Genomic DNA, 144,179 nt, shown 5'->3' with positions numbered 1-144,179 from the left:
CATTTTATTTAACCTTTATTTAAGGTTAGGGTTAAGGTTAAAGGGTTAGCTAACATGCTAAGTAGTTGGAAAGTAGTAAGTTGTTGCAAAGTTGCTAATTAGCTAATGTTGTCCTTGATGAGACTTGAACACACAACCTTTGGGTTGCTAGACGCTCGCCCACCCATCCACTCTGACTAACCACCTTAATTTTGCTTTTGCATAAAGTAACGTTCTGTCTTAATTTAGCATACCAATCCGTAACATACACTACATGGGCAAAAGTATGTGGACACCTGCTCATCGATCATCTCATTCCAAAAATCATGGCCATTAATATGGAGTTGGTCCCCTCCTTTGCTGCTATAACAGCCTCCATTCATCTGGGAAGGCTTTCCGCTAGATGTTGGAACATTGCTGCGGGGACTTGCTTTCATTCAGCCACAAGAGCATTAGCGAGGTCGGGCACTGATTTTGGGCAATTAGGCCAGGCTTGCAGTCGGAGATCCAATTCACCCCAAAGGTGTGCAATAGGGTTGAAGTTCTTCCACACTGATGTCAACGAACCATTTCTGTATCGACCTTGCTTTTTGCACGGAGGCATTGTCATGCTGAAACAGGAAAGGGCCTTCCCCAAACTGCTGACACAAAGTTGGAAGCACAGAATCGTCTAAAATGTAATTGTATGCTGTAGCTTTAAGATTTCAATTCACTGGAACTAAGGGGCCTAGCCCAATCCATGAAAAACCGCCCAAGACCATTATTCCTCCTCCACCAAACTTTATAGTTGGCACTATGCATTCGGGCAGGTAGCGTTCTCCTGGCATCTGCCAAACCCAGATTTGTCCGTCGGACTGCCAGATGGTGAAGCATGATTCATTGCTCCAGAGAATGCGTTTCCACGGCTCCAGAGTCCAATGACGGCAAGCTTTACACCACTCCAGCCGATGATTATCATTGTGCATGGTGATCTTAGGCTTATATGCGGCTGCTCGGCCATGGAAACCCATTTCATGAAGCTCCCGACAAACAGTTATTGTGCTGGCGTTGCTTACAGAGGCAGTTTGGAACTCGGTAGTGAGTGTTGCAACCGAGGACAGACGATTTTTACACACTACACACTTCAGCACTCGGCGTCCCCTTCTATGAGCTTGTGTGACCTACCACTTCGTGGCTCAGCCATTGTTGCTCAGCCGTTTCCACTTCACAATAACAACACTTGCAGTGTTGGGGCAGCTCTAGCAGGGCATAAATTTGACAAACTGACTTGTTGGAAAGGTGGTATCCTATGACGGTGCCATGTTGAAAGTCACTGAGCTCTTCAGTACGGGACATTCTACTGCCAATGTTTGTCTATGAGAGCATGGCTGTGTACTCAATTTTATACACGTGTCAGCAACGGGTGTGGCTGAACTAGCCAAATCCACAAATTCTAAGGGGTGTCCACATACTTTTGGCCTGTAGTGTATCTTACTTATTGAACGTCCCGGGCTTATGTTTGATATGTTACGTGTAGTCTATGAGACCAGTCTGTGCTTTTTGACCTGTCTGTACTTTGCTACCGGCCAAGAGGTTCCTGTCTGTTTGTCTGAGCTAAATGGCAAAGCAAAACGAGACACAACCTTCCCTCTTCAGCTCAGCAAAGTGGTCAAGATTTATGGCCAAATACCTAGACCACTGACCTCCAGCTTTTACGCATCATCTGATGTCTTCTACCACAGAATGATCAGCTCTTGAGCTACAATGAAGATAGATACAGAGAGAGGGATACAGAGAGGGAAACTATTCCAAAACAAATATATAACAGGTGTTATTTTTTTTACTTTTTAGGTTGACAGGTATGACTATGGTGGTAGCTTGGATGCTGTGATCTACTGCAACAACAGACTGAATAGTAACACACACACACGGTTGGCAAGGACGCTACATTAAGGTATTCCACAGGCGTTTCTCTCCCACTCGTCAGTGCATGGTGTTTCTCTGACCTGTCTCCTGTCACAGCACTTATATTTACAGGGTGGAAATCTGAGCTGAAGGGCTTTCAAACCAAAAACAATCACTGTCCAGGTCAGGATGGACAGAGAGAAGAGAAGGGAGGGGGAGAGAGGAAAATGAAGAAATAGAGAGAACAGGGGAATCAGAATAGAACAATAATGAGAGGAAAGGGGAAGATAGAGCAGGCAGTGTGTAGCTGGGAGACCCACAAGGGATGGGTGAACTCAGTGCATCCCAATTTCCATTTGTTGCTGCACAACCCCAGATGATTATAGTGTAATGATGGTTATTTTAACTGGGCCTTTTTCATATTGCTTATTGCTTTAACCCTTGGGAACCGCCACACACATGCATGCATGCATGCACACACACACAGGCACACACACACACACACACACACACACAGCTCAATAAGCATTCACACAGACAAGTCAAACCCTCACAAGCCTCTATTGAAATACTTGTTCAAGGTCATGCATGTGTCTAGTGTTTGACTCGCAAACACTTATGAGAGAGTGAGCCTTTATGTACTGCTTTGTTTAGCGAGTTTTCCTCTTGAGATGGCCTAGCATCCAATCATCCATTTTGAATCAGATCGGAGACGATAAGTGGATGGCTGCTGTTATCCAATCAGCACTTACCTCAAGATCAAAACAAAAGCCTGGCTGTCTTTCTTTACTCCATCTCTCTGATATATGGCTATATATGCACAGGGCCTGTTTAATAAAGGGGCTTAGGGGGCCCTCGAGGCAGAGAAAAATGGAAATATGTATTTAGAAATATATATTTCACTGCAACAAACAACCACAGGCCTTGGGGGCTGAAGAACCAGAGAAAAATTGAAAAATATACATTTTTACAGTTAAATTACATATTTACTAATAGGCACATACATTTTTTAATTTTTTAAATGTCTAATTCTCTCTCAGTATGAAGTGAGGGTGAGGGGGAGCCAGGCATGCAGCGTAAATACTTATTCAGATGTTGTTTGTTGAAAGCTAGTGAATCCCTCTCTTCCAATCATCGGGGCATGGTGTCATGTGCATGCATCCAGTAGGTAATGTAATGGACACCAGCTTCTATACCGCAACTCATTCAAGCATTTCAGGTCTGCTCTCCTGGGACCTCGTTATATGCAGAGCACTCTGTAGAGTACCCACAGCTACTGTACAGGGCTGACTGAACAGGATATGAGGTGCTTCTTATGTAGGCCATTCCTCCGTTTCAATGCAATTTGTTCCTATGAGAAGATCTCACATTGTTTTCACCAGCAGCTGTTTTTTTCAAGGTTCAGTGCCTATTTGATGGTTAAGCGTAAAACCCATCACCCATGATGAGTTGGAGCGAGGGTATCTGTGAGTGTTGTGTTCTGAGCTGTGCTATGCTACAGTATGCTGTGCTGTGGGGCAGGCCTGTGCTGAGAGGGAGGTCATGTCTGTGATGTCTTCTGAAGCCTCCCGGTCTTTTATCATCCAAAAGGGAGCAGACCCGGCGGGCTGTTGGGAAAGGAAGGCTATCATCAGAGGACACGTTTAATTTCCATAAAGAGGACTTTGTTTCCTAATTAATCTCCTGGCTCCGGCGCCCTGCTCCACTCCTGTCACTTCCTCGGAATGAAACACGGCCGGCAATTTGTTAAATCAATTATTCCGGAGAGGAAGCAGCCTTTTGGCGAGCACGCACACAAACATAGGCTAAGCCGCACACACATGCATGAGATAGTTAGACGGTAGATGAGATGGGCTGCTGTGGAGAGGCAGGATGGCCTTCAGGAGGATGGTGGAGTGTGTTGTTGGAATAAGGGGCTCAGCATTAAGAGCGCAAGAGAGAAAAGGAGTTTGTCCTTGTTGACATGGCAGAGAGATTTGTAAACATGAGTCTGATAAGGACTCACCTTGGCCTTTCGTCCTGAGCTCCAACAAAACAGCACAGCGGCTTCTCAAGAGACACGATCCACACAAAGAGGGATGAGGAGAGGGGACATAGAGAGGTAAAGAGCCGGGGCAAGAGAGAAAGGTAGATGCTGAGAAGGAGAGGAGGCAGAGCGAAGCAGAAGAAGGGGTTAGAGAGAAAAAAAATTGGAATTCTCTCAGTCTCTTTCTCTCTTTTTTAGGGGGTGGATCAGCTTTAATATTGCAAATAGATTGTGGCTTCTATGAATGTAATTTTCTGCATAATTTCCAATCCCCCATTAAAAAAAATAATAATAATATTTTTTTTCTGTTTTTATGTACAGTATATATTTTCCTTTATTATTTTCCCCTAACCCTATCACCCCTCGCCTAATTGGAGTAAACTAATGGACAACAACACTTAGGCCTCTACTTTCAGCTTATACATACTATATACAGTTGAAGTCGGAAGTTTACATACACCTTAACCAAATACATTTAAACTCAGTTTTTCACAATTCCTGACATTTAATCCCAGTAAAAAGTCCCTGTCTTAGGTCAGTTAGGATCACCACTTTATTTTAAGAATGTGAAATAGTAGAGAAAAATAGTAGAGAGAATGATGTATTTCAGCTTTTATTTCTTTCATCACATTCCCAGTGGGTCAGAAGTTTACATACACTCAATTAGTATTTGGTAGCATTGCCTTAAAATTGTTTAACTTGGGTCAAATGTTTCGGGTAGCTTTCCACAAGCTTCCCACAATAAATTGGGTGAATTTTAGCCCATTCCTCCTGACAGAGCTGGTGTAACTGAGTCAGGTTTGTAGGCCTTCTTGCTCGCACACACTTTTTCAGTTCTGCCCACAAATATTCTATAGGATTGAGGTCAGGACTTTGTGGTGGCCACTCCAATACCTTGACTTTGTTGTCCTTAAGCCATTTTGCCACAACTTTGGAAGTATGCTTGGGGTCATTGTCCATTTGGAAGACCCATTTGCAACCAAGCTTTAACTTCCTGACTGATGTCTTGAGATATTGCTTCAACATATCCACATAATTTTCCTCCCTCATGATGCCTTCTATTTTGTGAAGTGCACCAGTCCCTCCTGCAGCAAAGCACCCCCACAATATGATGCTGCCACCCCCGTGCTCCACGGTTGGGATGGTGTTCTTAGGCTTGCAAGCCTACCCATTTTTCCTCCAAACATAAGGATGGTCATTATGGCAAAACAGTTCTATTTTTGTTTCATCAGACCAGAGGACATTTCTCCAAAATTACGATCTTTGTCCCCATGTGCAGTTGCAAACCGTAGTCTGGCTTTTTTTATGGCGGTTTTGGAGCAGTGGCTTCTTCCTTGCTGAGCGGCCTTTCAGGTTATGTCGATATAGGACTCGTTTTACTGTGGATATAGATACTTTTGTAACCGTTTCCTCCAGCATCTTCACAAGGTCCTTTGCTGTTGTTCTGGGACTGATTTGCACTTTTCGCACCAAAGTACATTCATCTCTAGGAGACAGAACGCATCTCCTTCCTGAGCGGTATGACGGCTGTGTGGTCCCATGGTGTTTATACTTGCGTACTATTGTTTGTACAGATGAACATGGTACCTTCATGCGTTTGGAAATTGCTCCCCAGGATGAACCAGACTTGTGGAGGTCTACAATTTTTTTATGAGGTCTTGGCTGATTTCTTTTGATTTTCCCATCATGTCAAGCAACGAGGCACTGAGTTTGAAGTTAGGCCTTGAAATGCTTCCAAAGGCACACCTCCAATTGACTCAAAAGATGGCAATTAGCCTATCAGAAGCTTCTAAAGCCATGACATCATTTTCTGGAATTTTCCAAGCTGTTTAAAGGCACAGTCAACTTAGTAAACCTCTGACCCACTGGAATGGTGATACAGTGAATTATAAGTGAAATAATCTGTCTGTAAACAATTGTTGGAAAAATGACTTGTGTCATGCACAAAGTAGATATCCTAACCGACTTGCCAAAACTATAGTTTGTTAACAACAAATTTGTGAAGTGGTTGAAAAACAAGTTTTAATGTCTCCAACCTAAGTGTATGTAAACTTCCGACTTCAACTGTACATCTTACGGACACAATCTATTTTACTTTAATTATCTTTTGTTTGTTTTTAGTCCGTTCATTCAGCTACCCTCAACCCCTCCCATCTATCTCTGAACACCATCCAGTTTTGATGGTGTTCATTTGCCATATATCTTTCAAATTGGTGATGTTTCACAAAAGTTCTGAACCTTTCTATTTTCATAGTTATTACAGATTGTAAATTAAAGATAAACATTTTTGCTAAGAGTATTATTATATTATTGATCGATTGACTATGCCTTTTCAGATCACCCAGTAGTGCTATCTGCAGAGTTAGCTCCAGGTAAATGTTGCAATTCTTCAGCCATTCCTGAACCTGCGACCAAAAATAAGCTACATATGGACAGTACAAAATCTGCAGCGCTGGGATGGTTGTGTTCCCATATATATATAACATTCTGTTGGTTGCAAGAATTTTCTATAATAATTTAAATTGAAAAACTGTTGTCTCTTTCTCTCTTTGTCCCTCAATGTCTTCCACAAAGTTTTGAATGAGCAGTTTCACCTTGAATCATTTATATGGTGAAGGTGCTATTTTCTAAAAAGTTTCCGAACACCTACTCATTCAAAGGTTTTTCTTTATTTTTACTATTTTCTACATTGTAGAATAATAGTGAAGACATCAAAACTATGAAATAACACATATCGAGTCATGTAGTAACCAAAAAAGTGTTAAATAAATCAAAATGTATTTTATATTTGAGATTCTTCAAATAGCCACCCTTCGCCTTGATGACAGCTTTGCACACTCTTGGCATTCTCTCAACCAGCTTCATGAGGTAGTCACCTGGAATGCATTTCAATTAACAGGTGTGCCTTAAAAGTTAATTTGTAGAATTTCTTTCTTTCTTAATGCATTGTGTTGTGACAAGGAAGGGGGGTGTACAGAAGATAGCCCTATTTGGTAAAACACCAAGTCCATATTATGGCAAGAACAGCTCAAATAAGCAAAGAGAAACGACAGTCCATCATTACTTTAATACATGAAGGTCAGTCAATGCGGAAGTTTTCTTCAAGTGCAGTCGCAAAAACCATCAAGCGCTATGATGAAACTTAAAAATATATATATATATATATTTAACCTTTATTCAACCAGGAAGGGCTCACTGAGATTTGAAATCTCTTTTTCAAGAGCATCCTGGCCAAGATAGACAGCACTAAGTCATTACACAATTACAGACATACAACATGAACAACTACAGGTAATCTAGTAAAAAACATAGAATTCACAAGAGTCTAACAAACTCATAAAACAGCAAATTAAAAACATTGACAGGTCATGGAATGCGCCTCAAAATCCTTCATCATTGATTTAAAAACACCAATCGGGACAAGCTCTTCCAGTTTAAAAGTATTTTGTAAGGCGTTCCAAGCCGATGGCGCAGAGTACATAAAAACCCTTTTACCAAATTCAGTTCGGACATTTGGAACAGTTAGCAGGATAAAGTCATGTGAACGAAGAACGTACCCACCACATTTCTGAACAATAAAAATGCCCAAATAAAATGGTAGTAAACCCAAAATGGCTTTGTAAATAAAAGTATACCAGTGACTGAGCCTATGATTGACTAGAGAAGGCCAGCCAACCCTTGTATATAAAGTGCAGTGGTGCGTGAAAGTTTTGCAGTTTAAAATAAATCTCAATGCTCCATGGTAAAGGGTGTCAATTGATCTCAAACACTGAACGGAAGCATTCATATATGAAATATCCACATCATCTAGTAAAGGCATAAATGTAGCTGATACTAGCCTACCTCTGGCTTAAAAAAAAACAGGCCTTATTCCAAAAATAAAATCCTAACTTCAGCTTTAATTTAAATTTCTTTGTAAGTTGTTGAATATGCAATTTAAAAGAGAGGCCGTCATCAATTAAAATTCCAAGATATTTATATGAGGTTACAGTCTCAATCTCATTGCCCTGACAGAAAAGTTCACAGGTCTATTTCTTGCTTTAGAAAACACCATTAGTTTAGTTTTGTCAGTATTGAGGATGAGCTTCAACTGTTGAACAGTATAAAAAGCAGTTTGCAAGTTCTGGAAAGCTTTTGTGAGAGACGAGGCACAACAATAAATAACAGTATCATCAGCATAAAAGTGAAGTTGCGCATTTTGCACATTTTTGTCTAAATCATTTATATAAATATTGAATAAGAGGGGACCAGGTAGAGAGCCCTGGTGCACACCATTACAGACAGACAATTTAACATACATGAGCCCATCAAATTCAGTGCACTGAGCAACTGCATGCTCCGAAAGACCTACACTCGACAATCTCTGCCTCAGTATACCATGATCAACTGTATCAAAAGCCTTAGAGAGATCAATAAAAAGTGAGACACAGTGTTGTTTTTTGTCAAGGGCTTCAGTGATATCATTTAAAACCTTCATGGCTGCTGTAATTGTGCTATGCTTCTTCCCGAAGTCCAATTGGTACATTGATAAAATAGACTTAGTATATAAAAACTCTTTCAGCTGTTCAATAACAAGTGTTTGAAGTATTTTTGCCAGAGGTGATAGCTTTGAGATTGGCCTATAATTATTTAAAAGAGTTGGATCTCCCCCTTTTAAAAGTGTTAGGACAAATGCTGATTTCCAGATCTTTGGAATTTCATTACATTCCAGGGTTAGATTGAACAGATATGTAAGTGGTTCAGCTATGACATCAGCTGCCAGTTTTAAAAAGCAGGGATCAAGAAGATCAGGACCTGCAGGCTTTCTCTGATCTAAGGATTTCAGGGCTTTATGTACCTCCTGCACCGAGAATGACAAAAAGCTAAAAGTTTGACCAGCTCTCACTGGTTCATCCACACAGGGATGTACAGAGAAAGAGGATACTGAATCAAACAGCCTACCAGATGATACAAAGTGCTCATTGAAACAATTCAGCATTTCAGTTTTGTCATATACAGCAACAGAGTCCTTCAATACACATGACGGTAATTCATTAACACTTCTTTCACCTAATAGCCTCCCAAAACTTTCTACGGTCATTCAGGTTATTAGTGGTAACATACATAAAATATTCAGACTTGGCCTTCCTGAGAAGAAAAGAACACTTCGCAGCTGCCTAAAAATAAGCCAATCAGCATCAGAACATGATTTCCTTGCTTTAGCCCAGGCTAGATTACATTTGTGAATAATACAAGACAGCTCAGAAGAAAACCATGGATTATCCCGCCCTTTAACCCTGAACCTGGGAATGGGGCATGTTTGTTTATTATTTGGAAAAAAAACATCTCGAAAGAACTTCCAGGCAGTTTCCACATCAGGAATAAGCTCCATCTTGCTCCAGTCAAAATAAAACAAATCATGAAAGAAAGCCTGCTCATTTAAACTCTTAAAATTTCTCTTACGAATAAAGCATGGGTTTATCTTAGGAACCTTAGTATTTCTAACAGCAACAACAGCACAATGGTCAGTTAAATCATTACAAAAACACCAACTGCAGAATATTATTTTGAAAATGTGTCAATATTAAATCAATCAGGGTAGATTTCTCTGGACATTTGAGATTTTGGTGGGTGGGTGTGTTAATCAACTGGGTAAGATTCATAGGATAAAAAAAAATTAAATCATCAGACACCGGCTTTAACCAGCACCAGTTGAGATCACCAATCAAGATAATTTCACTGTAAAGAAGTTGAGACATAACGTGCATCAGAGAAGAAAATGCATCACCGAGAGCAGAGGGGGGTCTATAACAACCAATCACAGTTATAGAGAGACTGGCTCTCATGAGGAGCGCCATAGGAATGGAAGACCCAAGAAACACGAGCAATGGGCATTAGATCGTTGGAAATTTGTCCTTTGGTCTGATGAGTCCAAATTGGAGATTTTTGGTTCCAACCGCCGTGTCATTGTGAGACGCGGTGTGGGTGAACGGATGATCTCTGCATGTGTATTTCCCACTGTAAAGCATGCAGGAGGAGGTGTTATGGTGTGGGGGTGCTTTTCTGGTGACACAGTCTGTGATTTATTTAGAATTCAAGGCATACTTAACCAGCATGGCTACCACAGCATTCTGCAGTGATATGCCATCCCATCTGGTTTGGGCTTAGTGGGACTATCATTTGTTTTTCAACAGGACAATGACCCAACACACCTCCAGACTGTGTGAGGGCTATTTGACCAAGAATGAGAGTGATGGAGTGCTGCATCAGATGACCTGGCCTCCACAATCCCCCGACCTAAACCAAATTGAGATGGTTTGGGATGAGTCGGACCACAGAGTGAAGGAAAAGCAGCCAACAAGTGCTCAGCATATGTGGGAACTCCTTCAAGACTGTTGGAGCATTCCAGGTGTAGCTGTTTGAGAGAATGCCAAGAGTGTGCAAAGGCAAAGAGAGGCTATTTGTAGAATCTCAAATTTAAAATATATTTTGATTCTATTTTGATTTGGTTAATACATGATTCCATATGTGTTATTTCATAGTTTTGATGTCTTCACTAGTAAAAATGAAGAAAAACCATTGAATGAGTAGGTGTTCGAAAACTTTTGACCAGTAGTGTACATCCATGTGAATGTGTGGAGGGGACCTAGCAATCTATCTTCTGTCTGCTAGTGTAGAGGTAGTTCTTCACAGAAACTGCTTAACAAGGACACTTGTGAATTCAAGCTCTTTCTCTCTCTCTTACTGTATGCTTTGAAAGTGTCTAAATACACTAGCTCTGTCTGTAATAGAATGGCTATAGAAATAAGAGGAGGGACAGGCCTGAACACAAAACATATCTGTAGATTCTGTCTGACTCATTCTTGATCTTAAGACACAAAGAACGGACCACTATTCATTTTAGAGATGAGAGATATTTGAGGGGTGCAAAATGAAAAAACGGATTCTCAAATTGAAAGATAAACAGTAGAGAAAGTGATGCTGATGGCTATTCTTCCGGGCTGTATTAGAGGAAAGAGGAATAGGCATCGCAGGATGTGTTTGAATAATGCATTCCATCTTGTTGTGGGACACATTTCATTAAGCCTAGCAGATGGGGCCGACGCTCCATGCGTCCACTCATCTATCATAGGAAATTCATCAGGCCTATCCTCTTCCTGCTCAGACAGCATGTATGTGATAGGACCCTGTCCATCTGATCAGATAACTGACTGCCCACACTTATTCATTTCTCTTTCCATCTTCCTTTACTTTCTCTCCTCCCCAATCCCTGTCCTCCTCCCTCCATTGCTCTTTCCTCCCCACGCCTTCTCTGACTGACCCTAATGACCGCTGCATATAATCCTGATTCCCGACCCTGCTGCCTGCTCTCTCTCTCTCTCGCTCTCTCTCTCTCTCTCTCTCTCTCTCTCTCTCTCTCTCTCTCTCTGTGTGGAGGGCACATTCACTCTGCAACTTGCTAACACTACTGTAATTGGTATGGGAATGACTTCTGAGGGAGGAAAGCAGCCAATTAAAGCCTTTAACATGAGCGTTGGGGTCATGGGCAACAGTGTAGACAGGGGCCATGCTGATTTGAGAAGAGGTCAAGATGGATAAAGAACATCTGTATGTCTGACATTGTGTTAAAGCTCTCCCACAGCTAGCCTTGGGTTGATGTGTGTGGGCTTCACTGGGTATGATGGCTAGGGCATCGGGTAATTGGTATTTGGAAAGTGGAGGTCAAAGCATTAAATGCTTGACCTATGGAGTGCTTGTTGATGCATAGTTGATAATCAACCCTCAGTATCGAAGCTCATCATATACAATAATGAATGGAGGTTGAGATTACCAGATAATGACTTGATCTATTTATAATCTATTTATTTGTGGTTTTCAACATGAACATGTTCAGAGTTGGATGCACTCACTGAACAATCATTTTGCTTATGAGTGATTCCTCACAAAACCCAGACAATTTCGAAATGTAATCATAGAGTAGTCCTTTGGAGGAAGGATTGTTGACATATATATCTAAAAGCATAATTGAGAAATAATTTAACAAAGTTGGAATATAAATGACATTTTATCCAGGCCTAGTTTATGACTTTAGTGTTTTAATCTGTATGTGCTACAAAGCAAATATTGCTTGCTCTGTAATATGAGTAGCATTTTGTTTTCAATGACTTTGTTTTACCTTAATTTGTGAATAATGAAAAATCAAAACATGTTCCAGAGTGGATTCGCTGCTACTTTTAGAGTTATGAACCAATTTGTAAGCATTACCAACAGAGTGAATGTGAAAATGGATTCAAAATGGTGCCCTCGGCTGGTGATTTGCAGGGTGTGCAATGATACAAGTAAAAGGAGAGCTGTGATTGGTTACGTAGCTGTCTATGCCAATTTCTCTGTATAAAATAATGTTCAACAATATATTTAAAAAAATGTGCAAAAAAACCGTTATATTTTAACATGCATGTTTATATTTTTCAATATTAAATTAATTAAAATGTAAAAAAAGATTGAAATCAAAATACTACTCATATTACAGAGCAAGTGGTAAAGCTTCATATGACACCAATGTTTGCTTTGCAGCACCTACAGACAAAACACTAGAGTCTTAAAGGAGGCCTGATACAAATGTCAAATATATGTTAAGAATCCTTCCTCCAAAGGATTATTCTATGTAATACATCTTGTGAAAATCCCTGAAATCATGGTATTTTTATGTCTGGGTTTCGTGAGGAATCACTCTGATTTTGTCCATTTATTGTGTCCTTGTTGTTGATCAGGGGAAAACCTCTCCAAGGTATTGAAGCCAAAGTGATCCATCCGAAGGGGATTTTCAAAGAGCTCGCTACATATCCCAATCCTAAAAGGAAACAATGGCTCTGACGGCTATTCACAAACTGAAAAGAGCAGAGTCCTACGGGAGCTAACGGCAGGTCATCCCACCCTCTCCACAGGCACTCGATGCAGACAGATCTACAGTAAGTAAAGAAAGAAGCTGGGTGGATGAGAGTTAAATCAACAAAAGGTAGGGGTAAAAACACAAGAATGAAAAATATACTATATTTCAAAGAAATGAAAAGGGTTTGGAGGGAACCGGGAGAGGTGAGGAGAGATGACATATAAGGGGAAAATAAAATTGGAAAATTGCAAGTAAATCCCTGGCTCAGCTTCAGAGAGGGGTGAAGGTTGAGGTGTGTGTGACAACTGGTGTATACAGTACATATACGTGTGTGTGTGTGTGTGTGTGTGTGTGTGTGTGTGTGTGTGTGTGTGTGTGTGTGTGGAGAAATCAGAGGATCGTCTCTGTAATGGTTGGAATGGAATGAATGGAAAAGTATCAAACACATCAACCAAATGTAAACAACACAATGTTGCTTTCATTCCATTCCAGCCATAACAATGATCCCCCCCCCCTCCGGTTTAAAGTGACGCCAGACTCCACTGATGTGCACGTGCATAAACGTGCAAATGTGAAGCAAGCTGGTCAAAATGTTCCAACGAACACCCTGCTGTATTAATCAGTTCAGGGCAAGGAAATTGAGTCATAACTCTCAATTCCAATGAGGCGTGGCTGGATCATGATGTACACAGTGTCTACCCTCACCGCATTCCCAAGGCTTCTTATCACTCCATGACCTGACCTGGCTTTCTGGCCTCACACCTCCAGGTCAACAAAAATCACTGCTGTGTTTGAGCAGGATAACCTTGTCCCTCTTTATCAGTGTGTAATCTCTCACCGTCTGTTCTTTTATATTCCTCGTGAGTGGCAGATGTGAGCTCATCTCAGACAGGGCTGATACAGTCTCTGATTCCATCTGGCTCAAAAACCTCTCTCTCTCCTCGTGAGCTGCTGCTGCTGTTTCATAAGCATCAAAAGTGCTAGAAGGGGTATTAGTGGGAGCAATATGTGTGAGAGTCGTACCAGTAAATACTAATGGTAGTATTTATTTACAGATGAGTTTAGCTATGATGGTCCAGATGTTGATAATACAACTCACTCCTATCTGTCTTGCACGGCTCTCTATCTATCACTCCCGCCTCTTCCTCTATATCTATAATTTACTTTCTCTCTCTCTATCTATATATATATCTCTCTATTCCTCCTTCCATCATATGGTTGAGGGGGTGCAGCTTTCTAAGACAGTAGTGCTCTTGGAGAGAGGATAACCAAATCCCCGCCAACTAAATGACAAGGGGAAGGGTACATGGTGTACTTTAGACGCTGCAGCGATACCAGGGACACGTGGGTATCCTTGTATGCTAAATCCCCCCTTTACCCCTGTCTGGGTGTTAACGCTCTGCGCCATATCGCTCCCAATCTGTAGTCCTGGCTCTCCTGAAAACCCCATTATGGGAGCTAATCCCCAGCAGTGCTCCCTCCATGCTCGCTGCTACTCCCCGCTCAGGGAGACCCAGGCTGGGCTAAATAATTCAGGCACCGCTGGGCCCGTGCTACAGCCTGCCCAAAGCTAGGACCCTGCATCAAAATTAATTGGTGTGTTTTTTCTCTATCTCCTCTTATCCTCCTGCCTTTATCCTATGCGGTAAAGTATGGCTTACGCCATTGTCAGGCTTTTGAATTGTTTTTGCAGTGGAGAAGCAGCAGGGAGCCACATATGACACCACAAGCTAAGCATATGTGTCGACGTGGAGAACAAGAGAGAACACTTCAGATATGTTTGATTCTGAAGACTACACTGAATGAGTAGCTTTACTACTACCAGTAATGATTTTTTGTTGGGCTCTCATAAAAGTGCTGTACTTTTCTACAAAGTGAGAGAAAACACGGAAAGGAGAGAGAGAGAAAGGAGAGAGTGCTGGTCCCTTTGGGGGCCGTCCCAGACTGACTCATTTCTGCCAGATCTATCTAAATGGATCTGGTCTCTGTGAAAAAGCCTCGGTCTGATGAGAGATGGGAGGCACAAAGAGGATAAGAAAGAAACCATAAATACAGAAAATAGTTATTGAGGCTGCTGAAAACTAGGCTGGCTGAGAGGATCTGACCCGACTGACCCGACTGAAATGCAAAGGTGTCGTCAGAGTCAGTGCTGCGGCAGATGAGAACATAATTACTGGTACTGACACAAACTGCTGGACTCGGCTTTAACTAGGCCTATCTGTCAACATGGCTTATTGTAGATACTGTAGCTATCCTGTTTAGCAACATGGGTGCTATATCACAGTTGGTACAGTATGTGAGCTCAGGTATAATTGCCTTGCTGTTAGAGATAATATTACGACCTAAGAAACCATCTACAATAGCAGGTACACTTCTCTGGCAACATGCTGTATTGAGAATCATTTTAAGCTAGTATTTCTCTATTTCTTTGTTCTTTAAAATAGCACTATGATTAAAGGGAAAAGTTATTCAGGTCTGAGTGCAAAGTTATGAGGTCACGTCTCGGCCACTCATCACACACATAGAACCAGAGAAGAGTACAGGTACACAACAATAATGTCTCATTAAAGAAATGGCTCATAATGGCTTATTAGAAACATAGTTAGTGGTTGACCCAGTGTGGAGAGTGCAATGTGAAGAAGAAAACGAGGGATATAAAATACCTGATCTGTTTCTCTGATGTAAAGAGAAACAGAAACTCATTCTTAATAACAAATATTTAGAGTAAATATTGAGTTTCTGAAGTAGTCATCAAATATTGATATATGCAAATACCAGCAGAGGAATACAGGGGGGTATGGACCGCTTCTGGCAAGGTTATTGCTAAGGGAATGAGTCATTCTGAGAACATGAATGGTCTGAAAAAGCTCTCTAACCACCAGAACCATGGTATGTACTGTGAATGAGACCGACTGATGCACATTCCCACCAAAGCCGTTAGAGGCTGGCCACCCTGTGTAAACATGAATGTAGGACTTCTCCTCACCTATTACTAATTATATTCTCTCTCCTCTAGGATTTCCACCAGGCACCTATTGAGCTGTCTGACAGATCTGCTCAGGCCTGGCCTCCAAGGCTGTGGAGATCAGATGCTGTACAATGCTCCCATAGCATCTGCTTTGAAAACAACACATTATTGCAAAGCCTCATAAATTATGTTGTTTGCTAGCGTAAGTCCAAGCCAGAAGCAACTACTAGCATCTTCTCTGGCTTACATAGAGCTGTATTGACGAGAGAGAGCTAGTGACTCAATTGCCTCAGAGCTATGGTTCCAACAAGTGAGGACCACTAGAATTGGATAGGGACCGATCTCAAACCGTCTCCAGATCCATAAATGAATGATGAATGGCATACAAGTATCAATACCAGTTTTTTTTACTAGATTAGGGCCACACAGAATGAGAGGTTGGAGTGAGTAGCAGATGTGGCAAGGTCTTTGGGCATTGTGAGTATTGTCTCCTCTTAGACCCCCCTTTAAAGCCTCCTCAGGGGGCCCTTAATGGAACAACAGCTGTGCCGGCGCTATTTCTCATTTAGTTCACTTAGAGGCTGCCTCCTTATCAGCGGCTCAGAACAACAACACAAGGTTGCCCTTCCTGCGCTCCTCTCTTTCTCTAAAGCTCCTCTAACGTGATTGTAAACTTTTTAAATTACATTGTGCTTCTGGAGAGTTGCAACATTGAATTTGATAAAACCCTCTAGAAACCAAATGCAGCGTTTTCTCTGAGGCAGCTCCCTGATCACCCCAAACCAACAGCACACACGCACACACACACACACACACACCACACAAAGGAATGCATGCGCACACAGCAGCACACACACAAATGTACAGAATGGTTAGCTGGAGGAGAATGGGGGAGGGTCATGCTTTTTCAATTTCAGACAAGGGGAAGGTTTAGTATTTTTTGTATCTAGTCCAGGGGAAGGTCATGTAATTTGTAATTGATGAAATTTCAATATTTCTCAGTTTTAGAATTGGTAACTTATTATGCTATGCATCGATGTGTGCCCAATGCTGCCCCTTGTCTCTGATTCTCCTCTGGGCCTGCAATATCAAGTGCACCTATAGGCTATTTATTGTGGTCTCAATCAAATTATCCATAGCCTATAAGCTATAGGCTATGAAGTGCATGATCAGAAAACCACAGAGCAAAGTTATATTTCTAAGATAGCTGCTGGAATGGTGTAAATATAACTAGTCTGCATTATTCCAACCCTGAGCCCCAGCCTGCTCTGCTCTTACTGATCAACAACCTTTGTGTGCTGCCTATCCAATGCTGTGCTGTGTAGGCCTACAATGACAGTTCAAGAGGAGAGACAGTACGGAATAAAAAAAAATTATGAAATGTATGCAATGTAAGTCGCTCTGGATAAGAGCGTCTGCTAAATGACTAAAAATGTTTAAAAAAAATGTAAATAATTAATTTGTTTTTAGGCCTATTCCCAAAAATGAAATAGCTTGTGCGCGGACTAGCCTATAGCCTATGTTCTGTTACATTTTAAAAGGAGAGCGCGAAGTTGAGAAGGAAGGACCAGAGGTCAAATTTGATAGCTTGTGAATACTACAATGGATTTTATTAAAAACAATGTGCTTTTTACCCATGATGTATTTATCAGAGTTATTGACCTCACAACACACCAGATTCGAGTAACTCACAATGTGGTGCTGAAACTTGAAGCAGCAGCCGTGGCACCATCTGTAACGGCAGTCATATAGAGGGGACCAAGGCACGGCGTGTTGAGTACTCATGATTATTATTTAATGAGAAAATGAAACACTTTACAAAGGAACAAAAACGACAGCAAACAGTTCCGTCAGGCAACAACCACAAAACACCTACCCACAAAACACCATAGAAAACCCCCAACTTAAATATGATCTCCAATTAGAGACAACACGAACCAGCTGCCTCTAATTGGAGATCATCCCAAAACTCAACATAGAAATAGAAAAACAAGAACTAAACATAGAAACAACAAACATAGACTGCCCACCCATATCACACCCTGACCTAACTACACAGAGAAAAAACAGCTCTCATAGATCAGAGCGTGACAGTACCCCCCCAGGGGGTGCTACGCCCCAAAGGTGTGGACTCCCGGCCGCAAACCTGAGGGAGGGTCCGGGTGGGCATCTGTACTTGGCGGCGGCTCTGGTTCGGGGCGTAGCACCCCCACCGCCCGCTGATCCCACCGCTTCTGTATGTCCGGAGGAACCAGACCGTGGATCATCGCCGGAAGCTTTGTACCGCCAACCGCCGCTGAAGACTCCGGGATGCAGACCGCCTGAGGCTCCGGACTGGGAAGCGTCATTATAGGTTCTGGACTAGGGACCGTTGCTGCAGGCTCCATGCCATGGATCATCTCTACAGGTTCCGCACCATGGATCATCACTGGAGGCTTCGTACCATGGATCATCTCTACAGGCACCAGGCCATGGATCATTCCTACAGGCTTCTTGCCATTGATTATCCCTACAGGCTCCGGACCATGGATAATCCCTACAGGCTTCTTGCCATGGATTATCTCTACAGGCTCTGGGCCATGGATCATCTCTACAGGCTTCGGACCATATATTATCACTGGAGGCTTTTCTCGTGGAGCTGGAACAGGTCTCACCGGACTGGAGAGACGCACTGAGGACCGGGTGCACAGAGCAGAGCAGGCACCGGACGTACTGGGCTATGGAAATAAGAGCAGGCACCGGACGTACTGGAAATAAGATAAAATGAACACGTAGGCTAATACGATGCAAATACAATGATATTCATGCAATGCCTTTACTATAAATGAAATCTTTCCACCCCTACTCTTGTTCACGGTGGTCTGTGAACTCACAACCTTCTGGCCCGCAGTCATGTGCCTATCAAATTCCTGTGTTGCCATGCAATGCATACATGACAAAGAACAGTTTCCAAAACTCTGGTCTGTCCAAGAAGCGAGGGTAAATGGTAGGCATGTTCTCTGCTATCTACTTTATGTTTTAATTATTATTTTGGTTATAGGAGAGGGTCGCTTTTTTCAAGGGTTCAGGGAGTGTTTAGGTAAAATATATTTTGCTGAAGGGAGGTCCATCCATTTTCATTTAAGAGGTCAGATTTTCTCCATGTAACCCTTAATATAAATCCACTATTCCCCGGTAAGACGTCATTGTAAATACAAATTTGTTCTTAACTGACTTGCCTAGTTAAATAAAGGTTAAATTGAAGAAATGTAAAAAAAAATAACATTCACTCCCTAAGCATACCCACACAAACCCAAGAGGACACTCTAATACAATTAGCTGCAAAGCAATTATTCAAGCACTGAGTTTAGGTTTGATGATGTGTCAAAATGCTTGTCAATGCTTTTTCCCCTCTCTCATTCCCCAGGTTGCAGCAGTGATCATCCAGCATTCTGTTCATCGACATCAAGGGGGATTTCAGTAAACATCACACATTGCAGACCTCCTAGTCTCCTAAATCCTTATACTTTTAGCTGCAGCAGATGGTCCGGTGGAGAAGAGGTCAAAAATGTCCTCAGTGAATATGATGACACAGCAGATTTATTACAGGAAGCATTCTAACAACTATATTGGCTATGAAGTGTTCCATTCACAATTAGGATGCAAGTCTGCATGACTAAGAGGTGGATAGAAGAGAAGACGAGAAATATACTGAACAAAAATATAAACGCAGCATGCAAGAATGTCTGAGATTTTACTGAGTTACAGTTCATATATGTGTTACGTTCGTCAATGGAAGGATCGGACCAAAGTGCAGCGTGGTAGGCGAACATTTTACTTTTATTTAAAAATGAACACCGACAAAACAACAAAATACAAAACGAACGTAAAGTTCTGCAGGCTACACAGCAACTATACAAAAACAAGATCCCACAAACTAAAGGTGGAAAAAAGGCTGCCAAAGTATGATCCCCAATCAGAGAGAACGATAGGCAGCTGCCTCTGATTGGGAACCATACCCGACCAACAAAGAAATAGAAAACATAGATTGTCGACCCTAGGCACACCCTGACCTAACCAAATAGAGAATAAAAGGGATCTCTAAGGTCAGGGCGTGACAATAAGGAAATCAGTCAATTGAAATAAATTAATTAGACCCTAATCGATGGATTTCACATGACTGGGTAGGGGTGTACCCATAGGCCCACACACTTGGCAGCCAGGCCCACCCACAGGCGAGCCAGGCCCAGCCATTCAGAATTAGTTTTTCCCCACAAAATGGCTTTATTACAGACAGAAATACTCCTCAGTACCCTCCCCCCACCCCTCCTCAGATGATCCCGCAGGTGAAGAAGCCGGATGTGGATGTCCTGAGCTGGCGTGGTTACACGTGATCTGCGGCTGTGAGGCCAGTTGGACATACTGCCAGATTCTCTAAAATTACTTTGGAGGCAGCTTATTGTAGAGAAATTAACATTAAATTCTCTGGCAACAGCTCTGGTGGACATTACTGCAGTCAGTATGCCAATTGTACGGTCCCTCAACACTTGAGACATCTGTGGCGTTGTGTGACAAAAATGCACATTTTAAAGTGTAATGTTCCTGCTGTTTAAACTGCTTTTTGACTTGTCAGGTGGATGGATTATCTTGGCAAAGGAGAAATGCTCACTAAAAGTGATGTAAACAAATGTGTAAACAAACATTTGAGAGAAATAAGCTTGGAAAACATATTGGATTTTTTATTTCAGCTCATGAAACATGGGACCAACACTTTACATGTTGCGTTTATATTTTTGTTCAGTGTAGATAGTGCCATTTGAAACCAGGACAGTGTAGATAGTGGTGCATGAAACGAGGACAGTGTAGATAGTGGAATTTGAAACCAGGACAGTGTAGATAGTGGAGTTTGAAACCAGGACAGTGTAGATATTGGAGTTTGAAACCAGGACAGTGCAGATCAGGACTGGGAATATATATTTGCCATCACGGGCCAGAATCATATTACAGGATTATACATCATGTGTATGATTGTGTTGACAGATATATCTACTGTAATTCATGTCCAGAAATGCTAATTATTTTATTTTTTAACATGCACAGAAATAAACCACATCCATGTTCTCCTTTTGGTAGTTATTTTCATTATTAAACATGCAATGAACTACACAGAGAGAAAAAATACTGTGCAATCAGCAACACAGACAGAACTCTTGTCAACGGGTATGCACAAAAACACAACAAAGAGAGAGAGCTCAACATTACATGACTAGAGCAGCGAAGTCAGGTTTTGTTTCTGACGTCGCTATGCGCAGGATTGCTGAGAGGTGAGAGTTAGTAAGAAATTATATGTGCCTTGACTTGTTATATTTCATCAATGAACATGTCTGTTCACATACATAGGTTGGCCCAAACAGTACAAACATCTTCTGAGCATGACTTCTAATCTTTCAAAAGTTTTGTTAATTGAGAGATGCATAGAACCTCGTCCGTGACATTGTTTTAAATAGTTATCCAATCACTGCATCAGACTGAAGATCGATATGCTCATGTTGCAGGTCAGTGGGAGCGTTATCCACATTGAAGGAGAGGAAACTATAGTTTTAGCAAGTCTACTTTGTGCATGACACAAGTCATTTTTCCAACAACTGTTTACAGACAGATTATTTCACTTATAATTCACTGTATCACAATTCCAGTGGGTCAGAAGTTTACATACACTAAGTTGACTGTGCCTTTAAACAGCTTGGAAAATTCCCCAAAACTATGTCATGGCTTTAGAAACTTCCGAAAGGCTAAATTACATCATTTGAGTCAATTGGAGGTGTACCTGTGGATGTATTTCAATGCCTACCTTCAAACTCAGTGCCTCTTTGCTTGACATAATTGGAAATTGAAAAGAAATCAGCCACAGAAAAAAAAGACTAAAAAGAAAAAAAGACCTCAGAAAAAAACAAATTGTAGACCTCCTCAAGTCTGGTTCATTCTTGGGAGCAATTTCCAAATGCCTGAAGGTACCACGTTCATCTGTACAAACAATAGTACGCAAGTATAAACACCATGGGACCACGCAGCCGTCATACCCCTCAGGAAGGAGACGCGTTCTGTCTCCTAGAGATTAACGTACTTTGGTACGTTAAAGTGCAAATCAATCCCAGAACAACAGCAAAAGACCTTGTGAAAATGCTGGAGGAAACACATACACAATTATCTATATCCACAGTAAAACGAGTCCTATATCGACATAACCTGAAAGGCCGCTCAGCAAGGAAGAAGCCACTGCTCCAAAACCGCCATCAAAAAGCCAGACTACAGTTTGCAACTGCACATGGGGACTAAGATCGTACTTTTTTGGAGAAATATCCTCTGGTCTGATGAAACAAAAATAGAACTGTTTGGCCATAATGACCATTGTTATGTTTGGAGGAAAAAGGGGGAGGCTTGCAAGCTGAAAAACACCATCCCCACCGTGAAGGACGGGGGTGGCAGCATCATGTTGTGGGGGTGCTTTGCTGCAGGAGGGACTGGGGCACTTCACAAGAATGATGGCATCATGAGGAAGTAAAATTATGTGGAATTATTGAAGCAACATCTCAAGACATCAGTCAGGAAGTTAAAGCTTGGTTGCAAATGGGTCTTCAAAATGGACAATGACCCCAAGCATACAGTGAGGGAAAAAAGTATTTGATCCCCTGCTGATTTTGTATGTTTGCCCACTGACAAAGACAAAATGATCAGTCTATAATTTTAATGGTAGGTTTATTTGAACAGTGAGAGACAGAATAACAACAAGAAAAATCCAGAAAAACACATGTCAAACATGTTATAAATTGATTGGCATTTTATTGAGGGAAATAAGTATTTGACCCCCTCTCAATCAGAAAGATTTCTGGCTCCCAGGTGTCTTTTATACAGGTAACGAGCTGAGATTAGGAGCACACTCTTAAAGGGAGGGCTCCTAATCTCAGTTTGTTACCTGTATAAAAGACACCTGTCCACAGAAGCAATCAATCAATCAGATTCCAAACTCTCCACCATGGCCAAGACCAAAGAACTCTCCAAGGATGTCAGGGACAAGATTGTAGACCTACACAAGGCTGGAATGGGCTACATGACCATCGCCATGCAGCTTGGTGAGAAGGTGACAACAGTTGGTGTGATTATTCGCAAATTGAAGAAACACAAAATAACTGTCAATCTCCCTCGGCCTGGGGCTCCATGCAAGATCTCACCTCGTGGAGTTGCAATGATCATGAGAATGGTGAGGAATCAGCCCAGAACTACACGGGAGGATCTTGTCAATGATCTTAAGGCAGCTGGGACCATAGTCACCAAGAAAACAATTGGTAACACACTACGCCGTGAAGGACTGAAATCCTGCAGTGCCCGCAAGTTCCCCCTGCTCAAGAAAGCACATATACATGCCCGTCTGAAGTTTGCCAATGAACATCTGAATGATTCAGAGGACAACTGGGTGAAAGTGTTGTGGTCAGATGAGACCAAAATAGAGCTCTTTGGCATCAACTCAACTCGCCGTGTTTGGAGAAGGAGGAATGCTGCCTATGAACCCAAGAACACCATCCCCACCGTCAAGCATGGAGGTGAAAACATTATGCTTTGAGGGTGTTTTTCTGCTAAAGGGACAGGACAACTTCACAGCATCAAAGGGACGATGGACGGGGCCATGTACCGTCAAATCTTGGGCATTGAATATGGTTCGTGGATGGGTATTCCAGCATGACAATGACCCAAAACACACGGCCAAGGCAACAAAGGAGTGGCTCAAGAAGAAGCACATTAAGGTCCTGGAGTGGCCTAGCCAGTCTCTAGACCTTAATCCCATAGAAAATCTGTGGAGGGAGCTGAAGGTTCGAGTTGCCAAACATCAGCCTCGAAACCTTAATGACTTGGAGAAGATCTGCAAAGAGGAGTGGGACAAAATCCCTCCTGAGATGTGTGCAAACCTGGTGGCCAACTACAAGAAACGTCTGACCTCTGTGATTGCCAACAAGGGTTTTGCCACCAAGTACTAAGTCATGTTTTGCAGAGGGGTCAAATACTTATTTCCCTCATTAAAATGCAAATCAATTTATAACATTTTTGACATGCGTTTTTCTGGATTTTTTTTTTCTGTCTCTCACTGTTCAAATAAACCTACCATTAAAATTATAGACTGATAATTTCTTAGTCAGTGGGCAAACGTATAAAATCAGCAGGGGATCAAATACTTTTTTCCCTCACTGTACTTCCAAAGTGGTGGCAAAATGGCTTTAAGGACAACAAAGTCAAGGTATTGGAGTGGCCATCACAAAGCCCTGACCTCAATCCTATAGAAAATGTGTGGGCAGAACTGAAAAAGCGTGTGCGAGCAAGGAGGCCTACAAACATGACTCAGTTACACCAGCTATGTCAGGAGGAATGGGCCAAAATTCACCCAACTTATTGTGGGAAGCTTGTGGAAGGCTACCCGAAACGTTTGACCCAAGTTAAACAATTTAAAGGCAGTGCTACCAAATACTAATTGAGTGTATGTAAACTTCTGACCCACTGGGAATATGATGAAAGAAAGAAAAGCTGAAATAAATCATTCTCTCTACTATTATTCTGACATTTCACATTCTTAAAATAAAGTGGTGATCCTAACTGACCTAAGACAGGGAATTTTTACTAGGATTAAATGTCAGGAATTGTGAAAAAATGAGTTTAAATTATTTGGCTAAGTTTTATGTAAACTTCCGACTTAAACTATATACGTACCTTCAACATAAATGTCCCACAAGCAGTGGGAGTGAAATCAATACACAAAGGCAAGTATTCATTGGCTTTTAATTTGAATAACAAATACATTTTTCAAAACTTTACTTACGCAAATTCTTTATGTGATCTGAGCATGATTCCATGGGCCATATTGAATCAGGTCGCGGGCTGCATATGGCCCCCGGGCTAGCCTTTGCCCAGGCCTGGTGTAGATAGTGGAGTTTGAAACCAGGACAGCTATTTTGGAAACAGAAATAGAAAGACGGAGGAACGTGGGTGGGAAAGTATAGATAAGGAGGATATTATCTGAATAGGGAGACAGAGATATAAAATGGGGGGAAGACTGAATAGAGATTTAATTTGATTTATTAGGATCCCCATTAGCCAACGCCAATGGCGACAGCTAGTCCTACTGGGGTCCTACAAAGAGACAGCGAGAGACTGAGGAAGCAGGTTGAATGGTAGACTACAGTACATGACTAGAGTTTAAACCTCCCACACATGGCATTTCTCTCTGACTGTGGAGCATCTCAGTCCTGCCCCGAGAGCAGGTTATCCAAATTTCAGAGACCATTCCCCTGACTACATGACCGTTGCCAAGTCTTTATTGCAGGAAAGTGCGCTTTTGGATGGAAAGTCTTTCATGATTTTATCCAGCTCCCCCTGAGTACAGCCCTCAATGACCAGTCGATTTCTGGTCACCCAGGAGATAAGCAGGAACTGCCATTAAAAATTACTTTTCCCTTCTTCTTAGACAGTCACTACCCACTGCATTTTTTTATTTATTTCTTTCTCTCTTTCTTTCCTTTTCTTTCTTTCTTTCATTCATTTTTCAGGCTGAAAGTTTTACTACCTTCTCTGAACATTTTAAATAAGCATTGACTTGACACTTGAGGTGCACATCAACATTTATACTCATTAGTAGGATAAAAAGTTCTGAAAGAGGTTAGTAGCTTGAAAGCATGAAAGTGAAATTACAGCGAAAAATTAAACATGGAAAGTAGCCTCAATGTATTATTCGTGGTTAATTACATTTCCCTCCAAAGGGGACAACCAAAAAGCTATATGTTCAGATTGCCATATTAGCTACCTTCAGCAAGTCAAAACATAAACGGCAGATACTTTGCAGCAGGTGGATGTCAGCACCCAACCACTCACCTAACTAACCCTGAAGAGACAGCAGGCCAGCAAAGATTACAGCAGCAGAATAGCACTGGGCTCTCCTATCAGTGACCACAGAGAGACTGGGGCTCTGGTGCTTGATTGGCATGTCTGCAGTCCTATCTCTCCGTCTGTCCCACCCCCTCCCCATCTTTTCACCCTTCGCCCCTCTCCCCATTTCTCATCCCATTAATGCCTGAATTATTCAAAGCAGAATAAATTGATTTCTTGATAGCTGATAGTCTCAAATCAAAACCAAATCTCAGGCCCGTCCATTTGTTAGGCAATTTTTGACAATCAAATATTCATAGAGGAATAAACGTTAGGAGATCATTTGGCTTCTGGAGAGATAAAGTAGACACATTGGAATTTCAAATGAGGAAAATCAAGAAATACACAATTAACTATGACAATATGCAGGTCCAGAGTAATGAAAAACTGAAAAGTTACTTTACATTTCATACTATTCATGATCCCTTTTATCTTCAGTTTTATGAATCACAAAAACACCAGACATTATGCTTTAAAGGGGCAATCTGCAGTTGCTACATCTATTTTTGGACTTCTAAATGTATGATATGTAGGAACCCAAAATGTTTGTAAACAAAGTAAATGTAAACAAACACTGTATAACCTCAAGACATGGTTAATAAGAGAAAATGAGCACGAGCAGGAGGGAGAGAAAGAAAGAGGAACGGAGCGTGAGATCAAACGGCAGCCAACCCCATCACAGGGAATGAAGGAGTAAGAATTAGTCAAGAGACTGTGGTTTTGATTTCCCAGAGTGTACTGCTAATGTACTAATGAACTCTCCCGGTCTTCAATGAGAGGCCAACGCTGATTGATTCACCCAGGATATAGCGGGAAAAACACCAGAGATATTAATCATGCTGATAACATCAGTACTCAAATCAAGAGAACCTTTGTGCAATTATATGAAATTGCTGTTTGCGTTTCACATCTTTCCCTCCTCGCTGTGCATGACGTCGAAACATTGTGTCTGAAATTAGAGCAGTATTCCAGTCATGCTCAATTCAAAGACCTACTGTAAACCAGTGGTGTAAAGTACTTAAGTAGTAACACTTTTCCAAGTAGTACTACTTAAGTCGTTTTTTGGGGTATTTGTACTTTACTATTGATATTTTCGACTACTTTTACTTTTACTTCACTACATTCCTAATGAAAATAATGTACTTTTTACTCCATCCATTTATTGTGACACCCAAAAGTACTCGTTACATTGTGAATGCTTAGCAGGACAGGAAAATGGTGCAATTCACGCACTTATCAAGAGAACATCCCTGGTCACCCCTACTGCCTCTGATCTAGTGGACTCATTAAAGACAAATGCATTGTTTGTAAATTATGTCTGAGTGATGGAGAGTGCCCCAGGCTATCTGAATTATTTAAAAAATGTTCGTTGTGCTGTTTAGTTTGCTTAATATAAGCAATTTGAAATTTTTTATACTTTACTTTTGATAAAATTGTGCCGTTTGGTTTGCTTAATATAAGCAATTTGAAATTATTTACACTTTTACTTGTACTACTTAAGTATATTTAAAATGAAATACTTTTTGACTTTTACTCAAGTAGTATTTTACCGGGTGACTTTCACTTTTACTTGAGTCACTTTCTATTAAGGTATCTTTACTTTTACTCAAGTATGGTACTTTTTCCACCACTGGACCTAACTGGATGGCATTTAATTAACAGAGTCTTCTCTCCTGGGAACTGAATACATGACATACGGCCTTTAATAATGCAAAATCCATGAGATGGGACACTCCTGTAGGCTGTGCTCAGAGTTGTGAGACTAGAGTATGCAATAGCTATGGGTTCATAAGATGCATTAGAGGAAAAAGGTTACAGTGAGCAATAGTATTTTGGACTGTGATTTCACATGGTAACAAAGAGGATTCATCATATTGTAGCAACAGTTTCATACCGTATAGCTTGGGGGACTGTGTTTCATAACATGAAACCATTTTACCCCACCATATACTGTTCTATTAATGCACTGTAAAAACAGAATATGGGCTTTATATGATATGAATGCACAATACGTTGCAGATTGCATTTAGTGTTTCATTGCTGTGCTTTGTACCCAACTTTATGAAAGGAGCTGCATCATTCCCAGGATATAACTGCGTCATACCACAGTACAAATAACTGTTTCACTAAACAACACAAGAGCAATTGTTATTACTGTCTCGCAATTGTTTGGTTGGCATGGTATTGTAGCAAACGGGGAGCAGGGACGCGAACCCGAGTCCAAGGCCAGCGCTATGGTGTGGCAAAGCCGGGCAAGGCCACCCCAGATAGAATTTGTGCCACCCCAATCATAATATTACAATTTTTAAAAAAGGATCTGTCGCTGTGCACTTGAGCAAGCAACGTAACACTAATTGCTCCAGGGGCGCTTTACAATGGCAACCCTGGCCGTGACCCCACTCCTTGCAGGTGTCTCAGGGTGAGTTGGGATATGCAACAACAAAAACACTTTTCCAGGACAAATATAAGCACCCCCCCAAATAATAATAATATGAATAATAATTATTATTATTATTTAATGACCATGTAGCGCCAATGTAGCGCCTCCAGGCCTGCCAGTAGTGCAGACCAGGACCAAGGCTATATGCTGGTGTGCACTCATGATCTGAAGAGGCGGGGGAGGGTGAAATAATGTAATATTTAGTAGTTCAAATCCAAAAATGCATTCTGATTGGGCACCTAGCCATGCAATGTCATAAGGTACCATCTTCATTACCTTGTTTAGGAAGCTCATTGTGTCCTAGGGTGAGGTAAAATGTACAGTTTATTTTCTCACAGAGAGGGAAAAGGTTGTTCATTTTTGCAGACGACTACAGCTAGCTTCGTTAAGTTTTGGTAGTGGCGAACAGAGTAATTATAGCTAGTTGGCTAAGCTTTGATCAGCATGGATATCCGAAAATGGCTGGGCACTGACAAAAGCAAAACAACTGAGGACCACCATGTCGAAACTGATGCCTGGCACACGAGCAGCCTGCTAGCCTGATAACCAAGGTTCATATGCCTAGCAGCAAATGCAATGCCAGCCAATCCCCCACACCGCCTGCTGACATACAAGAGCACGAGGGTAACATCACAACTGCCAGGCTCCCGAGTGGCGCAGCATCTCAGTGCTAGAAATGTCACTACAGACCCTGGTTCAATTCCAGGCTGTATCACAACTGGCCGTGATTGGGAGTCCCATAGGGTGGTACACAATTGGCCCAGCGTTGTTAGGGTTTGGCCGGTGTAGGCCGTCATTGTAAATAAGAATTTGTTCTTAACTGACTTACCTAGTTAAATAAACCTGCACATCTGTTGCCACTAGCACCTGACGATGATAATGAGCCAACGCAGGTTTGTCTTGACACTTACCCAAGCTGCATTTTCAGTGGAAGAAAGCGGATCTTTTGTAGCGCCTGGTTCAGCGACAGAGAGTGGCTTGAATATTCCTGCAAGTCAGATGCAGCCTTCTGTCATCGTTTTAGCATCGTCTCCAATGCTAATTTAGACAGAGCTTTCACTCAAAATGGCTACTGAAATTGGAAACATGTCATTGACAACACTCAGGGCTGGGGAAGCAAGCCTCTTGTATAGAGCATTTGAAATGCATGATTTTATGGAAGACAAACACGAAGCACAATGGGAAAATAAATGTCTCACTCTTGTGAATACTGAGCAGCTAGGAAGATATCATCTTTATCTGTGGACATTTCTTGCAGTAAATGAGCTTACTTTGCGAGGGAGTTTGAATGCGATTGACTCGATGGAAGAAGGAAGCAGTGGACTTTTTCTGTCAATGTTGGAATACATGCTGAGAAAAGACAACGAACTTGCAAAAGCATTTAGCACAATTCCACGTAATGCCACACATACATCCCATGACATTCAGAACGAAGTCATAGATCTTATGGGTAAGATTTTCACAGAGGAAATTGTGAAGGAAAGTGGTATACACTGAAAGTAGATGGAACCAAAGACCCAACTGGATGAGAGAACATTTATATTGTCATTCTTTATCACTAACCAACCTTGTTATCTCAGCACTAACAAATGTTGGCCTCAGCACTGAAAATATTCCAAGTCAATGCTACGAGTGGGCTAGTGTTTCCCTGTGTCCAGGAAACACAGGGGTGTGCAGAAAATATTTCAAGATAACTTTAATTGCAAAGTGCCATTACCGACTGCATTTGGCTGTGGTGCACGCTATGTTGTATGAGGAGGCGGCATAGGACTTTTACAATATGTGTAACTCCCTGTACAATTTCTTTAGGAAACCCACGGTGGCTGCACAGTACACTGGGGAAAGACTTAAAAGACTTATTGATCAGAGATGGACTGGCCACCTCGCCATGGTGTCAGTTATTTTGAAATCAAGTGACCACATCACAGAGATGATCTGTGAAATCATATATACTTGCGCATATGGCACAGAAGTGAGACTTATGGTGAAGTGGCCAGACGGAAGCCACTCCTCAGAAAAAGGCACATGACAGCCCACTTGGAGTTTTCCAAAAGGCACCCAAAGGACTCTCAGATCATGAGAAACAAAATTCTCTGGTCTGATGAAACCAAGATTGAACTCTTTGGCCTGAATGCCAAGCGTCACATCTGGAGGAAACCTGGCACCATCCCTATGGTGAAACATGGTGGTGGCAGCATCATGCTGTGGGGATGTTTTCCAGCGGCAGGTACTGGAAGACTGGTCAGGATCGAGGGAAAGATGAACAGAGCAAAATACAGAGAGATCCTTGATGAAAACCTGCTCCAGAGTGCTCAGGACCTCAGACTGGGGCGAAGGTTCACTTTCCAACAGGACACCAACCCTAAGCACACAGCCAAGACATCGCAGGAGTGGCTTCAGGAAAGTATCTGAATGTCCTTGAGTGGTCCAGCCAGAGCCCAGACTTGAACCCGATCTAACATCTCTGGAGAGACCTGAAAATAGCTGTTCAGTGGCGCTCCCCATCCAACCTGACAGAGCTTGAGAGGATCTACAGAGAAGAATGGGAGAAAGTCCCCAAATACAGGTGTGCCAAGCTTGTAGCATCATACCCAAGAAGACTCGAGACTGGTGGGGTCTGAATACTTATGTAAATGTTATATTTAAGTTTTTATTTTTAATACATTTGCAAAAAATTATAAAAACCTGTTTTTGCTTTGTCATTATGGGGTATTGTGTGTAGATTGATGAGGGGGAAAATCTATTTCATCACTTTTAGAATAAGGTTGTAATGTAACAAAATGTGGAAAAAGTGAAGGGGTCTGAATACTTTCTGAATGCACTGTAAGACCACAGGCTTATTGAAAGCTACGCCAGAGCCGAGCTTTAAGTTTATTGCTGACATGAATCAAGATCCTGGGGCTCCTCGACCCTCCTAACAAGTTATGTCAGTCAGAAGCTACTGATTTGCACACTGGTGTCAAACTTGCCCGCTGTATGTATGGGTGCTTGAAAACTGTGATATGTGACGAGAGGGAGTGTAAACAACAGTTTTTCAGCACTTTGGATGCCGTGCTGGGGGAAATGTCATCACAATTTAGCAAAGGAAATATTAAACTGGTGTTAGCTCGTACTGCCATGGATCGGAAGCGGAGTTTATTGTGGCTTGCACATTCTTGCAAAGTGAAATCGCAACCACAGCCAGCGACAACAAATGGAGCCCAGTCAGTGTTCTTCAAAGATATGGCAGGCCTTTGTCAGCAGTGCCAACTGTACTGTTGGCACTGAAGCATGAATTAACATTTGGGGCATCTACAGCAATGTGCAAAAATTCCTTTTCCACCCTGAAGAACGTATTCAGTGAACACAGAGAATCCTTGTACCATCTAAACCGCTGTGAAATATATTTTCTTTAACCAAAATATTGAATTTTCAGTTGTTTGAAGCTGGTGTACAAAACCGAAAGTAAAAGACTCAAAAACAAAACTTAACGAGAAGCCTAGAACAGATCTACTGCTTCTTAGACATGCTTTCTATGAGAATGAGATCTATAACATACATTTCTATGTGAATTTAGTCTATTTGCACAAAAAGTGACAAATTGCAGCTTTCATTTATTGGTTTTCCCTCATGTAAGACTGGTTGTTTGGCAGATTTTTTTATGTAATGTATAGTTACTAAAGGCCTTTCCTTTTTACTTCAATGCATGTTATATTTATCTGTGATTCTTAATGTCATTGCTTGTTTTTGCGGGTCGAATTTCTATTTATAGATATACTGCTTTGCGCTATTTTATGGATATAGGGATAATGACCAATGTAGCCTATTGGTTGTGCTCTAAGGTGAGGCCTGGCGCGGTGCTCCTATTGCCCTGGCTGTCCATTTTGGTGGTGCTGAAATTGGCAGCGCATCCTTTCATCACGCTGACTGGCAGTGCCTTCTGTCCATGGTCCTGAATCAAAATCAAATCAAATCAAATTGTATTTGTCACATGCGCCGAATACAGCAGGTGTAGGCCTTACAGTGAAATGCTTACTTACAAGCCCTTAACCAACAATGCAGTTTTAAGAAAAATACCCCCCAAAAAGTAACAAATAAAAGTAACAAATAATTAAAGAGCAGCAGTAAAATAACAATAGCGAGGCTATATAGAGGGGGGTACTGGTACAGAGTCAATGTGCGGGGGCACCAGTTAGTCAAGGTATTGAGGTAATATGTACATGTAGGTAAAGTTATTAAAGTGACTATGCATAGATAATAACAGAGTGTAGCAGCAGCATAAAAGAAAAGGGGGGGGGGGGTCAATGCAAATAGTCTGTAGACATTTGATTAGATGTTCAGGAGTCTTATGGCTTGGGGGTAGAAGCTGTTTAGAAGCCTCTTGGACCTAGACTTGGCGCTCCGGTACCGCTTGCTGTGCGGTAGCTGAGAGAACAGTCTATGACTAGGGTGGCTGGAGTCTTTGACAATTTTTGGGCCTTCCTCTGACACCGGCTGGTATAGAGGTCCTGGATGGCAGGAAGCTTGGCCCCGGTGATGTACTGGCCCGTATGTACTACCCTCTGTAGTGCCTTGCGGTCGCAGGCACTACAGGGTGAGCAGTTGCCATATCAGGCAGTGATGCAACCCGTAAGGATGCTCTCGATGGTGCAGCTGTAGAACCTTTTGAGGATCTGATGACCCATGCCAAATCATTTCAGTCTCCTGAGTAAGAATAGGTTTTGTCGTGCCCTCTTCACGACTGTCTTGGTGTGCTTGGACCATGTTAGCTTGTTGGTGATGTGAATGCCAAGGAACTTGTAGCTCTCAACCTGCTCCACTACAGCCCCGTCGATGAGAATAGGGGCGTGCTCAGTCCTCCTTTTCCTGTAGTCCAGCGGTCCCCAAGCACCGGGCACATTTGCTACCGGGCGTCATGGAAAGGATGAATCATTTAAAAATAATAATTTTAATCAGTAAAATAAATGAATAATTATATATAACTATAGGCTATTTGTGCAGTAATTACATTGAAATTGGTGCAGTCTGTTCTGTTGGTCCTTTTCTCACCACTCTTTAGTAATGCGAGCGCCGCGAATTCATCACGGTCTGCGTGAGTTGTGTTGCCCGCCAACTTTGTACTAGCTAGCTATGTTAGCTGACATGAATGAAAACAAACAAACGTCGCTGGAGAGCTTCTTCAGAAGGGGTAAGGGAGATAAAAGGCCCAACAACGATGTCGATAATGCAGAGACAGCAGAGCCAGAGACTGCAAAGAAAAGAAAGCCTCATTCAATAGAAAATATTATGAATCCTACCTAAAATATGGCTTTACTCGCATGTTCCAAGCCCCCTGTGCGTAGTATGTGGAGATAGGCTATCTAACGAGGTAATGAAGCCCTCAAAACTGCTTCGGCACGTCAAATCCAAGCAACCTGCATTTAAAGACAAACATGTTGAATTCTTTGAGCGAAGAAAACCTGAACAAGAAGGACAGAAGCAAGTCTTGAAAGCCACCGCATTAACAAATGTGGTTGCACTGAGAGCGTCATACTTAGTGGCTATCCATATTGCTAAGGCCAAGAAGCCTTTCACTATTGGCGAGGAGTTGATTCTACCTGCTACTAAGGACATTTGCCGTGAACTCTTAGGAGAGGCTGCAGCTAAAAAGATAGCACAGGTTCGTCTTTCAGCTACCACCGTCACTAGGCAAATTGATGAAATAGCGGAGGACATTGAGGCACAATTGTTAGAGGCTTAACAAGTCACCATGGTACGCAATCCAGAATGACGAATCTACTGATGTCGACAACAAGGAAATACTGCTTGTTTATGTGCAATATATATTTCAAGATGATGTGCAAGAGGATATGTTGTGTGCGCTGTCCCTGCCGACTAACACAACAGAACTATTCAAGTCTTTAGATGATTACATGTCAGGAAAATTGGATTGGTCATTCTGTGTTGACGTATGCACAGATGGGGCTGCTGCCATGACTGGATGGCTGTCTGGTTTCACTACCCGGGTTAAATAGGTTGCGCCTGAATGTGAGTCTATGCACTGTGTCATTCACAGAGAAATGCTGGCTAGCCGAAAAATGTCATCTGAATTTAACGTCGTATTAAATTATGTTATTAAAGTATTCAATCACATCAAAGCACACACCCTTAACTCGCGTATGTTTGGCAGCTTTGTGAGGAAATGGACGCAGAGCACAAACACCTCTTATACACAGAAGTCAGATGGCTATCCAGGGGGAGATCGCTTGCTAGAGTGTTTGAGTTACGAAAGCCGCTGCAGAGATTTCTTTCAGAAAAAATGTCACCACTGGCAGCACATTTCAATGACGAGGAATGGGTCGCAAAACTCGCTTACCTGTGTGATATATTCAACCTGCTCAACGAACCCAATCTGTCACTTCAGGGGAGAATGACAACTGTCTTTAAGTTGGCAGATAAAGTGACTGCATTCAAAGCCAAACTGGAACTGTGGGGATGACGAATGGACAAGGGCATACTTGACATGTTCTAAACATTAGCGGGGATTTTGTGAGAGCCTGGGCCGTCTTTCTCCCAGCTGGTGCGCAATCAACTAGCTTTGCTGTCAACGGACTTCGAGCGTTACTTCCGAGCCGCCAAAGACCCACAAAGGGCGAAGGAATAGATCCGCGACCCATTTGTGAATGTCCCAGGTGAAATGTCCATGTTTGTGCAGGAAGAAGATCAACTCCTTGAGGTTGCAAATGATGGTGGCCTTAAAAGTATGTTTGAGATAACTTCATGTCTGCCGAACGTTTGGATTAAAATCAAGGCTGAATATCCTGAGATAGCCATAAAAGCACTGAAAACCTTGCTTCCATTTCCAACATCCTATATCTGCGAAGCGGGGTTTTCCGCAATGACGGCAACAAAAATGAAATTACGGAGTAGACTGGACATAAGGAACACCCTTCATGTCAACAATCACCCCTAGATGGGGCCGTCTTGTTGCCGGGAAACAAGCTCAGCGACATGGTGAGTTGCAATGTTTTTGTTATATGGTCTTTAGAGAAAAATAAAAAATAAACTTTTTTTATAATATCATCAAGTTAGACCTACTTAAACTAAAATGTTATGAAAAAAGCGTCTATACTAAACTTATAGGCCTTATCAATATTCCGGTCATGTTTGAGGGCACTATGGTGTTGAACGCTGAGCTGTAGTCTATGAATAGCATTCTTACATTGGTGTTCCTTTTGTTCAGGTGTGAAAGGGCAGTGTGGAGTGCAATAGTGTGGATCTGTTGGGGTGGTATGCAAATTGGAGTGGGTCTAGGGTTTCTGGGATAAGGTGTTGATGTGACCCATGACCAGCCTTTCAAAGCACTTCATGGCTAGAGACGTGAGTGCTACGGGTCGGTAGTCATTTAGGCAGGTTACCTTAGTGTTCTTGGGCACAGGGACTATGTTGGTCTGCTTGAAACATGTTGATATTACAGACAGACAGGGAGAGGTTAAAAATGTCAGTAAAGACACTTACCAGTTGGTCAGCGCATGCTCGGAGTGCACATCCTGGTAAACCATCTGGCCGTGTGGCCTTGTGAATGTTGACCTGTTTAAAGGACTTACTGAATCAATGGTTACATTGTCTGCTGTTTTAATGAGCGCATCATAGGCTATCAGTCTTCGTGTGGCTTCTCTTTAACATTGCTTGCTTTCTTGTGTGCAAAATGACAGATGTGAGAGCTTTCAAGGAGCAGGACATTAATCCGGACACTTACAATAAATCTTGCTACGCCCTCCGACAAACCATCAAACAGGCAAAGCTTCAATACATGACTAAAATCAAATTGTACACCAGCTCTGACGCTCGTGTGGCAGGGCTTGCAAACTATCACAGATTACAAAGGAAAACCCAGCTGAGAGCTGCCCAGTGTTGCGAGCCTACCAGAAGAGCTAAATGCCTTCTATGCTCACTTCTAGGCAAGCAACACTGAACCTTGGGTGAGAGCACAAGCTGTTCCGAACGACTGTATGATCACACTCTCCATAGCGATGTGAGTAAGACTTTTAAACGGGTTAACATTCAGATTTATTACCAGGACGCGTACTCAAAGCATTCACTGACATTTTCAACCTCTCTTTGACCCAGTCCGTAATACCTACATGTTTCAAGCAAACATAACCTGTCTAAATTACTACCGCCCCGTAGAACTCACATCTGTAGCCATCAGTTGTGTGTATTCATGAATGCCAAGGTAAGCCAGGCTTCCACAAATATTTGACCAATATTATTTTGTAATTATAAAATAATTCATCTTTTGTCTCTGTGTTTTCACAGTTTTTCCGTCAATTCATCAAAACAGCCCCACTGTCTCAGTATGTGTAGCGCATGTATCTGATGCTGTCTGGAACAAACGAGTATGACATGTTGCCGCCGTAGCATTTGATTGATTGATGCCCGCAAGCATTTGGTCTCCCTTGATTTAAAACCTCTTGCGGCTTGGTGTAGCGTTCCACTACGTCAACATCCGGTGAAATTGCAGAGTGCGAAATGCAAAATACAAAAATTGTAATATTAAACATTCATGAAAATACAAGTGTCTTACATTATTTAAAAGTTTAACTTCTTGTTAATCCAACCGCGTTGTCAGATTTCAAAAAGGCTTTACGGCGAAAGCATACCATGCGATTATCTGAGGACAGAGCCCCACATCAAAATACTTTTTTAAACCAGCACAGGCGTCACAGAATCACAAATAACGATAAAATAAGTCACTTAGCTTTTGAAGATCATCCTTTGTTTGCAATCCCAAGGGTCCCAGCTACACAATGAATGGTTGTTTTGTTTGATAAAGTCCTTCTTTATATCCAAAAAAGTCTGTTAAGTTGGCGCCATTGATTTCAGTAATCCACTCGTTCAACATGCATAAAAACGAATCCAAAAAGTTACCAGTAAAGTTCGTCCAAACAAGTCAAATGATGTTTCAAATTAATCGTCAGGTACTCTAATATCTAAATAAATGCTAATATTTAAGACAGAGAATAGTATGTTCAATAGGGAAGATAAATAACGAAGAGCGCGCACCTCATTCACGCGCGCAACAAGACTACTTTGCTAATGAGGGACACCTTGGATAAACTACAACTACTTGTTCATTTTTCAAGAAACAAGCCTGAAACCCTGTCTAAAGACTGTTGACATCTAGTGGAAGCCATAGGAACTGCAATCTGGGTCCTATTTATTTGTATATCCCATAGGCTAGCATTGAAATTGCCTGTGACCTCAAAAATACATTTTCCGGATGGATTATCCTCGGGTTTTCACCTGCCATATCAGTTCTGTTAAACTCACAGACATTATTTTAACAATTTTAGAAACGTCAGAGTGTTTTCTATCCAATGCTACCAATTATATGCATATCCTAGCTTCTGGGCCTGAGTAACAGGCCGTTTTCATTGACTACAGCTCAGCGTTCAACACCATAGCGCCTTCCAAGTTCATTACTAAGCTAAGGACCATGGGACTGAACAGCTCCCTCTGCAACTGGATCCTTTACATCCTGACGGGCCGCCCCCAAGTGATGAGGGTAGGCAACAACACATACTCCACGCTGACCCTCAACACAGGGGCCCCTCAGGCTTGCATGATCTGTCCCCTCCTGTACTCCCTGTTCACCCATGACTGCATGGCCACACACGACTCCAACAGGCTCAACATTAAGTTTGCCGACAACATAATGGTGGTAGGCCTGATCACCCCCGACAATGAGACAGCCTATAGGGAGGAGGTCAGACCTGGCAGTGTGGTGCCAGGACAACAACCTCTCCCTCAACGTGGTCAAGACAAAGGAGCTTATCTTGGACAACAGGAAATGGAGGGCCGAACACACCCCCATTCACATCGACAGGACTGTTGTGAAGAGGGCATGACAATGCCTCTTCCCCTTCAGGAGGCTAAAAAGATTTTGAGAGCATTGAGAGCATCTTGACTGGCTGCATCACCTCTTGGTATGGCAACTGTGCGGCATCCGACCACAAGGTGCTACAGAGGGTAGTGCGTACAGCCCAGTACATCACTCGGGCCAAGCTCCTTGCCATCCAGGACCTCTATACCAGGCGGTGTCAGAGGAAGGCCCTAAAAATTGTCAAAGACTCCAGCCACCCAACTCATAGACTGTTCTCTCTGCTACCGCGGTACGAGAGTGCCAAGTCTGTGACCAAAAGGCACCTGAAACAGCTTCTAACTCCAAGCCATAAGACTGCTGAACAGTTAATCAAATGGCTACCCGGACAATTTACATATGACCCCCTTTATTATTAATGTATTTATCTTCATTGTTATGCACTGACTCCCTTGCACTGGCTCAATGCACACTCACTTGACTCTACCCACACACTCACTACACTGACAGTCCGACATACACGCACACTAACTCACACACAAAACACACACACATGCATATTAACAAACACACACACACACACACACACACACACACACACTGCTGCTACTCTGTTTATTATATATCCTGATTGCCTAGTGACTTTTACCCCTACCTATTACCTCGACTACTGCTTTGTTATTGTTTTGATTGTGTTACTATCTATCAGGTTTCAGGTAAGACCCAAATACAGACTGTGTTGAAGTAACATTGTTTATTACAGCAACAGGTTAGGCAAACGACAGGTCAAGGCAGGCAGGGGTTGAAAATCCAGAGTAGTGGCAACAGTACAGGACGGCAAGCAGGCTCAGGGGCAGGCAGACAGGTCAGGCAGGCGGGCTCAGAGTCAGGACAGGCAAGGGTCAAAACCAGGAGGGCAAGAAACAGAGAGACTGAGGAAAAACAGGAGCTGAGACCAAACGCTGGTTGACTTGACAAACAAGACGTACTGACACCAGACAAACAGCGGACACAGGTACAGTATTAGTACCCAGGGGGAAATGGGGAAGATGGGCGACACCTGGAGGAGGGTGTAGACAAGCACAAGGACAGGTGAAACAGATCAGGGCGTGACACTATCTCCTTTTTTATTTAGCAAATATTTGTTTTACTTTTAAAGTCTGCACTATTGGGAATGGGCTCGTAAGTAAGCATTTCATTGTAAAGTCTACACCTGTTATATTTGGAGCATATATAATTTTATTTTATTTTATTAGAACATTTTATTATTATTATTTATTATTATGCGATAGGCTACTGTAAAAGTGACGTCAATACTATAAAAACGACACAGCTTACTTTTCACCCCCACCCTGCTCTCGTGCTATGGGCATTTACTTTTATTTGCGGCAGATTCAAATTGGCTACTGTCATATAGGACATTTCACATTAGCTATGAACATAGAATATGCACTTAGTTTGATTTAGTTTGCTTTTCTGAAACTCTCTTACAGAAAATATTTGGCACCTGGAGAAGTGGCAGCTTGGCTCACTGTAGGTTACACTCATTGCGTAGTGTAACAAATTCAACAGAAATGTTGACTATAGCTCTAATTATTGAAGTTCAAGCTATGAAGCCTGTAAGAAACTTTGATAGCCCAGTGGGGCATATCCTGTCCAGCTGATCTGTGCAAGTTGGTAGGCAAAAATTATGTGTAGATCTACGCAGCTACCGCTGCATTTCGGATACACTTGTATGTCATAGTGAGACACATATCTTTGTGTTATTATGCTGAACAAAAATATAAACACAACATGCAACAATTTCAACAATTTTACTAAGTTACAGTTCATATAAGAAAATTGAAATGAATTCATTAGGCCTGAATCTATGGACCTCACATGACTGGGCAGGGGCACAGCCATGGATAGGCCTGAGAAGGTATAGGCCCACCCACTGGGGAGCCAGTCCCAGCCAATCAGAATTAGTTTTTCCCCCACAAAAGGGCTTTATTACAGACAGAAATACTGATCAGTTTCATCAGCTGTCCGGGTGGATGGTCACAGACGATCCTGCAGGTGAAAAAGCCCGATGTGGAGGTACTGTGCTGGCGTGGATACACTTGGCCTGCGGTTGTGAGGCCGGTTAGACGTACTGCCAAATTCTCTAAAATGACGTTGGATGTGGCTTATGTTAGAGAAATTCATATTCAATTATCTGGCAACAGCTCTGATGGACATACCTGCAGTCAGCATGCCAATTGCACTTTCCCTCAAAACTTGGCGTTTGCATTGGCATCGAATAGCCCCCACGATATGCAACTTTCAGGAACCAATATCCTCAGTCAGTTAGGAAAGCTAAGGTTTGCTTTTTCAAACAGAAATTTGCTTCCAATAGCACTAATTCCAAAATGTTTTGGGACACTGTAAAGTCCATGGAGAATAAGAGCACCTCCTCCCAGCTGCCCACTGCACTGAGGATAGGAAACACTGTCACCACAGATAAACCTACGATATTCGATAATTTCAATAAGCGTTTTTCCACGGCTGGCCATGCTTTCCACCTGGCTACCCCTACCCTGGTCAACAGCTCAACACCCCCTGCAGTAACCTGCCCAACCCCCCCCGCCCCCCCCCGCTTCTCCTTCACCCAAATCCAGAAATTGTTGCAACCCCTATTCAAACTCACTTTCGTATCGTCTGAGATCCTCAAAGATTGGAAAGCTGCCACGGTCAGCCCCCTCTTCAAAGGGGGAGACACTCTAGACCAAAACTGTTATAGACCTATATCCATCCTGCCCTGCCTTTCTAAAATCTTCGAAAGCCAAGTTAATAAACAGATCACTGACCATTTCGAATCCCACCATACCTTCTCCTCTATGCAATCTGGTTTCCGAGCTGGTCATGGGTGCACCTCAGCCACGCTCAAGGTCCTAAACGATATCATAACCGCCATCGATAAAAGACAGTACTGTTCAGCCGTCTTCATTGACCTGGCCAAGGCTTTCGACTCTGTCAATCACTGCATTCTTATTGGCAGACTCAATAGCCTTGGCTTCTCAAATGACTGCCTCGCCTGGTTCACCAACGACTTCTCAGATAGAGTTCAGTGTGTCAAATCGGGGGGCCTGTTGTCCGGACCTCTGGCAGTCTCTATGGGGGTGACACAGGGTTCAATTCTCGGGCCGACTCTTTTCTCTGTATGTATCAATGATGTCGCTCTTGCTGCTGATGATTCTCTGATCCACCTCTACGCAGATGACACCATTCTGTATACATTTGGCCCTTCTTTGGACACTGTGCTAACAAAACCAAACGAGCTTCAACGCCATACAACTCTCCTTCCATGGCCTCCAACTGCTTTTAAATGCTAGTAAAACTAAGTGCATGCTCTTCAACCGATTGCTGCCCGCACACTCCCGCCCGACTAGCATCACTGCTCTGGACAGTTCTGATCTAGAATATGTGGACAACTACAAATACCTAGGTGTCTGGTTAAACTGTAAACTCTCCTTCTATACTCACATTAAGCATCTCCAATCCAAAATTAAATCTCGAATCTGCTTCCTATTTCGCAACAAAGCATTCTTCACTCATGCCGCCAAACTTACTCTCGTAAAGCTGACTATCCTACCGATCCTTGACTTCGGCGATGTAATTTACAAAATAGCCCCCAACACTCTACTCAGCAAACTGGATGTAGTCTATCACAGTGCCATCCGTTTTCTTACCAAAGCCCCATATACTACCCACCACTGCAACCTGTACGCTCTCGTTGGCTGGCCCTCATTACATATCTGTCTCCAAACCCACTGGCTCCAGGTCATCTATAAGTCTTTGCTAGGTAAAGCCCCACCTTATCTCAGCTCACTGGTCACCATAGCAACACCCACCCGTAGCACGCGCTACAGCAGGTACAGTTGAAGTCGGAAGTTTACATACACCTTAGCCAAATACATTTAACCTCAGTTTTTTACAATTCCTGACATTTAATCCTAGTAAAAATGTCCTGTCTTAGGTCAGTTAGGATCACCACTTTATTTTAAGAATGTGAAATGTCAGAATAATAGCATAAAGAATTATTTATTTCAGCTTTTATTTCTTTCATCATATTCCCAGTGGCTCAGAAGTTTACATACACTCAATTAGTATTTGGTAGCATTGCCTTTAAATTGTTTAACTTGGGTCAAACGTTTCGGGTAGCCTTCCACAAGCTTCCCACAATAAGTTGGGTGAATTTTGGCCCATTCATCCTGACAGAGCTGGTGTAACTGAGTCAGGATTGTAGGCCTCCTTGCTCGCACACACTTTTTCAGTTCTGCCAACAAATTTTCTATAGGATTGAGGTCAGGGCTTTGTGATGGCCACTCCAATACATTGACTTTGTTGTCCTTAAGCCATTTTGCCACATCTTTGGAAGTATGCTTGGGGTCATTGTCCATTTGGAAGACCCATTTGTGACCAAGCTTTAACTTCCTGACTGATGTCTTGAGATGTTGCTTCAATAATTCCACATAATTTTCCTCCCCTCATGATGCCATCTATTTTGTGAAGTGCCCCAGTCCCTCCTGCAGCAAAGCACCCCCACAACATGATGCTGCCACCCCCGTGCTTCACGGTTGGGATGGTGTTCTTCAGCTTGCAAGCCTCCCACTTTTTCCTCCAAACATAATGATGGTCATTATGGCAAAACAGTTTCATCAGTTTCATTTTGTTTCATCAGACCAGAGGACATTTCTCCAAAAAGTATGATCTTTGTCCCCATGTGCAATTGCAAACCGTAGTCTGGCTTTTTTATGGCGGTTTTGGAGCAGTGGCTTCTTCCTTGCTGAGCTGCCTTTCAGGTTTTGTCGATATAGGACTCGTTTTACTGTGGATATAGATACTTTTGTACCTGTTTCCTCCAGCATCTTCACAAGGTCCTTTGGTGTTGTTCTGGGATTGATGTGCACTTTTCACACCAAAGTAAGTTCATCTCTAGGAGACAGAACGCGTCTCCTTCCTGAGCGGTATGAAGGCTGCGTTGTCCCATGGTGTTTATACTTGCGTACTATTGTTTGTACAGATGAACGTGGTACCTTCAGGCGTTTGGAAATTGCTCCCAAGGATGAACCAGACTTGTGGAGGTCTACAATTTTTTTCTGAGATCTTAGCTAATTTCTTTTGATTTTCCCATGATGTCAAGCAAAGAGGCACTGAGTTTGAAGGTAGGCCTTGAAATACATCCACAGGTACACCTCCAATTGACTCAAATGATGTCAATTAGCCTATCAGAAGCTTCTAAAGCCATGACATAATTTTATGGAATTTTCCAAGCTGTTTAAAGGCACAGTCAACTTAGTGTATGTAAACTTCTGACCCACTGGAATTGTGATACAGTGAACTATAAGCAAAATAATCTGTCTGTAAACAATTGTTGGAAAGATTACTTGTGTCATGCACACAGTAGATGTCCCAAATGATTTGCCAAAACTATAGTTTGTTAACAAGAAATTTGTGGAGTGGTTGAAAAACGAGTTCTAATGACTCCAACCTAAGTGTATGTAAACTTCCGACTTCAACTGTATATTGCACTGGTCATCCCCAAAGTCAACACTACTTTGGCCACCTTTCCTTCCAGTTGTCTGCTGCCAAATACTGGAACGAATTGCAAAAATCTCTGAAGTTGGAGTCTTATATCTAACTTATCTCTAACTTTAAGCATCAGCTGTCAGAGCAGCTTACCGATCACTGTACCTGTACATAGCCTATCTGTAAATAGCACACCTCATCCCCATATTATTACTTACCCTCTTGCTCTTTTGCACCCCAGTTTCTCTACTTGCACATCATCATCTGCTCGTCTATCACTCCAGTATTAATGCTAAATTGTAATTATTTTTGCCTCTAGGTCCTATTTATTTCCTACCTCCCTACTCTTCTACATTTGCACACACTACATAGATTTTTCCATTTTTCTTTTCTTTTGTGTTATTGACTGTACGTTTGTTTATGTGTAACTCTTGTTGTTTTTGTCACACTGCTTTGCTTTATCTTGGCCCGGTCGCAGTTGTAAATGAGAACTTTTTCTCAACTGGCCTACCTGGTTAAATAAAGATAAAATAAACAAAATAAAAACATTTGTGGCATTGCACATTTTAAAGTGGCCTTTTATTGTTCCCAGCACAAGGTGCACCTGTGTAATGATCATGCTGTTTAATCAGCTTCTTGATATGCCACACCTGTAAGGTGGATGGATTATCTTGGCAAAGGAGAAATGCTCACTAACAGGGATGTAAACAAATCTGTTCACATAATTTGAGAGAAATAAGCTTTTTGTGTGTATGGAAACTTTCTTGGATCGTTTATTTAAGCTCAAAAAACATTGGACCAACACTTTACATTTTGCGTTTATATTTTTGTTCAGTATATATATATAAAAAAAACATAAGTTATACCACTCTTACAGCCTACATTTCAGATCCATTTTCTTCACATTTGAACAGCAGTAGGACCAATCTACCTTATTTTATTAGGGCTCTAAAGCAATACTAGTTGTGCCTCCCCATGGATTTAAAATGCATCCTCTGGCGTGTCATCCTGGAGCCGGGCCTTCCTGGCGTTAATAGCAAACACCCTACGCATTGCGCCAATAGGGTTAACCCACTTGGTGGGAATTATAGCATGGCATACAGCAAGGATTGCTACAGTATAATACTCATACTATTTGAATCCAATGTCTCATTTCAGTCAAGTACAGTAGTACACTACCAGCAGCCTATGTAGGCCTACAACATGACAGCATTACACAGTTAAACCCTCAAATTACTGTTCGATTTTAGCAGGGCGCACCTCCCTCACCTGCTTCGCCTGGTCATGTGACAGGCAATAGTCCTGTTCAACACGGGCCAACTTAATCAAATCCCCTCTTTGTTCCAGTATACACTGTTGCCCTCGGGCTGGGATTTCAATAGAGATAGTTGGAGGACTCTTGTGCCCAAAATACAATTTTAGTATGGGCAGCGCCATTAAGGACCTACACCATTTTGGGTGGGACTTCCTATGGGTCGAGGAAGGATGTCATAATTCCATCCAGGTCATCAGGAGGGATCAGTTAACCTTGGCTTTATACCTGTACAAACAACACACTCCAGGTGGGAGTATGCACCCTTTTAGTTTGTTTACCAACTCATAGAAGTAGAAGAAGAAGAAAATGTACTACTTCAAAATGGGGATGGCCTCAGTGGCGCTGCCAATGCGCTCACAGATGACACAATGGGACAGATATAATGACGCATCCTCTAATTATTTCTATGGGGATTTCTGAAATATCAGCTGGTGGACATATTGGATTTTGCCGGAAGTCGTATTTCATAATAATAATAATGATGATAATAATAATAATACATGTTATTAATGCCTTTCAAGATACCCAATAAAATTGCAAAAATAAACATGACAATAATAAAAGTAAAGTGCATTACAACTAGAGTGGAAAAGCTTAAACATTAGAAGTAATAATTACTTTTCATTGACTTTGAATTCAACTTACTAAAGTATTTGGGGTTTTCAGTCAGCATAATGCATCGTTCAGAAACATACATCTCTTTTCCATAAAATATATGTTCTAATTTTCAAACAAGGTTTAATTGGGAATGTCGATAAAGCATTTTTATCAAAAGCAATCACTTTTGTATGTGAAAACACAGAATCCTACTCAATACATGGGGGAGGCCACCCGGTTCGTAGCCCGGTTCCAGAACAAATGCCATCACTTTGCACCCAGTGCAAAGTCCTCTCACCCAGGCGCCCAAGCCAGCTTAATCGAATCCCCTCAATGGTATTGTGGGAAGAAACCAGTCACAGGAGGTTGGTGGCAACTTAAATGGGGAGGACGGTATTTTATTTCCTCATTGTGTCGTAGCCAAGCGGAACCTGATGTCAACGATTCCCAGGCAAGGTCATTTGACATGGAGCCCAGTCTACTGTCTCTGTTCCAGCATCTTTTCATGGTGTTTATTAGGCTTGGTTTTAACAGGATGAAGGTGCTGCTAACTGTGAGTCATTCCAGAAACTGTATCATTCATTTTTGAGACGGAGGCAACCAGTGGATCTTGGCACTGAGTTTTGGATGAGAGTGCCAGTAAGTAAACAACATATTGCCTAGATGATTTCTGAGAGAATGAATGTGTGCATATAGCTACAGGAAATGTGAAGGCTATGGTCAGTGAGTGAGGAGAGTGAGTGACACTGACAGACAGATGCACTTGGTTGCTGTGTCAATCCACACACTGAGCAGTGACTCCAGTGCTTGGCAACATGGTCCTATGCTGGTTTTCTTTCAGGGCAGGGTAAAAGGGTGCATTTTTACTGCAAATATTTTAAGGGCTTCTATCTTTCTGTCTGGTCTGATGCCAGATGGAACATGATACAGACATGGGCAGTGGTCCAGTGAATTAAGCTCTCCTTTTTTGAAAGGTAACATTTGTTATATGCTTTTTCTTGTGGGTACACTGCATCACGGAACCAACTCCACTGCGTGACAGTTTACAAGATGTCCCATTTGCTATCAGGATATTCAAAGCTGATGCTTCAGCGTCATCAAGTGGAGCTACATTAAATTACACCTAAACAAAAAAAAATAATCATTGCGATTTCGGTAAATCCTCTTAAGTGTAGACCCCATTCTGTACATAATATCCCCCATAATACAACTTGCTGAGAGCCGTACTGCAAAATCACATAATTTTGTAACAGGAAATGAAAAGCATAATGGATATACATTAAAAAAACAACAACAGCAAAGAAACAGCATCCATGGACCTTGAATGAGATGATGAATGTTCTATTTAAAACTGCAGATAGAATCCCTACACACACACACACACACACACACCCACGCACATTTACACACTATCAATAAGTGGTAATTTAGTATATGGACTCACAGAAATCAATGATTTTCAAATATAAAACTGCCTTGTAATCAATTGCATTTGCCGGTTAAAGTGAATCAATGGGGATTACTTGACCAAATTTGGAACATCACTTTGGCTCAAGAGACACAGTCCATTCTGTTATCTGAGAATTCTAATTTACTGAAAGAACCATGTGGGCTCATCAGGGCCAATGTCACATTCCCTTTATTCATGTCCTCCTAATTTCTCTTTTGATCACTGACTGCAATTATTGTACCTGCTCTTCTGTTTTGATCAAGTCATATTCATTTTGCTGTGGTTACTATTGGTACCTTTTTTTCACTTCTCTTTAATAACAAACCTAGGTTTTATTTTATGCGGTGGTGTTTAAAACCACCCCCTAACAATGTGATCAATCACATTTGCAAAAATCTACATCCTATTTATTGTGAATTTGTTTGTATTGCTAATAATAATCTTTCCCTTATCTCTGATTTACAGCTAATTGAAACCTGAACATCAGTTCCAGACTTTCAGGAATGGTTGTTTAAGGACATGTATTTTCTTTGTTATTATGAACTGTGTGATGAATCTGGCACCTCTAGTGTCACATCTGGTATCACATCTGGTATCACATCTGGTATCACCTCTGGTATCACCTGCCACTGTCCATATTGATACACTATTCCACTTCTCTATTGAAGGTTGGGATATCAGAGATTAGATACTCTATCAGCCTTTAGTAAGATTATTTAGGCCCCCAGTTTAACTTTGTGTGACTCGTTTGATTCAGGTTGAAGGTGAAAGTTTCAGCTGTCTCCTCTACTGTCTGTGTCTATTGAATAAAATGACCCAGCAATGCTTTGTTCTGGGAACAGTCTCTTTGATCCCAGTGCAATTTACAGTTAATTTATACATGTAAAACACTAAAATCAATGACCAGTTCTGATATTCAGAGACGGAGTCAACTATCTAGGGATATACTAGGGATACGCCTACTTTCCTCATATTCTTGCCAGCTATCCGTCATCTTTGAACCACACACTGTATTGGGAGAGAAAAAAAAGGAAAAAAAAGGTTTTAGCCTGGAACAATAACCAGTTTTCCTCTGGACAAATGAGGCTCAGAGGCTGGCATGCAGGCAGACAAGTAGGAGGATCGGCAGACAGATGAATAAACATACAAATTATAGACAGATTGACAGACTAACCTTAGTCATTGACTACTGTGTGAGTTTACCAGTGAAAGCGGCCATGCAGTAGACGTGCATTGCATAAGCCAATGATGTCACTTCACCAAGACCTTTAGTACAGCTGTGCTTGTATGTCTGGGGATGATAGGTCAGCTGAGGTAAGGCCCTGTTGAAAGACTCCTATGGCTGTGGGGAGAAAATAAAGGTTGAAATAAAATATCCCATTTAATCTGATTGCAAAAAAATCTATGCAACAGACCTTTCCTAGACACGCCCAACAGCCCTGTGAAAAACCTTTATGCTTTTAATTAGCAACATAACTCGTTTTTAACTGTCATAAATAACTTCATCTGTATCATAGGAGACACCCTGAAAGTATAATTGTCTTAATTGGCATCATTCACACAAACATTCATTTTTATTGTATCATGTTTAAATGGCAATGCCATTTTTAATAACACCTGCCCTAGACTGCTTGATTCGTTTTTTTAAAAGACAACACAAAACAGACAGCAAAAAAGCTGATGCATCCTTGTCTGAACCTGAATGCAGGGTTTGAGTTCACTCTGACAATACATTCCTAATGACAATGTGCCGGTTCAATAATATTGTGGTTTTGTTTCTATGCCTATTTTATAATCCTGTGTTGTGTAAGACAGTTCAGCCTGGTTAATTTCTGTAGGGCTTACCCATGTAGGCAACCCTATAACCAGAGCCATGCAGTCACATGACCAAGACTGATCTCCTGGTAGACTGGGTCAATAGATGGGTCTGTCCCTCTACCTCTGTCTTGAGGATGTGCTTGCAAGTGGCAACATGGGCGTGGGCAACAGAAACAATGTAGTAGTTTGTAAACAAACACACTGTAAACATTGCTATGGCTGATTCAATTGAATTCCAGCCATTCCAAGTGAGAGGATTAGACAAATCCTTTTTATTTATGTGTACGCTGTGTACAGGATTACCTTATAATGTATCTGTAATGCACAGTACCAGTCAAAAGTTTGGACACCAACTCATTCAAGGGGTTTTCTTTCTTTTTTACTATTTTCTACATTGTAGACTTCAAAACTAGGAAATAACACATATGGAATCATGTAGTAAGCAAAAAATTATTAAACAAATCAAAATGTATTTTATTTTTTATATTCTTCAAAGAAGCCACCCTTTGACTTGTTGGCTGCTTTTCCTTCACTCTGCGGTCCAACTCATCCCAAATCACCTCAAATGGGTTGAGGTCAGGTGATTGTGGAGGCCAGGTCATCTGATGCAGCACCCCATCGCTCTCCTTCTTGGTCAAATAGCCCTTAGACAGCTTGGAGGTGTGTTAGGTCATTGTCCTGTTGAAAAACAAATGATACGCCATCCCATCTGGTTTGCGCTTAGTTGGACTATCACTGCAGAATGCTGTGGTATCCATGTTGGTTAAGTGTGCCTTGAACTCTAAATAAATCACAGACAGTGTCACCAGCAAAGCACCCCCAGCCCATCACACCCCCTCCTCCATGTTACACGGTGGGAACCACACACAGGGAGATCATCCGTTCAACTACTCTACGTCTCACAACGACACAGCGGTTTGAACCAAAAATCTCAACCAAATCTCAGACCAACGGAAAGAATGTCTATTGCTCGTGTTTCTTGACCCAAGCAAGTCTCTTCTTCTTATTGGTGTCCTTTAGTAGTGGTTTCTTTGCAGAAATTGGACCATGAAGGCCTGTTTCACACAGTCTCCTCTGAACAGTTGATGTTGAGATGTGTCTGTTACTTGAACTCTGTGAAGCATTTACAGTGCCTTGCGAAAGTATTCGGCCCCCTTGAACTTTTCGACCTTTTGCCACATTTCAGGCTTCAAACATAAAGATATAAAACTGTAATTTTTTGTGAAGAATCAAGAACAAGTGGGACACAATTATGAAGTGGAACAAAATTTATTGGATATTTCAAACTTTTTTAACAAATAAAAAACTGAACAATTGGCCGTGCTAAATTATTCAGCCCCTTTACTTTCAGTGCAGCAAACTCTCTCCAGAAGTTCAGTGAGGATCTCTGAATGATCCAATGTTGACCTAAATGACTAATGATGATAAATAGAATCCACCTGTGTGTAATCAAGTCTCCGTATAAATGCACCTGCTCTGTGATAGTCTCAGAGGTCCGTTTAAAGCGCAGAGAGCATCATGAAGAACAAGGAACACACCAGGCAGGTCCGAGATACTGTTGTGGAGAAGTTTAAAGCCGGATTTGGATACAAAAAGATTTCCCAAGCTTTAAACATCCCAAGGAGCACTGTGCAAGCGATAATATTGAAATGGAAGGAGTATCAGACCACTGCAAATCTACGAAGACCCGGCCGTCCCTCTAAACTTTCAGCTCATACAAGGAGAAGACTGATCAGAGATGCAGCCAAAAGGCCCATGATCACTCTGGATGAACTGCAGAGATCTACAGCTGAGGTGGGAGACTCTGTCCATAGGACAACAATCAGTCGTATACTGCACAAATCTGGCCTTTATGGAAGAGTGGCAAGAAGAAAGCCATTTCTTAAAGATATCCATAAAAAGTGTCGTTTAAAGTTTGCCACTAGCCACCTGGGAGACACACCAAACATGTGGAAGAAGGTGCTCTGGTCAGATGAAACCAAAATCGAACTTTTTGGCAACAATGCAAAACGTTATGTTTGGCGTAAAAGCAACACAGCTCATCACCCTGAACACACCATCCCCACTGTCAAACATGGTGGTGGCAGCATCATGGTTTGGGCCTGCTTTTCTTCAGCAGGGGCAGGGAAGATGGTTAAAATTGATGGGAAGATGGATGGAGCCAAATACAGGACCATTCTGGAAGAAAACCTGATGGAGTCTGCAAAAGACCTGAGACTGGGACGGAGATTTGTCTTCCAACAAGACAATGATCCAAAACATAAAGTAAAATCTACAATGGAATGGTTCACAAATAAACATATCCAGGTGTTAGAATGGCCAAGTCAAAGTCCAGACCTGAATCCAATCGAGAATCTGTGGAAAGAACTGAAAACTGCTGTTCACAAACGCTCTCCATCCAACCTCACTGAGCTCGAGCTGTTTTGCAAGGAGGAATGGGCAAAAATGTCAGTCTCTCGATGTGCAAAACTGATAGAGACATACCCCAAGCGACTTACAGCTGTAATCGCAGCAAAAGGTGGCGCTACAAAGTATTAACTTAACCTGTTGGGGCTACAGGTTAGCAATGAACCCCGAGTCGGGATTGCTAACAAGGCTGGAAATTCAAAACATCAAAAATCTAATAATTTCAATTTCTCAAACAATCAACTATTTTACACAATTTAAAAGATAAACATCTCCTTAATCTAACCACATTGTTCGATTTTCAAAGAGGCTTTACGGCAAAAGCATAAAGTTAGATTATGTTAGGACAGTACATAGCCACAAAAGTACAAACATCCATTTTCAATTCAAGGTCAGGCGTCACCAAAAGCAGAAACCAGCTAGAATTATGCACTAACCTTTGTCAATCTCCATCAGATGACACTCCTAGGACATTATGTTATACAATACATGCATTTTTTGTTCCATAAAGTTCATATTTATATCCAAAAACAGCATTTTACAGTAGCGTGAAATTCAGATTTTTTCTTCTCTGAAATGCTTCCGGTGAACATAACAAAATTACTATTCGAAAACATTGGTAAATTATAATATTGTCATTCAAAGAATAATATATTATCATCTCGTAATTGCTACCGAATGGCCAGATCTCAAAATAACTTTACTGGGAAATCACATTTTGCAATAAACGGGGTGCTATGCTAAGAACAATAAGCTATGCTATACAGTTAGCATCATCTAATATCGATAATAACATTGTAAATATCCCCTTACCTTTGATTATCTCCATCAGAAGGCACTGCCAGGAATCCCAGGTCCGGAACAAATGTGGTTTCTTTTGACAAAGTTCATAATTTATGTCCAAATAACACCAAGTAGTTAGCGTTCATTATGCTCCCACAAAACGTGGTGGTGGGGGTGTAAAATCACGCCGAAAAGCTAAAAAAAAACTAGTAAATAATCTATTTACGTTCGTTCAAACATGTCAAACGTTGTTTAGCATTAATCTTTTGGTCCATTTTTAACGTTAAACATCAGTAATATTTTCACACAACCTATCCTATGTCTAGATAAACAATAATGACAACCTCACGCTTCTCAGATTTATGCGCAGGCGCAAAAAAATGAAGTGATGACATGTCAACTTCCTTGCATTCTAATTTGCTCTCTGTTGATCATAGACGCTTCAAACAACTTTTATAAAGATCGTTGACATCTAGTGGAAGCCGTAGGTGTTGCGAAATTAATCCTTTCTCACTATGGTATCTATAAAACAATGACACTAAATAGTACAGTCACAAAATTCACTTTTTTTTTAAATCTATTTTTCACAGGTTTTTGCCTGCAATATGAGTTTTGTTATACTTACAGACACCATTCAAACTGTTTTAGAAAATTCAGAGTGTTTTCTATCCGAATGTGTTAATAATATGCATATCCTAGCTTCTGAGTTGGTGTAGGAGGCAGTTAAAAATGGGCACATATTTTTTTCAAAATGTCTCAATACTGCCCCCGAGCCCCAACAGGTTTTAAGGGGGCTGAATAATTTTGCACGCCCAATTTTTCAGTTTTTTATTTGTTAAAAAAGTTTGAAATATCCAATAAATTTCGTTCCACTTCATGATTGTGTCCCACTTGTTGTTGATTCTTCACCAAAAAATACAGTTTTATATCTTTATGTTTGAAGCCTGAAATGTGGCAAAAGGTCGAAAAGTTCAAGGGGGCCGAATACTTTCGCAAGGCACTGTATTTGGGCTGCAATTTCTGAGGCTGGTAACTCTAATGAACTTATCCTATGCAGCAGAGGTAACTCTAAGTCTTCCTTTCCCGTGGCGGTCATCATGAGAGCCAGTTTCATCATCATGCTTGATGGTTTTTGCGACTGCACTTGAAGAAACTTTAAAAGTTCTTGAAATGTTCTGCATTGACTGACCTTCATGTTTTAAAGTAAGGATGGACTGTCGTTTCTCTTTGGTTATTTTAGCTGTTCTTGCCATAATATGGACTTGGTCTTTTACCAAATAGGGCTATCTTCTGTATATCACCCGTACCTTGTCACAACACAACCGATTGACTCAAACGCATTAATGAACTTTTAACAAGGCACACCTGTTAATTGAAATGCATTCCAGGTGACTACCTCATGATGCTGTTTGAGAGAATGCCAAGAGTGTGCAAAGCTGTAATCAAGGCAAAGGGTGGCTACTTTGAAGAATCTCAAATTAAACATATATTTTGATTTAACACTTTTTTGGTTACTCTTTGATTCCATATGTGTTATTTCATAGTTTTGATGTCTTCACTATTATTCTACAATGTAGAAAATAGTAAAAATAAAGAGAAATCCTTGAATGAGTAGGTGTGTCCCAACTTTTGACTGGTACATTACGTCTGACTGTAAGCACTGCAGCCCATTTCACGGGCGTAGGAGGGAACAAAGTGATTCATAGCTACATCATGATTAGGGAATGCAGTTTTTGCTGGCTAGACAACATAAATCTAATTTGTGTCTATAGCACTTCCAATTATTTTTATAGAAACAAAGAAGTTGTGTTTATAATGTCTTCCCTAATGCTGCTTTTTTAAAATAAAATAATTGGCTCACAACAGAGGGTGTGTGGTAATAGTATTGATTAATGACTTGAAATGTTTCACCTAGTTGCTCTGATTGGCCAGGGTGGAGACTGGAAACATCTGATTGGTTATGCGACACGGATCACATGAAGAATCAAAAGCTAGGGGTACGAGTAGCATCTCATTAAAATAGAGCTTAAATGTCTTGTGAAAGAGATCATTCACATTGAGTGTCGAAAGGTGTGATCGATACCGTAACAATATTTCGAATGGAAAGAACTGGGAGGTGATTTTCACATGCAGACACACACTCATGACTCACACATGCACACGAACACACAGACATTTACACTCTGTCGATAAGTGGTAATTTAGTCCAATCTAGTACAGGTTTAACTGAATGGACAGCAGAGACAGAATGCAATATGACATTTTATTAAATAGTTCAGGCAATGGCCTCGTCTCCGAGGGAAGATCCTCGGAGCCAGATGATATGATGGCAGGTAGCCCTATGCGGGGCTGCTGGCATCAACACCCTGCTGGGAGAAAGGACTTCCAATGACGGGCCTTATAAGGTTATTATAGCTGGTGGTGGGGAGGTGGAGGGTTGTATAGGCTCACAGAAATCAATAATTTTCAAGTGTAAAACTGCCTTGTAATCAATTGCATTTGCCGGTTAAAGCGAATCAATGGGGATAACTTGACCAAATGTGGAACATCGATTTGGCTCAAGAGACACAGTCCATTCTGTTATCTGAGAATTCTAATTTACTGAAAGAACCATGTGGGCTCATCAGGGCCTATGTCACATTCCGGTGGAAAGTCCAGACCAGGTCTCCGCCGTGCGCATCCCCTCAGAATATGTCGATTTGGCTCTCGCCTTCTGTAAGAAGAGGGCGACTAATTCACCACTTCATCGACGGGGTGTACTGTGCGATAAATCTCCTGGTAGACGCAGCACTTCCCAGGAGTCACGTGTATCCTCTGTCACAGGAGGAGACGGTGGCTATGGAAACATATGTCTCCGAATCCCTGGGGCAGGGATACATTCGGCCCTCCACTTCACCTGCCTCCTCGAGTTTATTTTTTGTGAAGAAGAAGGATGGGGGTCTGCGCCCATGTATTGACTATCGAGGTATCAATCAGATCACTGTGAGGTACAGCTACCTGCTGCCTCTCATCGCCAGTGCGATCGAGTCAATGCACGGGGCGCGCTTCTTCACAAAATTGGATCTCAGGAGCGCTTACAACCTGGTGCGTATCCGGGAGGGGGACGAGTGGAAGACGGCATTTAGTACCACCTCAGGGCATTATGAGTACCTCGTCATGCCGTACGGGTTGATGAATGCTCCATCAGTCTTCCAGGCCTTTGTTGACGAGATTTTCCGGGACCTGCACGGGCAGGGTATAGTGGTGTATATCGACGACATTCTGATATACTCCGCTACACGCGCCGAGCATGTGTCCCTGGTGCACAGGGTGCTTGGTCGACTGTTGGAGCATGACCTGTACGTCAAGGCTGAGAAATGTCTGTTCTTCCAACAGTCTGTCTCCTTCCTAGGGTACCGCATTTCCACATCAGGGGTGGAGATGGAGAGTGACCGCATTTCAGCCGTGCGTAATTGGCCGACTCCCACCATGGTAAAGGAAGTGCAGTGGTTTCTAGGGTTTGCCAACTACTACCGGAGGTTTATCTGGGGTTTTGGTCAGGTAGCAGCTCCCATTACCTCACTGCTGAAGGGGGGACCGGTGCGACTGCAGTGGTCGGCTGAGGCGGACAGGGCTTTTGGTCACATGAAGGCTCTGTTTACCTCGGCTCCCGTGCTGGCTCATCGGATCCCTCTTTGGCGTTCATAGTGGAGGTGGATGCGTCCGAGGCTGGGATAGGAGCTGTGCTCTCTCAGTGCTCGGGCACACCACCAAAGCTCCGCCCCTGTGCTTTTTTTTCGAAGAAACTCAGCCCGGCGGAGCGAAACTGTGATGTGGGGGACCGGGAGCTGTTGGCTGTTGTCAAGGCTCTGAAGGCGTGGAGACATTGGCTTGAGGGGGCTAAACACCCTTTTCTCATCTGGACTGACCACCGCAATCTGGAGTACATCCGGGCGGCGAGGAGACTGAACCCTTGCCAGTCAAGGTGGGCTATGTTCTTTACCTGTTCTGTTTTCACTCTATCTTACAGACCAGGTTCCCAGAACGCTAAGGCAGACGCACTGTCCCGGATGTATGACACAGAGGAGCAGTCCATGGATCACACTCCCATACTTCCGGCCTCTTGCCTGGTGGCACCGGTGGTGTGGGAGCTGGACGCGGACATCGAGCAGGTGTTACGCACAGAGCCCACTCCCCCCCCAGTGTCCAGCTGGGTGCCTGTACGTTCCGTCTGCTGTCTGCGACCGTTTGATCTATTGGGTCCATACGTCACCCTCCTCTGGTCATCCTGGCATCTGTCGGATGGTGTGATGCCTTAGTGGGAAGTACTGGTGGCCCACCTTGGCCAAGGACGTGAGGGTTTATGTTTCTTCCTGCTCGGTGTGCGCGGCGTTCATCCCCTGGGCAGAGATGGCCCAAAACTCACTCCACCACTCCTCCACTAACCTCTCTTCTTTCCAGTGCGTACTGGGGTATCAGCCGGTTCTGGCACCTTGGCATCAGAGCCAGATCGAAGCTCCTGCGGTGGACGAATGGTTTAAGCGCTCGGAGGAGACCTGGGACACCGCCCATGTGCACCTACAACGGGCCGTGAGGGGGCAAAAAGCGAGCGCCGACCGCCACCTCAGCGAAGCCCCGGTGTTCGCACTGGGGGGCCGGGTCTGACTCTCAACCCGAAACCTGCCCCTCCGCCTGCCCTGCCGGAAGCTGGGTCCGCGGTTTGTGGGGCCATTTAAAGTCCTGAGGAGACTGAACGAGGTAAGCTACAGGTTACAGCTTCCCCCAGATTATCATATTAATCCCTCGTTCCATGTGTCTCTCCTCAGGCCGGTGGTGCCTGGTCCACTCCAGGAAGCTGAATTGCGGGAGGTTCCTCCGCCCCCTCTGGACATCGAGGGGGCCCCAGCGTATGCTGTTCGAGCCATCCTGGACTCGAGGCGTCGGGCAAGGGGCCTTCAGTACCTCGTGGAGTGGGATTTCTAGCCACCGCCGATCCACTTTTCATTTTCCATTTGTTCTGTCTTTGTCTTACACACCTGGCTTCACTCAACCAATTACTTGTTTATTATTTAACCCTCTGTTCCCCATGTTGTGTTTGTGAGTGATTGTTTATTGTAATTCGGTCCGTCTTTGTGGGCTCGGGATGTTACTTTGTAAATTTGTCTTTTTGGGTAAAGTACGTTGATTACTCATATCTGCTGTCCTGCGCCTGACTCTCTTCACCAGCTACACACAGGACCCTTACATGGTGAGAAGACCAATTTTTGGGATGTCTCAGGGTCTGAAAAACACAGCTGTAGCTCGGCCACCTTCCACCGCAGATGCAGAAGTCCGCCATAGGCAGTTGCGATAGATTGAGACGCAGCCGATGAAAACAAAAGGTCTAGCTTAATTTGATGGATTTTGATGGGGATTTTTTTAATTATGTTACTTAGATTGATGCACCGGTGTGTCAATAGACTCATGTTTAATTAGGCCTACAGTTGCATAGGGCAGGACTACACGATGTAAAACTGCATAAAGCAAGCTCAGCCTTGTGAGTTGTATGTCCAATCATGTTGCTTTCTCTGTGTAAAGGAAACCCACCTAGTCCCCTTCTTTAAAATATAATTCATAAGAACAAGTACAAGTTTGCTGCAGATTTACAGGGTTTTCATCCTCCTCAAGGCCGGGAGTTTTTTTAACAATGTGACCTGATTAGAAAAACTCTGGTCACATCATAGCCCATATTCAAACTTTTTACAACAGATTTATCATGTCATACAGTATGATACAGTATAAGGTCCAAGGTTTTACCTGGTTAGGTTACCAGATCAGGAAAAACAACAGCCCCAGAATTGTTTTCTTTGCCACACTGCTCTGGGACCTATGGTGCCATCTCTGTTAGCAAGCATCTACATCCTGTAAATAGTGAACTTGTTTGTATTGCTCAATAATCTTCCCCTTATCCATGATTTGCAGTAAATCCCCAGTGCCCAGCTAATTGACCATGAACATCCGTTCCAGACTTTCAGATATGGTCGCTTAAGAACATGTCTTTTCTTTGTCTTTATACATCTGGCACTTCTAGTATCACATCTGGTATCACCTCTGGTATCACCTCTGGTATCACCTGCCACTGTCCATATTGATACACTATTCCACTTCTCTATTGAACGTTGAGATATCAGAGAGCAGATACTCTATCAGCCTTTAGTGAGATTATTTATGCCCCCAGTTTAATTTTGTATCGCTTGTTTGATTCAGGTTGAAGGTGAAAGTTTCAGCTGTCTCCTCTACTGTCTGTGTCTATTGAATAAAATGACCCAGCAATGCTTTGTTCTGGGAACAGTCTCTTTGATCCCAGTGCAATTTACAGTTAATTTATACATGTAAAAAACTAAAATCAATGACCAGTTCTGATATTCAGAGACGGAGTAAACTATCTAGGGATATACGTGGGATAAGACTACTTTTCTCCTATTCTTCCCAGCTATTCGTCATCATTGAAACATACTGCATTGGGAGAGAAACATTTTTCTTAGCCTAGAACAATAACCATTTTTCCCAAGGCATATTAGGCTCAGAGGCTGGCATGCAGGCAGACAAGTAGGAGGATCGGCAGACAGATGGATAAACATAAATAATATAGACAGATTAACAGACTAACCTTACTCATAGACTAGTTGTGAGCTCACCAGTGAAAGTGTCCATGCAGTAGACATGCATGCATCAGCCAGTCACTTCGTCGAGACCTTCAGTGCAGCTGTGCTTCTATGTCTGGGGGTGAGAGGTCAGCTGAGGTAAGGTTGAAATAAAAGGTCCAGTTTAATCTGAATGCAACCAATCAACTCCCTCAAAGATATTGCCCAGACACACCCAAAAGCCCTGTTAGAAACGTTAAGCTCTTAATAAGCATCAGGTTTTATATGACTAGTTTTTAACTGTCATAAATAACTTCATCTCTATCCTAGTAGTCACCCTGGATGAACAGTGCCTTCGGAAAGTATTCATACCCATTCACCTTTTCCACATTATGTTATATTACAGCCTTATTCTATAATGGATTTAAAAAAACCTAAAACATCCTCAGCAATCTACACACAATACTCCATAATGATGAAGGGAAAACAGGTTTTTAGAAATGTTTGCCAATGTATTACATATAAAAAACAGAAATACCTCATAAGTATTGAGACTCTTTGCTACGAGACTCAAAATTAAGCTCAGGTGCATCCTATTTCCATTTATCATCCTTGAGATGTTTCTACAACTTGATTGAAGTCCATCTGTGGTAAATTAAATTGATTGGACATGATTTGGAAAGGCACACACCTGTCTAAATAAGGTTTCACAGTTGACAGTGCATGTCAGAGTAAATACCAAGCCATGAGGTTGAAGGAATTGTCCGTAGAGCTCAAAGACAGGATTGTGTCGAGGCACAGATCTGGGGAAGGGTACCATAAAATGTCTGCAGCATTGAAGGTCCCCAAGAACACAATGGCCTCAATCATTCTTAAACAGAAGATGTTAGGAACCACCGATACTTCCTAGAGCTGGCCGCCCGGCCAAACTGAGCAAATGGGGGAGAAGGGCCTTGGGAGAAGGGAGGTGACCAAGAACCCGAGGTCACTCTAACAGAGCTCTGGAGTTCCTCTGTGGAGATGGGAGAACCTTCCAGAGGACAACCATCTCGTTAGCAGTCCACCAATCAGGCCTTTATGGTAGAGTGGCCAGACAGTGGAAGTGACTGGGAGACTAGTCAGGATCGAGGGAAAGATGAACGGAGCAAAGTACAGAGAGATCTGTTGAAAACCTGCTCAGGACCTCAGACTGGGGTAGAAGGTTCACCTTCCAACAGGACAACGATCCTAAGCACACAGCCAAGACAATGCAGGAGTGGCTTCTGGACAAGTCTTTGAATGTTCTTGAGTGGCCCAGCCAGAGCCCAGACTTGAACCTGATCAAACATCTCTGGAGAGACCTGAAAATAGCTGTGCAGCAACGCTCTCCATCTAACCTGCCAGTAGCTTGTAGCATCATACCCAAGAAGACTCAAGGCTGTAATCGCTGCCAAAGGTGCTTCAAAAAACTACTGGGTAAAGGGTCTGAATACTTATGTAAATGTGATATTTGTTCTTATTTTTAATAATTAGCAAACATTTCTACAAACCTATTTTTGTATTGTCATGATGGGGTATTGTGTGTAGATTGATGATGGGGGGAAAAAAACTATTAAATCAATTTTAAAATAAGGCTGTAACTAGGGCTGCCAGGAACATGTGATACAGCTGCCTGGTGAAGCAAGTGCAACTGCTGCCCATTGGGAAGCAATAGTGGAAAGCACTTTGATACAACACCGTTGCACTGGTCATTCACACAAGCTTGTCGTTATGTTAGCTACAGTAATTGGAATTTCAATCAAATTAATTTATAAAGCCCTTTTTACATCACCATTTTACATCAACCAATGTCACAAAGTGCTGTACAGAAACATCTCAATCTAAAATCATGGGATTAATATGGAGTTGGTCCCCCCCCCTTTTGTTATAACAGCCTCCACTCTTCTAGGACGGCTTTCCACTAGATGTTGGAACATTGCTGCGGGGACTTGCTTCCATTCAACTACAAGAGCATTAGTGAAGTCGGGCACTGATGTGGGACGATTAGATATTGCTAGCTGTTGTACATATGTATATTATGGGGTTTTATATAATCTATTTTACAAGTGTACTGAGAAGTGACTGATTCCAGCTGCATCAGAAACCAATGAAGTGTTGACTTCAACTTCTGGATCATGTCATTGTGAAATGTATTTGGATAAACTAGCTTCAATCTTACTTCTAAAACAAATCATGCAGGGAGCTGGTGTATCATTTAAACTTTAATTTGTTGGCAAGTAAACATGTTTTAATAAAACAGATTAGTCTGTCAATATAGCATATAAGTAGACATGGCTTGTATTCAAGACGGTTTATTTGCTCTGGAAATCTATGCGAGTTTACACAGCAGTATGCAGGATCAGTAATGTATGACATATATACAGTAGAAGAAAAATATACTACTAACATTTATAATAAATTATAAAAATATTAGCTATAGTGGAATAGTTATGTCTGAAACACCCTCTCATCAATCAGAATTATGTAGGGAGAAACACCCCAAATAGTGTCCAGCGGTGAAGTATCCTTTTAATTAACCAGCGCCATGCTGCTGTTGTTGCCAACTAGCCAGCATAAACTAGCTAGCTGGGAAGAGCATGGCTTATCAGGACAACTGACTGAACCGAATCCATTCAACTCCACTCGAGTCTCAGCTGCGCAACATACGTCATCAATTTGGGAACCAGGCGTGTCCATATAGCTGCTCCCATGTTCCCTGAAAACTGGAACATCCGGTTGTTGGGTATTTGGAACATACTAGACAAAGATGGATATACTGACAAGATACACTACATGACCAAATGTATTTGGACACCTGCTCGTCGAACATCAATCAAATTTCAATCAAATGTATTTATAAATCCATTTTTACATCACCCTTTTTACATAAGCCAATATCACAAAGTGCTCTACAGAAACATCTCATTCCAAAATCATGGGCATTAATATGGAGTTGCTCCCCCCCTTTGCTGCTATAACAGCCTCCACTCTTCTGGGAAGACTTTCCGCTAGATGTTGGAACATTGCTGTGGGAACTTGCTTCCATTCAGCTACAAGAGCATTAGTGAAGTCGGGCACTGATGTTGGGCGATTAGGCCTGGCTCGCTGTCGCATTCGAATTCATCCCAACGGTGTTCGATGGGGTTGAGGTCGGGGTGCTGTGCTGTGCAGGCCAGTAATGTTCTTCCACCCCGATCTCGACAAACCATTTCTGTCTGGATCTTGCTTTGTACGCAGGGGCATTGTCATGCTGGAGCAGGGAAGGGCCTTCCCCAAACTGTTGCCATGAGGTTGGAGGCACAGAATCGTCTTGAATGTCATTGTATGTTGTAGCGTTAAGATTTCTCTTCACTGGAACTAAAAGGCCTAGTCCAAACCATGAAAAACAGCCCCAGACCATTGTTCCTCCCCCACCAAACTTTACAGTTGGCACTATGTTTTCGGGTAGGTAGCATTCTTCTGGCATCCGGTGAAGTGTTATTCATCACTCCAGAGAATACATTTCTACTGCTCCAGAGTTCAATGGCAGCGAGCGTTACACCACCCCAGCAGAAGATTGGCATTGCGCATGATAATCCTAGGCTTGTGTGCGGCTGCTCGGCCATGGAAAACCCTTTCATGAAGTTCCCGACAAACAGTTATTGTGCTGATGTTGCTTCCAGAAGCAGTTTGGAACTCGATAGTGGGTGTTACAACCGAGGACAGGCTATTTTACACGCTACGCGCTTCAGCACTCGGCAGTCCTGTTCTAGGAGCTTGTGTGGCCTACCACTTTATGGCTGAACCGTTGTTGCTGCTAGATGTTTCCACTTCACAAGAACAGCACTTACAGTTCACCGGGACACTTCTAGCAAGGCAGAAATTTGACTAACTTACTTGTTGGAAAGGAGGCATCCTATGATGGTGCCACGTTGAAAGTCTCTGAGCTCTCCAGTGAGGCCATTCTACTGCCAATGTTTGTCAATGGAGATTGCATGGCTTCGTGCTCGATTTTATACACCTGTCAGCAAAGGGTGTGGCTGAAATAGCCAAATCCACTAATTTGAAGGGGTTTCCATATACTTTTGTATATATAGTGTACATGTCTCTACGCCCCAAACAATGGGAGCCATTGTTCACAAAGCAGCACGGCAGGCTCTCTAGCTCCCGACTATCCTTTATTTGGATTGGTGGATACATCTAATCATTGTAATCCTTTTTTAATATTCGATGAGTATTGTTGACATCAACCGCCTGTATTCAATGGAGAGAGATGCTATGCTACTAGCCTCATACCATGAATATGCATAGCCTTCTCGAAACAAAAGTGTTTTTTCTCAAAGTTGCCGAGATATCACGTGTCCTACTTTTATCAGTAAACACGTAACAATTTAAGCATTATGAAACGTCTAATAGATCAAGTAAACATCACATAGCAAATAAGTCATACATTTTTTTGCTGACCAAATTTGACACTTTCTCATTGACCTCCAAAAAAAATCCTTTCTTGGTGGGCGAAATGTTGGGGTGCCCTTGTTGCTGGGGATTGGAAGTGTCCAGTGTAAGAGAGGCAGGTTGAAGTGGCCAGAGTCAGAGTATTGCAGAAGGTGAAGTATGCTGAGGCAGTGATGAAAGTAGAGGAGGATGGGTCAAGGGTGAGGGATCCAGAGAGGATCCCTGTGACTAGCAGATCTGTGCCAGCACAGAGGGCTAGGCCAACGAGTGATATATGCTTCAGTAAGGTTGGCTTCTTAGCGTTCATAGCAATGGTTATAAACTGTGCCGCAGAAATGGAACTTAATCATAAAAAATAGATGTAGGCAGCTGCAGAGAAGTATTTGGGTATACGAGGTTTGACTTCAGAAGAGTTACAGGGTGTGTTGAGTGTTGGTGTCCGGTCCTCTCAAGCCATTGGCATGGTGCAGGAGCAGATAGGTTCAAAGTAGTGGAATGGGGTAGTGGATTTTTAATGAGTGTAGGGTTAGTTGGAACTGTGTTTTTTTTGTATCATTAATAAATAAATAAAAATGTGTGTGACTTTTTTCCATTTTGTATCACAAAGTATAATGGGTTTATATTATAGTCCAGTTGGGGGTGGTAATGCAACATATTGGATGCCAACTGCCATTAAACCCCAAAGAAGAAGAATGCCCCAGTATGTAGGGGATCTAGTTTCAGGCATTTATTTTTGCCTGCTAGCTGCAACATGGACTCATGGATAGACATTACATAGTAAATGTACATTTGTCATACTTCAATTGGTATGTATATATTTGTTGATGTTCATCATCCATTTCATATAATATGTTACAAATTACAATTTGTTGTGACTAAAGTTAACTAGGTGTCTAACGTTAGGGTTAATGTTAAGGGAAGGGTTAGCTAACACACTAAGTAGTAAAAAGTAGTAAGTAGTTGCAAAATGTCTAATTAGCTCATGCTGCAGTTGTCCTTCATTAGATTCAATATGCTTGTTACACGTAATGAACGTTCACGTTATGTAACCATACCTAACATAACATATCAAATTGAATTTGATTGTCTCGGATTTACATTTAACCTACTATGTTACGTCTAGCCTACTATGTCTATTAGACCAGTCTGCAACATTAGATTAATTTGATCATGCCACACTTCATTCATACAGGAGGCTCCGTTTGACGAAGGTGGAGACAGGAGACATTTGATTGGTTAAACCACACGGTTCACGTGAAGACACAACTGCTGGGGGCACGACTCACGAGTTGTAACTCATTAAATAGCACTTGGCTGTCTTGAGAGAACATTCACATGAGCCGTCGAAAGAGGTGATACTGTAACAACGTTTAGAATGGAAACAACTGGGAGGTGATTTTTCCGAAGCTATTCAACGTGTTTATTCTGTTCTTCAAGCTAATTACAGATAGACTTTATCAGAGTGGTTTTGGAGTGAATATTCCGTAAGTAGCCTACGCTTATTCTTATTTTTTGGCCATCTTTTCACAAATTAGGGCTACTTCGTATGAAATGTGTGTGTGTGTCCATGTGTTTAGTTTTTATAGCTCGTTAACTGGGTCGTTTTACGAAACGGTGGCTTTCCTGTCCCACAAGAAGTGTCTGACTGACAATGTTTTTTTCTTTAAATTGAAGTGTTTTAAGTTAAATTGCATTTTTTTTAAATGTTGAACAGGATCAGTAGCATTAAATTGGCTAATCTCTGGGGTCATGAGTTCAAGAGACATATATATTTAGTGTTAAAAATAGTTGTCTCACTTTAACTGTCGTAATACAGAAGCAATAATTGGCTTTATTTAGTTGTTTACTTAAAACCATTACTAATGTAAAAAATAATTTCAGGGAATAGCTGCCTCAAATCCATATCACTGGTGTTAGCATACGCTTTCATAGAAAAATAAAATAAAAATACCACTTTGAACAAATTCAACATCCCTGACTTTTTCCTGGGTCAAATGTTCATTGGAGGCAGGGCAATTTTTTTCAATTGCATGGTGGGTGTGCATTCTAGCAATTTGGTCATTTCATGCAAGGTCTTAAGATGTGTCAGTGGTTTTATAGTAAGGGGAAAGGACATTTTAATTATAATGTATCAAATCACATGATTAAGTGATTTTTTTTTTTTATGGGTGCCATTTTAGCTAGGCATCTTGTCTGTAGATTTGTCACTGGTGTTTAGTGTTACCTTCACTGATTTGACACATTTCTGTTTTTAAAGTAAATTATTACTAATGAAAACATTTTCTTAAATGTACATCTTGTCTTTGGTTTATGTATGCAACATCCTGAACTTCCATAGTGTAGTTTGGGTTTGAATCATCTCAAATGTAAAATTGTATAATTGTCAGATGCTCATTCCAGTTATTTCTGTCTGTCCATGACATTAGGGTTTTAACAGTATCATTATAGATTGAGTATTACATTTTGTGTTTTTCTTGTTCACAGATATCATTCTGGTCTTTGCTAGAACAACTTTTAGCTCCGCTCCATACAACGTCCATTCTGAGAATGAACTGTACACAGTAAGTGTTCACTAAACCTTTGGATCTCACCTAAAACATTTGTTGATGTTAGATATGTTTTGGGGGGGGGGATGCATCCCCATTTCTAACCAGAATTTTCTCCTTCCATCCTCAGAGTGCTTCATGTGTTTGGAGGCCACTCCATACCCCAGCAGTCTGCCATGCCAGTGGACCTTGCCATGCGACTGCGACTGTGCCTGAGCCAGAGCCTGCCCCTCTGTCACCTACAAGGTGTGTCCCCTCTGAAGGTCCTGAGACCTCACCTTCACACCAGAGACTACCGGTCTCCCAGCCTTCACACTGCGGCGCTGCACTCCTCATCTTCATCCTCCTCCTCCTCCTCCTCCCCAGAGCGATCAAAGACCAAGAGCTGTGTGCGCAGGAGCAGTGCCAGCCCTAAGAAGAAGCGTGTAGTGTTTGCTGATACTAAGGGGTTGTCTCTCACTGAAGTGCGACTGTATATTCCAGACAACTTCTTTTCCACGGCCCAGAGGGCTGACTCCTCTACCTCCTCCTCCCCTGTCAGACCGCAGGGCCTGTTGCCGGGTCCTGCCGGTGGGAAGCAGCAGCTCTGGAGATTAAGTCTGGCCTTCCCCCAACCCATGGCAGACTTCAAGACCTTCCAAGCCCGCCTGCAGGAGGTCCTGGTGCAGCTGGAGAGCTGCAGTGTGACTGAGCGATCACTGAGTGGCACCGTGCGTGTCTGCAATGTCAGCTTTGAGAAGGCTGTGTACGTGCGAGTAACCTTTGACTCGTGGCGAAGCTACCAGGACATCCCCTGTTCCTACCTGCAACAGCGCTACGGGGGTGCTGAGACTGACGTGTTTGCCTTTGATGTCCCCCTCCCCCAAAACCTGGATCCCAGCGAGCGTCTGGAGTTCTGTGTGTTGTTCCGGCCAGGCAGCGGGACCATACTGCGTTGGGACAACAACGGGGGACAGAACTACTGTGTGTGTGTGGAGCCCGAGGGGGCTGGCTATAGTAAAGCCCCGGTACAGCGCCGCATCACCACTCCCCGCTCCCTCCAACGTCCCCCCTCATGGCCAAGGAGTGGAAGAACCAGCCTGAAGAGCCCCCCTTTACCCTGGACTCTCCCACTCCTCAGAAGCCTTCATCAGCCAGAGTTCGGGGTGACTGGATAACTGTCACTTTCTGGTAGAGTGAACTCTCCCTAGTTTGGTCAGGAGCGAGCCAGCTTTGCCTTTTCTGATTCAGGTGTGGATCTAAGTAGCTGTCTCAACTTGCCAGCTGGACAATCTGTTGCTAAGAAAATGTGCAATGTTAAACCTGATTTTAATCTTGATTGAGGAAGTGACTCATTGAATTGACTGTTTAAAATTGACTTGACCCCATCTGATGGTCGACGTTAGGACTACAATGTGTTCCTTTGTAGTGGCCCTTACGTCCACGGCTCATCTGGGCCCCAACTAATGTGAAATTGATTTGCACCTTTGTATTTCTTACAGAATATTGTCCTGTGTTACTGTTTTAAAATTTTTTTTTTAATCAATTTCAGTGGGTAAGTTTCCCAGCGCCAAGATCATAATATCTTATTATTTTAGTGTACCTAGGCTTCTGGGAAATGTCCAGATGTTTTTAGGTGTATATGGGGCACTAATTGTACAAACCCAATGCCCTCCCACTGAGGCTGGATGTTCTTTATAACTGCCATGCAGACACCAACTTCAGCCACCTTAACTGGCCTTTGAACAAATGTAATGTGCTTTGTTTTTATTAAACATTTGAAAATAACATTAAGTTCTCATTCTACTACTTGCACATAGCAATTGACACAAGTGATACATTGTAATTACTTCACCACTATGGCCTATTTATTGCCTTACCTCCTTTGCACACACTGTATACAGGTTTTTTGTTTGTGTAATTGTTTTTGTCGCTTTGCTTTATCTTGGCCAGGTCAGTTGTAAATGAGATCTTGTTCTCAACTGGCCTACCTGGTTAAATAAAGGTGAAGTAAATACATTCTGAAACTTCATGGATAGCTAAACAGACACAACATACCACCCTCCAGTTTCCTATACTAGTTATCAGAAGACATCTAAGCTAACCCCTACTATAAGCATGTATACCAAAATGAGCAACTCAAATGAGCTTACTTTGACAAATGTGGATGGAATCTTGCACATTCTTTCTGTTGTCTCATGAATGGAATGCAGTAGGAACAGGTTTTTGTCCAAAGCCGATGAACAGCAGCGATTAAAACTAATCAAGTTTTATTTATTACAAAAAACACGGGGTAAAATTAAAGTATTAGAACATGAAGGACAAACAATACAGCATCAAGACACCATCAAACATGTATCAGTCTTTCTGCAACAGAGCCTTATGTGTGAGGGTGCATGTGCATGATAGTGATATAAAATATATGTCATAGTTTCCTTTTTCATGATCACAATCTTGTGAAACCTGAACCCTCCAAGATACCCCCCCCCAGTTCCAATAGCTGTCCCTCAACCATTCGAGACCCCGCCCACAGTTTCCCCCCGGAAGAAAAATAAATAAATACAATTAATTCCATTCCCCACCGCCAAATGGACCAACAACCAAGAGAATGAACTAAAGAGAAAAAAGGAAAAGAAAACAGCAAACAATGCAAAAAATATAAAATAAAAAAAAATATATTTTTTAAACAAAGGACATCAAGGACAACTGAAATAACAGCAATGCCAACTGTATATGTTTGTGTGCATGTCTGGCACTATTACATGTATGTGTGTGTTCTTGTATGTGTTTATTTGAATGAGAGTGTGTGTATATGCATGTGTACAAACACTTGCACGGCATCAGCCTCAGGCAAACCGGCATTAGTTGTAAAAACACTGCCACTTAGTGTCATTCAAATGCACTTTTGTTTTATTGAGACTTTTTTTTCCCCCTTTATCTTTTGACCATCATTCTCTCTCTCACACAGCAACTCCACTCCCACTTGTCTCCAATTCCACATACCAACCCTCAGCTTCCCTCAGCCCATCCCATCTATCTCTGCTGGCCACCCACTTCGGGTTTCTACGCAACACATATCTTTCAACTATGCTGTGATGTTTAACGTACAATTTCAATCTATCTAATCGAATAGAATCTACAGATTGCGTGTTGAAGATAAATACTTTTACTAAGAGTATTAGTAATTGACTGACCCGTTCTCTCCAGATCTCTAACAGTACAATTTCTCAGGTCAATTTTAGATCAATGCTATGCATTTTCAGCCATTCCTGAACCTGAGACCAGAAACAGGCTACCTGAGGGCAATACCAAAATAAATAGTCTATTGATTCTGTATCCTCACAACTAAATCTGCAGAGCTTCGATGATTTTATGCCCCAAATATTTAAGATTTTGTTGGTGGGAAGAATTCTATATAATTTTAGCTGAAAAGCACAAAGTCTTGAATCTTGCGTTGTTTATATATCAACTCATACACCCTGTACCATGGAATCGGTACATCAGAAATCTCTTCCCAACTATTTTGCAATCTGTATGGCACAGTTGTCAACATCCTAACTTATCAAGCTTTTGAGTTGTGTCCATATTAGTATATAAGTCAGGTGTGCAGTTTGCTCATGCTTCCACTACCGAACACTATCTGAAGGCTTGTTATTGTGCTCTACATCAATAAGGCTCAGATTTCCCTGGGTGTCTTCCTATCTGCCACATCATGCATTCCAAACAGCCTAGCCTATGTCAATGGATGTTCTGGGTGGAGGAGTGATACAATGGCATGCCTCCACATGAGCCACCCTGACTGGCACGCCCAACTATCTGCAGTACTGTTGGGTAATGCTGTAGAGCCTCCGGCAACGTGAACATCAGCTCACTTGGGCGGTAGAAACAGCAAGTGGTTTGTTACCATGGCAGCATTGGAGCCTGTGTTTACATGCTAGGGTGGAGTCACCATGTGTTCGGAATAGGGAGTGATGGGAGTCTGCTTTCACTTGTTCTCTCTTCCCCCCCTCTAGGACTATAATGTCCTTGGACTAAAGATGTTGTGAATAGTTCCAGGTAGTTAGGTCAGCCTGAAACTAGTGTGTGCGTGTGAACACGGATCTCACATTGTATGGTCATCATGAAAGGTGATGCCATGTGTCATGACCCCTCCCCACAAAACATAAACATGATAGTTCTCTATTTCCAAATACAACTCAAAAGCCAGCATGGCATGGGTCCACTATTGTATGTTTTGACCAACATGGACTTGGAGCATTTCATATTATTCTGTATGTAAATCCGAGACACTCTATTTAGTATGAAATATGTTTCGTATTGTATGTATTCATTTGTGGATATCCATCAGCCATTTCGTATGATATGTTACAATTTTGCAAAACGTACAATACGTTATGACTTGGCGAAACGTACTATATGTTATGAATTTGCAAAATGTATGATATGTTACCAATTCTAGCTATCTGGCTAATGTTAACTTGGCTAGGGGTTAAGTTGAGGAGTTAGGTTAAATGGTTAGGGGAAGGGTTAGCTAAATGCAAAGTAACTAAAAGTATTAAGTAGTTGAAAAGTTGCTAAAATGGTAAAGTTGTCCGTTGGCCTCCCGAGTGACACAGCGGACTAAGGCACTGCATCGCAGGTTTGATCCCGGGCTGTGTCTGAGAGAACCATGAGGGGGTACACAATTGGCCCAGTTGTCCGTGATGAGATTCGAACTTGTGTTATATTTGCCTGCCCATCCACCTCGACCAATCACCCCACTTTAGATTTTGCCTTAAGGTAACCGTCGGTCTTATGTAACCAAACATAACATACAGGTATCAAACTAATTTGAGAGTCCTGGATTTACATTTACTGTGTTACGTCTGACGTCTGAGACCAGGCTGTTCTGGCAGGCTGGTACAGGTAGGCCTACATGTTGTGGAATGTTCCAAGTTCCAACCCCACAACGAAACGGCACATGCTGTTCCAAAGAACATAAACACTACATATTACCCAATAATTAAGCCAAGTTAAAATGTCTGGACATGTGTAAAACTCTCCCAATGAAATGTCAGTCGGTGGTCTTTTTCTAAGATGCAGGCCAGTAATTTGCCGCCAACCAGTCTGCTTCTCAGTGCCATTCTGAAAGCTCCCCTGTTGAGTCTAGTGTTGTCCCACCTGAATGCTACTAACATTTATGAACCACTCGCTAAACATAGGGTTTATGTTGCTGTGTGAAGTTTTTTTGTCGCTTATTGCTGCCGCTCTTCACCATGACAAGAGGAAGAGGGGGAACGCTCTTTTGTCTGTGAGCTCTTTTGTCAGCAGCACACCTGAGATGGGCCTGAGCAGACAAACAGAGAACTGGTCACATTGCGTTCCACAGTTTGGCAGGTGTTCAAATATGTTGTGCATATTCCTCTCAAAGTGCATGACTTGTCACTAGTAGGACATATGAAAACATTGGTTCCCTCTACTGGGGGTTTGAATGTTGGCCTGCAGAGTACAATATTTGGGCCCTGTTTGAATTATAATCTCTTTGCCTCCCTCTTTCTTTACTTCCATAGTGGACAGTTATCCAAATAGAGAAACAGTGACACTAGTGTGAGTTTCTCAATCTTTATTAAGTTTAATCTGTTACTTAGTTTATCATCCACACAATCTCAAATATAAATAAATCCAGAGTACAGTAGAACGAAGTGTGTTACTGGCTGGTAGGTCGTGAGTTACTGGCTGGTAGGAGCGAGTTACTGGCTGGTAGGTCGTGAGTTACTGGCTGGTGGTCGTGAGTTACTGGCTGGTAGGAGCGAGTTACTGGCTGGTAGGTCACAACCAGATATAGGACACAACAGGCAACATCAATAGCTGACAACCAAATAGATTCAACTCAAAAGTCATGACTTGAAAAGATAAGGTGGTTTTAGCAGGGGAAAGCAATTGAACAAGGAGCTACCTGGAGCACTGAAGGAGCAATGGTGGAAAAAGTGCTAAATTGTCATACTTGAGTAAAAGTAAAGATACCAGAAAATGACTCTAGTGAAAGTCACCCAGTAAAATACTACTTGAGTAAAAGTCTAAAAGTATTTGGTTTTAAATATACTTAAGTATCAAAAGTAAATGGAATTGCTAAAATGTACTTACTGTAGGTATCAAAAGTAAAAGTAAACCATTTCAAATTCCTTATATTAAGCAAACCTGTATTTAATTTTTTTTTTTTTTACGGATAGCCAGGGGCACACTACAACACTCAGACATAATTTACAAATTAAGCATTTGTGTTTAGTGAGTCTGCCAGATCAGAGGCAGTAGGGATGATCAGGGATGTTCTCTTGATAAGTGTTTGAATTGGACTATTTTCCTGTCAAAATGTAACGAGTACTTTTGGGTGTCAGGGAAAATGTATGGAGTAAAAAGTCCATCATTTTTTTAGGAATGTAGTGAAGTAAAAATTGGCAAAAATATAAATAGTAAAGTATAGATACCCCAAAAAACGACTTTAGTATTACTTGAAAGTATTTTCACTTAAGTAATTTACACCACTGTGAAGGAGCTATCTGAACCATGTTGTGTGATGGCTGCAGGTCTATCCAGCAGGAGCAGGGTCCTCTGGGGCCTTATTTCCTGTCACACTCACAGATGAACTTCTCACCACCATCATTGTTGCCTGAGGATGTGAGAGAAAGGACAATAAGGAGGGTAGAGAAAGAGAGTGACATGGAAAGAGCAAGGTAAAGAGTGTGATGAATACCATGAACAGTACTATAAATAATGCAGTACATCGCTAATCATTGTTGTGTATGAGGTGAGAGGGAAGGGGACTCTTTGGAGCAACAACTGACCTTTCTGAGGCTCTGGTCACAGTCATGGGCATAGGACTCGGTGTAAGGATTGTCAACGATGGCCCAACATTCATTGTGCTGCATGGTATCATTGTACTGTAGCACTTGCCATGGATGATACCATAGAACACACTAACTCTGAGACAATATCAGAATAACACACACGGGCAAAACTTTGGTCAGTACTTTGGTGGCAGCGATAAGTAACAAAGAAACAACACTTTAAAGCAAAACCTTCATTAATGTCAAGTCAACATAGATTCATTAGTGGTTGGGATAGAATGTGTGTGGACTGGAATGGTTTTAACCCTATTGCCATATTCCCAACCCTTGTCCCTTGACCCTTAACCCCTGACCTGTCCAGATCGTCCACAGGGGACCAGAGCCTCACTTGTCACAGTAGCATCCGTAGTCAGTGTAGTCCAAGATGGGCCAACTATCAGGCATGGTGCAGGGGATCATGTCTCTGAACTGCCACAGGGCCCTGTCGTTAAGGTTGGTTCCCTGGGCTGTAAGAAAGATGATAAAGGATGTGTCAGATCAGATTAATATAAATATTAAGATTTGACCCCTTTACTTGTTTTCTTCATCCATTGAATACATTTGACATATTCACAAATATTGGATAATGCTAACGAGGATGATGATAATGATCGAGACTTACGCATGACAAAATTCAATTGAAACTGTTGCAGGTAAACTTGCCCGATTATAATTAGATCGTATGAAGCTGCTAGTCAACAACAGAGAAGCCCAAAGCCACAAGGAAAACTGCTTGGAGGGTGTTCATGTTGTCAGCCAATGAGAAGTGAAGTTCTGGACCTACAGTAAATCTCTGAAATAGGGTCTACTTATATTACTTGTAACTCAGCGACCTTGAGGCGCTTTCCAAGACAAACCAGTAGTAAACATTGTGGCAGATACTGTTTACAGGAGAACATGCAGCCCCTCTTTCCAGACACATATGGTCATGTCTGAGATTGAGATTTTAGTCATTTAGCAGACGCTCTTATGCAGAGCGATTGGGGTTAAGTGCCTTGCTTCAAGCCACACCAGAGATCACAGGAGAACATACAGTCCAGTCCAGACAGACACAACTGAGCTTGTCTTGTCTCAAATAAGATAAAATAAATGACAGTCCATCATTACTTTAAGATATGAAGGTCAGTCAATCCGGAAAATTTCAAGAACTTTGAAAGTTTCTTCAAGTGCAGTCACAAAAACCATCAAGCGCTATGATGAAATTGGATCTCATGAGGACCGCCACAGGAAAGGAAGACCCAGAGTTACCTCTGCTGTAGAGGATAAGTTAATTAGAGTTAACTGCACCTCAGATTGCAGCCCAAATAAATTATTCACAGAGTTCAAGTAACAGACACATCTCAACATCAACTGTTTAGAGGAGACTGTGTGAATCAGCCCTCCATGGTCAAATTGCTGCAAAGAAACCACTACTGAAGGACACAAATAAGAAGAAGAGACTTTCTTGGGCCAAGAAACACAAGCAATGGACATTAGACTGATGGAAATCTGCAAAACACCAGTTTTAATGTCAACAGTGAAGAGTTCCTCTGTCCAGTGTCTGTGTTCTTTTGCCTATCTTAATCTTTTCTTTTTGTTGGCCAGTCTGAGATATGGCTTTTTCTTTGCAACTCTGCCTAGAAGGCCAGCATCCCAGAGTCGCCTCTTCACTGTTGACGTAGACACTGATGTTTTGCGGGATCTATTTAATGAAGCTGCCAGTTGAGGACTTGTAAGCCATCTGTTTCTCAAACTAGACACTCTAATGTACTTGTCCTCCTGCTCAGTTGTGCACCGGGGCCTCCCACTCCTCTTTCTATTCTGGTTAGAGCCAGTTTGCGCTGTTCTGTGAAGGGAGTAGTACACAGCGTTGTACGAGATCTTCAGTTTCTTGGCAATTTCTCGCATGGAATAGCCTTCATTTCACAGAACAAGAATAGACTGACAAGTTTCAGAAGAAAGTTCTTTGTTTCTGGCCATTTTGAGCCTGTAATCGAACCCAAAAATGCTGATGCTCCAGATACTCAACTAGTCTAAAGAAGGCCAGTTTTATTGCTTCTTTAATCAGTACAACAGCTTTCAGCTGTGCTAACATATTTGCAAAAGGGTTTTCTAATGATCAGTTACCCTTTTAAAATTATAAACTTGGATTAGCTAACACAACGTGCCATTGGAACACAGGTGTAATGGTTGCTGATAATGGGCCTCTTTACTCCTATGTAGATATCCATGAAAAATCATCCGTTTCCAGCTATAACAGTCATTTACAACATTAACAATGTCTACACTGTATTTCTGATCAATTTGATGTTATTTTAATGGACAAAAAATGTCCATTAAAAAAAAAGTCTACAAAAAAAAAGGAAATTTCTAAGTGACCCCAAACTTTTGAATGGTAGGTTGTATATAATGTTGAAGTCGGAAGTTTACATAAACTTAGCCAAATATATTTAAACTCAGTTTTTCACAATTACTGACATTTAATCCTAGCAAAAATCCCCTGGTCTTAGGACAGTTAGGATCACCACTTTAAGAATTTAAGAATGTGAAATGTCAGAATAATAGTAGAGAGAATGATTTATTTCAGCTTTTATTTCTATTCTTTTCTTTCTTTATTTTTATTACATACACTCAATTAGTATTTGGTAGCATTGCCTTTAAATTGTTGAACTTGGGTCAAATGTTTCGGGTAGCCTTCCACAAGCTTCCCACAATAAGTTTGGTGACTTTTGGCCCATTCCTCCTGACAGAGCTGGAGTCAGGTTGTAGGCCTCCTTGCTCGCACGCGCTTTTTCAGTTCTGCCCACAGATTTTCTACAGGGTTGAGGTCAGGGCTTTGTGATGGCCACTCCAAAACCTTGACTTTGTTGTCCTTAAGCCATTTTGCCACAACTTTGGAAGTATGTTTGGGGTCATTGTCCATTTGGAAGACCCATTTGTGACCAAGCTTTAACTTCCTGACTGATGTCTTGAGATATTTGTTCAATATATCCACATAATTTTCCTCCCCTCATGATGCCATCTATTTTCTGAAGTGCACCACCCCCGTGCTTCATGGTTAGGGTGGTGTTCTTCGGCTTGCAAGCCTCACACTTTTTCCTCCAAACATAACAATGGTCATTATGGCCAAACAGTTCTATTTTTGTTTCATCAGATCAGAGGATATTTCTCCAAAAAGTACGATCTTTGTCCCCATGTGCAGTTGCAAACCATAGTCTGGCTTTTTGATGGCTGTTTTGGAGGAGTGGCTTCTTTCAGGTTTTGTCAATATAGGACTCGTTTTACTGTGGATATAGATACTTTTGTACCTGTTTCCTCCAGCATCTTCACAAGGTCCTTCGCTGTTGCTCTGGGATTGATTTGCACTTTTCGCACCAAAGTACGTTCATCTCTAGGAGACAGAACTCGTCTCCTTCCTGAGCGGTATGACGGCTGCATGGTCCCATGGTGTTTATAATTGCATAATATTGTTTGTACAGATGAACGCGGTACCTTCAGGCGTTTGGAAATTGCTCCCAAGGATGAACCAGACTTGTGGAGGTCTACAATTGTTTTTCTGAGGTCTTGGCTGATTTCTTTTGATTTTCCCATGATGTCAAGTAAAGAGGCACTGAGTTTGAAGGTAGGCCTTGAAATACATCCACAGGTATACCTCCAATTGACTCAAATTATGCCAACTAGTCTATCAGAAACTTCTAAAGCCATGACATCATTTTCTGGAATTTTCCACGTTGTTTAAAGGCACAGTCAACTTAGTGTATGTAAACTTCTGACCCACTGGAATTGTGATACAGTGAATTATAAGTGAAATAATCTGTCTGTAAACAATTGTTGGAAGAATTACTTGTGTCATGCACAAAGTATATGTCCTAACCGACTTGCCAAAACTATAGTTTGTTAACAAGAATTTTGTGGAGTGGTTGAAAAACAAGTTTTAATGACTCCAACCTGTGCATGTAAACTTCTGACCTCAACTGTATATATATCAATATATATATACATACACACACACACACACACACACACACACACACACACAAACACACTGGACTCCGACATTGCTCATCCTAATATTTCTTAATTCCATTATTTAACTTTTTAGATTACTGTGTATTGTTAGATTTTTCTGCACAGTTGGAGCTAGGAACACAAGTATTTCGCTACACCCGCAATAACATCTGCTAAATATGTGTATGCGACCAATCAAATTTGATTGGATTGATATACATTTATTTGAAAAGTACTGTACGAGATGAAGTACAGTAGTTTTAGTGAATTTATAGTGTCCCAGACACTCTGACTCAGGCAGATGTGTTCCCAGAATAGCTTTGAGATAACATGGCATGACACAACAGACACACTACTAGATAAGAAGACGAGGTAACATTGTTGAATTTCCACCAATTGGGTGAGTGGTTGGAAACATATCACAACTTTCATTGCAATTGAGCTCAGGGCAAACCAAAGAGTCACATTACTAGTTGACCAAATGCTTTTTTTTTTTTAAAATTTAAGTTGATGCGACAATACATCAAAATCACACACATTTATACTCATGTAGATTAAACATATATGTTGTGGTTGTATGGGGAAAGACATGGTGAGAAATATGTGTCTGAAAATTGGGACTGTGTGTACTCCTGCAATCACTCTCTTCAAGGTCTCTATCCTTTTCACCCCAAAACATGTCCAGGAAAGAAATGTCCATATTGCATTGGGGAAGATTTTTTTGTTCCTGACATATTGCTGTCTTCACACTTTTAGAATACCATCTGGCTCCTCCCCCTAGGATTAATAGGGCCATGCCTCAACAAAATGTTACCTATTACTTGAACATGAAAGAATACTAATATAACACTTCAATAGATTCACAATATTCGGTTCAACGAATACTGTGGAAATCAAATCGAACAAAGGGGTGGATACATTTTGATTAGATCTTCCATATGTGACACTCAAATTGATAGTCAAGGGGCTATGCCCATCTACAAGAGTTGTATTCCTATCCATACTGGTAAACCCTTTATTTCAGAGATACCACACAATAAGAATGCTATAAAATCAATTATCTTTATTGGGATAGAAATCTGGAAACAAAGAAGAAAAATGTACACAACATGGTCCAAGAGGGTTACATTAACAAGGATGTCAAAGGAGCTTCAGCCTCATTAATCCATCTCCATCTCTGCTCGTCTGTCACCCCACTGAGTTGGTCCCTTGGATTCACATGTAGGGGAGGTGTTTTGACCATATATAGTCATTTAGAAAATATACACAGCACTATCTAATAATTACTTAACTTACTACTATTTAAATAAAACATGTGCACTGATACGCAAACGGATATAGCTGGTGAAGCATAATGATACAAAGGCCAGGCACACTGGCCAAATGGCAAGTAACAGAGGCTGAAGAGAAAATCCCAATAAAAAGGCAGGAAAAAAAATCTATGATTATTACTACTGTACAGCAACACTGGGGCATCCATCCAAAATCAAACACTATATGGTTTTCCATGATATTGTATCTTACCTACTACTTCCTGTTCTACTATTTCCTGTTCTTGTCTGATGAAGGGACCTCCTGTCATCAAGCACAGGCCACAACACAACCCTTATGTATTATCAGTCAGAATTCACCACCACCCCCAAAATGTCTCTATCCTTCCTATGCGTAACTAATCTGCTACCTAGTACTCCTCTATGTCTATAACAAAGCAAGGTTGGCGATCAGCAAATGGGATGGCAGTCATTGAACAAGAGGAAAGGCAGACTGAGGAAGATTGGGGTGATAGAAATAATTCAAAACTGAGATATGTACAAGTGTAATGCTGGAGGCTGTGCTGTGAGAAGCTGTGGTGTCTGCGGTGCAAAGGCAGAGAAGCCATAGACCTCTGGTCAGATCGGCTTATACAGCAGGGTGGTGACATACTTCTTCTTGTAGCGATGAGTCGCACTAAGCACCATCACACCATCCTGAGAGGAGAGAGAAATATACTCCATTAGCACATACTTGACATTTCCCTTCACCTCTCCAAAAGCAACTCTCCTGGGAGTCCTTCTGTTACCTCTTGCAGACGTTGAATCAATCTACTAAGGCTCCATGGCTTTGATTTAATCTTTCTGATCTCCCTGTGGTCTTACCTTGATGGACAAGGCGTAGAGGTGATTGAGCATGACATGATTGGGTTCTGGGAGCAATGCAGGGTCACACTGAAGAGGAAAAGAGAATACATCTTACTCCAGTGCATGCACATTACTGTCAATTACATGAATAGCTCTCATGTCTTCATCATTGATATTCCCATGAGGGTTTGGATTCAGTTGTTAGAGTCTTCTACTCACAGAGATTCCTGTGTCCTTGTTAAGGATGACCTGTAGCAAGTGAGGTGGGAGAATGGGCGGAGACTTGAACTTTTCTTCCTGCTTGGGTATGTAAGGGTCCTGATGGTACGGTCCGGGAGGGGAGCTGGACAGGTCTAACTCACAAACAGATGGGAGGAGGGGCAAGTTAATAAATACAATGGGAGAGCGAACACCAAGATTTGTCTAGTTCATATTTTGCTATTGCAAGTTGAAATCTAACTTTATAACACCATGGAGACATTTTCCAATACAGTAGCATAACTTGAATGGATGAACACATTATGGATACTGACCTTGACACTGACCTGACATATCAGAGCATTTCTGTGAGTCCACCATAAGTGCATCAAACACCTCAAAGTCAGTCTTCTTCACTTGGATGACATTGTTGACTGTGCCTAGCTGGTTGGTTACAACAGGCTGGCGGGCCACAAAACCAGCAATCAAACAGAGAACTCATAAACATTAAATCTGTTACAGTCATTCACTCCCATATGCCTGTGTAAATAGCTAAGTAGACAGTTGTTCCTATAAAGCCATTACAACACGTAAAACAGAGGTCGTTCTGGTCCCAAAAACACGCTGCTCACCTCAGCTGGATCATGGGTCCACGTCCCGTCCACATAGAACTTATACTGATGCTCCCCTTCAGGCAGATCCACAATTGCCACAAAGTTGTTCTGACTGAAATAGAGAACAAACTAACATTAAGCGTTATGAATTCGGGGGCAGAAATGATTAAATATTAAAGCATTAGACCTCTCACTAAAGGACTTCATTCATACAAAAGCTATACTTAAATCCAAACTGGTTCTCTAGCAGATAGGTAAGAATGGCTCACCCAGTGTTCAAGAATTGCCTTTTTCCTTGATTCAGATTACAACCTCTCACTTATTTGAAAATGAAATAATTTCCAAAATATCACTATTTTTAGAACAAGCCATAGAAAGTTGGTTGCAATTTCAGTTTAATCCACCAGAAAAGACAGAACAAATGTTATAACAAATATTATAGTTAAACTCAAATATACTAATTGATTTTTAAAAAAATATGGAAATGTCTGCTCTGTCCAAAATTACAACCAACTTATTGCAGCATTACCGCAAAAATGGAGGAGGAAAGTGAAAGGGGGAGAAAGTAAGTAACTTGTCTGTTGGCCCTAAATTAAAGACCATAATTGGTTAAAGAAAACTGTGATAAATAAAATGTATACCAGTTTGATTTAAGGACCAAAGAATTGACAGCTGTGTTGTATAGATTGCAAAATAGTTGGGAAGAGATTTCCAATGTACCAATTCCATGGCACATGGTTCATGAACTGATACACAAAAGGATGCCGGATTCAAAACCTAAGAGTTATTCATTTTAAATGATTTTACATTTTACATTTTAGTCATTTAGCAGACGCTCTTATCCAGAGCGACTTACAGTAGTGAATGCATACATTTCATACAATTTCATACATTTCATTAAAAAAAATGTCTGTGCTGTTTACAAAACTCTTGCAACATATATAATGTTATATATATGAGGGATACAACCATCCGAGCTCTGCAGATTTTGCCACGAATAGACAGAATCATCAGATCATATGTTTGGTACTGTCCATATGTAGCTTGTTTTTGGTCACAGGTATGGCTGAAGAATTCAAATGAAATTGTATTTGACACATGCGCCGATTACAACAGGTGTAGACCTTCCCGTGAAATGCTTACTTACAAGCCCTTAACCAAAAATGCAGTTAAGAAAAAAAAGTGTTAAAGTATTTACTAAAATAAACTGAAGTAAATGTATAAAATAAATAAGAAAAATAATTAAGGACCAACAATAAAATAACAGTAGCGAGGCTACATACAGGGGGTACCGGTACCGAGTCAATGTGCGGGGGCACCGGTTAGTCGAGGTAACTAAGGTAATATGTACATGTAGGTAGAGGTAAAGTGAATATGCATGGATAATAAACAGAGAGTAGCAGCAGCATAAAAATGGGGGTGTGGGTGGGGAGGGGGGGAGGACAAGGTAAATAGTCCAGATAGCCATTTCATTAGCTGTTCAGGAGTCATATGGCTTGGGGGTAGAAGCTGTTAAGAAGACTTTTGGACCAAGACTTGGCGCTCCGGTACCGCTTGCCGTGCGGTAGCAGAGAGAACAGTCTATGACTAGGATGGCTGGAGTCTTTGGCAATTTTTTTGGGCCTTCCTCTGAAACCAATTCTTAAAAAGTAGCCACCCTTTGCCTTGATGACAGCTTTGCACACTCTTGGCATTCTCTCAACCAGCTTCATGAGGTAGTCACCTGAAATGCATTTCAATTAACATGTGTGCCTTGTTAAAGTTAATTTGTGAAATATTTTTCCTTCTTAATGTGTTTGAGCCAATCAGTTGTGTTGTGACAAGTTAGGGGTGGTATACAAAAACTGCAAGACAAACAAAGAAGATGGGCTTTTGAAAAAGTAACTATTTTTCATAAAATTGTACAGTTATCTTAGCTAGCTGAATTGTTTACCAGTTGCTAAGCAGTTGCTAAGGACTCTCCTGGAAGAAGCTAGCTAGTTAACAAAGAATAACAAAGAATATCTAGTTAACAGAAGAAAAGAAAGACAAAATAAGGACAGAATAAAAAGGACATCAAAGTGAAACAGTCCTCTAAAGACACAAGAGACAATAGTACAAGAAACAACGCTTCTATTGCATTTATATTCTATTTCAATAGCTTCTTCAAGGTTTCCAAGATGGCGTAGCAGTCAGACGTCCTTTGTCCTCGTCTTGTCCCGTGTGTATGTATTTTATGTATTTTTCTTCGCATATCTTTTTGTATATTTTTTCTAGAAACTCAACTTCAAAACACTCTCCTGCAACCCACCTCACCAAATGTGGTGCTGATCTGTTTTTTTTATTTATCCTTTTTTTTTCTTTCTTTTTTTTCTTTCAAAAGTATTATTCACCTCGTAAAGCTATCGCCAGTTTTGTACAACGCGACTCAGACCAGAGCATACCGGACCTATTTTCTCTCCATATCCCCGAATTTCTACTGCAGCTCTGGACATTTACACCTGGATCTTGCAGCTAACTAGCTGCTATTCGAGTGACTATTGGCTAACATCGATTCCGGAGCAAACACCAATTATCCCGGAGCTAGCCAGCTGAAGAGTTCCATCAGCCACTCCTGGGCTACAATCACCTATCCGGACCCGTTTTACTGCCGATGCGGAGCCCCACTGGGCCTTCACGACTGGAATTCCGACGTTACCTGCCCGAGGGAGTTATTCAACTGGCCCCTCCACCGCAAAGTAACCTGAACGCCCATCTGCTAACTGCGGCCCGCTAATCGTTAGCTGTCTTGAGCATATCGGCTGCTATCTGAACAGGTCTATCAAACAATCTTCTTGGGCCACTATAACTGTAACTATTTTGTCAATTGGATTGGTCCCCTCTACCACACGGAAGCCACTAATCTACCGACGGAAACGCACGGAGTGGCTAAAAACAGACCTCCATCTTCTGCTAGCTTGCTACCCATGGCTCGGCTAGCTGTCTGAATCGCCGTGACCCCAACCAACCTCACTACTCACTGGACCCTTATGATCACTCGGCTAAGCATGCCTCTCCTTAATGTCAATATGCCTTGTCCATTGCTGTTCTGGTTAGTGTTTATTGGCTTATTTCACTGTAGAGCCTCTAGCCCTGCTCATTATACCTTATCCAACCCTTCAGTTCCACCACCCACACATGCAATGACATCACCTGGTTTCAATGATGTTTCTAGAGACAATATCTCTTTCATCATCACTCAATGCCTAGGTTTACCTCCACTGTATTCACATCCTACCATACCTTTGTCTGTACACTATACCTTGAATCTATTTTTATCGCCCCCAGAAACCTGCTCCTTTTACTCTCTGTTCCGGACGTCCTAGACGTCCAATTCTCATGGCTTTTAGCCGTACCCTTATCCTACTCCTCCTCTGTTCCTCTGGCGATGTAGAGGTGAATCCAGGCCCTGCATTGCCTAGCTCCACTCCTATTCCCCAGGCGCTCTCTTTTGATGACTTCTGTAATCGTAAAAGCCTTGGTTTCATGCATGTTAACCTGTTAGGGCTAGGGGGCAGTATTGACACGGCTGGATAAAAAACATACCCGATTTAATCTGGTTACCACTCCTACCCAGTAACTAGAATATGCATATACTTATTACATATGGATAGAAAACACCCTAAATTTTCTAAAACTGTTTGAATGGTGTCTGTGAGTATAACAGAACTCAAATGGCAGGTCAAAACCTGAGAGATTCCTTTACAGGAAGTGGCCTGTCTGACCATTTCTTGAACTTCTTTTCCATCTCTATCATTTACTAAGGATCTCTGCTCTAACGTGACACTTCCCACGTCGTCCATAGGCGCTCAGAGCCCGGGAAAAAACAGAATGTCGTCATTCCAGCCCCAGGCTGAAACACATTATCGCCTTTCTCAAGTGGCCGATCAAGGGACACTGGGCTTATGCTCGTGACCCGACCGCCCCCGCCTTTGGGATTTTTTTCCTCTGTTTGCCGAAAAGGAGATTCCCTGTCGGAATATTATCGCTTTTCTACGAGAAAAATGTCGTAAAAATTGATTTTAAACAGCGGTTGACATGCTTCGAAGTACGGTAATGGAATATTTAGAATTTTATTGTCACGAATTGCGCCATGCGCGCGACACTTCTTTACTATTTCGGATAGTGTCTGGAACGCACGAACAAAACACCGCTATTCGGATATAACGATGGATTATTTTGGACCAAACCAACATTTGTTATTGAAGTAGCAGTCCTGGGTGTGCATTCTGACGAACACAACAAAAGGTAATGAAACTTTTATAATAGTAAATATGATTATGGTGAGTGCTAAACTTGCCGGGTGTCTAAATAGCGAGCCCGTGATGCCTGGGCTATGTACTTAGAATATTGCAAAATGTGCTTTCACCAAAAAGCTATTTTAAAATCGGACATATCGAGTGCATAGAGGAGGTCTGTATCTATAATTCTTAAAATAATTGTTATGCTTTTTGTGAACGTTTATCGTGAGTAATTTAGTAAAATGTTAGCGAATTCCCGGAAGTTTGCGGGGGTATGCTAGTTCTGAACGTCACATGCTAATGAAAAAAGCTGGTTTTTGATATAAATATGAACTTGATTGAACAAAACATGCATGTATTGTATAACATAATGTCCTAGGGTTGTCATCTGATGAAGATCATCAAAGTTGAGTGCTGCATTTAGCTGTCTTCTGGGTTTTGGTGACATCATATGCTGGCTTGAAAAATGGGTGTCTGATTATTTCTGGCTTGGTACTCTGCTGACATAATCTAATGTTTTGCTTTCGTTGTAAAGCCTTTTTGAAATCGGACAGTGTGGTTAGATCAACGAGAGTCTTGTCTTTAAATGGCTGTAAGAGCCCATAGAGGTTAACATTAGAAGCCTCCTCCCTAAGTTTGTTTTATTCACTGCTTTAGCACACTCTGCCAACCCAGATGTCTTAGCCGTGTCTGAATCCTGGCTTAGGAAGACCACCAATAACTCTGAAATCTCCATCCCTAACTACAACATTTTCAGACAAGATAGAACGGCCAAAGGGGGCGATGTTGCAATCAACTGCAGAGATAGCCTGCAGAGTTCTGTCCTACTATCCAGGTCTGCACCCAAACAATTTGAACTTCGACTTTTAAAAATCCACCACTCTAAAAACAAGTCTCTGACCGTTGCAGCCTGCTATAGACCACCCTCTGCCCCCAGCTGTGCTCTGGATACCATATGTGAACTGATTGCCCCCCCATCTATCTTCAGAGCTCGTGCTGCTAGGTGACCTAAACTGTGACATACTTTACACCCCGGGCCATCCTACAATCTAAGCTTGATGCACTCAATCTCACACAAATTATCACTCCAATGCCGTAAACACGGGCACCCTCATAGATATCATCCTAACCAACTTGCCCTCTAAATACACCTCTGCTGTTCTCAACCAAGATCTCAGCGATCACTGCCTCATTGCCTGCATCCGTAATGGGTCAGTGGTCAAACGACCTCCACTCATCACTATCAAACGCTCCCAGAAACACTTCAGCGAGCAGGCCTTTCTAATCGACCTAGCCCGGGTACCCTGGAAGGATATCGACCTCATCGATATCCTTCCAGGATGCCTGGTTATTTTTTTTAAATGCCTTCCTCACCATCTTAAATAAGCATGCCCCATTCAAGAAATTTAGAACCAGGAACAGATATAGCCCTTGGTTCTCTCCAGACCTGACTGCCCTTAACCAACACAAAAACATCCTGTGGCGTTCTGCATTAGCATCGAACAGCCCCCGTGAAATGCAGCTTTTTAGGGAAGTTAGAAACCAATATACACAGGCAGTTAGAAAAGCCAAGGCTAGCTTTTTCAAGCAGAAATTTGCTTCCTGCAGCACAAACTCAAAAGAATTCTGGGACATTGTAAAGTCCATGCAGAATTAAGAGCACCTCCTCCCAGCTGCCCACTGCATTGAGGATAGGAAACTCTGTCACCACCGATAAATCCACTATAATTGAGTATTTCAATAAGCATTTTATTACGGCTGGCCATGCTTTCCACCTGGCCACCCCATCCCGGTCAACAGCACTGCACCCCCCACAGCAACTCGCCCAAGCCTTCCCCATTTCTCCTTCTCCCAAATCCAGTCAGCTGATGTTCTGAAAGAGCTGCAAAATCTGGACCCCCACAAATCAGCCGGGCTAGACAATCTGGACCCTTTCTTTCTAAAATTATCTGCCGAAATTGTTGCAACCCCTATTACTAGCCTGTTCAACCTCTCTTTCGTGTCATCTGAGATTCCCAAAGATTGGAAAGCAGCTGCGGTCATCCCACTCTTCAAAGGGGGGAACACTCTTGACCCAAACTGCTACAGACCTATATCTATCCTACCCTGCCTTTCTAAGGTCTTCGAAAGCCAAGTTAACAAACAGATCACCGACCATTTCGAATCCCACCGTACCTTCTCCGCTATGTAATCTGGTTTCAGAGCTGGTCATGAGTGCACCTCAGCCACGCTCAAGGTCTTAAACGATATCTTAACCGCCATTGATAAGAAACAGTACTGTGCAGCCGTATTCATTGACCTGGCCAAGGCTTTCGACTCTGTCAATCACCACATACTCATCGGCAGACTCAACAGCCTTGGTTTCTCAAATGATTGCCTCGACTGGTTCACCAACTATTTCTCCGACAGAGTTCGGTGTGTCAAATCTGTGGGCCTGTTGTCCGGGCCTCTGGCAGTCTCTATGGGGGTGCCACAGGGTTCAATTCTTGGGCCGACTCTCTTCTCTGTATATATCAATGATGTCGCTCTTGCTGCTGGTGAGTCTCTGATCCACCTCTACGCAGACGACACCATTCTGTATACTTCTGGGCCTTCTTTGGACACTGTGTTAACAACCCTCCAGACGAGCTTCAATGCCATACAACTCTCCTTCCGTGGCCTCCAACTGCTCTTAAATACAAGTAGAACTAAATGCATGCTCTTCAACCGATCGCTGCCTGCACCTGCCCGCCTGTTCAGCATCACTACTCTGGACGGTTCTGAATATGTGGACAACTACAAATACCTAGGTGTCTGGTTAGACTGTAAACTCTCCTTCCAGACTCACATAAAACATCTCCAATCCAAAATTAAATCTAGAATTGGCTTCCTATTTCGCAACAAAGCATCCTTCACTCATGCTGCCAAACATACCCTTGTAAAACTGACCATCTTACGGATCCACGACTTCAGCGATGTCATTTACAAAATAGCCTCCAACACCCTACTCAACAAATTGGATGCAGTCTATCACAGTGCCATCCGTTTTGTCACCAAAGCCCCATACACTACCCACCACTGCGACCTGTACGCTCTCGTTGGCTGGCCCTCGCTTCATACTCGTCGCCAAACCCACTGGCTCCAGGTCATCTACAAGACCCTGCTAGGTAAAGTCCCGCCTTATCTCTGCTCGCTGGTCCCCATAGCTGGACCCACCCGTAGCACACGTTCCAGCAGGTATATCTCACTTGTCACCCACAAAGCCAATTCCTCATTTGGCCGCCTCTCCTTCCAGTTCTCTGCTGCCAATGACTGGAACGAACTACAAAAATCTCTGAAACTGGAAACACTTATCTCCCTCACTAGCTTTAAGCACCAGCTGTCAGAGCATCTCACAGATCACTGCACGTGTACATAGCCCATCTATAAATAGCCCAAACAACTACCTCTTCCCCTACTGTATTTATTTATTTATTTTGCTCCTTTGCACCCCAGTATTTCTACTTTGCACACTCATCACCTGTCAAATCTACCATTCCAGTGTTTTAATTGCTATATTGTATTTACTTCGCCACCATGGCCTATTTATTGCCTTTACCTCCCTTATCTCACCTCATTTGCTCACATTGTATATAGACTTATTTTTCTACTGTATTATTGACTGTATGTTTGTTTTACTCCATGTGTAACTCTGTGTTGTTATATGTGTCGAACTGCTTTGCTTTATCTTGGCCAGGTCGCAGTTGTAAATGAGAACTTGTTCTCAACTTGCCTACCTGGTTAAATAAAGGTGAAATAAAAAATAAAACAATTAAAATACAGAAGATAGCCCTATTTGGTAAAATACCAAGTCCATATTATGGAAAGAACAGCTCAAATAAGCAAAGAGAAACGACAGTCCATCATTACTTTAAGACATGATAGTCAGTCAATCTGGAAAATTCAAAGAACTTTTAAAGTTTCTGCAAGTTCAGTCGCAAAAACCATCAAGCGCTATGATGAAACTGGCTCTCATGAGGACTGCCACAGGAAAGGAAGACACAGAGTTACCTCTGCTGCAGAGGTAATAAATGCATCACAGAGTTCAAGTAACAGACACATCTCAACATCAACTGTTCAGAGGAGACATCGTGAATCAGGCCTTCATGGTCTAATTGCTGCTAAGAAACCACTACTAAAGGACACCAATAAGAAGAGACTTTCTTGGGCCAAGAAACACGAGCAATGGACATTAGACCAGTGGAAATCTGTCCTTTGGTCTGATGAGTCCAAATTTGAGATTTCTGGTTCCAACCGCTGTCTTTGTGAGACGCAGAGTAGGTGAATGGATGATCTCTGCATGTGTGGTTCCCACCGTGAAGCATGGAGGAGGTGTGATGGTGTGGGGGTGCTTTTCTGGTGACACTGTCAGTGATTTATTTAGAATTCAAGGCACACTTAACCAGCATGGCTACCACAGAATTCTACAGCGATACACCATCCCATCTGGTAGTGGGACTATCATTTGTTTTTCAACAGGACAATATTCCAACACACCTCCAGGCTGTGTAAGGGATATTTGACCAAGAAGGACAGTGATGGAGTGCTGCATACAATGAACTGGCCTCCACAATCACCCGACCACAATCGATCTGTAATTTTAAAGCTGGTCTACCCCCTTAAATAAAAAATAAAAAACAGTAAGGGCATACATACAGTATACACTGAGTGTATAAAACATTAGGAACACCTTCCTAATATTGAGTTGCACCCCCTTTTACAAGGTGCCGAAAGTGTTCCACAGGGATATTGGCCCATGTTGACTCCAATGCATCCCACAGTTCTGTCAAGTTGGCTGGATGTCCTTTGGGTGGTGGACCATTCTTGATAAACACAGGAAACTGTTGAGCGTGAAAAACCCAGCAGTATTTCAGTTCTTGACAGACTAAAACCAGTGCGCCTTGCACTTACTAACATACCGCGTTCAAAGACACTTAAATCTTTTGTCTTGCCCATTCACCCTCTGAATGGCACACATACACAATCCATGTCTCAATTGTCTCAAGCCTTAAAAATCCTTCTATAACCGGTCTTAATCTACACTGATTGAAGTGTATTTGACAGGTGACATCAATAAGGGATCATAGTTTTCACCTGGTCAGTCGATGTCATGGAAAGAGCAGGTGTTCCTAATGTTTTGTACATTAAGTGTATACTCACTCACAACACTGTGTGAATTGCACGGTCGACAATAATGTTATAAGTATGATGCCCTTCTCATAGCTGCTAACCCACCTCCTGGTTAGGGGGATCTTGTTGGCCCAGTTGTTGAAGGATCCGGACAGAAAGACCTCCTTTCCGCTTCCAGTCCAGCGGAACACAGTGGGGCGGTCCAGTGTGGGCCCTTTATCAGCCTCCAGGTCCTGCCGCCATGCAAGGTACTCCTCTTTCTCTAGTGGAGCCTAGGAGACGAGGGAAGAGGGAGAGATGAGTCTCTGTGTGTGTGAGAAATGGGAAGAGGGAGAGATGAGTCTCTCTGTGTGTGTTTTGACCAATGGGTAATATACTATGTTAATACTGTAGATAATCCTCTAAGAAAACCAATGGTCCAAACCTAATGTCTCCATCATAATCCATTCAAAAGTTATTGAAGTTTTTACCCTTGAAGTACAGACAGAATTAGTTTGTCATCCTACAGGGTGACTAAATGGAGGACAGAGAAAAAAAGTGGTAATAAATCTGGAAAAAATGGCATCAAGTCAGCTAGGCGGGATTCTGTGCAAGAATTAAGGCTACTGTCTACCTGACAATCCACAGGACATAAAACAATGGAGGTAAGATGGATAGGACACATGACATGTAGTATTTTATTTAAGATTCCCGTTCTTTTTCAAATATTTCTCACCAAAACAGGCGTATCTCTGTGAAATGTCAACAGAGCACTGAGCTTATACCCAGCTTTTTATTTTCAAAGCCTTTTACATTTCATTCAGCTCATGTCATGCTAAATTAGCTTTTTAAGACCCACTGAAATAACTTTGAAGACGACGACCACAAAATGTAAAATCCTCAACAAGAAGAAAGCGAGAAATCTGCACCACTATCAACAGAGCTCGGTGCTTATTATGGGATGTATTAGGTTACGAAATCTGTCTTTTTGGATAGAATGTTAATGATATGATAGAGAACGACCACACTTGAACGATTCAGAACATGAATAATCATATTTGTCTTGGTAAAATGTATTTTAGAAACATAAGGAAGATACATTTTATCACCAAAGCACGTTTTCTCTGGGGCAGAGTGGTTGGACACCCTACATAATTACAGAGGTTTACTCCTGTAAAACTGACCTTGATGTCCTCTCCATGGAACATATCAGCATCCTCTGGACTGTCTATGAGGATTTTAGGCCTGTCGCCCTCCTTGGTGCGGCTGTCCCGTCTGTGTCCCGTACCCATACCGGTGTTAGTGTTCCCCATGGTCCCCTCTGTGTCAATAAGCCAAAATCACTGTGGACAAAGGTTGGAAAATTGCTTAAACTAATGGGACAACAGTAAAAAAAATACTAAAATCAATAAGGGACATCAGGAACAGAGAATGTGGGCACATCTAAATACTATGTGTAGGGTAAATGCATTTGAATTCAACCACTTTTTCACAGCATCCCCTTTAATTTAAATGGAAGAAGTGGTCAGAAAGATTGTTTTTGGACATGAATGCCAAAACATTCAGGAGATAAAGGTGCTCAAAGCGGACCCATTTTGCATACCCAACAACAACATGAGACATCCATGTCTTCAGCACTGGAAAAGATAAACGGTTGAGTTTTTATATAATTAAAACTCTCACAGTGTTGACAAACTATTCTGTTACTTCTTTGAAAATATATATATAATCTAAAATGAGTAAACTACAATTTTTTTCATATTCGCATATGTTGAAGCTTAGACCTTATTTCACATCATCGGAGGTTTTGGTGTGCCCACAATCGGTTAAGACACAACATGATCTTGAATGAGTGTCATTTAAATCATAGGCCCATTCTCTGAATTACATTTCTATCACTTTAGACCACTGCAATTTAGCTCGTACACATTGAAATGTTAATTGAATTTAAATTGTAACTTGTAATTACTACCACAAAGACGGCTGCCAGTTCACCCACCGGCGAATGTCAACTTAAATGGTCATGTCTATTCTATGATCTATATTTCTATGATTTCAATGTCAGAGTGACCATCGGGTTCTTGGTCACCTCCATGACCAAAGCCTTTCTCCCCCGATTGCTGTTTGGCCAAGCAGCCAGCTCTAGGAAGAGTACTGGTGGTTCCAAACTTCTTCCATTTAATAATGATGGAGGCCAATGTTCTTGGGGACCTTCAATGCTGCAAACATTTTTTGGTACCCTTCCCCAAATATGTGACTCGGCACAATCCTGTCTCGGAGCTCTATGGACAATTCCTTCGACCTCACGGCTTGGTTTTTGCTCTGACATGCACTAAAGTTGCAAACGTTTCTAAAAACCTGTTTTTGCTTTGCCATTATGGGCTATTGTGTGTAGATTGATGAGTATTTTTTAATTTTCTCTATCCATTTCAGAATAAGGCTGTAATGTAACAAAAGGTGGAAAAAGCCAAGGGGTCTGAATACTTTCCGAATGCACTGTGTATATACATATATATAGTACCAGTCAAAAGTTCAGACACACCTACTCATTCAAGGGAATTTCTTTAATTTTACTATTTTCTACATTGCAGAATAATAGTGAAGACATCAAAACTATGAAAATAACACATATGGAATCATGTAGTAGCCAAATAAGTGTCAAAAAAAATCAAAATAGATTTTAGATTCTTCAAAGTAGCCACCCTTTGCACACTCTTGGCATTCTCTCAAACCTCTTCACCTGGAATGCTTTTCCAACAGTCTTGAAGGAGTTCCCACATATGCTGAGAACTGTTGGCTGCTTTTCCTTCACTCTGCAGTCCAACTCATCCCAAACCATCTCAATTGGGTTGAGGTCAGGGGATTGTGAGGCCAGGTCATCTGATGCAGCACTCCATCACTCTCCTTCTTGGTCAAATAGCCCTTACACAGCCTGGAGGTGTGTTGGGTCATTGTCCTGTTGAAAAACAAATTATAGTCCCACTAAGCGCAAACCAGACGGATGGCGTATCGCTGCAGAATGCTGTGGTAGCCATGCTGGTTAAGTGTGCCTTGAATTCTAAATAAATCACTGACAGTGTCACCAGCAAAGGACACCCTGACAATCACACCTCCTCCTCCATGCTTCAAGGTAAAAACTACCCATGAGAAGATCATCCGTTCACCTGTTGAAACCAAAAATCTCAAATTTGGACTCATCAGACTAAAGGACAGATTTATACAGGTCTAATGTCCATTGCTCCTGTTTCTTGGCCCAAGCAAGTCTCTTCTTCTTATTGGTGTCCTTAAGTAGTGGTTTCTTTGCAGCAACCTTCATGTCTTAAAGTAATGATGTAGTTTCTCTTTGCTTATTTGAGCTGTTCTTGCCATAATAAATATATTTTATTTAACTAGGCAAGTCAGTTAAGAACAAATTCTTATATACAATGACGGCCTACACCAGCCAAACCCAGACGATGCTGGGCCAATTGTGTGCCGCCCTATGGGACTCCCAATAACGGACGGTTATGATACAGCCTGGATTTGAACCAGGGTGTCTGTAGTGCCTTAGACCGCTGCACCACTCAGGAGCCCAATATAGACTTGGTCTTTTACCAAATAGGGCTATCTTCTGTATGCCACCCCTACCTTGTCACAACACAACTGATTTGCTTAAACACTTTAAGAAGGAAAGAAATTCCACAAATTAAGTTTTACCAAGGCACACCTGTTCATTGAAATACATTCAGGTGACTACCTCATGAAGCTGGTTGAGAGAATGCCAAGAGTGGGCAAAGCTGTCATCAAGGCAAAGGGTGGCTACTTCGAAGAATCTCAAATATAAAATACATTATATAAACACTTATTTTTTGGTTACCACATGATTCCATATGTGTTATTTCATAGTTTTGATGTCTTCACTATTATTCTACAATGTAGAAAATAGTAAAAATAAAGAAAACCCTGGAATGAGTAGGTGTGTCCAAACTTTTGACTGGTACTATGTGTGTGTGTACATATATATAACACACACACACACACACACACACACACACACACACACACACACACACACACACACACACACACACACACACACACAAATAAATAGTTTGACAACCCCGTTTGTAAGCTTTTAAATTATATACATCTCAAATGTGATTTTTGCAGTGATTAAGACATGGTATGGTAGGGAATGCAAAATAGGTCAACTGAGCAGCTTTGTCTCTTGAATGTTTTGGCATTCAGGTCCCAAAAAAATCCCTTTCTGAGCATTTCTAAAATTGGAAAGGTTTCGTTCAAATAAAAAGGGGTGCTATCAAAAAGTGATTAAATTCAAATGGATTTACTCCATAATGTTAGCTAGCTACAGTGCCTTAAAAAAATATTCACACCCCTTGACTTTTTCCACATTTTGTAGTGTTACAAAGTTTTCACTGGACAGTCACTTTAAGCTGCAATATCTAACTTTTTAGTTACCCTACCAAATTTACATATAAAATGTGAGTTATAGGACTCTCATTCTCCTTGAAAGACAGTCTAAGAAGTGGTAGATCTGTCCTATGTGGAATATATCTATGCTTCACGTTGAAAATATATTTCACAGTGGTTTAGACGGTACAATGATTCTCTACGCTTGTTTTGTCACAATTTAGCAACCAGGAAATGGCAGAGCGATTTCTGCCCAAAAATGATGGATATAATGACAAGATACTTCTCTCCCCACCTAACAGCCTCATGCCATGAATATGCATAGCCTTGTCAGGACAACTCCGATATAAATAGCAAATAAGCCATTTGTTTTTTGTTGTTGATCAAATTCAACAATCTCATTGATCTCTATACAAAAACTCCTTGCTTGGTGGGCGAAAAAAACACCAACTGCTTGAGGGAGACAGATTTTCCATCAAGTGGAGGCTCTCTTTGCCGCTTCCTGTTTGTTTCTGCATAGTGCACCTTTAAAACAGGCTGACATCAATGGATCAACTACCAATTCCGGGAAACGCAGTAAACAATACGGGAATTACGCTTTTTATAACCCTTACTTGCAGGTGAATGGATAAATTGCTTTGGGATAATTTAAACACTATATTCTATTTTAAACAACGAAAATACATCCGCAACAGGGCCCGGATACGCTACATAATTGCAATTTGTTTTTTGGAAGGAAAACGATTTAACTCAGATTGTAATTAATTATAGGTCATATTTCATACTAGACATCTGGAAACACCGGACAGTTTAGTATCCCTGGTTAGGGTGTTGTGTTAACTTAGCTAGCTAAAAACATTAGCTAACGTTCGCTTTACGTTACCAAGCAATGTCTAGTAGCTATGTCAAATAATTTGTGTGTGCTACCCTGGGGTCAAACTTTTCCACATGGTCGGATATTAAATGTTTTACCGGGAACAGATAATAGATGCGTGTTGTGTAGGCAATCGGGCAAGCTCTTTTCGAGCTGCTGCAACCGATGGATCATTGGATGCTATAGTTACTAACTAGCTAGCTAGCTAAAGTAAACAGCTAGCTCCCTCTGTGGCTATATCTGATTTAACGTTGACAAGAACCACAAACTGAGAAGGAAATATGAATATTGAAAACCATACCTTAGAATTGATGTCAGTTTACACCACTAAATTGCTCGTCTTTTATTTTACAATTTTCCCACGTTCTGTTGTTGACACCACAACCTTCCTCATCATTCCAGAGTGCCCCGCCTCCTTTCTTCCTTAACTGTCAGTGCATGCAGTTTCACTTTCTTACCACCAGGTGGAAGTGTCGACCTTTGATGGGCTATCAAGGCTCAGTCCAGCAGGGAAAATTTGATTTCTAGGACATAAAAGTTATAGACCATCCCAGCTAAACACTCATTATTTAAGCATTATTTAGACATTATTTCAAACATTTTCCTTGTGTATATCTATAGTCACATAACAATGTATAATCCCTGTGCTGAAAGTCAAACCAGTAGTCCTTGTGTTTTTCATGCAAGTCTTTCAAGTCAACTTTACAATCATGATGGCGGGCAGTCAAACAAACAAGAATGGTCACTTGCTTATAAACTTCTGATATGGTTTTTCCAACACCCTACAGTTCTTAGCAGCTTGTGAAATAGCCCTGAGTGGCTGGCTCTGGCTGCACTGTCTGGTGGCTCCCTATCTTTAGTCTGTCTGGGTGTGAGGAGAGCTACAGAGGAGACTGCAGATGATTCTGTCCCTGTTTCATCCTCACCTTCTGCATGTCCTTAATGCCAGTACCAATTACTCCTTTACCAGCCTCCCTCCATAATACACAAACAGAAGGCTAGTGAGGGGAGGATGGCTCATAATGATGCCTGAAATAGAGAGAATGGAATGGTATCAAACTCATGGAAACCATGTTTGATGCGTTTAATACCACTCCATATTATTCCGTTCCAGTCGTTACTATGAGCCCATCATCCCCAATTAAGGTGCCATCAGCCACCTGTGATACACACGCTCATCCACTCATAAACAGACACACTCATTATACATAGTTGCAAAAATCTCTGAAGCTGGAGTCTTATACCTCCCTCTCTAACTTTAAGCATCAGCTGTCTGAGCAGCTTACCAATCACTGTACCTGTGCATAGCCAATCTGTAAATAGCACACCCGACTACCTCATCCCCATATTATTACTTACCCTCTTGCTCTTTTGCACCCCAGTATCTCTACTTGCACATCATCATCTGCACATCTATCGCTCCAGTATTAATGCTAAATTGTATTTATTTTCACCACCAGGGCCTATTTATTACCTACCCCCTTACTCTTCTACATTTGCACACACTGTACATAGGTTTTTCTATTTTTCTTTTCTTTTGTGTTATTGACTGTACCTTTGTTTATGTGTAACTCTGTGTTGTTGTTTTTGTCCCACTGCTTTGCTTTATCTTGGCCAGGTCGCAGTTGTAAATGAGAACTTGTTCTCAACTGGCCTCAAACGCACTTATCAAGACATAGACACGTACTCTCTCTCTCTCTCTCTCGCGCTCATGCATAGGTCAGGTACACATATACATAAGGCATCCTCACAAACATACGGATACCCTCCAGTTTTGCTTGCTACCGCACAGGGAGCCTGTGCCCTTTGCTGTGGCTCATAATGAGGTCTCGGATCAAAGTGCTGTTCAAAGGGATGCTGGGTTGTGAGGCTCACAGACAGTAGGAGGCTAATTGTTACCAAGCTATCTAAAAACATAATCATTATATTATAGTAACATGGCCCCATGTTTAAAATCCAATCTACCTTCACCCGAATGCCTTTTATTCAAATATTGAGCTTTACTTTCTAGCTGGGAGCAGGATGGTGCTGATAGTCCAGTATCCCTGTGGTGCCCTGTCTGTCAATCACACGGCACAGCATGCCCCTAGAGGCCAGGCCAGTCAGCAGTCCTTCCTTTGAGCTCAGTGGGACATTTGTTACCCTTTACATTGATTTACACTGACCTTCATTCAGTCACACAAGAGACTCCGTATAGACACACTCTAGCTTGAATGGGCCTTGACCCTGCTGTCACTGAGTGGATCATTGCTGTGGTAAAGAATAGCAGTGCTGTGAGCTATGTTTGAGACAAAGGCTAAATCAAATTCAACTTCAAATTAAATTGTATTTGTTACACTTTGTAAAAAACAGTTGAAATGCTTACTTACCAGCCTTTCCCAACAATGCCAAGATATTGTTTTTAGAAATAATAGAAAAATAATAACATGAGGATTGCATAATGGGTAACGATAACGTGGCTATATACACAGGGTACCAGTACCAAGTTGATGTGCAGAGGTATGAGGTAAATAAGGTAGATACAGTTGAAGTTGGAAGTTTACATACACCTTCACTAAATACATTTAAACTCCGTTTTTCACATTTCCTGACATTTAATCCTAGTAAAAATTCCCTGTCTTTTAGGTGAGTTAGGATCACCACTTTATTTTAAGAATGTGAAATGTCAGAATAATAGTAGAGAGAATTATTTATTTCAGCTTTTATTTCTTTCATCACATTCCCAGTGGCTCAGAAGTTTACATACATTCAATTAGTATTTGGTAGCATTGCCTTTAAATTGTTTGACCCAGGTTAAACATTTCAGGTAGCCTTCCACAAGCTTCCCAGAATAAGTTGGGTGAATTTTGGCCCATTCCTCCTGACAGAGCTGGTGTAACTGAGTCAGGTTTGTAGGCCTCCTTGCTCGCACACGCTTTTTCAGTTCTGCCCGCAAATTTTCTATAGGATTGAGGTCAGGGCTTGTGATGGCCACTCCAATACCTTGACTTTGTTGTCCTTAAGCCATTTTGCCACAACTTTGGAAGTATGCTTGGGGTCATTGTCCATTTGGAAGACCCATTTGCGACCAAGCTTTAACTTCCTGACTGATGTCTTGAGATGTTGCTTCAATATATCCACATAATTTTCCTACACATGATGCCATCTATTTTCTGAAGTGCACCAGTCCCTCCTGCAGCAAAGCACCGCCACAACATGATGCTGCCACCCCTGTGCTTCACGGTTGGGATGGTGTTCTTTGGCTTGCAAGCCTCCCCCTTTTTCCTCCAAACATAACAATGGTCATTATGGCCAAACAGTTCGATTTTTGTTTCATCAGACCAGAGGACATTTCTCCAAAAAGTATGATCTTTGTCCCCATGTGCAGTTGCAAACCGTAGTTTGGCTTTTTTTATTGCAGTTTTGGAGCAGTGGCTTCTTCCTTGCTGAGCTACCTTTCAGGTTTTGTCGATATAGGACTCGTTTTACTGTTGATATAGATACTTTTGTACCTGTTTCCACCAGCATCTTCACAAGGTCCTTTGCTGTTGTTCTGGGATTGATTTGCACTTTTCGCACCAAAGTACGTTCATCTCTAGGTCGACAGAACGCGTCTCCTTCCTGAGCAGTATGACGGCTGCATGGTCCCATGGTGTTTATACTTGCATACTATTGTTTGTACAGATGAACGTGGTACCTTCAGGCGTTTGGAAATTGCTCCCAAGGATGAACCAGACTTGTTGAAGTCTACAAATTTTTTTCTGAGGGTGTGTTGTGGGTGTGCTGATTTCTTTTGATTTTCCCATGATGTCAAGCAAAGAGGCACTGAGTTTGAAGGTAGGCCTTGAAATACATCCGCAGGTACACCTCCAATTGACTCAAATGATGTCAATTAGCCTAACAGAAGCTTCTAAAGCCATGACATCATTTTCTGGAATTTTCCATGCTGTTTAAAGGCACAGTCAACTTAGTGTATGTAAACTTCTGACCCACTGGAATTGTGATACAGTGAGTTATAAGTGAAATAATCTGTCTCTAAACAATTGTTGGAAAAATTACTTGTGTTATGCACAAAGTAGATGTCCTAACCGACTTGCCAAAACTATAGTTTGTTAACAATAAATTTTTGGAGTGGTTGAAAAACGAGTTTTAATGACTCCAACCTAAGTGTATGTAAACTTCGGACTACAACTGTATGTACATATAGGTAGGGATAAAGTGACTAACCAACAGGATAGATAAACAATAACAGCAGCGTGATGAGTAAAACGTTTGTGCAAAATAGTTACAGGGGCTAACTACACTGCTCAAAAAAATAAAGGGAACACTTAAACAACACATCCTAGATCTGAATGAAAGAAATAATCTTATTAAATACTTTTTTCTTTACATAGTTGAATGTGCTGACAACAAAATCACACAAAAATAATCAATGTAAATCCAATTTATCAACCCATGGAGGTCTGGATTTGGAGTCACACTCAAAATTAAAGTGGAAAATCACACTACAGGTTGATCCAACTTTGATGTAATATCCTTAAAACAAGTCAAAATGAGGCTCAGTAGTGTGTGTGGCCTCCACGTGCATCAATGCCTTCCTCTTGCAGGAACTGCTGACACACTCCAGCCACATGAGGTCTAGCATTGTCTTGCATTAGGAGGAACCCAGGGCCAACCGCACCAGCATATGGTCTCACAAGAGGTCTGAGGATCTCATCTCGGTACCTAATGGCAGTCAGGCTACCTCTGGCGAGCACATGGAGGACTGTGCGGCCCCCCAAAGAAATGCCACCCCACACCATGACTGACCCACCGCCAAACTGGTCATGCTGGAGGATGTTGCAGGCAGCAGAACGTTCTCCACGGCATCTCCAGACTCTGTACGTCTGTCACGTGCTCAGTGTGAACCTGCTTTCATCTGTGAAGAGCACAGGGCGCCAGTGGCAAATTTGCCAATCTTGGTGTTCTCTGGCAAATGCCAAACGTCCTGCACGGTGTTGGGCTGTAAGCACAACCCCCACCTGTGGACGTCGGGCCCTCATACCACCCTCATGGAGTCTGTTTCTGACCGTTTGAGCAGACACATGCACATTTGTGGCCTGCTGGAGGTCATTTTGCAGGGCTCTGGCAGTGCTCCTCCTGCTCCTCCTTGCACGAAGGCGGAGGTAGCAGTCCTGCTGCTGGGTTGTTGCCCTCCTACGGCCTCCTCCACATCTCCTGATGTACTGGCCTGTCTCCTGGTAGCGCCTCCATGCTCTGGACACTACGCTGACAGACACAGCAAACCTTCTTGCCACAGCTCGCATTGATGTGCCATCATGGATGAGCTGCACTACCTGAGCCACTTGTGTGGGTTGTAGACTCCGTCTCATGCTACCACTAAAGTGAAAGCACCACCAGCATTCAAAAGTGACCAAAACATCAGCCAGGAAGCATAGGAACTGAGAAGTGGTCTGTGGTCTCCACCTGCACAACCACTCCTTTATTGGGGGTGTCTTGCTAATTGCCTATAATTTCCACCTGTTGTCTATTCCATTTGCACAACAGCATGTGAAATGTATTGTCAATCAGTGTTGCTTCCTAAGTGGACAGTTTGATTTCACAGAAGTGTGATTGACTTGGAGTTACATTGTGTTGTTTAAGTGTTCCCTTTATTTTTTTGAGCAGTATATTTAGCAGTCTTATGGCTTGGGGGTAGAAGCTGTTCAGGGTCCTGTTGGTTCCAGACTTGGTGCATCGGTACCGCTTGCCGTGTGGTAGCAGAGAGAACAGTATGATTTGGGTGGCTGGAGTCTGACAATTATTATGGCCTTGCTCTGACACCGCTTGGTATAGAGTTCCTGTCCTGGATGGCAGCGAGCTCGGCCCCAGTGATGCAAGTTGCCATACCAAGAGGTAATGTAGCCAGTCAAGATGCTCTCAATGGTGCAGCTTTACAACTTTTTGAGGATCTGAGGGCCCGTGCTTAATCTTTTCAGCCTCCTGAGGGGGAAGAGGCATTGTCATGCCCTCTTCACGACTGTTGGTCTGTATGGAGCATGATAATTCCTTAGTGATATGGACACAGATGAACTTGAATCTCTCAACCTGCTCCACTACAGCCCTGTCGATGTTGATGGGTCTCTGACCTTCTCCCTGTAGGTCTCATTGTCGTCAGTGGTCAGGCCTACTACCGTTGTGTTGTCGCCAAACTTAATGGTGTTGTTGGAATCATGCGCGGCACACAGTCGTTGGTGAACAGGGGGTACAAGAGGGGACTAAGCATGCACCCCTGAGGGGCCCCAGTGTTGAGGGTCAGCGTGGTGGTTATGTTGTTGCCTACCCTTACCACTTGGGGGCGGTCCGCCAAGAAGTCCAGGATCCAGTTGCAGAGGGAGCCATTTAATCCAAGGGTCCTTAATTTAGTGATGAGCTTGGAGGGCACTATAGTGAGCTGTAGTCAATGAACAACATTCTCACATATATTAGTTGAGTTTCTTCAGAGCTGCCAATAAACAGAATATCATCACTTAATCTGTTATGAAAGCGTTATAAAACGCTCATCTAAGAAAATATCCCCAAGCTTAAAACTCCATTTAGAGATGGATCCAATCTTTTATTTTTCAGAAGAACAGTCTTGACAAACTCCTGAGGATAGTGTTCAGTGGTGTTGGTGGCAGTAGCCACTCACAGTAACCATTGTACTCCTACCACCGCAAGGTAGGGCTTCTTAGAAAACCACCCAGCCAGGGAGAATGTGGATCACTCTGTGCCTTTCACGCTTACTGGCGCCACATGAACACCTGAGGGGTTTCAATGAGCCACTCCACTCAACACTATGGGCAAACTCCTTTGTTTGTCCAGTGAGCTGCTTAGGATACAATGGTTAGTCACTATCGATATAGTGCTCTTGGCATTTATTTACAGATTTACCTTGATAGAGCAAATGTAATCTCGTAAAGACACTAACGTTTGTTCCCTGAGCATTGGACACTTAGCAAAGAAACACGTAGCACATAGAGTCCATTAGGAGGGTTAATGTCATGCATTTATTTCAGCACTGTCACATATTCCCCAGCCTTAACCATCTTAGCATTCAAGTACCAGACATTAGACCTTCATTACATGAGCATAAACATGATATACTGTAGCACCTGGGAAAATGTATCAACATGTTCCCCTAACTAACCCAAACTGTAATGTCACTCCATAAAGCCAATACATTTCACAGTTAAATGTACAAGTCGAGTCTGAAGCAATGCTACTGCAAGTATCATCAAGGCTGAATGTGTGGGCGCCAACATTACTCATCCTACGGAGATCCTTTTAAATGCATGATTTCAATTCCAAGAAATAACCCTCAAAGCTGTACAATTCTAAATTTCAGTGTTCAAATAAAATTAGAATGGCAGCAGCAGATTATTCCACTTTGTCATGTGCAGTGGTTGTACAGGAGCAAATATACTTATGGATGAATGAACAGGCCAGCTACTGGATTAGTGTCCAATACAACAAAATTCACAACCTTCCTCATAGTCTTTGCTTAAAGATAGCATAAATGGATCTTAAACAAGTGAGTGGAAAAATGGAGGGTAGAATAAATACAGCGTTTTAAATGCATAATAATATATGTCATTATACTTATATGGCATATGTCTTGATATATAATATTATGTATGCACATAGCTTTCATTCCTGTTTGGTACATGTGCTGATCAGGAGCAGTTGCACTGTCAGTCTTAACACAGAAGTCTATCCGTTCGTCAACCAAGATTTGAAGGGGCTTCAAAATCTCCCTCAATGACAGATACTATTTTACTTTCAACAATTATGATACAATACAGAAGATGATCCAAATATGATGCTTGAACCAAAACAGGTTATGTGATAGCCTATCAATCTGATTCTTATCGAATTCAAAATCAATCACACAAAGGGTGTCTTAGACTGTAACATGACAAATGGAATGTATAAAGTAATCATTTAGGGCAGCGTTTCCCCAATTCCGGTCCTCAAGTACACCAAAAGGTACATATGTGTTGTGGCCCCAGACAAACACACCTGATTTTACTTGTCAACTAATCATGAAGCCCTTGACAAAAACATCTGATTTAATTTGTCCGGGGCAACAACAAAAATGTGTGCCGTTGGGGGTAATCAAGAAGCACTGATTTAGGGGAAAGTGAGCCTCCCAGGATACCCCAAGCCTTCAAAGCACCACTGAATTGTTGGCTTGTGTGTGAAAATGGACTGTTGCCTTTTTATCCTTAGTGTTTCATGAGTGTCTATAACAAGTGGGTTGTCAGCTTGTGTTGTCATTTTACTGTCAGTAAGTACTTGTAGGTCATTGAATGTTGTTTTCAGTGGGCCGTTGATCTGTGGTGTCAGTGGACCGTTGATCTGTGGTGTCAGTGGGCCGTTGATCTGGGGTGTCAGTGGGCCGTTGATCTGGGGTGTCAGTGGGCCGTTGATCTGGGGTGTCAGTGGGCCGTTGATCTGGGGTGTCAGTGGGCCGTTGATCTGGGGTGTCAGTGGGCCGTTGATCTGGGGTGTCAGTGGGCCGTTGATCTGTGGTGTCAGTGGGCCGTTGATCTGTGGTGTCAGTGGGCCGTTGATCTGTGGTGTGAAGCAGGAGATCTGTTGATGGCTTGTTCTGTCCAGTCCCTTAGTGGTGCAGGATTCCTCTATTGGGCTCAGGTTTGTCCCCTACAGTGCCATGGTATATGCTCTCCCAGGCAGGGTGAGGTCTCGTGGGCTATAGTGGTAGGCGGATGTGCATGGCCAAGCTGTTGGGCCGTGCAGCCAGGATGTAGATGGCACTCTCCCTCAGGAAGTCTTCCCAGCTCACTGGTCTGGTGATGGGAACAGAGAGGTTAGGGAGCCAACTCCTCTAAACCGAGGCCTGCTTACTGCAAACACACAATTATATTTAGTACATACCTGTTGTCATCTTTCTGACTGCTTCTCTCACTGCTGGAGCTGGCTGGACTGCTCTCAGATATGGGGCCAACGTGGCTAATACTGCCTCAGGAAACACACATGACAGAAATATTGTATCACTATACAGTACAATTGGCGGCATTGAGTTTCCAACATGTCTGCCAAGGACAAGACACCCTTTTCTTTCAAAAAGTGTTTTGTTTCAGCTGTGAAGAGGTCAGGTGCAAATATAGTGCAAAACCACATTCCCACTGAAAATGTCTCAGTGGGTTATTGAGACCAAATGGCTCTCTTCCAGGCCACAGCCAAACTCATGAATTATTAAAGATTGAGAAAGGTTCAAGGTCTGCTTTGTGAACCTCCTCTGTGAAAGATTAATACTTGAACACCTTCTGTTACATCCTCAATCTCCTCGCACTCTGGCTTAATATTATGTTTATATTATACATTCTCCAGCTTAAAATGATGTCTATATCATATACTATACGTAAGCTCTATGCAAAAGCTGAAAAAAAGAAGAAAAAACAGAAAACAGCAGCTTCTGACCTAAGAGATGAATTAGAATGCATTCTCAGTTCTGGGCGTAGACCCTCTCACGTCAACTTAGCCCCCTGTGTCCCCAAAGCTGATGAGTGAAGCCTTCTAGAGCTTCTCACAGAAAAACAAAAGCCTATCTTTTGAGCTTTCTAATGAGAGGACTGGATCAATCTTATCAAACCAACAGGGAATCATCACAGGAAGGACTCTTGGAGTATAGGCTAGACATCTCAATTGTTCTTTCAACTTTATAGCTACCACCTATAGTGTTTGATCTGTGATTTCATTATTCCTCAGGTGGACTTTATCCTGGCCTTGGTGGGTGGGGAAGTGAAATGATGGGTGGAATGTCAAAAGGGAATAGGTTGTGTGAGATTACTTGTGGATTCAGGGCTTGGATGTGCCGAAGAGAAGAAAAATACGTATAACCCATGCCGTGCTGTGTCACTTACCCACAATTCACAGGAGAACACAATCCAAAGAGTCTGTGAAGGATGGAATGGCATTACATGACATATAACAATGAAGGAGGGTAACACAGGGTAGTGCATGCACGCACACACTTATTGTGAATTAATTGGTATCAGAGAGAAGGTCTAGATCAATGTGAGACCAACACAGATGAAGAGAGGTGAGTTATAGAAATAAAAGCTAGCTTAAGTAAATTATTTCATACAGCTCAGAGCAACCCTGAACAGGGCCAGCTCTACGAGGTAGCAAAGCCGGGCATGGTTATGTCATAAGGTACCTCCATTACCTTGTTAAGGAAGCTCATCGGATCCCGGGTTGGGGTTTCTTTCCTCACAGGGGGGAAAAAAAGTTGTTCACTTTTGCAGACAGCTAATAATAACCTAGCTAGTAGATACTAGCTTTGTTACGTTTTGGTAGCGACAAGCTGAATAATTATAGTTGGTTGGCTAAGCGTGTATCAGCATGGACATCCAAAAATGGCTGGGCACTGCCAAGAGCACAAAAAAATAAAAATACATTTTAAAAAGAGGACCATGTCGAGTGCGATCCCAAGCTCACTGATGAGCCTGCAGCAGGCACGACCACTGAGATGGAGAAGAGCCAGGGCCTATCAGCAGCTGCACAAGGGTAACATCACAACAAGCACCTGTACCTCTGTTACCCCAGTCATAGCAACTGACAACCTGTTGTAGCTAACCAAAACTGAACCAGTGGAGTTTATTGTGGCTCGAACATTCTTGCAAAGTGAAATGGCAACCCCAGCCCCCAAAAAATAGAAATGGACCCCACTGAGTGTTCTTCAAAGACATGATGGGTATTTGTCAGCAATGCAGACTGTGCTGTTGGCACTGAAATATGATTCAATTCAGATGAAACCCCAGCAGTCAGCTTTAGTTCACAGCTCTCACAGGCACAGTCAATTTGCTGCATCTCACACCATAAAAAAACGAATATTAGTCATTTGTTTGTAGAGCAGGGTTCCCCAACTGGCGGCCTGCAATTTCATAGATATATTTTTTTATTATTGTTGGACAAAAAAGACTGAAAACACCAGTAAAATCAGCTCCAAGGGAGCTTTGGAAATCTGTTCCCAAGTATTCCCACGCATAATAGAGATATACTGTATGTGATCGTATACAAATTCAAGCAAGGTTTGAAATGATTATGTTTTAGTACAAAATTATATCCGTTTGGGCTTCTTGCAGTCAATTTGCAGTCTACAAAATATTTGTAATTATGAAAAATATCCTCCCGCAGCTGAATTTTAATTGATGTTCGCTGTTGTAGAGTATGAGGTGGATAGAAGAGCAGAAATGGGTCACATTGAGTAGGAGCGCTTGACTGCGAGTCTGTGACAGACATTAAATTAACTTTTCAACCTCATCTCCTGTAGATGGATGGTCATGGGCTCAGTCTCAGCAGTGTTACGCTCACCTCACGTTGCAGGACTGGGACTCCTTGCTGAACTTCTGAAACCAGGACTGCTGGGCCCAGCGGGTCTCTGCTCCCGTAACCACACCATCTTTATCCAGGTCCAAACCCACGAACACTAACCGCACGTGGTCCCTCTCCTTAGCGCTCAACAGACGCACCAATGAGTTCTGGGGACAAGGCAGTGTTAATTATGGCTCTCTTTTTTCAGATTTAGTCCAGTCTCATTTTGACTAAAATATCATTAAGTCTTAGTCACATTTTTGTCATTTGATTAATGATTTAGTTTAATTATTGTCAAAATGATGAAAACAGTGGGCCATTTGTCAAATAAATGCCCTTTCATTTTAGTCACATCACATTTTTATTGCCTCATTAACCTATATAGTTAACATAAATCAGTGACCATGTGCACAAACATACATAGCCTTGTCCTACAAACATATTGTAATACATAACATCCTATTCTTCCCAATAGCAGAAATATGACAAACAAACTCAGCAAAAAAATAAACGTCCTTTTTTCAGGACCCTGTCCAAATAACTTCACAGATCTTCATTGTAAAGGGTTTTAACACTGTTTCCCATGCTTGTTCAATGAACCATGAACAATTAATGAACATGCACCTGTGGAACGGTCATTAAGACACACAGCTTATAGACTGTAGGCAATTAAGGTCACAGTTTTGAAAACTTCAGACACTGAAGAGGCCTTTCTACCGACTCTGAAAAACACCAAAAGAAAGATGTCCAGGGTCCCTGCTCATCTGCGTGGAGGTGCCTTAGGCATGCTGCAAGGAGACATGAGGACTGCAGATGTGGCCAGGGCAATAAATTGCAATGTCTGTACCGTGAGATGCCTAGACAGAGCTATAGGGAGACAGGACGGACAGCTGATCATCCTCACAGTGGCAGACCATGTGTAACAACACCTGCACAGGATCGGTACATCCGAACATCACACTTGCGGGGACAGGTACAGGATGGCAACAACTGTCCGAGTTACACCAGGAACGCACAATCCCTCTATCAGTGCTGAGGGCTTGTAGGCCTCACCAGACATCACCGGCAACAACGTTGCCTATGAGCACAAACCCACCATCGCTGGTGATGTAGTTGAGTCACTAAACGTCATGTCCAAATCGGGAGTCCCAAGTCCCCTGTACTCGAGTCCCAGTCCAAGTCCGATTCCCCAATAGTCACAAGTCCCTATGGCTGAAGTCCGAGTCCCAGTGCTCAAGTCCTGGTCCAATTGCTCAAGTCTGAGTCACTGGGTCCACATTAACTCAAAATAACAATATTTACCAAGTCAGTGTAGTGGAAAAAGGAAATTGGTCAATAAATTGTTTGCTATCCCTTTTCCTTTTTTTCTGTGCCACCAAATATTTCTGGTAATGTTACCAGTTGCAAAACGTTGTTGAATGTTGCAGGTAGAAATTCCATGAATAGAGCCAACGTTGTTCCTTATGCAACACGTCAGCGAGGCATGTTTGTTTTACAGATCATATTTCTATATCTGAATGTTCCAAAATGTTCCGTCCTGCTGAACACACCCCATGTTAGCTATAGCTAGCTAATGAGGTAACATAACTGAACAAGATGTAGCCTAAAATGGTTAACGGTCCGGTTCACAAGTAGCCTAGTTTAGAATGGCCTGCTATGTGCTCTATGAATGTAAAATGCGGCCCACCAATGCACGGTATTATCGGTCAGATCTTTGAACGGTAAGGGCTAGATTCAAGCCTTTTTCTCTGACGAAAAGAGGGAGACTTGGCTACAGAACCTGGCTATGAAATGCAGTGGGGAATGTGGGAAGGTTGAATGAGACTATAACTTCAAAGACATTCTACTTTCCTACACTCAAGGGAGATAAAGGCATAGCTAGACTGTTGTTTTGCCATTAAACTCAATGCTGTTATTGTTTTTAATTTCGTAAAGCTGCTTGTGTTTCTTAACCAGGCAAAGGGTAGCTAACTAGAAGGCTGATGGTGACTGGTTAGCTACAAGGAAGCAAGAGAGTGCGGCGGAGCTGGAGCGGAGCCGGTCTGCCCACACTCCCCGGAGCCGAGCCGGTCTGCCCACACTCCCCGGAGCCGAGCCGGTCTGCCCACACTCCCCGGAGCCGAGCCGGAGCGGAGCCTGTATGCCCACACTCCCCGGATCGGAGCCAGAGCCTGTATGCCCACACTCCCCGGATCGGAGCCAGAGCCTGTATGCCCACACTCCCCGGATCGGAGCCAGAGCCTGTATGCCCACACTCCCCGGATCGGAGCCAGAGCCTGTATGCCCACACTCATCGCTTTCTCCCCTGCAGTTCACCAGCTGATGCAGGCTGTGCACCAGGTGTGGCATGTACATCCCATTGCTAAACAGAACTGTGCTTCTAATATTAATTGTGCTTATCACTGAAAAGCTCTCAATCTCTCCAAAAACTCTTGTCCAGTCCACTTAGTAGTCAGATTTAATTTTGTCTCGTTTTAAACACCTGAAATAAAAGAATGTTTGTTTAGTTATAGTTTCTGGGTCTATTTAGACAGTTATGGTCTCGTCAATTGCCACTGAGAAATAGGTGTTTGACTAATATTTGAGTCACTATTTTTGTTGACGAAATTGACACTGGAACAAGGGAATCTGGAGTATGTGAGGGTGTATGTGTGTGTTTGATGGGTTCTGGTACCTCTGTGCGGAACTTCCTGAGCACTCCCAGGGACTCATGGTATAGGAAGTCAGACCACTCAATCTGGCCCCTCTTCTCTGGGTCCAGGGCAGCGAACTGAGCCAGTACCTCCTCTTCCTGCTCATCAGACAGGTCCTTCTCAAACAGTTGCTTGGACACAAAGTGGCGGTACTGCAGCAGCTCATCCGACACCAGGCACGACTCTACACAGCAAGAGCAATTGAACCAAAATTAATCTCCACAAGCAGTGATCCAAAATACAATTAGTTTATGATTAATTTTACAAAGGTGAAATGCCTCTTGTTGATTTCCCTTCACACAGTAGGAAACAAGGCTGAAATAGTGTGCAGTTTTATAGCTACCTGTAAACAGACAATTGCTAACAAATACATACATTAACAGGTAGTTACCAATAATTCCTGTTTAGACCATTTTTTTTGTTATTATGAGCATGTGCGCGTTACAACAGAGAGCTTTTGGCACCTTTCTGTACTCAGTAATTCATAACGCGCTCAGAGGGTTGGTTCAGAGATGCTTGAAGAGCTGTATGAGAACAGCCCTGTATGCATGTACTGATCTATTCATCTGTCAACTGTGCTGTACCAAATAAAGCATACTTGTCCCGGCTTATGGAGATCTGTCAGCTATGAAATGTATTGTTCTCTAGAGCTTCAGCAGTATGACTGACCAGGGATGATCTTGCACTGCTTGAAGGTTTCCATTAGGCTGTACATCTCCTCTTCAGTCAGAAGCAGGTTCACATTGTCCTGTGGGAAGGAAAGGTCATGGTTAAATGGGGAGAGATCTGATACAAACTGGCATCTGAAGTAAAGTCAAGTAGAAGGTACTGGAAAGCAGCACAAAGTAGGCTTGGGCGGGATACCGTATACTGAGGTATTTGGAAATAGCCTCAGGATGTTTTTTTCAATACCTTTGAGACGTTTTCTTCGTTCAATAGATTTTTATATTTGTAGCTTCTTTAAGTAAATACTTGCAGTCAACTTGTGCAATACGATAGGAAATAAAGCAGATCACGGTCTTCATTTCACATTATAAAACTTACCGAAGTTCCCCAAAACAGCTGAGCCAGTCATATGTTTGTTAGAAAATAGCACAACAGGAGAAAGCGAGAGCAGGTGAGTCCAGCGGTGTATTGACAGGGGTTGCGTTTTATATTGAAAGGCTGTTGTTTTTGATTCAATAGAGTGATCAGTGGCGTGCAGCTACAGTTTTCCTTCACAGAAAATACATTAGCGCAACGCTATGAAAAAGCAAAGTCTTTGTTGCAAAATCGACGCATGGCCATCATATTTCTAATGTTTATCATAGAAATAATGTAGCCAGCTACATTTCCTAATGTTTTGCTTAATTAAAGTTAATCTTGCATTTTACCAGAGAAAAGTAGGCTACACCACAAAAAGTAGGCAACTGAAGCACAAAATGTGTCTGATGCCTAGCAATTTTTTTTAAAAAGAAGCATTTTAGATCTGTGTTTACAAAATGCAGCAAGATATCTTAGGGATTGAACGCTATTTATAATAAGGGTTACATGGAGAAAATTGGACATCTCTAAAATGAAAATGGCTCTCCCTTGACCAAAATATATATCACCTAAACCCTCCCTAAAAGTTTGAAAAAAAACAAAAAAACAAGTGACCCTCCCCTATACCCAAAATAGTAATTAAAACAAAGCTCATTCTAAAAATGTAATCAATCAATTACATGACCCTCCCATGGACTAGATTAAAAAAAAAGAAAAAAAAAATGTTATCTAATCCCTCCTCTTGACTGAAATTGAAAAAGCATGACCCTTCACCCTCCCCAATATTCCTCCAGGAACTAATTCTGTGAATTTCGATCCATTCCTTATGGGTTTTATATTTTTTCATTGTGAAAAACAAATATAATTTTGCGTTAACGCGTCCCCTAAGTTTAACTTGCTAGTTAACTAAGTGGCTGAATTAATAAGGAGATGGGGCATCATATAGTGTTCGCTTTGTGCTGTGTTTGAGAAGTCTGTACAGCTGCCACTGCTATGATTTTCTTGCGTTTTTTCTCCTCTCTGTTTTGTCCCTCTGCTCTTCCCCTCTCTTCTCTGAGCAGAGCAGGCAGAGCATGTACACATGCTGCTCCAGGGCCAGTACGGTTCTTCCTAAAAGACAAGCATGCATCAAAACTTTGTTCAATGCACAATAGAGCTTGTTCACATTAGCTTGTAAATGTCCAAACTCAAAATTCGGTAGTTCCTACCTATATGTATAAAACGTTGACCTTTGCAATTCACTTATTTACATTCCCGCTATGTTAGAATATTTAGCTAGCAGCCTCCATGGAAATTCACTATTACTTCTGCAAATTTGGTAATAGACACGCAATGGGATTTTGTGCCCCATTGTGTACTATGCCAGTAATACCATAAATCCCAGGATAAGAGAAGGACGGTATGACGAGATGAAAATCTGGATACCGCCCAGCCCTAGCACAAAGTGTGACCCACTGCATGCGGTATAATCACATGTACCATAATTATTTGAAGTGTTCTGTAGTAGATTATATATGGTGTGTGCCCTAATGGATAAATGTGCAGTGTGTCTGAACGCATGAAGTTCAGCATGCGTCATACATGTTCCAGAAAGCCTTGGCGTGCTTATTATGCAGTTTCTCTGAAGCTATTATTATCAAGTATGTCAAGTGTATTAGATGGTTTTATAGTATCGCTTCTTAGAAACTGTCCTGAAATAAACAACCACGGTAATAGGAAAATATAAGCCTAGCAGCCATTTTACTACACTCCAGAAAGGTGATGAGTCTGAATGTGCACCATATGTCTACCTGATTCTGTCTACCATGCTGTTCAAGCTAAAAACTTGGCAAGGGAGCAGCTCAGGTCGAACACATTAAAACTTAAATTAAGTTAATTATCTGCAGGTGTGTGGTGGATGCGGAGGCACTCAACCCTGATGAGCAGGTTGAGAGGAGGGAGTTGGAGGACAGAAGGTAATAATTGGGTTGGATAATTGTCCATGATGGGTGAAATCTCTGGGTCGCCCAGGGTTATGAGATCACATGAATATCAAACCATTTGATTTCCAGTAGCGTCACCCACCAAAATATGTTTAGATTATAGCTTTACGCACTAATATGGAGCTTGAAAACAGGATATGGAGTCCAGTGTTCTTTGGGCTTTCACTAGCCCCTTTAAGGAATCAAATAAACAGTAGCTTCGGGAAAGATAGGAGTATTCTTTAGAGCAGTGGTTCCCAAACTTTTTATAGTCCCGTACCCCTTCAAACATTCAACCTCCAGCTGCGTACCCCCGACAGCACCAGGGTCAGCTCGCTCTCAAATGTTTTTTTGCCATCATTGTAAGCCTGCCACACACACTATACATGTATTAAACATAAGAATGAGTGTCACTTCCCACGAGGCAGTTTGTGACAAAGAGCTCTTATAGGACCAGGGCACAAATAATAATAATTTTGCCCTTTATTTAACCATCTTACATATAAAACCTTTTTTGTTCATCAAACATTCTGAATAACAGGTTAATGAGAAGGGTGTGCTTGAAAGGATGGACATAACTGCAATGTTGGGTTGTATTAGAGAGAGTCTCAGTCTTAAATAATTTTCATGCTAGTGAGGGCCGAGAATCCACTCTTACATTAGGTACGTGGTTGCAAAGGGCATCAGTGTCTTAACAGCGCGATTTGCCAATGCAGAATCCTCTGAACGCAGCCAAATCCAGAAATTCAATTTTCACAGAACCGCTTGTTGCAATTTGATGAGGCTCTCTTGTTCAGATATCGGTAAGTGGACTGGTGGCAGGGCATGAAACGGATAACGAATCCAGTTGTTTGTGTCATCCGTTTCAGGAAAGTACCTGCGTAATTGCGCACCCAACTCACTCAGGTGCTTCGCTATTTCACATTTTATATTGTCCGTAAGCTTGAGTTCATTTGCACATAAAAAAATCATACAATGATGGAAAGACCTGTGTGTTGTCCTTGTTAATGCAGACAGAGAAGAGCTCCAACTTCTTAAATCATAGCCCCAATTCTGTCCCGCACATTGAATATAGTTGCGGAGAGTCCCTGTAATCCTAGATTCAGATCATGCAGCGAGAATGTTTTTTAAAATCACCCAGATAGGCCAGTCATGTGAGAAACTCATCATCATGCAAGTGGTCAGACAAGAGAAAATTATGGTCAGTAAATTCTTCTTTTTTTTTTTAAGTGTCAATACTTTGCCCCTTGATAACCAGCACACTTCTGTACGTTGTAAAAGCGTTACATGGTTGCTGCACATATCATTACATAGCGCAGAAAATACACAAGAATTCAGGGGCCTTGCTTGAACAAAGGGTTAGGTTAGGTGTCACAAAAGCTAATTAATTTGATGTCACAAAGCTGACCAGTACTTTAAAAATATCCTCTGCCGTTGTCCTGGTTTCAAGTGGTTTGCAGAAAAGGATGTCTTCCTTAATTGACCCCCCATAAACATAACGGACATATACCAGGAGCTGTGCCAGGCCCGCCACGTCTGTTGACTCATCCAGCTGTAACGCGTAGAATTCACTGGCTTGTATGCGAAGCAGTAATTGTTTCAAAACATCTCCTGTCATGTCACTGATGCGTCATGAACCAGTGTTTGATGAAGGCATTGGCCTTTTCCCCCCAGCCATATCCATGGCAGCAGGAAGCATTAAGTCCTCCACACTAGTATGGTGCTTGCCTGTCCTAGACACTCGGTAGCTCACCATATAAGATGCTTCTAGCCCCTTCTTACTAATGGTACATGTTGCTTTTATACATGTCTTACTACTCAAAAGTCGTCTTAATTCTCGCTCAAAAAACTAACGTGGCTTATTTTTCAAATTGGCATGTTTTGTTTCTAAATGTCTGCGCAAGAGTGAAGGTTTCATCGAGTTGTGAAATTGTACTTTTGCATATATAACACACTATGGCTGAGGAAAGGTACTACTCCCAATATAAGTGAACCCCAAATCAATGTAGTTCATCATATTTGTGCCTTTGATGGTCCAACGTCCCTGTCTGTTGTTCAGCGCTTTCCCCGGGCAACGGGGCAGTAGCTCGTCGGCTGCATCAGATTCACAACTGTCAGTGTCCATGCTAGCTGGGCTAACAACAAATGTAGAATTACTGATGCTAGCATTGAATGTGCTCGTGGAAGCAGAACAACTTGTGTCGTTGACAGGTGCAGGTGTAGCACTGCTGGTAGTAGCAGTACTACCAGTAGAGCTGGTCCATTTAGACACATATGTGGGCCTTATTTTATTTGAACCATTTATCAATTTGAGCAAACGGAATGAGCAGCAGCTACGTTTGGCTACATACGGACTGTTAGTGGAATTCCCACGAGAGTGTAACGGTTAATGTGATTGGATGTTAATTATTTGACTAGGCTACCTGTATTTGACATTGTGTTGTTATTTCGCTGAACACTAGATGGTTCAATTTTCTTTTTGGCAGTGAAACGAGGCTATTCAGTCGAGAAAAAAAAAAACTCACCCAAATGTACAGCCACGTTGGAAAATATACAAATTTACTGTTTGAAAATGTGAAAGGCCAATATTTTTTAATTTGGCGTACCCCCGACGGCATTGCGCGTACCCCAGTTTGGGATGACCTGCTTTAGAGAGTTTATTTATCACACATATGCTAAATAGTCCAAACTCTGCCTGCCAGACTATCGTAACAGGGGGTGTCCAAACAGGAGAACGTCAGAAGAGGAGGGGATGAAGAGGTGGTGAATCAAATCTGGGGGCTGCAAGAGACACACTGCATTCAATACGAGTCAACAAATAATACCATCATTGTGAGTGCATTGATTAGCCTGCATGGGGAGACAGTTTCCTGGGCCTGGCAGTGTACCATACTCACTCTCACTCAATATCCACCATGCTCAAATCACCTCAGCACCGGGAGACTGCTGACTTCATGTTTGAAAGAGCAAAATCAGTTCTGTATCTGTACATAGTGGGATGTGTTGAACTTGGTGTATAATTAAAACACCACAACCCACTTTCTTGGCTACTGTATGCATGTGTATTCTCTGGCAGGTTTGTTAAACTATTGCTCAAGATCAGTTCATGGTGAAAATAATCCCATTTGAAATCCTCAGGGAGCTATAGTAAACATACACTACATGAGAAAAAGTATGTGGACACCTGCTCATCGAACATCATTATTCCAAAATCATGGGCATTAATATGGAGTTAACCCCCCCTTTGCTGCTATAACAGCCTCCATTATTCTGGGAAGGATTTCCGTTAGATGTTTGAACATTGCTGTGGGGACTTGCTTCCATTCAGCCACAAGAGCATTAGTGAAGTCGGGCACTGATGTTGGGCGATTAGGCCTGGCTCGCAGTCAGCATTCCAATTAATCCCAAAGGTGTTCGATGGGGTTGAGGTCAGGGCTCTGTGCAGGCCAGTAATGTTCTTCCACACCGATCTCAACCCATTTCTGTATGGACCTTGCTTTGCACATGGGGGCATTATCATGCTGAAACAGGAATGGCCTTCCCGAAACTGTTGCCACAAAGTTGGAAGAACAGAAGAATTGTCTAGAATGTCATTGTATGCTGTAGCATTAAGATCTCCCTTCACTGGAACTAAGGGGTCTAGCCCGAACCATGAATAACAGCCCCAGACCATTATTCCTCCTCCACCAAATTTTACAGTTGGCACTATGCATTCGGGCAGGTAGCGTTCTCCTGGCATCCGCCAAACCCAGATTAGTCCGTCGGATTGCCAGATGGTGAAGCGTGATTCATCACTCCAGAACGTGGTTTCCACTGCTCCAGAGTCCAATGACCACTCCAGCCAACGCTTGGCATTGCTTATGGTGATCTTAGGCTTGTGTGCGGCTGCTCGGCCATGGAAACCCATGTTATGAAGCTCCCAACAAACAGTTCTTGTGCTGACGTTGATCCAGAGGCAGTTTGGAACTCAGTAGTGAGTGTTGCAACCGAGGACAGACGATTTTTAAACGCTTCAGCACTCAGCAGTCCCATTCTGTGAGATTGTGTGGCCTAACACTTCGTGGCTGAGCTGTTGTTGCTCCTAGATGTTTCCACTTCACAAGAACAGCACTTACTGTTGACCGGGGTAGCTCTAGCAGGAAGAAATTTGACAAACTTACTTTTTCGAAAGGTGACATCCGATGACTGTGCCACATTGAAATTCACAGAGCTCTTCAGTACGGCCATTCTACTGCCAATGTTTGTCTATGGAGATTGCATGGCTGTGTGCTCGATTGTATACACGTCATGAACGAGTGTGGCTGATATAGCCGAATCCACTAATTTGAAGGGGTGTCCACATACTTTTGCATATATAGTACAACAACAGTAATAAATTGGATGCCCTAGATATTTCTGATGATATTGTCATCTCCCGAGTAACGCCTGGAGTGTTTTTTTTGTATGTGTTAATCCACAATCCAAACAAGTTTAAATAGGTTACTCTATCGTGAGCACTTTGGGGATTTGTGCACCGAATCAAATTATAACATATTAAAAGTAATTCCTTTTATGTTACAAAGACCCTTAAGCAATAACAATAAAATTTAGGGACACTGTTGCTGTGACTTTCTGGTCCCCTTGACAGTGGAAAAGTCTAGTCAGAAGTGACAGCAGCACCAGCTCTAACCACTTCAGTCAAAGCCTGTGGATGAGAAGAGAGGTGATAATGGCACAACACCAAAGCTGTGAAATTAAAATGTCAAATGGGGACACAGCTAGACATTTTGGATGACTGTACTAGGCAATAAAATAAATAGTATTTGTTTCTGCAGCGTCAATGAAGGTTCTTTCGCTGTCCCCATTGGATAACCTTTTTTGGTTCCAGGTAGAACCTCAACCTCCTTTCTGTGGAAAGGGTTCTACCTGGAACCAAAAAGGGTTCTTCAAAGGGTTCTCCTATGAGGACAGCCGAAAACCACTTTTAGCTTCTAGATAGCACATTGATTGTAGAGCTGAACTCTTCTGAGATGAAAATGTGTCTTTTTCTCACTGTCATCCTCTTCTACTATCACTCTTCATCTCCTCCCTCTCACCCATACTAAATGCATGCTCTTCAACCGATCATTGCCCGCACCTGCCCGCATCACCACTCTAAACGGCTCTGACTTAGAATATGTGGATAACTATAAATACCTAGGTGTCTGGTTAGACTAAACTCTCCTTCCAGACTCACATTAAGCATCTCCAATCAAAAATTAAATCTAGAATCGGCTTCCTATTTCGCAACAAAGCATCCTTCACTCATGCTGCCAAACATACCCTCGTAAAACTGACCATCCTACCGATCCTCGACTTCAGCGATGTCATTTACAAAATAGCCTCCAACACTCTACTCAACAAATTGGATGCAGTCTATCACAGTGTCATCCATTTTGTCACCAAAGCCCCATATACTACCCACTACTGCGCCCTATACACTCTCGTTGGCTGGCCCTCGCTTCACTCTCATCGCCAAACCCACTGGCTCCAGATCATCTGCAAGTCTCTGCTAGGTAAAGCCCCACCTTATCTCAGCTCACTGGTCACCATAGCAGCCCCCACTCGCAGCACGCGCTCCAGCAGGTATATCTCACTGGTCACCCCCAAAGCCAATTCATCATTGGCCACCTTTCCTTCCAGTTCTCTGCTGCCAATGACTGGAACGAACTGCAAAAATCACTGAAGCTGGAGACTCATATCTCCCTCACTAGCTTTAAGCACCAGCTGTCAGAGCAGCTCACTGCACATAGCCAATCTGTAAACAGCCCATCCAACTACCTCATCCCCATACTGTATTATTATTATTTTTTTAATCTTGCACCCCAGTATCTCTACTTGCACATTCATCTTCTGCACATCTACCATTCCCGTGTTTAATTGCAATATTGTAATTATTTTGCCACCATGGACTATTTGTTGCCTTAACTCCCTTATTTTACCTCATTTGCACTCACTGTATATAGACTTTGTTTTCTTTGTTTTGTACTGTATTATTAACTGTATGTTTTGTTTGTTCCATGTGTAACTCTGTGTTGTTGTATATGTCAAACTGCTGTGCTTTATCTTGGCCAGGTCGTAGTTGCAAATGAGAACTTGTTCTCAACTAGCCTACCTGGTTAAATAAAGGTGAAATAAATAAAAAAATACTGATCTTGGGCCAGATAGGAAAAAGTCAATTGTGTTGCATAGTATTTGGGGACATGGTGTGTTCAGGTTCATAAAGTGTGTGCTGTTAACAGTTAGTAGTCAGAGCGTTGGGCCAGTAACCGAAAGGTTGCTGGTTCAAATACCCGAGCCGACAAGGTGAAAAATATGTTTGTGCCCTTGAGCAAGGCACTTAACCTTAATTTGTATTACTATGGTTACCATGTAAAATAACATGTCACAGCACCAGTCCGGTGTATGTGACAATAAAACTATTTTTTTCTTATTTTTTAACAGTGGCAGGTATGACTCTAGGTAAAAAATAAAAAAAATAGATACAAAAAATGTAAAACAACTTTGTGGAGCGTGGTTGGTCCATGTGAATCGCCAATGGGAGGTTCAGATTGAGTGACTCACGCAGTAGTAGCAGCTCCAGCCTGTCGCAGTGTGGGCTGTCTCCCTCATCTCCTGCAGGAGTTCGGTGCGCAGGTAGCCCAACTCCCTCAGACAGCCGTCATGGAAGACTCGTGTGCAGGTCCTGCAGGGGAACAGGTCGTTGGCCGTCCACACCTCACACACCTCGCACATCTCATCATTGACCGGCTGGAGGAAAAGGCAATTAAGGTCACTAGGTTAAAGGGCATACTCAATTCATAAAACTCATTGGGGTTTGATGCCTACGTAGGAGGACTGCGAGTTGTATTTCAAATCAACTATGGTGAAAGATGCATCCGTATGTCTGTGAAATTGAAGTCACTCACACACAGACTCTCAGACAAAGCAGCTTTGAATGATGAAGGCAAGCGGTCCTCTCCTTGAAGTTAGTCTTGGCTGGGTATTGGCTTGATTAAACAGTGAATACAAATAATTATGCCATTGTCTGCTGATTATGCCATGTACTCAAATATTTTATTTAAGTTTGGATTCAAAGCTTAGACAGCAATGTTTTCTTTCGTAATAATTTAATAAGTATGGAGTGACATTTTAGCAGTATCAGTTTAGTCTTGGTCTTCTCCTCTGATTTCAGGTCTGTCCCTCAGAACTGGATTTACAGGAGGTACACACTTGACTGTCAACACAGTGAAAATGATTATAGTGGGAAGTTGACTATAGCACAGGCAGTTATTAGAATAATAATAAGTTAGATTCAATTCACTGTCTGGGTATTTACCTTTTTAACCTATCATGGTCATCTGGACTGACCTTGTCAAACCTGGTCCCTGACAGGTGACCATAGCCAGATGGAACCATACCTCCTCCATGCTCAATACTCAAACCTATGAATTATATCCCACAGACAGTGTGGTCTACACGCTCATCACATTATGAAACGGATGTAACGCTACAGTAGTTTCTAACTAGCTTGTCTTCTCATTATGTGGGAGGATTCTTATTATTCTGAAGAGGCTGATAGGAAAGGAGAAATGACTATTGGTTCTACCCAACCATGAAGGAGGCTGAAACTGCTTTTCAATATCACAATTATAGCAGATTTTTTGTAACTCCTTGATGACTAATTATGATTTTTTTTTATACTCTTATGTGAAGTATCCTACAGCTCCAAATATAACAGTTTAATTTAGGTCTGATTTGGAGTGCTATAATAATATATGCCATTCAGCGTTTTGTTGCTGCTATGGCCATCCGTTTCAGTCAAACGTTTATGTTTTATATTTTCCTCTCCAGTCTGACCCTGGAGCTCGTGTTATTGTAACATATCATTATTAATTACTGCAAGTAGTCCACTCTCTATTCAATTTGTTATATCTGAATAGCACCATTAGTGATAGCAAGCATAACAATCCTCTCTAAGAGTCCTTTTATAACAATGTGCTCTTCCTAATAGCCCCAACCAGCTGATTGGTCATCTGGTACACTGCTGAACCCCGCCCCCATCCCTGACCACCTCAGGATCCCAATTAGTTATGGTGGCCCTGGGTAGTGAGGCAGGGCCAAGGCCTCCTCTCTGAGACAGCCCGAGTACCCGCCCACACCACAGCACGCGCTCTATGAAGAGCACTTAGACAAAAATTTTACGGTGGAGTGGAAATAGCTGGTGTGTTTAATTAGTCATATGTACGGGATAGACATGGTCCAACGAAATGCTTCCTTGCTCATCTATAAATGCTTATTTCACCCATGGGAGAAAATGATAGACTCACCATACTTAACAGTTGTTTAGGTCTCTTTTCAGTCAGAACATCAACTCAACTGGAGTGCATGGGAGATAAGACTGTTGCATGGGAGTGCATGGGAGATAAGACTGTTGCCATGGTAATTCCTTTAAAATCTCACACGCATCTTTAAAATCCCAAGATTCGGGGATTTAAAGAACAAAAAGTGTGGATTTAGTCAAAGTAAACCCTTTATTGAACAATACCTTACCTGCTCTCTCTGTCCCAGTGCTATTTCTACAGGCTGGTCATCATTGGCATCTCTCTTGGGACGTACAAATGCAGGTGGGGTGAGCTGATGGCCAGTCTTGTCCAGTTCCTCAGGCTCCACCCCCTTCCCATCCCGTAACCTATTCCAGGCCTCCTGGTTGACCTTACACTCGTCCCTGGTGGGAGCCGGAGCTGGAGCAGCAGCTTGCTGGGAGGTCCCCGAGGGTCCCACTTTGCTGTCTGCCTCCCCATGCTCCCCCTCCTCCTTTGGATTTGGTGGTGGCAAGGATTCAGCCGGCCCCTCTCCTTCCTCTCCAGATCTTTCCCCCTGGTTTGTTGTGGATGGAGCGCGTTCCTTCACGCCCTGCTGAAAGGCAGAGACGACCGAGGTGCATTTCTGCACCTGCTGCTTCTTAGACATGAGCACTCCCATTACTATAGATAGAGAGGGGAATGAGAGAGAAAGAGATGGAGGGGGGGGGCGAGAGAGGTCTTCATTACTGCGTGCGTGCATGGCATAAATATCGATTGAGCGATATGGTTCATTAGACTTGCCATTTTATCAAGAGTTACTATCAAACTGATATACTGAACAACTTTTTGTGGTGTTTGTGTGCTTGCATTACTTGCCTTGCTCTTAATGGTTCCATTCTCAGGCCTAGTGACATATGATCTATCACCAGATTGATGAGCAGAAGCGGCTGAGCTCAATCACATCCCACTGGGCACAGATGTCAATTCAACATCTATTCCACTTGGTTCAACATAATTTCATTGAAATAGAAACACGTAGAAACAACGTTGATTCAACCAGTGTGTGCCAAGGTGGATAAAATGGAGCAGTAAACATAAATCAACAAATGAAATGGATGGGAATCGTAGAATAAAACCCAGTAATCTCCAGACAACAAACAGAACATATGTAACTAACTACTTGTGCTCATAAGTGATCATGAATTCCATTATTGAAAATGGGGCAGTTGGATTCAAGTTGATTACACGGTACTTAGAGGACACATGTTGTGATCTGAAATCCAATCCCATTCATCAAGAGTACAACAGGAGTCCTTCCGTGACTCTGTCCTCTCCTGTCATTCTCCAGTTGAAGGGCTTTAGGCTTCAGTTCTTAGGGCTTTTGGTGTACTATTCCCCCCTGCTCAATGACAGGATTTGGAGGACATTCTCTCCTCACACCCATAGGCCTTTACTGATACAGCCTCCTGTGGACCTCCACTAACTAGCAGCTCAGACAGACAGAGACAGAATGTGAACACAAGCTCAAAGTCCTCTTAGTGACAGGAGGAGATAATTATGCTGGTGTAATTAACCTCACCCAGTGATGTGTCCTTCCTCCCTTAGCTCAGAGTGTTGAGGTGATGGGGGACGGGTGATACAGTGACACAGTGATGAGGCTTAGGAGCCAGGATGTGTCTGCGGAGTGGTCTGTCTGGGTACTGTCTCATATTAGATAGTATTGAAATCAGGAGTAGTGGCAAGGTCCAGGGTGGTCATCTTTGTTGAATCTACTCAAAATGTACTGAGGAAACATACGATTTGTCACGTGCACAGGATATAACAGGTGTAAAACAGTACAGCGAAAATGCTTACTTGCAAGCTCTTTCCCAACAATGCAGTATTAAATATCAATGGTAAGAGGAAATAATATAAAATGTTAGCTAGCGTAAAAGGTGTTTCCAGACACTAGAATTAAGTTAAATGAAAGTGAAGAGCTTGCACTGTGAATAAGGAAAGAGCATGCAGGGGATCATATAAAAACATGAGCAGGTTAAAAATAATAATCTCCTTTGCCCATGTCAGATATCTTCTATGATGGGAAGTCTGACTGTGTCTGGGAGTTGGAGCTCACATATTGCTGCAAGACTCATGGCACCAGGTTGTGGGAAGAGTCTATAGAGCTCACAGGGCATCTGAGGAAAACCACAGGGAGGCTACAGTCAGGCTCCACTGGAGGCCATCGCTGGCTGACCAGACCTGGCACACACACTACCATCCTGACTACAGGGCCTGGCACCCCCTGATAGATATAATAAATAATCCACCTCTCATTACTAAACATCTTCCCCTGGAGCTGGAACTGCTCGTAGAGACTGAGCAGCGTAGCAGTCCTCCCCGTTTTGAGGTTAAAGGGGCAGTGCAATTAAAACATGATTTTCAATTTTTTTTAAATGATATTTCCACACTATGTGGTCGAAATAACACTCTGAAATTGTGAAGATTACATATAAGCCATTTGGAGAAGAAAAAGAAAACAGAATTTCAGCCTTTTCAGATGGGATGGAATTTTTGGCCCATATCATGATGTCACAATGTGATCTGGTTATAATAGACCAATGACTGTTCACCTGGGTAAGGGAGTGGGCTCTAGACCATCCTATCAGCCAATCAAGGCTGTGTGTAACGTGTATGCTGGGAGTTGGGAAGCAAGTACAGGGAGTGAATTTAATAATAAATAGACGAACATGGCCAAAACAAGAAACATGAGCAGCATACAGACATGAACACAGAGTCAATAACACCTAGGGAAAGAACCAAAAGGAGTGGCAGTTATAGGGAAGGTAATCAGGCAGGTGATTGAGTCCAGGTGAGTGATGAGGCGCTTAATGATGGTGACAGGTGTGCATAATAATGAGCAGCCTGACGACTTTGAGCGCCAGAGAGGGAGTACACGAGAGTACCCTCTCCCTGACGCGCAGCTCCAGCTGCCAACCAGAGGTACGATCCCGGAGACCAGGAGCAGGTCGATAGCTTCTGCTGAGGCGCGGGGGGCCTGACAAGCCGGCTGAGGCATGGGGAGCCCAGCTGAGGCATGGGGAGCCTGTCGCGCCAGCTGAGGTATGGGGAGCCTGTCGCGCCAGCTGAGGCATGGTAGCCTGACAAGCTAGCTGAGGCGTCCTCGGTAGACACGGCAACGGACGCTTGACGGGGCAACCGGGTCTTGTAAACCTGACGAGCCGGCTGAGGCATAGAAGCCTGATGAGCCAGCTGAGGCACCCCCGGTTGCTCCGGTACCTGGACCCGACGTCACCTACACAAAAAAAAAAAAAACACAAAACACTCCCCGATGCTCCCCTTTGGTGAGGCGTTATTCTGTAACATGTACACTGGGAGTCGGGAAGCAAGTACAGAGTAAATATTTTAATAAATAAATAAACATGGAACAAACCAAGAAACACGGGTAGCATACAGACATGAAACAATAATGCCTAAGGAAAGAACCAAAGGAAGTGACATAAAGGGAAGGTAATCAGGCAGGTGATTGAGTCCAGGTGAGTCTGATGAGGCGCAGGTGTGCATAACGATGGTGGCAGGTGTGCGTAATAATAAGTAAACTGGCAACAATGAGCGCCAGAGAGAGCGAGCAGGAGTAGACGTGACAATGTATGTAAATATCATCCCATTTGTTTCCTAATGCCTGCATGATCACTGAGCATTTCAAGGGCCAAAAGAGGCTCAGGGAAATAAATTATTAAACAGTGGTTTAGACATAGTGATTACTTAAATTAATAAAGACTGCATGGGGGCTTTAACTTATTTATTTTTCTTGTGGAGGCAAGTTGAAGCTGACAAGTTGGTCAGTGCTTTGTACCATAAAGGGAATTGAGAAATATGCCACTGGTTGTCTAGCAGGTCTGCTAACCCAAAGCTTTTGCCAAGTAACTGTCACAAAATAATATACTTCCCCTAACACTTGGCTGGTGTTTTGGTAAGAATGTTTTACACGAATCTTACCTCATGAGACACTCAGAATGTGTAGCCTATAATCCAGAATTTATAGTAGTGAAAACTGCATTTATTTACAAAAGGGGATAAAGACTCAATATGTCTAAGATGGCAACAACCTTTATCTTTTGGCCCACATACTACAACTCAGGCTAAATCCAGAGAAATGTGTAGGGGAGGAGTGCTGTGGTTCCGTCAGGCTGGCTTTTCGCTCGTTTCCTACAGGAGCAGCTGGGTCAGACCACTCTGAATGATTTAAATGCCCCTGGATCATTTGGGGAGGGGGGGGTGCATGGAGTGGAAAACATTGCCACTCCTTGGGGCCGGACCTGACATACATGCATGGCAGAGAGAGAATCCCAGTCTGAATGAGCTGCACTGCGACAGCCTGAATATTCTCCCACTTGGTCTTGAGATATGGGCATCATTCTTGGCCCTTTTATTGGCACTTGTCTCTTTCATATTTTTCCGTTTAACAAGACCCGTAATACCTATGGAGAACTGGGTATTACTGTAATAAAGCAAGAATAACGATTGTGCGGCGTTTTTCGTCAGAGCAGCAGCATAGTGAATTTGCTCAAGCTAAAGAGGAGCACTTTCACATGCAGTGACCATTTCTGAATGTAATTTTTTTAATGAGTGGGCAACACACACTGTTAGATGTCTTACACAACTACTTACTCAATGTGTGGATCCAAGTGTAGATTGTTGCCTACAGAAACTTCTGAATCAGTCTGATTAGCTTGTTCATTTTAACTAAGACCTCAAACTGGGTTTGCGCTCTGTAGAAGCAAGGCACCCGATGGTGGTGAACAAGATGGATGACGCTCACTGCACCGTCTTGGTGTAGTTAAATATTGATCATGTTGGAGGAAGATAAGAGCACCATGGTGCTCTTTAAATCCCTCTGACCTAGCGCTCACTCCCAGCAATCCTGTTTGTAGACTGTCTACACTCCACTGGTCAGACATGATCTATCAGAACGAGACCATGTCTGGCACTGCTAGGCAGCTCTAATGGAAGTTCTTGGGTGTTATATAGAATCTCATTTTGTCCCGCAGAGATGATATTTTGGCAAAGGCAGAGCATATGCCAAACAGGAAATGAATCGTGGACTGGAATTAGAATGGGTTGGATCCTGTGAGCCGTGTATCAGGGGCAGATCAGGACGTCTTGGTTCTCCATTAGTATTCAGTCAGACACCTCCACTGCACAGGTCTCTAAAACACGTTTTATGCACGTAAAGTCATACCGTATAACAAAAATAAATCACGACAGCTGTGATGGAAACAGGAAGGGTCGGTACAGTTTTATAAATGTCGATAGACAATTTGTTTGTTTGACACAGTGGGATCTTTTTGTGCCTGTAAAATTATTTATGCAACAAATTGAAGTGGAAACAATTTCTTGCTCAATTGTTGATAGAATAAGCATCATGTAAAGGCAAATTTGCGGTCATCCCACTAGGCAGAGACATCAATTCAACATTTTCATTGAAATGACGTGGAAACAACGTTGATTCAACCAGTGTGTGTCCACTACATTTTGAAAAAGCATGCAGTTTATTATGCTACAGATGAAAGTTCGAATGAACTTCACAGGGTGGTGAAAGTGTATGGTGATGAGCTTGATGCTCATTACCAATAAATATCTAGGGTCATAATTTGTATGCAATGACATCATGTGTCTGTGTGTGTGTCCTCACAGTCCCTGCCATTCCATGAGATGTTGTTTAATCCATTATTTAATAAAGGTAAAGTTGGTGTTAGCTTGAGTAATTGGAGATGGGAGTGAACTTTTGCCTTGAGCGCATGCGCAAAAACCTGATTGGGTAAGTTTGCCATTTATTGCAATAGTTTGTGACAAAACCATCAATAGATTACATTTTCCAATGGAAACATTGAATTTGTGTTTTTATTTTGTACATGAGAACTTAAAGAGTGGTTTTTATGTGCACTGTTGTCACACACAGCCTTTTATTCGCAACAAGTCAGGTTGATGGAAACAAACCTCTGCTGGGAAAAATTTGATTTTTTTCCTCCCCATGCAGATTTTATATAATATTCGCATGAAAATCTATCGCAAATTGGATGGAAACCTAGCTACTGTGGAATGTCATCCAAGTTTAGCGCCTTCATGATTTATTTTCTTCCTGCATTATACAAACTGGTGGATTTAAAAGATTAGTTCAATGAATCCAGTTTCACAGTAAGGCCTGAGGTTCTAGGTCTGACTACAGAGTTGACTGTACATGTGACATGTTTTTCTTCACAGGTCCATTCTGGGTATGTGTTGATTAGAATCCCAACCAGTCCTCTTTTTCATGCTGGGATCATTTGGGGGGGGGGCAAAGCGTTCATGGGAATGAATCCCATTTAGCCAAAGATCTCATCCACGGACCCACAGAGCAAAGACCTGGAACTAATTACACTAACAAGTTTGCCAATGAGCAGAATCGTTTATAAAACGTACACAGACACACACACAGACACACACACACACACACACACTGGTAAGCATACATAAAAATGGCAGAGACAACGGTTTCTTTTTAGAAATACAGACCATCAGGCAGAGGCTGTATAATCACATCTGCGTGAGGAATACTGCCATAGTTCTCTGTGCATGTAGAGAATGACAGACAAAATCTCCATGCCCTGCTGGGATTCCTCATCTCTGGTACACCGAGAACACCTCTTCTCTGTCCCAGAACCCAACAAAGACACCCAGGGGGCTGACAACTGTCTGGTTAGTCCCAAAAACAACATATGGTGAGTTAAAATTCTGTTTGTGTGCCGTCTGTGGTGCACAGACAGAGGCGCTTGGAAGTAGAGGAATTTAAATCTAAATGCATCCTTAGAGAGCAGCTCCTATGTTGGCATTGACAGGCTGCCAGGCAAGCAGAAAGGCTGTGCCAGTCAATACACTGAGGCTGAGCGAAGCGGACAATGGCCACTGTGAGAACGGCAGAGGAACATGCACAAGCTGCAGGGATCTGTCGCAGGCTGTTGAGCAGGACTCAGTCCAGGGCTCCAGGACTCCCTAGGTACAGGACCCGTGTTGACCCCAGGATGGGACATACTACCCCAGGTAGTATTGAACTCTGTTGCTCTGTTCTGCTCTGTTGCAGGTAGCCTACTTAGTGGGACATGATTCAGCCTTTGGTCTTGAGGAATAGCAGGCTGTTATTTTCCCCCCCACCCACAAGACTAACTCCTTTTCCTGCCACCATTAACTGAAGTGAGCCATCCTACACTGCCCAAAGAGAGGTTATGATGCGCAAAATGATCAAACGTGGCTAGGATCTACCCCCCCCCCCTGCTGAGTGCTGACCTAAATCGGCTGCGAAACGCTCTGTATTCCAGCCAGTTTAAGTGGAACGATTCCAATCATTTTTCAAATGAACTGTCAGTATGCCAACATTCCATACAAACAATGCAGTCAATCAACAGCCATACAGTAGCTGAAATCAGTTGATGACTTAATGCAACAAGTACTGATATTTTATAAACACTCAGTTTTCCTAGAAAACAAACATTGAGACATTTATGGTCTGTTTACATATATTTTAAAGGCTATTTATATTGGTATAAAACTGGTGTAAATGTATTTATAATCATGACAATATTTTAGGTTGACAGTAATTATTACACAATCTCTGATATACATCAGATGCCTTACTTTCAATTTCCTGCATAAGAAAAAGAAAGAACTGCATCACCTATGCCACAACTACCATTCATTCAAATTAGACTGGTTTGGATTTCTCCCTGACCACAATGGCTGCCATTTCATATCATTTTGGAACTTGGGGCCATAGCCACTCTAGGAATTGAATAGGATATCTGTGGTTTCACCCCTATAGCACACACATAGCGTTGCGAAGGCCTTGCTGACACCAGGTCACTATATCCAGCCTATGAATGTTTAGTTTAAAAAAAACACAGCCATCAATCATTGGCAGATGAAGAAAAATGCTATAGCCTAGCTCCTGCAAATCACCCGAGATGCCTTTTCGTCATGCATTAATTACATGCAACTCTGAAATGTGTTATGCAACAATTTTGCTGTTGGTCTGTATGTCATATTGAAAATAAATGGAATTTACCTGAGATAAAAATCGGACAACTCTCCACCGCGATTTGGGACTTTTTTTCCTTGTGTCTCACGAACAGCTACCCAGCATTGCAAGGCTTCGATTGAATGAAAAGTACGCGTTTAGCCTACTCAAAATAGCCTGGATTTCACAAATATATACTGCAAATGTGACACGAATTACCTATCCGTGATAAGAGTGACAAGAGTCCGTCAAAACGCTGACGTGGACAGCTCCAGTGCTGAAATATTTTTCTTGCCACTTGCACGTGTGGAGAGCGACAGTACAGCTCCGCCAAGAGGAACGCGCCCTTGAAAATGCAGCCGTACGCACAGCACAGTCACAGCCAATATAAAGAACCATGGAGCAGGTGCTGTGCACTAATCACACCCACACTAACAACACGCCTTGCTAGTCAATCGAAAGCATCGAAGAGCTAGATAACTTGTAGGCCACTAAATCTACCTTCTTGATTGGCCGGGACCAGTTCTAAAAAAAAATGACGTTTGTGCCAGGATACACTTATAGCCAATAACCTCCCAGAAAGGTTGAGAACGTCATGTAAATGGAATGTGGAGGCTTTCACAGCCCTCACTCACTGCTCTCATGGATCAATATCATCAACTCAAAACAACATGATGCAATCTGTCTGGAGATCTAATGGAAGCCTATAGAACTATCTGTTGACACAGTTAGGATACTCATCGGTACAGCACAAGACATGCAACCAAAGGACTCTTTACAGTCCCAGAACAGAGGCTGGGAAACTTTACATGGAACTCTGCCACCCCTGGTAACTCAAGCTAGCAATAAAACCAGTTTCAAAAATCACTTTACTGCACAAAGGGGCCTGGAGAGAGACAGCCACATACATACAAATGTACAATGTATTAGACCTAGATATTGCGTGTATATGCTGACATGTAGGCTGTGTGATGTTTTAAAATGTATGTATGTATTTCACTCCTTGACTAATATGTTATGTACTATGTATCATGTCATGTGGACCTCAGGAAGAGTAGCTGGTGCTTTTGCAGCTGCCAATGGGGAATCCTAATAAATACCAAATAGTTCAAATTTAAGTTCACATCTTCCAAATGCATTGGAACTTATATTTTGACATATTCAATTGCAGTACTGCACATGTGAACAGAGAAGAAATTCAAATGAATATCATAAATTGTAGTCCTTGTGCCTGAACACTCAGCTTCTGACCACATGACTTCAAAAGCCCTCAGTTTCTGAGCACATTGCTTCACTAAGATTGCCCTTTCTACATACACTCCCCTCCATATGAATTTGGACAGTAAAGCAATTTTTTTTTAAATTTGGCTCTATATTCCAACATTTTAGATTTGAGATGCATTTTGTTGGATGCATTTGCGGTTTGTTTTGGACTATGTTTAGCCCAAAAGGAACTGAATGTTGAAAAATATTGTACCATTTTGGAGTCACTTTTGTCATAAGTAAGAATAGAAGATGATTCTGAGCACTCCTGCATTTATGTGGATGCTACCATGATTATGCATAATCATGAATAATGATGAGTGAATTTACAGAGGCACAAAGATCATACACACCACCCCCCCAAAAGAAAATGCTAAGCTCCCCTGTTATTGGAAAGAGGTTAGTTAGCATGTTTTGGTGTAGCCTCTAACCTTTATCATCATTATTCATGATTCATTTTAAATCATGGCATTATCAGGATTAATTTATAAATTGTTCGTAAATATCTTACCTACTCACTTCAAAATAAAATTCCTTAAGGTCGTTATTCAGTTACTATTGGGCAAAACATAACACAAAACAAACTGAAAATGCGTCCAATGAGTTTGTAGAGTCACAAGCTTGATGTAGTCATTGCGGGCAAGGATATGGGACCAAATACTAACCGCTTTTGACATTAATACCCTTTAAGTGACTAGTTTCCTTTACACACTGACCGGCTTGGATGGTGCAATGGAACAGATCATTAGCAGTTCATCCACAATGCAATAGCATTGCCATTAGCATTCATTTGGCTGGATTTAGGAGAATAGCCTTGGCTGCTTTTCATGCACCCTAATGAACAAATTCCCCAGCACCATACCAGAGACAGTGTGTCACAGTCTCCTATCCCCTTTCGTTCGCACCCGTACCCTCCATAGATATGGTAATTGTTGCATTGCCTTATGGTTGAGCCAAGATTGATGTGAGTGAGTGATATGCTTGCTTCCTTTGTCCTTTTCTTATACAGACCTTCAACTCAAGTATGAACCTTTACAAGGCCTTTCATTCTTCCGTCTGCGATCCTTGTGACTGTCCCACTGTAGATGGAATTTCCTAAATGGTTGACTGTTCAGGATTCAAACCAACATAATGAAAAGCACATCCACGCTCTCGCTCTGCTCAAAAGAAGATTCAGAAAATAAAAATGTAATTCAATGATCTGTTTTATCAAACAACCCCAAAACATTCATTCATCAAAGGGCAAGTCAAGGCTTTCATCTGTTGTATACCATGCAAAAAAAAAAAAAGATTTACAGAGCACAAAAGAGAGCTGGCTATTATCCAAGTTGTATCCATTCTCTCATTTCTAATCCATGTCAAATGTTTTAATTGGAGATTTTCAAAGGTTATAAAAATATTTCAGTGTCTCCAGATTGATCATCTTTCATTCCCTTTTTTTGTTCAAGCTGGACTGTTGCATTACAATTACTGATATGCCCACAGCCTCTCCTTCCAAGTGCAGTTATACTGTATCTGTATTTTGTCTAAGACAGCCGAGACAACGATACCTTTCACAGTGTACTCTTCATCAAATCAGCTCACACTGCCAAACAGTGTCTGTCAGAGACTTAAAAAGGAATGTTTAGAGGCCAAATGTGCTGCCGCAAGGAGATTGTTCCAGATCATTGTGAGTCATGATTTAAATATTAACCAAAACTTTGTTTTTCAGAGAATATGGGGATTTTCTTTTTTCTCTTCAGTTCAATTCAGTCCCCATCAGAGGACCATCAAAACTCAGTAACAGAGTGAGCAGACAGTATAGGAGGAAAAGTGAGTTTAGAACTGACGTGGTGCTGTCCAACCTATTTAGTCTAACATGATTCAATCATGTAACCGGAGGCTGTACAGTATAATACTTTAAGTGCAATGCTTCACTATAGAGAAACTCCCAACCTTGGCGGTTGGTCTTTCTTCCTTTTCAAATAGCTACGATAAAATATTCTAGTAGTGCAGGGGTTTACACAAAGAGATAGAACCCTATGGGTTTACACCCTTCCAGAAATAATCAACGACCTACATATGACTGACCCTGGAGTGTGTCATTCTCTGAGATAACATTTAGCCTCCTTTCTAAACTGGGTTAAAACAGTCCTTCATGGTTTGATAGGATTTAAAATAGAAACTTAAGAAAACATCTGTGCATCCCTATGTTACTGTATTGTGTTAATATTTACTAAATAAACTATAGTTTAAAAAAAGTAACGTTTCTTAACTGCATTGTTGGTTAAGGGCTTGTAAGTTAACATTTCACTGTAAGGTCTATACCTGTTATAGTCAGCGAATGTGACAAATACAAATTTGATTTAAACATGAATAGGAGGGGGGGTGGGGGTTGTAAAAGTATAGTGATGCATGTTGATGTCAGGACTGTAGTCGAGCAACTAAAACATCTGATTTAGAACTACTCCAATTTGTGAATTGTTGCTCTTGCAAAGTGTCATGTCTCGATTGGCACTGTGCAACTGTCCTTATAGGCCCTTCCTTCATAAACCTGGGAGATAGAAACAGCTGGTTACACCACTGGTTACACCAGTGGTGTAACCACCTTACCAGACATAATAGAATGTAATGGTGACTAGATTAGGGTCCTAATGCTGAAACGCGATAGAGACTACTACAGTTAATAGTCTCCTTCATTCAGGTGTCAGAATCACATTTATTCACACTATAGGCACTGAAGCTAAAAACTACAGACTATATTTTAAACACTAAGCTACATTGTAACTAATATACAGTTGAAGTTGGAAGTTTACATACACTTAGGTTGGAGTCATTAAAACTTGTTTTTCAACCTCCACAAATTTCTTGTTAACAAACTATAGTTTTGGCAAGTCGGTTAGGACTGTGTGCATGACACAAGTCATTTTTCCAACAATTGTTTACAGACAGATTATTTCACTGTATCACAATTCCAGTGGTTCAGAAGTTTACATACACTGAGTTGACTGTGCCTTTAAACAGCTTGGACAATTCTAGAAAATTATGTCATGGCTTTAGAAGCTTCTGATAAGCTAATTGACATAATTTGAGTCAATTGGAGGTGTACCTGTGGAAGTATTTCAAGGCCTACCTTCAAACTCCATGCCTCTTTGCTTGATATCATGGGAAAATAAATCAGCCAAGACCTAAAAAAATAAAAATAAAATAAAAATTGTAGACCTCCACAAGTCTGGTTCATCATTGGGAGCCATTTCCAAACACCTGAAGGTACCACGTTCATCCGTACAAACAACAGTATGCAATTATAAACACCATGGGACCATGCAGCCGCCATACCGCTCAGGAAGGAGACGCGTTCTGTCTCCTAGAGATGAACGTACCTTGGTGCGAAAAGTGCAAATCAATCCCAGAACAACAGCAAAGGACCTTGTGAAGATGCTGGAGGAAACAGGTACAAAAGTATCTATATCCACAGTAAAACAAGTCCTATAAATCGACATAACCTGAAAGGCCGCTCAGCAAGGAAGAAGCCACTGCTCCAAAACAGCCATACAAAAAGCCAGACTACAGTTTGCAACTGCACATGGGGACAAAGATCGTACTTTTTGGAGAAATATCCTCTGGTCTGATGAACCAAAAATAGAACTGTTTGGCCATGATGACCATCATTATGTTTGGAGGAAAAAGGGGGATGCTTGAGAGCCAAAGAACACCATCCCAACTGTGAAGCACGGGGGTGGCAGCATCATGTTGTGGCGGTGCTTTGCTGCAGGAGGGACTGGTGCACTTCAGAAAATAGACGGCATCATGAGGGAGGAAAATTATGTGGATATATTGAAGCAACATCAAGATATCAGTCAGGAAGTTAAAGCTTGGTTGCAAATGGGTCTTCCAAATGGACAATGACCCCAAGCATACTTCCAAAGATGTGGCAAAACAGCTTAAGGACAACAAAGTCAAGGTATTGGAGTGGCCATCACAAAGCCCTGACCTCAATCCTATAGAAAATTTGTGGGCAGAACTGAAAAAGCGTGTGCGAGCAAGGAGGTCTACAACCTGACTCAGTTACACCAGCTCTGTCAGGAGGAATGGCCCAAAATTCACCCAACTTATTGTGGGAAGCTTGTGAAAGGCTACCCGAAACATTTGACCCAAGTTCAACTATTTAAAAGGCAGTGCTACCATATACTAATTGAGTGTATGTAAACTTCTGACCCACTGGGAATGTGATGAAAGAAATAAAATCTGAAATAAATCATTCTGTCTACTATTATTCTGACATTTCACATTCTTAAAATGAAGTGGTGATCCTAACTGACCAAAGACAGGGGATTTTTACTAGGATTAAATGTCAGGAATTGTGAAAAACTGAGTTTAAATGTATTTGCTAAGGTGTATGTAAACATCCGACTTCAACTGTATATAAAAACTAAGAAACAATTTAACAGGATGATGTGCAATGGGATATATATACACACATAAGGTGGCGGGAGGTTTTCGTTGTGATTGACCTGAAACGTTTGCCAGAGGGGAGTCTTCTGAAGCGGGAGGGCTCGGAGTGAACGAGGTCGGCGAGGATCTTTCCTGTAAGCTTCCTTTTCCTGAAGGGCAGGACCTCGATGGAGTGCAGGTGCAACCGATGACCCTCTCAGCAGACTGGACAATTCGTTGCAGTTTGCCCTTGGACCACGCATTCCCAAACATTGATCGAAGAGGTGAGAATGGACTCGAGGATGGCTTTGTAGAACCAGATCACTATCATCTGGGAGAGTCTGAATTTGTTCAGCTGTGCAAGAAGTACATCATCTGGTGTGCCTTTGTGACTGCTGTAATGTTGTCCTCCTACTTGAGGGAGATGATGGTCCCCAGGAATCTGAATGATTCAACCATACTTTCAGCTGAGCCATAGATTATTTTAATTTATTATTATTTAACCAGGGAAAAAAGGCATTGAGATCTAGGTCTCATTTGCAACATTGCAGAAAATAAAATTATACACAATTTAAAAACAAAATTAAATAGCAAATATTACATACACAATCAAACATGTATCAATATGCTTCCTGAAGACAATCACCATCTCCACGGTTTTGATAATGTTCAGCTCCAGGTTATTGAGCTGGTCCTCTGTAGCTCAGTTGGTAGAGCATGACACTTGCAATGCCAGGATAGTGGGTTTAATTCCTGGGACCAACCATACATAAAATGTATGCATGCCTGACTAAATTGCCTTGGATGAAAGCATATATTATACTACTGTGACTGCACTAGGAAACCATTCGGCCAACTTCTCTCCAGTACATAGACTCATCATCGTTGGAGATAAGGCAAATCAGGGTGGTGTCATCTGCAAATTTGAGTAGCTTGACAGACACGTAGAGTGAGTGGGGGGGGGGGCACGCAACCCTGTGGCCCCTATGCTGAGTGACAGAGACGTCGCTACATTGCTGGTAAATTAGTCTGTGGCTTAGCATTCACAATCAAGCAACATAACTTAACTAATATTAGGGATGATAAGAGATTTTGCTTCTTGTAGAGTGTATAGGGTAGATACCAACACTAATGTATTAAACAAATAATTGACTGGTTGAGTTTGCTAGATGAAATCTATCGATGGTGCCTCCTGCTGAGCAGTCGATTGCAATGCTTTATGGCCTCTGAAGGAACCAAGTCAATAATTCACATATGATGGAAGAAACCCTGCGGAATGGTGCTTGTCTCCTCTTGGGTAGGAACAGTTCAATCTTGAGGTTTGGATCCTTGCATTTTACAGCTTATACCTTAAAGGGCAACTCCGCCACTTTTCAACCTCATATTCATGATAACCAGTGTCTACATCTGAAAACTGCACATTTTTAAGTTTGGTATAAAACATTTAAAAAAGTTCTACCCAATGACATCAAAAGTTACATTTTAAAAACAGTGGTTTTCAAACACTGAGAATAACGGTGACATGGGGAGCAAGAAAATACCATCCCTCTGGCTATAAACTCATTGCAGGTTTTGAAAAATCACTGGTTTTTCTTACTTTTAATCCTAACGTGTGATGTCACAGACGCATTTTTCACAGATAGCGTCATTTTCACAGACACTGGTTTGGTGCTGGAGATAATGAATATGAGGTTGAAAAGTGTCGGAGTTGGCCTTTAAGGCTAGGTGACGGCGCATCAGTAGTCTAGTAAGCTGAGCCAACAGTGTGGACCTGCCAAACAGTCATTATGGACCACAAAACATCCATTAGGACCAGTGAGACGGCCAGGCAGAACCGCTGACAGCCTTGAGCAATGAATTTAATTAAATGTGTCACAGGTTTCTGCCTATTTATGGCACAGCTGGAGTACAGAGGACAGGCTGTAACGCTGGTGAGCACAGCAGGAGATTTATATCATATAATCTCCCCTGATAAAAAATAAAATAAAAATAGACCAAACACCATTTCAAAACCTGAACATTATGATGTGTAGCTTGCCAAGTGGAAAATAAAAAAAGTATCTTAAATGCAGATAAATGTGATATATACACCGACCTGTCATAAATATGTGCGGAAAAAGAGAAGAAAGCTAAATGCAATTGAACAGATCAGCTGGAGGGTCTAATTATCTCTTGGGGAATGCTGTGCTAAGGAGAGTCATGTTTGATGTTTTGTTTACGCAATCAATTACTTATTTTTCTATTTACACAGTATTTGGGTCATGACTCTTGGGTCCCGTGTGGCTCAGTTGGTAGAGCATGGTGCTTGCAACACCAGGGTTGTGGGTTCGATACGATTCCCACGGGGGACCAGTACAAAAAAAGTATGCACTCACTACTGTAAGTCACTCTGGATAGGAGTGTCTGCTAAATGACAAAATATAAATTACCAGCTGTGTGTACATCGCATAGCCCTACATTAAGTTGATGGATATCGATTATGCCGGAATGAGGACATTAACACAAATGAAACATAGGGTTTTCAGAAATGGGGCATCGGGGAGAGTATCTGCCACATCTCTACCTAAGATGGAGAGAGGATGATTTGGGTGGCGGGGGGGGGTGTTTGTACAATGTAAATCAAGTTAATGCTTCCTCTCTAAAATGTACACTGTCAGACAGGAAGCATTAACTTGACTAGCAATGAACCATCTGAAGAAATGCAATTAGCAGCTTACAATAATAGATAAGATTATCAAACTGTACAGTAATGCTTCATCTAGAAATTTGTCATGATTATTCTACAAACCATCAATAGTGTTGAAGCATTTTTCATATTTATTTCTGTGTCTGGATGATGAGTGAAAGAAACTCTTCATCATTACAGTTGCAGACTGTTGCATGATACAATAAATCCATAGGCATTTGGTTAAAAAAAAATTGAAAGCAGAAAAATTATATTTTTTGTTGTTGAGTTTACAGACTTCAGACAAAAAGTTGACTGAAAACGTGCTACTTTCATAAGTATATAAAAAAAACCTGCTGAGATGAAATGCATAGCTGCAGAGGAACACATATCTAGTCTTGACAAATAGGATGAAATGCGACGCAATCATGCTATGAAAGTGTAATATTAATTAGAATGGATTCTAATTAAAATGATTTAATTAGGTTATTTTAAAGCAGGAATCCCTAATGGTGAAACTGCCATGTCCGTTTGCGATATTGCAACGACAGAGAAGTTACTTCAAACAACGAACACTGTTTTTTTTCCTTCTGACATCATTGCACACATTTACCACGATGTTGGATGCTCCTCAGTTCCATTAACAAAACAAAAACAAAAAGTGCTCGGGCGAACAGTGGCACTGTTTCCCTTTTGCCGATTTCAGCTTTAAGTATTCTGTTAATTTAATAGACCTGCTGCCTCAGTAATAAGTAAAACAGGATTACTAACAAAAATAGATACGTTTAAATACTATTTATACAGCCAGCTGAAAACTATGGCTGACAGCAGCCTGACAAAACCTCAACATGAGAGGACCTCTGCTGATTAAAGAGGAGAAAGAGATGAGCAGAGAATGGTCACCTCTGACTTCATTCCTCTTGATCAAATCTCTTATTTTCCAATAGGGTAGTTCATTGTTCATTTGTCTTTTAGCAATATATCTTTGATTTACTGTGAGGGCACTTCACTGAAGAGTAACTTCATAAAAGTTGGACAGTAATGAATTGAAAGTGCATTAGCTTTAGAGTGAGGAGAAAGAAGGCCCCTTCTGTCTGCCAGACAATCACTCAGATGTCAAATATAAATAGTGTTGACGGCACAAAAGGAATTCCATCTTACCGTGGCAGTAATCCAACAAACCGCTTTACAGCACTTCTTCCTGTAAAGGAAATAGGTATAACCAGAACCTGATGTTGTGGTGCACTGAGCATTCAAACTTTCAAAGCATCAGAGGGAACCTCTCCTGCCAGAGTGTTAAGACAACACATGTGACAAAGCCTGTCTGCACTGCTTTCCATTGCATGCTATTTGCAACCAATTGAAGGCTGTCTAATTACTGGGCTCCTCTCATTTGCTGATAAGGATTTGGGTGTGGCCGTCCAGAGGAAGGAGCTCCATGGAGTGGACACCAGGGCTGTGTTCAGTACGTTTTTACGTTCTGGAAAGTTAAATTGAACAGAAATAGTGCTGTACTGAACGACCAGTTGAAAACGGGGAGGGGTTGGGCTGTGGAATGCTGTCAGCACGCTGTCAGACACTTCCCTTTAAATATGTCACTTATTACTTCAAGCCACACCCACCAAAGGGGAGCAAACGTACCTCAAAGTCCGTTTAAGAACATTTTGGGGGAAACGTGTCTTTCAGTAAACCGTACCACAACATAGCAAATATTCAAGCTAACTGAGTGCACCTACAGTAAACACTTCCTTGTATGTAAAGAGAAAATAAATTACTCTTTACTTGGTCTTGGTCTGTTCATTTCCATATTTGCCAGCTCAAGCAGATTTCTTAGAACCTTAGAAGACTTCCCCGCTAATGAACATCATAGCATAGTCTTTGCATTGTTACATTGGCCTCACAACCACAAGGCTGCAACTGTACCCTATTACAGTGCCCTATTTACAAGAATACATTTGAACTTTGTATGTCCTTCCAAATGAACATAAAAAAGTAATCACCGTAATGTTGAATAAGTCAACACAACATAAGATAGGCCTACTTTAATAAGTGGTCAACAAATTACTGTTGCGTAAGGGAATATGTGACGTCATTTGGAGGTAATGCTTGAAAACTGAGAGCTGCAGGGGAACATCTACTATCTCACTGATCTAATTACCCTCTTCCGCACATCCTCACAAATTACTGTACGGCTGTCTACCCAAATCACCAGTTGGATAAGTAAAAAGTGCCTCTCTCCAAGGCAGCATGACACCTTGCAAACAGAGAGATGGAGAGACATGCAAAGGCAACATGATCTCATCAACTCACTGCGCTAAAGTTTGTTTTTGTTCAGATTCAGCACCAATGAACCCAGCTGTGGTTCCTGAGATTGCGGACTGATGGGCGCAAGGGAGACGCAAGATAAAGATATACATCCATCACATCCAAACTGAAGGCGTCACCGCTCCAGTGATGATGCTCTAATGTACTTGAGTCAGAAAGACAGGCTCAGCTTGCATGCATAATTGATTTCGTTGCTGGGCCAGATTAAAGATGGGCATGCTTTTGTGCGCGATGAGAGGCGGAAAATGTTTTCTGTTTGGCCCTAATGTGAAAGGAAATGGACTGCCACTTATCAGGATGCACTGTTATGAATGCCTTGTTTATTGGTTCAACTCATCCTGTTGTTGGCATGGATACAGTGTGAAAAGAGAGGGTTAGACAAAGAGAGGGGAGAGGTCAAGAGTCTGAATCTACAGTGAGCTCCAAAAGTATTGAGACAGTGACACATGTTTTATTGATTTGGCTCTGTACTCCAGCACTGTGGATGTGAAATGATACAATGACTATGAGGTTAAAGTGCATACTGTCAGCTTTAATTTGAGGATATTTTCTTCCATATCGGGTGAACCGTTTAGACATTACTGCACTTTGTAGTGAATAATGATGAGTGGGAGTACAATATTTGAGTGTCTTTTGAGAGTTTTTTTCACTCATTATTCATGATTCATTTAGGATTCAAGATTCATACAGTCTTGAAGGAGTTCCCACATATGCTGAGCACTTGTTGGCTGCTTTTCCTTCACTCTGCGGTCCAACTCATCCCAAACCATCTCAATTTTGTTAAGGTTGGGTTATTGTAGAGGCCAGGTCATCTGATGCAGCACTCCATCACTTTCCTTCTTGGTCAAATAGCCCTTACACAACCTGAAGGTGAGTTGGGTCATTGTCCTGTTGAAAAACAAATGATAGTCCCACTAAGAACAAACCAGATGGGATGGCGTATCACTGCAGAATGCTGTGGTAGCCATGCTGGTTAAGAGAGCCTTGAATTCTAAATAAATCACAGACTGTGTCACCAGCAAAGCACTCCCACACCATCACACCTCCTCCTCCAAGCTTCACGGTGGGAACCACACATGCGGAGATCATCCATTCACCTACTCTGTGTCTCACAAAGACATCGAGGTTGGAACCAAAAATCACACATTTTGACTCATCAGACCGAAGGACAGATTTCCACCGGTCTAATCTCAATTGCTCATGTTTCTTAGGCCAAGCAAGTCTCTTCTTCATATTGCTGTCCTTTAGTAGTGGTTTCTTTGCAGCAATTCGACCATGAAGGCCTGATTCACGCAGTCTCTGAATAGTTTATGTTGAGATGTGTCTGTTACTTGAACTCTGTGAAGCATTTATTTGGGTTGCAATCTGAGGTGCAGTTAACTTTAATGAACGTATCCTCTTCAGCAGAGGTAACTCTGAGTCTTCCTTTCCTGTGGCAGTCTTCATTAGAGCCAGTTTCATCAAAGCATTTGATGGTTTTTGTGACTGAACTTGAAAAAACTTTCAAAGTTCTTGAAATTTTCCAGATTGACTGACCTTCATATCTTAAAGTAACGATGGACTGTCATTTCTCTTTGCTAATTTGAGCTGTTCTTGCCATAATATGGACTTGGTCTTTTACCAAATAGGGCTATCTTCTGTATACTGTACCACCCCTACCTTGTCACAACACAACTGATTGGCTCAAACGCATTAAGAAGGAAAGAAATTCCACAAATTAACTTTTAACAAGGCACACCTGTAAATTGAAATCCATTCCAGGTGACTACCTCATGAAGCTGGTTGAGAGAATGCCAAGAGTGTGCAAAGCTGTCATCAAGGCAAAGGGTGGCTACTTTGAAGAATCTCAAATATACAATATATTTTGATTTGTTTAACACTTGTTTTTTGGTTACTACATGATTCCATATGTGTTCTTTCATAGTTTTGATGTATTCACTATTATTCCACATTGTAGAAAATAGTAAAAATCAAGAAACACCCTGGAATGAGTAGGTGTGTCCAAACTTTTAACTGGTACTGTTTCAGGCTGCCTGGATGGCTGTACGGCCTTGTGGTGAGGATGTGCACCTACAGTAATTGGACGAGGAGAGCAGTGTGAAAACCATACCTACGGTATAAGCTGTCATTGGATCCAAGACAACAGACTCCGGAGCCCATGGATTTTGTATTTTGTTTAATGTTGATGTTTTTTGATGTTTGAAGTATTTTACACTTGTCAGTATAAAGATGGCTGAGTCATCAGCTACATCTGCTCTTCCTTCATACCCGGCAGGTCTTTCTTTCTGCGTGCTTTAGAAAATCACTATTTTGTACCTATCAACATTTTCCATTCTTTTTTCTTGAGGATATTCAATTGTGTTTGAAAGAGGATTGTTGTTTGGAAGCAGATAGGACAGCCTCTTGTAGCAACTAGATTGAAATGACAGGAACAAGATAGGCTAAGATATTACATTGCTTCTAGCGGTTTGTCTGTGTGTTGTTGGATAAGGAAGGTAGATATGTGGACAAATGGGTGAGTATGTATTCCCTTCCGATTGCTTATTTCTGATGTAAAATTGTAAATCAAGGCACTGAATGCTGTCATTTTTTTCGGACTTATATTTCTCTGAGATGGCTATTTTTCATGCGTTTATGATGGCCTCAAAAGAATAACTGTAATAGTTTTAATGCCTGTAAAGTTGAAATTTCATATGCTTTTATATTGAATAATCAATTTCTGGGGCCCATTCCTTAAAACTGAGAACAAATATGCCTGGAGGATTTTTATGAGCATTGACACATCCCATTGGGCACACACTGGTTGAATCAATGTTGTTTTTAACGTAATTTGTCAACGTATTGTGACATGGAATCAACGTGGGAAATACATTGGATTTGAAAAAAGTCATCAACCAGTACTGTTTTCATCTCATTTCAACCAGTGTTGTAAACATGGTCTAAAGCATTGCATTTCAGTGCATTAGGTGTCACCACAGTCCCTGGTTTGAATCCAGGCTGTATCACAAGCGTCGTCTGGCGTCGTCTGGGTTTGGCCAGGGTAGGCCGTCATTGTAAATAAGAATTTGTTTTTAACTGACTTGCATTGTTAAATAAAGGTTGTTACGTCAATCTCATTTCAACATAATCATCAGAACTATGTGTACATTGAAAATGAGTACAAAATTCCACATGGAAACATAAAAAGTTTATTTATTTAACCGTTATTTAACTAGGGAAGTCAGTTAAGAACAAATTCTTATTTACAATGACTGCCTACCCCGGACGACACTGGGCCAATTGTGCACTGCCCTATGGGACTCCCAATCAGAGCCGGATGTGATACAGCCTGGATTTGAACCAGAGGCTTGTTTCAACGTCATGATATCAACCAAAAATGAAGAGATGTATTGAAATACAATGTGAAGCTACAGTTCAGCTATTTCTGCCTGAACAGTGACTCCTACTGGTACATGAGTGAGTAATACACTTCAGTGAGAACAAGGCTTCCATCCAAATGCCTACAATACCTTTATGTAACCTGCTTATCGTTGGAAATAAGCTGTGTTCGTTTCAGCTGAGCTATCATGTCAACACATTTAGGTATTGATCAGCTTTCATATTCATTTGCATAGACTATCTAAATAACATTGAGCAGTTGAAAGTAACTCTAACTTTTCTTATACAAGCTGTATGTGAAAGTAAATTCAGAGTGAGGTTGGGTTTATGTCAGTTTCATTGACATCTGATTTGCCAAACAAAGGACACCATCATTTCAATGTGAAGCTAGGTATACTGTCATTCATCCAGGGTTGATTGGATCTTTGGAAGTTTAGAAGTAGTTATCATTAGCCCTAAAAATAGGAAGCCAAATTCTTGATATTAATAGAAAACATTTACCTTTGAATATAAAATATATATTGAATATTGGATGAGATTGAAAAAATATTTAAACAAATATTTGTAACGTATCTACATGGAATTTTCAATGCAATTTCAACATATGCGGCAGGTAGCCACGTGATTAGAGCGTTGGGCCAGTAACCGAAAGGTTGCTAGGTTGAATCCCTGAGCTGCCAAGGTAAAATCTTTTGTTCTGAACATGGCAGTTAACCCACTGTTCCTAGGCTGTTATTGTAAATAAGAATGTGTTCTTAAGTGACTTGCAAAGTTAAGTACACTGAACAAAAATGCTAAGATTTTACTGAGTCACAGTTCATATAAGGAATTTAGTCAATTTAATTGAATTAATTAGCCCCTAATCTATTGATTTCACATGACTGAGAATACAGATATGCATCTGTTGGTCACAGATAACTTAAAAAAACAAAGAATGGATCAGAAAACCAGTCAGTATCTGGTGTGACTGCACATTTTACAGTGGCTTTTTAATTGTCCCCAGCACAAGGTGCACCTGTGTAATGATCATGCTGTTTAATCAGCTTCTTGATATGCCACACCTGTCAGGTGGATGGATTATCTTGGCAAAGGAGAAATGCTCACTAACAGGGATGTAAACAAATGTGTGCACAAAAAAATCTGGAAATAAGCTTTGTGTGCGTATGGACATTTTCTGGAATCTTTTATTTCAGCTCATGAAACATGGGACCAACACTTTACATGTTGCTTTTATATTTTTGTTCAGTGTAGTTTATGAAGATTATGTTGAAATGAAATTTATGTAACAACCTGTTAGTGAGTTTAGTCAATGTATTTAAGTCAACGTTTGACCCATAATTTCAATGTTTACGAAGCTGGTTGAAATTAGATGATGTACTGGTTGATTACTTTTTTCAAATCCATTGATTCCACGCCATAATACGTTGACAAATTACATTGAAACAACGTTGATTCAACCAGTGTGTGCCCAGTGGGATTGCCATAGATTCTTTATTATGACATATCCCATTCTGAGGACAAATCTATAATTAGGAAGTACACAAACACATTGAGTCCTTCTCGTTCACATTGTGAATTACAAAGTAGTAATTGGCTGTGAGAGAAACATTTTGACAAATTACAGGTACAGGCAATACTGACAAGTCTCAGACTCATTTTGTCCTTTTTTCTCCCTCTGTTATTTTTTGCCCCAGTTGGTGTTGTGCTGAGTGTGGCTGCAGAGAAAAGCTGACAAAGATAGATTGTCCCTTCACCACAGTTTAACATGGAGTTTACAGTACCAAACTCCTTCCATTTGTTTTAAATGGTTATTGCTCCAATTCTGAGACCAACATATGCTGGCTTGTTTGTGTCCACAAACACATTTCTATTTACTTGATAAATGAACATCTGTTGCAGTTTTGATGGTGCACTGTGATGTAATGACGCTGGAGAGGATGGCTGCTGTTTTATTGGCTCAACTGTGTTATTTTGTTAGTTTTTTTGCATTGTTTGTAACTTATATTGTACATAATATTGCTGCTACCGTCTCATATGACCGAAAAGAGCTTCTGGATATCAGAACAGCAATTACTCACCTTGAATTGGACTAAGAATTCTTCTTTAATGAGTCGGATGAGAGGGATTTACTCCAGACACCCGAACAGGCCCTCCTCTCTGTCATTTGCAGGAGAAAGAGACGGAAGTGGTATCGCGGAAGGAAATCAGGGCGCCTTGTGAGGATCCGCCGACCAGTGGCTAATCTGCCTTTGCCATTGGTCCTATTGGCCAACGTACAATCACTGGATAATAAATTGGACGAACTAAAAGCACATAACCTACCAACGGGACTTTAAAACTGTAATATCTTATGGTTCACCGAGTCGTGGCTGAATTATGACATGAATAACATACAGCTGACGGGTTATACACAGTATCGGCAGGATAAAACAGCAGACTCTGGTAAGAGAAGGGGTGTCGGTCCAGGTATATTTGTAAACAACAGCTGGTGCATGATATCTAAGGAAGTCTTGAGGTTTTGCTCACCTGAGGTAGAGTATCTCATGATAAGCTGTAGACCATACTATCTACCTAGAGAGTTTTCATCTGTATTTATTGCAGCTGTCTACATACCACCACAGACCGATGCTGGCACTAAGACCGCACTCAATGAGCTGTATTCCACCATAAGCAAACAGGAAAACGAGGACGTGTACTCCGAGCACCAACTGGCAAGTGTCTTCACTGACATTTTCAAACTCTCCCTGTCTGAGTCTGTAATACCAATATGTTTCAAGCAGACCCCAGATCCCTGTGCCCAAGAACCCTAAGGTAACCTGCCTAAATGTCAGCTGACCCGTAGAACTCACGTCTGTAGCCATGAAGTGCT

General features: G+C 41.9%; 3 protein-coding genes across 6 annotated transcripts; 1 reads left to right on the top strand and 2 right to left on the bottom strand.

Annotated features, from left to right (window-relative positions):
* The first annotated feature begins 63,623 nt into the window (after positions 1-63,623).
* Positions 63,624-67,240, top strand: LOC106565196 (protein phosphatase 1 regulatory subunit 3C-B). Of its 2 annotated transcripts, none has more exons than XM_014132062.2 (4): positions 63,624-63,731; positions 64,118-64,317; positions 65,410-65,486; positions 65,602-67,240. In XM_014132062.2, exons 3-4 carry the CDS (start codon positions 65,473-65,475, stop codon positions 66,626-66,628), a joined length of 1,041 nt encoding a protein of 346 aa, XP_013987537.2. In that variant the 5' UTR covers positions 63,624-63,731; positions 64,118-64,317; positions 65,410-65,472; the 3' UTR covers positions 66,629-67,240. The 2 variants fall into 2 exon arrangements, with proteins under 2 accessions (XP_013987537.2, XP_013987529.2); XM_014132054.2 differs by having other exon boundaries at positions 64,118-64,409.
* A 10,108-nt stretch (positions 67,241-77,348) lies between these two features.
* prkab1a (protein kinase, AMP-activated, beta 1 non-catalytic subunit, a) lies at positions 77,349-94,348 on the bottom strand. Of its 2 annotated transcripts, none has more exons than XM_014132031.2 (8): positions 94,201-94,348; positions 89,800-89,958; positions 88,742-88,908; positions 79,248-79,341; positions 78,951-79,077; positions 78,637-78,770; positions 78,436-78,504; positions 77,349-78,267 (listed from the first exon to the last, which is right to left on the bottom strand). In XM_014132031.2, exons 2-8 carry the CDS (start codon positions 89,926-89,928, stop codon positions 78,190-78,192), a joined length of 798 nt encoding a protein of 265 aa, XP_013987506.1. In that variant the 5' UTR covers positions 89,929-89,958; positions 94,201-94,348; the 3' UTR covers positions 77,349-78,189. The 2 variants fall into 2 exon arrangements, with proteins under 2 accessions (XP_013987506.1, XP_013987516.1); XM_014132041.2 differs by having other exon boundaries at positions 78,963-79,077.
* Positions 94,349-100,887: 6,539 nt separating this feature from the next.
* LOC106565165 (PHD finger protein 24) lies at positions 100,888-127,758 on the bottom strand. 2 transcript variants are annotated; one of them, XM_014131994.2, is made up of 9 exons: positions 127,315-127,758; positions 119,467-119,900; positions 117,499-117,684; positions 108,602-108,680; positions 107,914-108,116; positions 105,240-105,406; positions 103,787-103,819; positions 102,798-102,878; positions 100,888-102,709 (listed from the first exon to the last, which is right to left on the bottom strand). In XM_014131994.2, the coding sequence occupies exons 2-9, from the start codon at positions 119,896-119,898 to the stop codon at positions 102,613-102,615; spliced, it is 1,278 nt and encodes a 425-aa protein (XP_013987469.1). In that variant the 5' UTR covers positions 119,899-119,900; positions 127,315-127,758; the 3' UTR covers positions 100,888-102,612. The 2 variants fall into 2 exon arrangements, with proteins under 2 accessions (XP_013987469.1, XP_013987496.1); XM_014132021.2 differs by lacking the exon at positions 103,787-103,819 and having other exon boundaries at positions 127,315-127,754.
* Between the last annotated feature and the right edge of the window lie 16,421 nt (positions 127,759-144,179).

The sequence above is a fragment of the Salmo salar genome, chromosome ssa01 (genome assembly GCF_905237065.1).
Source record: "Salmo salar chromosome ssa01, Ssal_v3.1, whole genome shotgun sequence".
Lineage (NCBI taxonomy): Eukaryota > Metazoa > Chordata > Actinopteri > Salmoniformes > Salmonidae > Salmo > Salmo salar.
Note: the sequence above shows the minus strand (reverse complement) of the source record. Positions and strands in the feature narration are given on the sequence as shown.

Bases quoted from the DNA above. Each gene is read 5' to 3' on its own strand.
- prkab1a (XM_014132031.2), bottom strand. From the start codon at position 89,928: ATGGGGAACACTAACACCGGTATGGGTACGGGACACAGACGGGACAGC. The intron at 79,342-88,741 runs GTGGGTTAGCAG...TCTCTATTTCAG, and splicing joins AAGATCCCCCTAACCAGGAG to TCAGAACAACTTTGTGGCAA. The intron at 78,771-78,950 runs GTCAGTATCCAT...TTTGTGAGTTAG, and splicing joins TATGTCAGGTCAGTGTCAAG to ACCTGTCCAGCTCCCCTCCC.
- LOC106565165 (XM_014131994.2), bottom strand. From the start codon at position 119,898: ATGGGAGTGCTCATGTCTAAGAAGCAGCAGGTGCAGAAATGCACCTCG. The intron at 103,820-105,239 runs GTGAGCGTAACA...CATCCTTCACAG, and splicing joins TCCCAGTCCTGCAACGTGAG to ACTCTTTGGATTGTGTTCTC. The intron at 102,710-102,797 runs GTATGTACTAAA...TCCCATCACCAG, and splicing joins AGTCAGAAAGATGACAACAG to ACCAGTGAGCTGGGAAGACT.